The sequence below is a fragment of the Lolium perenne genome, chromosome 4 (assembly GCF_019359855.2).
Source record: "Lolium perenne isolate Kyuss_39 chromosome 4, Kyuss_2.0, whole genome shotgun sequence".
Classification (NCBI taxonomy): Eukaryota; Viridiplantae; Streptophyta; class Magnoliopsida; order Poales; family Poaceae; genus Lolium; species Lolium perenne.
Window position 1 is genome coordinate 46,323,123 of NC_067247.2, and position 144,179 is coordinate 46,467,301.

Below are 144,179 nucleotides of genomic sequence, written 5' to 3' on the forward strand. Positions count from 1 at the left end.
ATACAATTATAGCATGATATATAAACATTTATCATAAACATAAAGATATAAATAATAACCACTTTATTATTGCCTCTAGGGCATATCTCCAACAGTCTCCCACTTGCACTAGAGTCAATAATCTAGTTTACATTTGTAAAGATATAACACCTTGGCCTTCCGGTGCTTTATCATGTATTACTCACGGGAGAGGTTTTAGTCAACGGATCTGACACGCTCAGAAACGTATGTATTTTGTAATTCATTTGCGTCTCAACGCATCACTCATTTTCAAATGAGTCGGCATTAAATATGTTTGGTCTTCTGGTGGAACCTTAATTCCGCAGTCTGAAATATGTCACTAATATTGTCACATACAATATAGCTTCAAAGTTCTGACTCTGTCGGAACTACTGTTATCACCAGATTTTGGCCAAATCAGGAGATAGGCCGTAAGTGAGATGGGCTTAGAAGATTACACGTGAAGCATCTTTGAAGCGGCCTTACGCGAAGAGTTTGGGCTAGATTGCCCATGTATCTGTATTATAGTAGATCACATCTTAGTTTAGAAGTTAGAGTTTTACCCGTGCACGGTTCGGTGCACGCCTGAATTAGAAAGTCCCCCGGACTATAAATATGTATCTAGGGTTTATGAAATAAACAACAACCACGTTCACCACAAACCAATCTAGGCGCATCGCCAACTCCCCCGTCTCGAGGGTTTCTTCCGGGTAAGCACCATGCTGCCTAGATCGCATCTTGCGATCTAGGCAGCACACGTTTATTCGTCGTTCATGCATTGCTCGTACTGAAGCCTTTTTGATGGCGAGCAACGTAGTTATCGTAGATGTTTTAGGGTTAGCATTGTTCTTCGTATCATATGCTATCGTCGTGCGACCCTTAGATATCTAGCCGCCCTTACACCTATCTTGGGTGTAAGGGCGGCACCCCGCTTGATCATTGTTTAGTAGATCCAATCCGTTATGATTGCTCCTTGTTCCTCAAGGATTAGTTTAATATCTGCATGGTTAGGCCTTACAAAGGGTTGGAGGATCCAGCGGCGCATAGGGTGTAGTTTGCTAGCCCTAGACAGGATGTTCCGGGGATCAACCTCGTGTTGGTTTTTAGGCCCTGTCTAGGATCGGCTTACGATCACCGTATGCGGCCGCGAGGCCCAATCACGAGTAGGACGTTCCGATTATGCGGTGAAAACCCCAATCGTAGTAGGTCGTTTTAGCTTTGCTTTGATCAAGCAGGACCACCATCTGATCGTACACCTCGTACGCATCATGGGTGGATCGGCTCCTTGAGTCGATTCACAGGATAACCTGAGAGCCGATCGAGGCTCGTATTTAATGTTTACGTGTATGCCATACAGGAAACTAAGCGAGGCATCATCCAACACCTTCCTGACCAGGTATAGGTCAGGTGGCACGCCCTTGCACCAGCATCGGACGTGCGTGCCGAGGCTTTGCGGGCCGTCGCTCGGAGGGACCAGGGCCAGCCGCAGTCCTGGGAGATTCCCGGCTCTACGGTGTTGCCCGTCGCTGCCCGCCGGTGGGTTTCTGACCGCAACACATTCTGGCACGCCCGGTGGGACAATCTTCTACAACATCCACGTCAACACCTGCATCCGAGATGGCGGACGAATCGGTCAAGTACGAAGATCTCCCTGCAGAGCACAAGAAGAAATACGATGAGCTGAAGGCCATCTGTGAAGCCGAACTCATCGGCTCCTTTGAGAAGACCCGGTCGCACGGCATCAGGTTTAAAGGATTCACTCCCCAAGGCGTACTTGATGGTTTGGATCTGTCTCTCCCTTCGGAGGAACGTACCAGAGCCCTGCGTCAGGAAATCAACTACGTTGTGGCTCATTCGCTGCATCGGCATTCCGAGAGCCTGGTGAATACTTTGGAGCGCATTTCGCTTCATGTGGTCCAAGAAGTCATGAAGCATCAGTACTCCCCCTCAGGTCCTGTGCTAGGGACTCACCAGGGAGAGATGCAACTCCACACCAGGCCACCATTGCCGTACGCGATGGCAGCTCCATAGCAACAAGGTTCACCAACATACGTCGTCTACAAGGTTGGAGGTGATCCTGGCGACTATCAATTCTTATATGAGCCGCCCAAGGAGATCCCACATGGATACGTGTGCACCTACGTGCCGGACTGCAACAACTGGACGCAAGTGATCCAGACTCCAATAGGAGGGATTGTCGGAGCAGGAGCAATTGTTACGGCAGGAGGGATGGCTGGAGCAGCAGGGAGTTTGGGAGCAGACGCTGAGAAACAGGCGTGGCTAGCTAAATACGCCACTGCACCAAGTCATGAAAGCTCAACTGCTACAGCTTCCACCGTGGATCAGATCAGTGCAGTCTTGAGGGACCAGTTCGGTATCCTGCCGAAGAAGAAAGTAATCGGCTATTCCAAGCCGTACCCCAACGAGTTTGACCTAATCCCGCTGCCACCTAAGTATCGGCTCCCTGACTTCACAAAATTCAGTGGATCAGAAGGATCTAGCTCCATCGAGCACGTGAGCCGATACTTGGCCCAGCTAGGCATGGTTTCAGCATCGGATCAGTTGCGTGTGAGGTTTTTTGCGCAATCTCTCACCGGTCCAGCTTTTGGGTGGTACACCTCGTTGCAGCCAAATTCAGTGCGATCATGGAAGCAGCTGGAAGAGCAGTTTCACACACAATATCATTCAGAAGCCACTGAAGCTGGCATTGCCGATCTGACCCAGGTTCGGCAAAGGCGAGGAGAGACAGTGTCTGAATACATTCAGCGTTTCAGAACTGTCAAGAACCGATGTTATTCGGTTCATTTGTCTGAGAAAGAAGCAGTCGAGCTGGCCGTGGCAGGACTCGCAGCGCCACTCAAGGATCTGACGTTCCAAGTGGAGTACAATTCGTTGGCGCACATGGTCCAGAGACTAACTTTGTATGAACAGCGCCACCCAGAACTATACCAAGACAAGTACAAGCGCACGATAGGCCTGGTCGATGCTAATGAGGATGAAGATTCTTCGGAAGATCAGGAAGTCGCGGTGGCTGAATGGGTTCGGACGGCAGTACCTGTGTCCTGCAAATGGGTGAATCAACCAGGGCCGCCAAGAGGGTTTGACTTTGACTTGAGCAAAGCTGAGCAGATTTTTGATTTGCTGCTGAAGGAGAAACAGTTGAAGTTACCCGAAGGCCACAAGATCCCTACGTCACAAGAGATGAACGGTAGGCCATACTGCAAATGGCATCACACGTTCACTCACGCCACCAACGACTGCAAAGTATTGCGCGCATAGATTCAAATGGCGATAGAGTCGGGCCGATTAACTTTCGGACAATTTGCCATGAAGGTTGACACACGTCCGTTTCCTGGCGTCAACATGGTGGATCTTAGCCACTCCATAGGGCGCGAGCCAGAGTTTTCTTTTGATGTCAACACGGCAGGGCTTGTGAATCACCATGGCAAAGAGAAAGCAGAGAGCAGCCACTCCCATGGCAAGGATAAAGAGGAGGCCGATCCACGCGACCGGCCCCATGATGATGATAGACGGTACCTAACCGAGGAGGAAGTGAGAAGCGCGCGGTATCAACGTCCACTCTCCGCGCACCTCCTTAACAAATATGAACAGCAGTGTGACCGACGTCGGCGCTACGACGTAGATGATGAGAGATATCGTCGGTCTGATATAGAGGACAGGAGGTACCGTCGACATGATAAAAACAACAACGGGTACGAGCGTCACGCTAGAGGGAGGTCAAGGGAGCAAGATGACATGGATAGGCATTGGGACTGTCCCTTCTTTAAACATTGCTGGGACTCAGGAATGAGCCGATTGCCAACAATCAAGAACTGCCCAGAATGCAGACAGCAAAGGAAGAGGACAAATGAGGTTTCAGTGTTCAAGCGTCTAGGGCCTCTCCCCCCGCAGAACAAACGAGTTGAGTCATCTCAAGAGGAAGACTTTGAGGAGTCAGAAGGTGAAGAAGATAGGTATCACCGGCCAAGGTGGTGCCCTGATGGACTCAGCCATTCTCAGAAGCGTAGGGTGCAGCGGCTACGAAACCTGGAGGAAGCCGAGGCACAGTACCTGTACACGTTGAGGAAAGCACGACCCGATCTGGCCGTGAAAATTCAGCAAACATTGGAGACGGAGGCGCGCCCACCAAAGAAAGTGTGGTGCCCTAAACAGACAAAAGCCGATGCAGAGGCATCGGCTGATACAAACATAGTGTCCATGATCCTGACAGAGTAGCAAGGTCCAAGACAATGGACGTACGTGGCGAGGCCGATCCCAGCGATGGGCCCCAAAAAATGGAAAGCAAAAATCTCATCTCAAGCATGTCACGTAGCTACAGTAAAACCCCAAGAAATGGTACACCTTCACTAAGCATTGCAATGAAGAAGGAGGCCGATTCCAGCAATCGGCCAAAATTATCCTCGACATACGTTTTTGCCTGGGTTCAGCATTGATCTTACAAGGAATGCCTGAAGAGCCGATACCCTCAATTACTTGAAAGAATCGGCTCGGGGGGCACTTAGGTGGATAAAACACGAGGATATGAAGTTTGAAGTGGCTTTCAAATGCCCAGCAGCCCAAGATATATTCTTTGATGATGATGGGTATTGAAGTATGGGGGCCGATGTATAAATCGGCCGTAAAAAATACAAATTTTTTAAACACAGCCGATGCACAGACATCGACTTTAGAATGGAAAGCCGATGCGCAGCCATCGACTCAAGAGGTACAAACTGTGATAAGCAGAAGCCCAATGGAGCAGTTATCGAGTTACATGGAGAGGCTCTACTGGATGAACTCCTCAATGGAATTGTTTGGTGACTCAGATCCTCTCTTCAAGGACCTCCAATTTCTTTTGGCAAGGTTGAAGGATCACAACCCTGACCAACAAAAAGAACAGCATGAACATGCAGATCAGGTCAAGGGTAGGTTGCATCAGTCTGCCAAGATGATGGCTCAGGGGGACAGCTCACCCTGAAGGTTTTTCGCTTTGGGAAGCCGATTTTGTTGGAATCGGCTGGCTCTGCATTACAACTTGGAAGCCGATGGTGGCCCATTTGGCTGACTCACTGCTGTTCTCGCCTTGACTGAGGCTCGGGGGCAGCTCACCCTAAAGGATCTTTGCTCTGGGGAGCCGATTTTGTTCGAATCGGCTGGCTCTGCATCACAACTGTTCGGAGGAGTGGTGCTGGTGTTGCAGAGTTATCAGTCTCAGTATTCAAGTTGATTCAGCAACAGTCCCAAAGCTCGTTTGAAGATGCATGCCCAAGACCAAATTACCAGCCTGCTGCGACTAGCTGAGCTAGCCAACTTGAAGGAGACTGGATCTTCAAAATTCCCAGGCTCTTGATAAGAGGAGAAGAGAGGGTCATCGGGGCTGGACTTGTTCGTTTCGGAATTTGGGATCTAAATTTGAGCAAGGATTGCAGCTACCGTTCGAAGGGATGACTGAATTGACCTGTCTCGCAGTTTATGGTGAAGGACCGATGTGTTGCCATCGGCTCGTTGAACATTGACCGAGTTGACAATCGGCAAGGTCAGTACGAGGGGAAATCGGCTAAATTAGCATGAAATCGGCAAAGTATGAAAAGGGACGGAATCAGCGGAGAAATGTCTTCTTCATTAATAAGAGAAGGTTTTTACAATGAAGAGCCGATTGCTCAAGAAATGAAGAGTTTGGGCTAGATTGCCGTAAGTGAGATAGGCCTAGAAGATTAGGAGATAGGCCGTAAGTGAGATGGGCTTAGAAGATTACACGTGAAGCATCTTTGAAGCGGCCTTACGCGAAGAGTTTGGGCTAGATTGCCCATGTATCTGTATTATAGTAGATCGCATCTTAGTTTAGAAGTTAGAGTTTTACCCGTGCACGGTTCGGTGCACGCCTGAATTAGAAAGTCCCCCGGACTATAAATATGTATCTAGGGTTTATGAAATAAACAACAACCACGTTCACCACAAACCAATCTAGGCGCATCGCCAACTCCCCCGTCTCGAGGGTTTCTTCCGGGTAAGCACCATGCTGCCTAGATCGCATCTTGCGATCTAGGCAGCACACGTTTATTCGTCGTTCATGCGTTGCTCGTACTGAAGCCTTTTTGATGGCGAGCAACGTAGTTATCGTAGATGTTTTAGGGTTAGCATTGTTCTTCGTATCATATGCTATCGTCGTGCGACCCTTAGATATCTAGCCGCCCTTACACCTATCTTGGGTGTAAGGGCGGCACCCCGCTTGATCATTGTTTAGTAGATCCAATCCGTTATGATTGCTCCTTGTTCCTCAAGGATTAGTTTAATATCTGCATGGTTAGGCCTTACAAAGGGTTGGAGGATCCAGCGGCGCGTACGGTGTAGTTTGCTAGCCCTAGACAGGATGTTCCGGGGATCAACCTCGTGTTGGTTTTTAGGCCCTGTCTAGGATCGGCTTACGATCACCGTATGCGGCCGCGAGGCCCAATCACGAGTAGGACGTTCCGATTATGCGGTGAAAACCCCAAATCGTAGTAGGTCGTTTTAGCTTTGCTTTGATCAAGCAGGACCACCATCTGATCGTACACCTCGTACGCATCACGGGTGGATCGGCTCCTTGAGCCGATTCACAGGATAACCTGAGAGCCGATCGAGGCTCGTATTTAATGTTTACGTGTATGCCATACAGGAAACTAAGCGAGGCATCATCCAACACCTTCCTGACCAGGTATAGGTCAGGTGGCACGCCCTTGCACCAGCATCGGACGTGCGTGCCGAGGCTTTGCGGGCCGTCGCTCGGAGGGACCAGGGCCAGCCGCAGTCCTGGGAGATTCCCGGCTCTACGGTGTTGCCCGTCGCTGCCCGCCGGTGGGTTTCTGACTGCAACAACTACACCAAGTTCTCAAAGAACCTTTTGACTTAACATCCTTTGTCATTGTCAAAACAATGACATACTCTGCCTTCTTTTGTAGAATCCGTCACAATATTTAGAACTCTTCGAAATCTAGCATAGACAGCTTCTAGCTCATTGTGCTACCTTTTAAACAACACTTAGTCTAATTTGAGATTGAAATTATATTTTATATGTGACAAAACCAATATCGGTGTAACACCTTACAGCGATTTGTTTGTCATTTCCTCATACAAAACTATATATATATATCCTTAGTTCTTCTAAAGTACTCAAGGATATTCTTACTGTCGTCCAATGATCAACATATGAATCATTCTGGTATATGCTCATAACACTTTATAGCACATGACATCTGATTGTGTACATATTATTCGTGATCTATAATCACTCATGTGTTTTTACTCATTGAGTGTCAGATACATTCAAGTCTTGTTAAAACTTAACATGACAAGAACATTTTCTTAATATTTATATATTGAACTACTTCAATATCCATTCTATGTACTTTGACTTAAACTTATTATGTGTTTCAATCTATCTTCATAGATCTTGACACTAAATATGTTTCAGTCCATATTCTTTCATTGAAATTAATTTCTCAATGAAACCTTTTAATCAAGTATATAATTACATCATTTATAACCAACTATATGTCACCTACATAAAGTATTATAAATATGTCTCAGCGCTCCCACTTAATTTCTTGCAAATGCAAACCTCTTCATTGTCTCTTGATGAAATCAAAAACTCTTTGACTATTTCATCTGGTGAAGATTCCAACTCCGCGATACTCACTTCATCCAATTTGAAGTTTGTATACCTATCTAGTATTCTACGGACAGGCAAAACTCTTGGTTGTATTTTGTATACACCTTTAATACATACTTCTGATAAGTAATGTATTTTGCCATCCTACTAGCATATCTCATAAAAGAAATATGTAGTGATTACTAGAATAATCAACATAGACTATAAGCATTGCTACGGAAGATCTAATCTTATCGTAGTCAACTCTTTGAACTTTGTCGTAAACAACTTTTCGACAAGTCGAGCTTCTTTCAAGGATATTTCGTCCAAGTCCATCAATTTTATAGATCCATTTACTTTCAAAAAGTATTCATCTATCTTGGATTTCATGGTGTATAGCCATTTTAACGGAGTCAGGGCCCATCATAACTTCTTTGTTTGTAGTTGGTTTATCATTGTTGACAATCACTCCTTTGTCCACAAATCATTTATTTGATCACAAAGTTAACCATACCTACAAGGTTCAATATGTATTTTTGATCTCCATGGCTAAAACACTTTGTAGTCATGGGAGCCATGATCGTCGTGGTCGCTTCCGGAACCAATTTCCGATGCTACGCTACTCTGATCATTATGCTCAGGTTCATAAACCTTATCAAATTATATTGTCCTCCCACTCAAAAATTTCACTAGAAACAATTTCTCGGAAATAAGAAACATTGACAAACACTTTTGTCTTTGTTTTGTGGGAAGAATTCCCAATCAAATCTCTGGGATAACCAACAAAGACATTCATCCGATTTTGGTTGTAAACTTATTTACTTATGCTATGCATACCAAAATTTAAGAAAAGGCTATCAGGGTTCATACCCATGCCATAACTCGTATGGTGTCATTTCAACGGATCATGATGATGCTCTTATTCAGTGTAAAAGTGGTAGTCACTTAAGCATAATCCACAAAAATATAATGGCGTCAATATCTTATCTCATCATTGATCCAACAAGGTTTGGATACATCTCTTGGATACTTCATCATCACTATGATACTCCAAGAAACGTGAGTTGTAGAACAATTTCATAACTCTCTTAGATGTTCGCTAAAACTCGTAATTCAAATATTTCCATCATGATAGATATTTGATTTTTCTATTACGATGATTTCCACTTCATGCTGAAATTTATTCGAATCCATTCAAATGTTTCAAACTTCTTCCTTATTGAATATATCCACATATATACTCAATTTATTGTTGGAAGTTTTCATGAAGTAGAATAATCTCCCGCACACAACTATGCCCAGTGAACCACATATATCATTATGTATGTTTTCACTAAGTTAGTTGCCCGTTCAACTCTCGGCCTATGAACGGTATTTTAATCATTCTCTTTAGAAAAGATTTGCAAGTGCCAAATGATTCAAAAATCAAGTGACTCCAAAAATCCATTTGCATGGAGTTCCTTCATGCGTTCCTTTCTAACATGACCTAAATGGCGGTTCCATAAATAAGCGGAATTCAAATCATTTGCCTTATGGCATTTTAGCGTCAGTTTTATGTATGTGTGTTTCACCATTAAGATTTATAATAACTTATCCATCGTACATGGAGTAATGTCATAATTTGAACAACTCATTGTTTTCATTTGACTAGAGCAAAATAACAATTATTAAGTTCTTTATTATAAATTCTAAGGGCTAGATAGAATGCCAACGACGAACACAATAACACTTTATTTTGTTCCAGACGTGTATTCCTATCATATTCCTTGTCAGTCACTTAGGCCATTGTATTCTTGTATTGTGTTGTTTTGTATGACACTTCATACCAACCAATATGGTACTAATACCCAAGAATTTCATTGTGTGACTTAACTAGGAATACAACCATAACATGTATATCATTTATATACACCTGAGCTAGACTTTCTAGTCTTTTCTTTTCTTTTTGCCAAAATATCTTTTGCAGTTTCTCTTTTAGCTTTCCTCATTATTCAGAAAAACACTTCAACATCAATAACTTCTAGGTTTGTTGGTCTAATACCAATAACCTTGAGGTTCTTACTTTGAAGTTGATCATCATATGACAAGTGTTCCGGATTTCACTATTAGTAACTTTGTAATATGATGAACAATTTCACTCATAATTTTATCCATTGTATCATGATGACTTTCTGAGACCATGTCTGTACATGCTAGGCTCATAAAGTTTAACCTCAGTATTCGCATGTGCAAATCTGTCTTGCACCCGTTGTATGCACACGTAGGATCTATCACACCCGATCATCACGTGATGCTTCGAAACGACGAGTCTTAGCAACGGTGCATACTAAGGATGATAACTTCATGGATATGCGAATATTATTAGTGCCCCAATAGTTGGAGGATTGGGACGCCTTGCGTCTTCAACCTTCGTACATTCCCATAAAACTTATGAGTTTATGTAGTCTCACCAAATTATATTCTATCATCTTGCAATAAGGTCTTAGATATCATATATATCTCATACCTTGATTATTTCTGAAAACTAAATTTTCAGCTCCTTACTTTTCAAACAGATTTGAACTTCAAGTTTCACGGAGACAAGATGATTTTAGGTACTAATTGAAACCATAGCTCTTTGAATCAACAATGTGAGGTTTACTAAAAGTTTGCAATAGGACTTAATCATTTCTTGATTCATTAACAATACGGTACCAGTCCGTAAAGTTACTAGTCAAATTTTAACAGTATTTCTATCTCAATTACAAGACTAGCGTATGGTAGAATACGGATGCCAATACTACAAAATTAATTCAAAATACTACTCAGACTATGTTTATGATAATTAGTTCATGTTTTAATCTAATTACTAATGAACTCCCACTTAATACAACATCCCTCATAGTTGTTAAGTGGTACACGATCCGCATCTACTACACCAAAACCGATCATCGCGTGAGATGATGTAGCTTCAATGGTGAACATCAACATGTTGATCATATCATCCATATGACTCATGTTCAACCTTTCGGTTTCCGTTGTCCCGAGGCCATGTCTGTACATGCTAGGCTCGTCAAGCAAACCCAAGTATTCCGCGTGTGCAACATGGCTTACACCCGTTTTATGTGAACGTTGAGTCTATCACATCCGATCATCACGAGATGCTTCGAAACGATGAACTGTGCAACGGTGCATACGAGGGGAGAACACTTTATTATCTTGATATTAATGTGAGGGATCATCTTATAATGCTACCATCGCGTTCTAAGCAAAATAAGATGCATAAAGGATTAACATCACATGCAATTCATATGTGATATGATATGGCCCTTTAGTCTTTGCGCCTTTGATCTTTATCTCCAAAGCACGGACATGATCTCCATCATCAACGGGCATGATCTCCATCATCGTCGGCGTAGCGTCAAGGTCCATGGCGCCGTCTTCATGGTTGTTCACCTCATGTAGCAACTATTACAACTACTTTGAAATACTACTCAACATGAAATTTAAAGACAACCATAAGGCTTCCCAAGTTGCCACAATACAATAATGATCATCTCATACATATTCATCATCACATTATGGCCATATCACATCACCAAACCCTGCAAAAACAAGTTAGACGTCTCTAATTTGGTTTGCATATTTTACGTGGTTTAGGGTTTTCGAGAGAGATCTAATCTACCTACGAACATGAACCACAACGGTGATACTAATGTTGTCAATAGAAGAGTAAATTGAATCTTCACTATAGTAGGAGAGACAGACACCCGCAAAGCCTCTTATGCAATACAAGTTGCATGTCGAACGAGGAACAAGTCTCATGAACGCGGTCATGTAAAGTTAGTCCGGGCCGCTTCATCCCACTATGCCACAAAGATGCAAAGTACTCAAACTAAAGATAACAAGAGCATCAACGCCCACAAAACCATTGTGTTCTACTCGTGCAACCATCTATGCATAGACACGGCTCTGATACCACTGTAGGAAAATGTTGCATAGAAAACAAAAAAAATTCTACCGCGAACACGCAATCCAAGCCAAGATGCAATCTAGAAGACGGTAGCAACGAGGGGGTATCGAGTCTCACCCTTGAAGAGATTCCAAAGCCTACAAGATGAGGCTCTTGTTGCTGCGGTAGACGTTCACTTGCCGCTTGCAAAAGCGCGTAGAAGATCTTGATCACGATCGGTTCCAGCGCCACGAACGGGCAGCACCTCCGTACTCGGTCACACGTTCGGTTGTTGATGAAGACGACGTCCACCTCCCCGTTCCAGCGGGCAGCGGAAGTAGTAGCTCCTCTTGAATCTGACAGCACGACGGCGTGGTGTCGGTGGTGGTGGAGAAATCCGGCGGAGCTTCGCTTAAGCGTGCGGGATGTGGTGGAGGAGAGAGACCGCTAGGGTTTGGGGAGAGAGAGGGGTTGGGCGCCGGCCCTCTAAGGGGTGCGGCCAAGGCTGAGGCTTGAAGTGGCCAGCCCCCTCTCCTATGCCCCTCATTATATAGGTGGAAGCCCCAAGAGTTCTAGTCCAAATCTTCGAATAAGACCCCAACACTAAAACCTCCCATATGTGGGAAACCTACTCAAGGAGGGAGTCCTACCCAAGGTGGGACTCCCACCTTTCCTTGAGGTGGGTTGGCCGGCCACCCTAGAGGAGTCCACCTTGGACTCCTCCCCTTTAGGGTTGGCTGGCCATGCAAGGTGGAGTCCCTCCGGGACTCTACTTTCCATGGTGATTTCTTCCGGACTTTTCTAGAACCTTCTAGAACCTGCCATAAATGCACCGGATCATTTCCAAACTTGGAATATGACTTCCTATATATGAATCTTATTCTCCGGACCATTCCGGAACTCCTCGTGATGTCCGGGATCTCATCCGGGACTCCGAACAAATATTCGAACTCCATTCCATATTCAAGTTCTACCATTTCAACATCAAACCTTAAGTGTGTCACCCTACGGTTCGCAAACTATGCGGACATGGTTGAGTACTCACTCCGACCAATAACCAATAGCGGGATCTGGAGATCCATAATGGCTCCCACATATTCAACGATGACTTCAGTGATCGAATGAACCATTCACATACGATACCAATTCCCATTGTCACGCGATATTTTACTTGTCCGAGGTTTGATCATCGGTATCACTCTATACCTTGTTCAACCTCGTCTCCTGACAAGTACTCTTTACTCGTACCATGGTATGTGGTCTCTTATGAACTTATTCATATGCTTGCAAGACATTAGACGACATTCCACCGAGAGGGCCCAGAGTATATCTATCCGTCATCGGGATGGACAAATCCCACTGTTGATCCATATGCCTCAACTCATACTTTCCGGATACTTAATCCCACCTTTATAACCACCCATTTACGCAGTGGTGTTTGGTGTAATCAAAGTACCTTTCCGGTATAAGTGATTTACATGATCTCATGGTCATAAGGACTAGGTAACTATGTATCGAAAGCTTATAGCAAAAAACTTAATGACGAGATCTTATGCTACGCTTAATTGGGTGTGTCCATTACATCATTCATACAATGACATAACCTTGTTATTAATAACATCCAATGTTCATGATTATGAAACTAATCATCCATTAATCAACAAGCTAGTTAAGAGGCATACTAGGGACTCTTTGTTTGTCTACATATCACACATGTACTAATGTTTCGGTTAATACAATTATAGCATGATATATAAACATTTATCATAAACATAAAGATATAAATAATAACCACTTTATTATTGCCTCTAGGGCATATCTCCAACAGTCTCCCACTTGCACTAGAGTCAATAATCTAGTTTACATTTGTAAAGATATAACACCTTGGCCTTCCGGTGCTTTATCATGTATTACTCACGGGAGAGGTTTTAGTCAACGGATCTGACACGCTCAGAAACGTATGTATTTTGTAATTCATTTGCGTCTCAACGCATCACTCATTTTCAAATGAGTCGGCATTAAATATGTTTGGTCTTCTGGTGGAACCTTAATTCCGCGGTCTGAAGTATGTCACTAATATTGTCACATACAATATAGCTTCAAAGTTCTGACTCTGTCGGAACTACACCAAGTTCTCAAAGAACCTTTTGACTTAACATCCTTTGTCATTGTCAAAACAATGACATACTCTGCCTTCTTTTGTAGAATCCGTCACAATATTTAGAACTCTTCTAAATCTAGCATAGACAACTTCTAGCTCATTGTGCTACCTTTTAAACAACACTTAGTCTAATCTGAGATTGAAATTATATTTTATATGTGACAAAACCAATATCGGTGTAACACCTTACAGCGATTTGTTTGTCATTTCCTCATACAAAACTATATATATATCCTTAGTTCTTCTAAAGTACTCAAGGATATTCTTACTGTCGTCCAATGATCATCATATGAATCATTCTGGTATATGCTCATAACACTTTATAGCACATGACATCTGATTGTGTACATATTATTCGTGATCTATAATCACTCATGTGTTTTTACTCATTGAGTGTCAGATACATTCAAGTCTTGTTAAAACTTAACATGACAAGAACATTTTCTTAATATTTATATATTGAACTACTTCAATATCCATTCTATGTACTTTGACTTAAACTTATTATGTGTTTCAATCTATCTTCATAGATCTTGACACTAAATATGTTTCAGTCCATATTCTTTCATTGAAATTAATTTCTCAATGAAACCTTTTAATCAAGTATATAATTACATCATTTATAACCAACTATATGTCACCTACATAAAATATTATAAATATGTCTCAGCGCTCCCACTTAATTTCTTGCAAATGCAAGCCTCTTCATTGTCAGGGACCTTTTCTCTGGTTTCGTCGAACGTGTGCAGGTTTTTAGGTCAGGGACCTTTATATAGGCGAAGAGGCGGAGTCGGAGGGGCGACGAGGCGGTGACACACTAGGGGGGCGCGGCCAAGGCCTGGGCCGAGCCACCCTGTCGTCTGGGGCCCACAGGGCCCTCCTCTGGCGGCTCTCGGGTGTTCTGGAAGCTTTGTGGAAAAATAGGATGCTGGGCGTTGATTTCGTCCGATTCCGAGAATATTTCCTTACTAGGATTTCTGGAACCAAAAACAGCAGAAAACAGGAACTGGCCCTTCGGCATCTCGTCAATAGGTTAGTTCCGGAAAACGCATAATAATGACATAAAGTATGCATAAAACATGTAGATATCATCAATAATGTGGCATGGAACATAAGAAATTATCGATACGTCGGAGACGTATCACTCATCTTGAACTTGCACTTCATTTCTCCATGGCAAGCTTCAAGCTTATGAACTCTTCGAGTTGGCTCATCTTGAACTTGCACTTCATTTCTTCATTCTTCATCATGTTGATGTCTTGAGTAACTTGAGGGCTCACTTCATCTTCATCTTCAAGGCATACTTGACACTTGATATCCTTCATCAATTTCTTCTTATTGCAACCTAATACAAACATGTTGATGTCTTGAAGTAACTTGAGGGCTCACTTCATCTTCATCTTCAAGACATACTTGACACTTGATATCCTTCATCAAATTCTTCTTATTGAAACCTTGAAGCCAACATATGGTTCAAGATTTGCCTATGAACAACTCCTACAAATATAACTCAATGCAAACATTAGTCCATAGGGATTGTCATTAATTACCAAAACCACACATGGGGGCTCCATGCACTTTCAATCTCCCCCATTTTGGTAATTGATGACAATCTATTTGAGAGGGTTTATATAAGGAATTTAAGTAACAAATAAGTTGAATCTATAGAGCAAACTCCCCCATAATATATGCATGTGTGAATGATATTGACTTTCATTGCATATATTGGCATTCAAAGCCTAGTGGAGTTTCCTCTAAATATTCAACTATGCAAAGCAACAAGATGCAATGCAATAAAGGCACATGCTTAAGCACAAAGCAAAGACATAACCAAATTCCCTTAAACCCTCCAAACTTCTCCCCCATTGGCACCAATTGCCGAAATGGGTGAAAAATTTAGAAGGCCAATATAGTGAGAGTTCCTCCATAGCGTGTGCATTTCTCATAATTTGAGTGGAATCAAATGCACATATCCAATTACCAATATTCGGAAGGAATCACACCATAGATAGGATCAAAGATTGCAAAAAGATAACAAAGTCAAGAAGCTTCAACAAATGAACCAAGCAACCAAATGAACCACAAAGAAGATACCAAAAGAAAGATAGATATTATGATAAGATCAAGAAGATTGCTCTAAATAATATGAGGAAGCTCCCCAAGGTTTGTGCACAAAACTAGACAATTTGCATTGGAGTATAAAGTGCACAAACATGGAATCATCACTCCCATAATATTATTCAAAAACAAAATATACCAAGTGAATCAAACTCTAATGATCACCAAAAGATAGTGCTCTAAATTAAATGAGGAAGCTCCCCAAGGTACATGCATAAATTAAAATGTTGTATTTGAATACAATATGCATAACATGGAATCCTCACTCCCTCATTACCATTTAAAACACAAACATTTGCAATAGATCATAGATAGAGAAATAAGCTTAACACTTGCAACAAACAAATAGTTGAGCAACAAGTAAGAGGCACCATAATAAAAGGCTCAACCAAGAGGATATGTGAAAGGCATGATAAAGCATATTATGAGACTATTACAAGGATGAGCAAAAAGCATCATCATAGTCTTAAATGAATTATATTGCTTAGCATGACCAATCAACACACAATAAATAAATAAGATATCAAAAGGAGATGTATCATCTCTTATGTGTATAAGTTTCTCTAAGTGGGCAATATCACAAAGATATTTATCCACAAAGAAACATGCACACATAAAATACATACGCAAGAAAAATAGTATGATATCCAAGACGAAGTCATGCAATATACCAATAAGAATTTTTGCTTAATAGCATGGCCAAAGGCTCAATTTTATCTTATTGTACATTCATGAACTTCAACCACAAACAACTAAAATACATCACAAATATCAACAAGGGATAGAAGATAGTTGGGATGCATTTGAGAAAGGCAACAAGTATCACAAACGGGGATACCAAAAGAAGTAACTAAATTTGCACTTTCATCTATATTGCACATGTGAGAGCCTTGAGGAATTGATATGCAACAAAATTGCTAGATAGGCATAGTTGGGATGGATGAATTATGAGCATGATTTAAAATACTTCCCAACAAATGCACTCATCTCAAATTACTCACATTCACAATAAAGAGGTTTCATTAAGACTTTTGCAAGAAGCACAACATTTGCAAATCAAGAGATTCATGCCAAGATGCAACCATAAGGTTGGATACAAGAAAATTATGCATGAGAAGATACTTGTTACCAAGATAGCATTGGTGTGGATGTAGTAGATATGTGTTCGTTGACCATCCTAGCTTGCCTCAAGTTACCATTGAGTCACCACTTCTTTCCAAGAGTGAGACAAGCATTCAATGCATATCCATTGTACCTAACACAAAGGTAAGTACAAAATGGTCCCCAAACTAATTGGGTCCGAAGTAGTTAGACACACTACAACATATAGGACAAACTCCACAATTCTATGTGCATATAGATATGAAATTGAATTTCATGCACATCTTAGCCAAATTAGGATTTGATGGAGTTTACCCTATATATTGGATAAAAGAAAGTGACACATGCCATAAGATATACATATATTAAATATGTATGCACAATACTTTCAAGAACCAAAGGAAGATACAATTTGGACAAAACACCAAATAAACCAAGAGACAATGGTTGTCCAAATTCTATCAAAGAATCAAATCAACACAAGATTGACTCCAAAGACTTATCTCATTATAAGAAGCTAATTAAACCTAAACACAAAGGAATTAGATAACCAACTCCCAAGAGAGCAAGGTTCCAACAAATAAACCAAACCCTCGAAACTTTTTATGATGACACAAAGTACCAAAAAAAGAAAATTTTATGTCTCCCAAAACCAAATTTTTGATAAAGATCAAGAGATGTTAAGCATTCTAATAATATAGAAGAGCTCCCCCAAGTTTGGTGCATTATCTAGGATTTTTTATATGAATACAAAATGCACAAAACTAGGATCATCACGCTACCTATATCTTCTAACAATGCTAAGAAAGTTTGAATAGACAACTTAGATCCATAAGATCCAAGGAAGAAACATGGGAGTCAAAGCACAACAAATTCATGGCAATAAATAAGGCAATATAAATACAAGAGCCAATGTAGATATGATCAATAAATATCTACCTCATAATTGATTACCAATTGTCCTAGGACAAGAGGTATTAGGAAATATTTCCCGGTGGTAGTTTGTAAGTATACATAAGATCATATTTACAACGAATAAAGCATATGGTAAAAGATAAGAGTTAACCATCATGCAAAGATTGTTTCTTGATAGCTTCATTTAGTCATACCAACATGCAAGGCAATTAATAGTATTCATACCAACATGCAAAGCAATTAATAGTATTCATACCAACATGCAAAGCAATTAATAGTATGACTTGAAGCACATGGTTTCCCAAAAATGTATTGAGGGACACGTTGTGAAAAACCATGCCAAGAAAACTTTCACAAATAAGATCCACAAAGATATTAGCAATGAAGCTATTTAAGCAAATTGGAGCTTGTTTGAGCAAACATGCCACATAGGAGAGAGATAATTTACGATATCAATTCTATGTGACACAACCTCAAATGTTCACATTTTCTAGGCTTGTAATATGCACAAAGCTTATTACTCCCCCATAATGTGATAAGGAATTTATTTTCACAAGAGGCAAAAAAAGATCCAACTAGAGATATTAATGGACATTAGAATTTGAATTTCTCATGAAGATGACATACCACATAGAGACTAGATAATCTTGCAATATCAATTCTAAGTGATATTCCTCATGTACACACATTGTTAGGATCATGAAATTCCCAAAGAAATATCACTCCCCCAAAATGGTATAGTCCATTAATCGCTCATAAGAGCCATATAAGATACAACAAGATGCAAAGTGGCTCATACACAAACACAAATACATGGTGTGCAACCCAACATGCATAGACTTGATTTCTCAAGAAAAGCAAATAGGAATCACAACATATACAAACACATGTTAGGAACAAAAACTAACACATGCAAAGGGGCGAGTAACTTTCAATATAAATGAGTTGAGCACATGTTACCGCAAGGAGGAACATTGGATATATGATAGAAGCAAGATAACCAAGACTTGGCTTGAGATAATATAAATGATGAAGATCCCTTAATTATTCATGATGTAGCCAAGTCTCCAATGCCCTCCAAGAAGCACCTATTGATCAAGTTTTGGATTGTTGGTCCCCAAATAAGTTGGGTCCTAAGAGGTTAGTCACAATAGGCTGGGCAACCCAAATGGTTCTTTTCTTGACACCACTTTGAGCACCAACATATTTGGCAAACACATTGCCACCCTCATCCTTACGAAGAGAATAAACATCATCAATGGAGATAGAGTTGGATGAGGTACCAATAGTGCAAAAAGAGGAGATGTGGCCCTTCTCACGTCATATGTAGCAAGTTCTTTTCTTCTCCTTCTTCTCACTAGATTTCTCCACAATGGGAGCATTGGCTTGTATCTTCTTGGGAAGTGGCATTTCTTCAACTTGAGGTTGAATATGAGTTTGAGCTTGAGGCCGCTTCCCTTTTTGCTTCTTCTTCAAAGGACAAGATATAACATGATGCCCTTCAATTTTGCACTTGAAGCAAACAATCTTCGCCGGGTCTTTGACTTGTAATTGGCCCTTCTTAATCTTGTTGCTCTTGGACTTGTTCTTGTTGTTGGAGTTGAATCCAAGTCCACTCTTGTCATTGGGGGATTGTTGCACACTCAACATCTTGTCAATTTTGCATTTCCCTTCATGACTCTTTACTAAGTCGTTCTTCAAAGAAGTGACTTGGGCCTTGAGCTCTTTGATTTCCTCTACATGGTTAGTAACAACACAAGTACTAGAGGAAGTAGAACCTTCATTGTTAGAGCAACAAGGCAAGGAATATAATTCATCACAAGATTTAGCAATACTATGAGTGGATGAATTACAAGGACTAGCACATGGCAATATAGCATTTTGAGTAGTAGTGCTAGTATCCACATGAGGCTCACAAGGTGTTGCCTTAGATATGATAGCCTCATGAGCTTACTTTAGCCTATCATGAGAGGCTAGAAGATCCTCATGGGAGCTAGAAAGCTTTCCATGATTTTCTTCCAATTTCCCATAATTGCAAGTTAGCAAATCAAGTTGAGCCCTTAGCTCAACATTCTCCTTCAAGATAGATGCTTAACAAGAAGTAGAATTAGTAGCACAAACATCATCACAAGGCATATCAAGAAGAGAGGGTAACATAGCATGCTCTTTTAAATATGAAGCTTGTAGTTGCTCATATGACTTGGTGAGGATAGAGTGTTCGCTCTCCAAGGCCTTGTGGGACTTGTCTAGATCATCTAGATCCTTAACAAGTTTATCATGGCCAACACCAACTTTGAACTTTTCATTTTTAAGCAATTTTAATTTAGCTTTAGCATGGTCTCTTTCTTTAGTGAGTTTAGCAAATATTTCATTTTGAGACACCTCAAGGGTTTGAAGTTGCTCCTCAAGAGAGGCTACGATCTCTTGTTCTTCTTCAAGATCATTCTTTAATGATGCTACATCATCGGCATACTCTTGTTCAAGAGCACCCTTTTTATCAATGGTGTTCTCATGCATCCAAATAAGTTTTTGGCTCTCAATAGCGGTAGTCAAGATTTCAAAAAAGTGAGAGCTAGCAATTTTATCTTTGTAAAGAACCTTGAATACACTCTCACCTTTATCGCGTAGAGAGACAACCCAATCCTCTTCTTCATATTCATCCTCATTCTTATCACCACGAGACATATTAGGTTCCATGGTAGGAGGTACCGTGGAACCCTTGGCCATAAGGCATATATGAGGACCGTGAGATAAAGATGAGGAGTTACTTGAGGCTCCTTTCAAGATCTTGTCTTTACCAATAGAATCTTTGGTTTCCTCTACATTGTTAGACACACAACAACTAGAGGAAATAGAATCATTTTTATCATGGCCACAAGACAATGCAAGCATATCATCATTAGATTTATTCAAGCAACTTACACATGATATGCAAGGACTATCAACACAAGCATGTAAATCATTTCTAGTGCTAGATGTGTTTGAGTCCGTAGATGAAGCATTGAAATGAGATAGAGATGAAGAATCATCAATAGTAAGCTCAATATCAACATTGCAATTTTCATCACCACTCACCATATCATTACCTTGTGTCTTGACACACTTTGGTGAAGTGGATGAAGATGAGAACTCATCACGGCCGGAAGTGGAAGCAATACAATCATCCTCAATAATATTGGACACATCATATTTATCTTGAAGCTTTGTCCATAATTCATGAGAGCTCCCAAAAGGCATGATTGACGAAGTAACTACATTGCTCACAACAATGGAAAACACATGAGAAGCAAGAGCATCGAGGCAAGAGTTTTTCTCCTCCTCAAGAGATAAATTTTGAGGATCCTTAGGAGAAGGAAAACCCATGCCAATAAATTGCTCCATGTCCGGGGACATACCCCGTAAGATTTTAAGCACATAAATTTTCCATAGATCATAATTTGTGCCATCAAATATAAACAAGTTATTGTGCGCTAATCCCCTAACCGACATCTTTACTCTCAAGGCGGTGAAGCCTAAGAATGAGAGACCTTGCTCTGATACCAATTGAAAGGACACAGATGCCGCCTAGAGGGGGGGTGAATAGGCGATTTAAAACTTTTACGAGATGGGCTTAACAAATGCGGAATAAAACTAGCGTTTACTTTGTCAAGCCCAAAGCCTATATACTATTGTTCACCTATGTGCACCAACAACTTATTCTAAGCAAAGGTTCACCTTTGTGCACCAACAACTTATGCTAAGCAATACAAGCAAGTATGTGATATCAAGATATATATAACTTCAAGCACGATGGCTATCACAAGGTAAAGTGCATAAGTAAAGAGCTCGGGTATAGAGATAACCGAGGCACGCGGGAGACGATGATTTATCCCGGAGTTCACACTCTTGCGAGTGCTAATCTCCGGTGGAGAGGTGCGGTTGCTTAGTGCTCCCGAACGCCACAAGAGGCTCACCTTGAGGTGTGGTTGTTTGATGCACACCAACGCCACAAAGGCCTCACCCCAAGATGCGGTACTCACACCACACACCGAACGCCACGAAGGCACCTCACCTAAATCTCCGGTGACCTTCGCCACAAAGGCCTAGGTCACGGTTCCACTAAGGGATTTCCTTCGAGGCGGAAACCGGGCCTTACACAAAGATTGGGGCACACATCCACAACTTAATTGGAGGCTCCCAACAAATCGCCACAAAGGCGTAGAATCCGTCTAGGGTTCCAAGAACCCAAGAGTAACAACCTTCTTGCTTTCACCACCACGAATCACCGTGGAGAACTCAAACCGATGCACCAAATGCAATGGCAAGAACACCACAAAGATGCTCAAGTCCTTCTCTCTCAAATTCCAACAAAGCTACAAAAGCTATTGGGGGAATAAGAGAGGAAGAACAAAGGAATTCACAAAGAACACCAAGATCTAGATCTAGAGAGTTGCACTCACAAAGAGATGGATTTGATTGGTAGAAGTGTAGATCTAGATCTCCTCTCTCTTTTCCCTCAAATGGGGGCAAGAATCATGGAGGGATTGAGAGATAGTGCAAGCTTCTCTAGTTCAACAATGGAGGAGAGAGAGAGTAAGAGAAGCTCCAGCCCAAGGAGGAAGAAGGGGGGTATTTATACCCCCCAAGAAAATCGAGCCGTTGGGCAAAACCAGGGCCGGATAATCCGGCCTAAGAAAGGGCCGGATAATCCACCCCCCCCCCCCGGATAATCCGGCCACAGGGACAAAACCTGGTCAAAATCCGGCCAAAAGTCCGGCCTCACATCAGACTTGCTTTTCTTCAGGTCCTTAGCCATTTTTCGAGGGGCCGGATATTTCCGAAATGTCCGGCCCGGATAATCCGGCCCTGAGACAAAACCGGGACAATATCGGGGCAAATGTCCGGCCCCTATACTGAGCAGCAATTCCTCAGGTCCTTAGCCGATTTCGAGGGGGCCGGATATTTCCGAAATATCCGGTCTAAGCAAACTGCATAAATACCAAAACTAAAACGAGCATAACTTTTGCATCCGGACTCCGATTTCGATGATCTTGGGCTCGTTGAAATCACAACAACGAGCTCTACAACAATATGCACAGAAACATCATAGTCCAGCAAAGGAGGATAGAAACAAATGATGAAAGGTTTGACCTATCTCAAAAAGACATACCGGTAAAACCTCCAATCTTGAAAATGCAACCAGTTGCCCATGGAAAAACCATTCTCAAAGAACTAGAGATTGTCATGAGAATAAGCACAAGCTCTAAATCATCACATGGATAAGATTCAAATAACAACCAAGAAAGATGATGAACCAAAATCGAAAACGCAACAAGTGATCTATGCGAAATCCGTTTTCGATGAACTAGAGCTTGTCATGAGAATAAGCACAAGCTCTAAAACATCACATGGATAAGGTCCAAATAACAACCAAGATAGATGATGCAAGGATGCAAAGGTTTGAGCTCTCTCCGAACGATACAATCGAGTTACTCACTCGAGAGCCCTCTTGATAGTACGGCAGCTAAACTATAAACCGGTCTCCAACTACACTATGAGACCGGTGAGAAAGAAACCCTATCAAGAGCAAACCTTATACTTGCGCATTCCACTTGAGCTCGATGACGACGATCTTGACCTCAACAAGATGGAACGCCTTTCTTGCTTGTGTTTGCTTGACGAAGTCTTGTGGATTGCTCCCCCATAATCCACCATGGGAGAGCTTCTTCTTCGGCGCATCTTCACATAACCATGACCATCATGTGGATTGCTCCCCCATAATCCACCATGGGAGAGCTTCTTCTTCGGCGCATCTTGACATATCCATGATCACCATATGGATGGCAAGACTCAAGCAGAGGACCTCTTCGAGATGGCTCATCTTGAACTTGCACTTCATTTCTCCATGGCAAGCTTCAAGCTTATGAACTCTCCGAGTTGGCTCATCTTGAACTTGCACTTCATTTCTTCATTCTTCATCATGTTGATGTCTTGAAGTAACTTGAGGGCTCACTTCATCTTCATCTTCAAGGCATACTTGACACTTGATATCCTTCATCAATTTCTTCTTATTGCAACCTAATACAAACATGTTGATGTCTTGAAGTAACTTGAGGGCTCACTTCATCTTCATCTTCAAGACATACTTGACACTTGATATCCTTCATCAAATTCTTCTTATTGAAACCTTGAAGCCAACATATGGTTCAAGATTTGCCTATGGACAACTCCTACAAATATAACTCAATGCAAACATTAGTCCATAGGGATTGTCATTAATTACCAAAACCACACATGGGGGCTCCATGCACTTTCACTTTGTCCCTGGCTATTCAAATGGCCAGACTATGAAGAGGAGCACCAGTACTGGACAGCAGGACGTCTATGATAACTAGGACTACTTCCTGACGTCAAGCGTTGCATGTGGAACAGATGGACCGCTAGTACGTTTCTTCCGCTATGCGTTTTGTAATTGATCATTAGATCAACTGATGTTGTAAGACTGGATCATGTGATCCTTTGTCGTAAGACGATTATGGTTTGTAATGAATGATGTTCTGTGATATCAACTGTTATGTCTCGCAAAAACAATATTCCTGGGATTGCGATGTATGGCATAACAGGCATCTGGAATTAAAAATCCGGGTGTTGACACGACCCTTCGGCCAACATCGCGCACAAGGGTGGCGCCCGCACCGCGCCGCCTTCCTCCCAGGGCAAGTCTCCTGCCCCCTCGCCTCCGGCCCCTGCATCGTCCCCTGGCTATGGAGGCGGGCGTCCTCAGCGCACTTGTTAGCTCTGTGCCGTGACGGCCACGTTGCTGCAAAGTGCTATCGTCGCTTCCAGCGCAGCTTCCTCGGACTTGGCAACGATGGCAGGGACACACGCAACAATGCGCGCCAGGCTGCTATGGCTGATCGGCCCTCTCCTCAGGGCCAGCAAGGCCAAACGTAGTCCTACTCCGTCGACCCCTCATGGTACATGGACACTGGGGCCACGGATCACCTGACTAGCGAGCTCAACAAGCTCCATACTCGCGACGCCTACCATGGCTCTGACAAGGTTCACACCACAAACGGAGCAGGTATGCACATCTTTCATATTGGTCAAGCATCTCTACTCACTAGTCATCCATCTAGACAACTCCACCTAAAAAATGTCCTTCGAGTTCCTGCTGTCACACGCAATTTTCTCTCCGTTCCTAAGCTCACTTATGATAATAATGTTTTTTGTGAGTTTCACCCATTTGATCTTTTTGTTAAGGATCGAGCCACAAGGGACGTTCTTCTTAGTGGGAAGTTGTGTCATGGACTCTATCGTGTGGATCCTCCGGGTGCCCCTCAGGTGTTCAGTGGAGTTTGCGTTTCGTCGTCACAGTGGCATGCTCGCCTTGGTCATCCTGCAACTCCTATCATTCGTCATGTCTTGAGTCGTCATGAGTTATCTAGCTTGTCTAGCAATAAAGATTTAGCAGTGTGTGATGCCTATCAACAGGGCAAGAGTCATCAGCTTTCGTTTTCTGATTCTACTCGAGAAGTTAAGAGTCCTCTAGAACTTGTGTTTTCAGATGTATGGGGTCCTGCTCAAACCTCTGTCAGTGGCCACACATATTATGCCAGTTTCATCGATGCTTATAGTCGTTTTACATGGCTCTATCTTATTAAGCGTAAATCTGATGTGTTTAGTATTTTTACTCAATTTTCAAAAGCATGTTGAACGCCTTCTCAAGCACAAAATTATTCATGTTCATTCGATTGGGGGGGGGCGAGTATCGCAACCTCAACTCTTTCTTTCAGGAGCTTGGGATTTCTCCTTGTTTATCATGCCCTCATACTCATCAGCAGAATGGCTTAGTTGAGCGTAAGCATCGACATATAGTTGAAACTGGTCTTACTCTTTTGGTACATGCATCTGTTCCTTTTAGATTCTGGAGTGATGCCTTCTCCACTGCTTGTTTTCTCATCAATCGTACTCCCACTCGTGTGTTATCTATGAAAACTCCACTTGAGCTTCTTCTTAATGAACTGCCAGACTACACCTTTTTCAAGGTTTTTGGTTGTGCGTGTTGGCCACATTTGCGCCCCTACAATAAACGCAAGTTGGAGTTTCGATCTAAAAAGTGTGTTTTTTTCTTGGATATAGTGCTCTTCACAAAGGGTACAAATGTCTCCATGTTCCCACAAATCGTGCCTACATATCTAGGGATGTCGTTTTTGATGAGAATACTTTTCCCTTTTTGACCCTCCCAGTGTCCACTACAATACCCTCACCATTGCATTCTTCATCTACCACTGCTGACCAATTTGATGATCCTGCATACTCTCCTATGTTGTTACCTAACCATGTGTAAGGGTATTTTACCCTTATCCATTGTTTTGGTTACAATGACACCGTGCTAGAGTATTTGGCCTAATACATGTTTATAAAGATAATCCCAGGTATTAGCCAAAGAAGCATAAATGGTGTATCAAGGAACAAGAAGGCTAAAGGAGACCCCCCCACTTCGACTACAATCAAAAGGGGTTCTCCAGCAGGCCGCCGGTCATAGGTCCGGTTGGACCGGCCCGTGCGCCGGCAGTTTCCGGTTTGCCGTCCGGTCGACCGGGCGCTGGGCCGGGCGCTCCGGCGCCAACCGGCTCCTGCGCTGATGGCAACCGGGCGACGTACTGGAAGACATGAAGAAGTCCCCGGTCAAGGTCCGGTCTGCCGCCCGGTTTGTACCGGCGGGTCCGGTCCCTGGCCCGGTCCGACCGGGCTACCGACCGGGCGCCCCCGGCGCCAACCGAGCTCTGCGCTGACTGCAACCGGAGGGAGTACTGCGCGTCACTTCAAGGGTCCGGTCATGATCCGGTCTGTCGTCCGGTTTGGACCGGCGGGTCCGGTCCCTGGTCCGGTCGGACCGGCTCCTGCGCTAGGCTGTCCGGTCTGTGGTCCGGTTGACCGGGTTTCTCGGGAGAAAGCTGATGTGTCAAGTGAGCAACGGCCATATTACAAGTGACACTATAAGTAGCCCTTCTCCTACCTCTGAATAGCTAGGCAACACATTACAAGCTGTTCTTGAGCTCTCTCTCTCTTACTCCATTGCTAGAAACACCAAAAGCCTCAGATCTCCCTACTCCTCCACCCAAACTCAAATCCCTCCGGGGAATCATTAGAGGAGGACCCGATCTACCGTTCTACCAAGCCAAATCTCATTCCCCCTTGTATTCATTGAGAAGCTTGCTTCCTAGGGTTCCTTGGAAACCCTAGGTAGGCAAGAGGAGTCCGGAAGCATTCGGGCTGTGGATTTGCTCCGGGCAAGATTGTGAAGGTTTGGAGGCTACCTCAAAGTCTACCACAAGTGAGTGAGCTATTCCTTCGTGGGATAGGCTCCGGAGAATAGGGTGAGGCTTCGTGGCACGGGGAATCCTTCGTGGGACCTCCACTCCTCCAAACGTGACGTACCTTGTTGCAAAGCAAGGGAACACGGGAATACATCCTCGTCTCCGCGTGCTATCGGTTATCTCTAACCGAACTCCTTACTTGTGATTTAACTGCCTGTGAGAGCCTTCGTGCTCGAGTTAGTTGTATCCTCATATAGGTTGCTTCACCTAGTTTGCATTAGGCTCATCTTTATATTCCGCAAAGCCTAATATTGCAAAGAAAGAATTAAAACTTGTAGAAACCTATTCACCCCCCCTCTAGGTTTACCATCTCTATACTTTCAATTGGTATCAGAGCCTGGACTCTTATTAAGGGCTTCACCGCCTTAAGAGTGAGATGGATAAACTCTTCGAGGGTCTAGATGACGACTCTAACCTTTCGGTTAAAGAGATGAAATCTAGATTCTTGGCATATGAGGCCGAGAAGAAGAAAAAGGAGGATGAGTTACAAAACCAAATGACAGAAATGTCTGCCATGCTTAAGAACCTAGCTCAAGGGTGGAACTCCTAGTGGGGCTTCGGCCTCTAAGGAAACCTACCATGATGTTAACCATGACTATCCCAAAAACACTTCACCCATGCCTCATATAAACCATAGTGGGACCGTTCCCCATTATGATGGAACTCACTTTCCACATTGGAAATCTGCTATGGAATCTCATATTCGCAGCTGCAGTGTGGAGCTATGGGAGCTCATTGTTCATGGACATCGGGAGCCACAAGATCCTACTCGGTTGACCTCCACTGAGTTCTACAACCGTCAACTCAATGCATCCGCACGTGACAAGATTAGAAGTGGCATCAACCGCAAGCTTCTTGATCAAGTCGATGACATTGTCTCCGCTAAAGAGTTGTGGGATCGGATCGTAGTACTCCAAGAGGGAACCGATTTGATCCAATCAGCTCTCTATGAGACCGCAAAGCAAGAGGCCCACCAGTTCATGATTCGAGATGGAGAATCCGTATCCGATGCCTATGCTAGGCTTGGTGCTCTAAAAGTAAGGGTCAAGGGACTTGGTGCTGAGAAGTACAATGACGGCTTCGAGATGAACGAAGCCTTCATAAAATCCAAGGTCATTGCTATGATTGCCGTCAAACAAGAAGACACCAACCTTGCACTCAACTTGCAAATCATGACCAAGAGTGCCGATCTCAACTCCGATGATCTAGTCTCCTATGTGGCCGCCAATGAAAGCATGGCCAAAGCCGGAAAGAGGCTCAAGGCAATGAACCGTGTTGATGAAGCCTCACACAACCATGAAGCGTCACACAACCTTGCTCTCAAAGCTAGAGCCGACCATGGAAGCAAAGAAGACTATGAAATTGAAGAAGATGAAGAGATGACTTCAACTAGTGACATTGCTACCGACTTTGCTTTCTTTGCCAAGAAGTACAAGGCAAAGTTCCCAATGCTCCTCAATGACAAGAAGAAGAAGAGAACTTGCTACAATTGTGATGAAGATAACCACTTTGCAAATGAGTGCCCTTATGAGAAAAGGGTAGACAAGCCAAAGTTCATCAAAGGGGTCAAGCCAAGATTGAAGCCGAACCCAATCAACGATCGGTACAAGAAGAACAAGGGAAGAGCTTTTGTTGGGGCCGAGTACTTGTCCGATGAAGAAGAGGAAGATGAGGAGAAGGAGGCCGGAGTGGCCGGTTTAGCTTACTCTAAGCCCGGGTCACTCTTCACATATGACTACTCCAAAGATTACTCCACGGAGAATGATGTTGGCTCTTCCTTCATGGCAAGAACAACTCAAGATGATGACTCCGATGACTCTCCCTCCTCTCCAATCATTGGCTCTTGTCTTATGGCAAGGGAAACCAAATGGAATCTCCACCTTCCCTATCTAGTGTTCTTGATGATGAAAACGAAGATCTAGAAGAATTAATAGTGCTTAAGGAACTCTATGATGTTAGATGCACCCTTCGTGGTGAAGCTCTTGTCAAGTTTGATTTCTTGATGGACTCACTCAAAGAAAAGGATGAGTCCATTGAGGAATTAGAATATCAATTGAATGAGAAGGAACGGAGATTCAATCTCCTAAGACAAGAGCTAAAAACCGAAAGGTGCATATCTCAAGGCCTTAAGCAACAAATTGAAACTTATGAACTTGATAAAGTTAAGGACCTAGAAACTATTGATAGGGCTCAATTATTGACCCAAGAGCTCAATGCCTCAAAGGAGGAACTTGAAGTTGCTCATGCTTCTCTCACTAGGGATCTTGACCACCTTGAAAGAGCTAACAAGCTTGTCAAGGATGAGCTCAAGAAACTTGGAGAGAACCATGATCTACTTCAAGAATCCTACAAAAGGGTTCTTGGATCAATGAAGGATCCCATTGATGTTGAAAAGCTTGCTTGTTCCTCCATTTCCTTTACTAGTGAGCATGCTAAACTTGTTGAGGAACATATTCGTTTACAAGAGGAACTTTCTTTGCATGTTGAGACCAATGCATATCTTGAGTCCTTGGTGACCAAATATGGTCTTGACTATCATCCTAATGAATCTTCTTGTGAGCAAGCATCTATTCTTGAGGAAAATGTTAGGCTAACAAAGGAACTTGCAAAGTTCACCACCGCCAAGAACAAGATGGGATTGGATGACCTCTTGAGTAAGCAAAGGTCAAACAATCAAAAGTATGGACTTGGATATACTCCCAAGTCCCACAAGAAGAACAACTACAAGAAGGAGAAACCCGCTCAAGATAAGAACAAGAAGGTCACTAACAATGGCAAAGCCTTAAAGGGCAAAGCCACTAGTGGTGACCGCACGGGGCCAAACGATCACTATGCATTATTTGTTGATTATTATGGTGATGTCTATGCTAACTATGTTGGCCCTCCTAATGGCTATGCTTATAGAGAGTACTCAATTTGGGTACCAAAAGATATTGTTGCCATTGCAAAGGAACCCATTAATCGATGGGTTCCTAAATCCTCTACTTGATTTTGTAGGGGTATTCCTCCGGTGGTCCAAAATGGGTGTTTGATAGTGGATGCACCAATCATATGACCGGAGGAAAAGGTGTGCTTGATCAATTCATTGAAGATATCAACAAGAAGTCAAGCATTACCTTTGGTGACAACTCAAAGGGAAAGGTACTTGGGTATGGCAAGGTAGCAATCTCTAAGGACTTGTGCCTTGAGACGGTTATGCTTGTTGAACACCTTGGCTATAACTTACTTTCTATATATCATCTTGCCGATGCCGGTTACAATTCATATTTCACTAAATATTATGTGCAAGTCTTTAGGAGTGACAATCTCAAATTGGTCCTTGTTGGATATGTGGAGAACAACCTTTACGTGGTTGACCTCTCGAAAGAGAGCCCCTCCTTCTCCACATGTCTAATGGCGGCCAAGCATGACGAAGGATGGTTGTGGCATCGCCGCCTTGGTCATGTTAACATGAGGAATCTTAAACAACTCCTAAAGGGTGAGCATATTGTGGGACTAACCGGCGTTTCTTTTGAGAAAGATCGTGTTTGTAGTGCATGTGTAGCCGGAAAGCAACTCAAGAAGAAGCATCCCATCAAGAGTATTGTTACCACATCTAGGCCTTTGGAGCTCCTTCATTTGGACCTCTTTGGGCCATCACATTATGATACTCTTGGTGGGAGCAAGTATGGACTTGTCATTGTTGATGACTACTCAAGATACTCTTGGGTCTTTCTCCTTAAGTCTAAGGACGAGACCCATAGAGAGTTCATCACCTTCGCCAAGAAAGCTCAACGTATGTATGAATCCGAGATCAAGGCAATTAGGACCGACAATGGCACCGAGTTCAAGAACTACACTATGCAAGAGTTTGTGGATGATGAGGGCATCAAGCATGAGTTTTCGGCGCCATACACCCCTCAACAAAACGGTGTTGTTGAAAGGAAGAACCGGACTATCATTGAGATGGCAAGAACCATGTTGAGTGAATTCAACTCACCCCACAATTTTTGGGGAGAAGCCATCTCTACGGCCGTCCACTACTCCAACCGGCTCTTCCTCCGTCCCCTCCACAACAAAACCCCATACGAGCTCCTTACCGGTCACAAGCCTAATGTCATGTATATTCGTGTCTTTGGATGCAAATGCCTTGTTAAGAACAACAAAGGAAAGCTCGGTAAATTTGAAACTAGAACCATAGAGGGTATATTTGTTGGATATGCGGAGAACTCTCATGCCTATAGATACTACAACCGGTCCTCCGGGACTATTGAAGTATCTTGTGACGTGGTGTTCTTGGAGGATAATGGCTCCCAAGTGGAGCAAGTTGTTCCATGTGTTGCAGGTAATGATGATGATCCATCTAGTGCCATCAAGCATATGGGCATTGGACACATCCGGCCCATGGAGGTTCATAATGATGATCAAGATGATGGAGTAGATGTCTCAAGCACGCCACAAGTGGAGCCTAGCTCAACTCAAGCCGAACCATCAAGTGCAACTCAAGAACCATCCTCTACTCAAGATGAGTCGCAATCCGAAGAACAAGAAGAAGATCCTCATTCCATGGAGCAAGATCATGATGACGATCAAGAAACATCCTCAACTCATGATCAAGCTCAAGTGGTCCCTCATGATCAAGTACTAGCAAGAGATGAATTCATTGATCATGAAGGAACCGTTCGGAAGATCAAGGCCGCTACAAGGGCAAGTGACATGAAAGTGGATCAAGTCCTTGGTAGCATCTCAAGAGGAGTGGTAACTCGTAGACACCATGCATTACTTATCACTTATTGTCAACATCATGCTTTTGTGTCTAGTTTTGAACCACTTAAGGTACATGAAGCCTTGGTCGATCCGGATTGGGTAATTGCCATGCAAGAAGAATTGGAGTGTTTCACTCGTAATGAAGTATGGTCTCTAGTTGAGAGACCCAAGGATCATCGCATCAATGTCATTGGGACCAAATGGGTATGCAAGAACAAGCAAGATGAGAATGGCATTGTTATACGAAACAAAGCAAGGTTAGTGGCGCAAGGGTTTGCCCAAATAGAAGGTATGGATTTTGAGGATACCTTTGCGCCGGTAGCCCGTCTTGAAGCTATTCGTCTTTTGCTTGCATTTGCATCTTTCCACAATTTCAAATTATATCAAATGGATGTGAAAAGTGCATTTTTGAATGGTCCCCTAAAAGAAACCGCATATGTGGCTCAACCCCCGGGTTTCGAAGACCCATGCCGACCCAACCACGTGTATTTACTCCATAAGGCACTCTACGGTCTCAAGCAAGCTCCACGTGCTTGGTATGAGTTCCTTAGGGATTTCTTACTACATGATGGGTTTTGCATGGGTACGGTCGATTCCACCCTTTTCACCAAGCGGGTTAAAGGGGGTGGCCTCTTTATATGTCAAATATATGTTGATGATATTATCTTTGGTGGAACTAACCCCAATCATAACAAAGCTTTTGAGCTATTGATGACTAGGAAATTTGAGATGTCCATGATGGGAGAGTTGAAGTTCTTTCTAGGCTTCCAAGTGAGGCAACTTGCAAAAGGCACCTTCATCTCTCAAGAAAAGTATGTGAAGGACATGCTCAAGAAATTCAACATGACCAATGCGAGTCCAATGAAGACACCCATGCCCGTAAAGGGGCAACTTGGTTCATGTGACGGTGAGAAGGATGTGGACATAAAGGTATACCGCTCCATGATAGGATCCTTGCTCTACCTTTGTGCCTCTAGGCCGGATATCATGCTAAGTGTAGGGATGTGTGCTCGTTTTCAATCCGCTCCCAAGGAGAGCCATTTAGTGGCGGTCAAACGGATACTAAGATACCTTGTTCTCACTCCTACTCTCGGGCTATGGTATCCAAAGGGGTCAACCTTTGAACTCATTGGCTATTCGGATTCCGATTGGGCCGGTGATAAGGTTGATCGGAAGTCTACCTCCGGGGCTTGCCAATTTATTGGCCGGTCATTGGTGAGTTGGTCATCTAAGAAACAAAACTCCACCGCCCTATCCACCGCCGAAGCCGAATACATATCCGCGACATCTTGTTGCACTCAATTGTTATGGATGAAGCAAACCTTGAAAGACTATGGTGTGTCTCTTGGTACGGTGCCTCTTCTTTGTGACAATGAAAGTGCAATAAAGATCGCCAATAACCCGGTTCAACATTGTCGCACCAAACATATTGACATTCGCCATCACTTCCTACGTGATCATGTTGCCAATAAGGATATTGATCTCACTCATGTGGGAACAACCTACCAATTGGCGGATATTTTCACTAAGCCTTTGGATGAAGCCCGCTTTGTTAACTTGAGAGGAGAACTTGGTATTCTTGATCCTAAAAACTTGGATTGATTAACTTCTTGCACTATATTCTTGCATTTATCTTGCTATCTAGCTTAGAGGCATAGCACAAATAGGGATAGTCATCTTACCATGTCTTGGTATGATGCATACCTATGTGTGCAACATAAATAGACCCAATGTCATTATGTGGACCCAAGCATGTCTCTTCGCGGTCACATGACATTTGCGCTTTCACATAGGGGGAGTAATCCCCCGCCCCTCATTGAGCCTTCATTACAAATTGATTTGACTATATAAGGCCCAATGATTTTAGAATGAGCATCATTTCCAAAAATTGACTTATGATTCTTGATATACACTTCGAATCATGCCCATTGTTGCTATTCTCATCTTGTTTGGATTTTCTCTCCAATGGGTATGCCTAGAGAACTTTGTGTTTCCAACCCCATGTCTATGCTCATCTCATCATCATCTATCTATATGTACATGTCATCATTTGAGCTCTCACACACATTTACACAAAGAATAGGGGCAAAACGAGGCAAAATGACACATTTTTGGGCGAATTGACTCTGGCCGGTCACTGGCCCGGTCGGACCGGCCTTTGCGCCGGGTCGTCCGGCGTCTGGCCCGGACGACCGGGCGCCCGACCGGCCGTGCGGGCTGTTATGTCTTGTGAGGATACCCCTTGGGGATCTTCTTCCTCATTATCCCCCATCTCCCAAACCTCCATGGCCGCCGCCCCCATCACCTCCCACATGCTCTAGGGTCTTCCCACCACAAGCAACCTCTCAAACTTCACCAAATCATAGATCGGGCCCCTTGGAGCAACTCCACCAAAGGATTTGGTCCCTCTCAACCTACTTTGGGAAATCTTGGAGTTCTTGGGTTTCAAGACCTACCTCGTGTTCTTCTTGCTCTCTTGATCAAGGAGGACCATGTCTTCGGGTAATGTGGTCTATCTTCCTCCCTATCCTCTAGTTCCCCTCACACCTTGCAAATTTTGGACAAATTTTGAAAATTTTAGGGTTAGGGTTAGGGTTTGTAAGTCCTCCTGCCTTTAGAGTGTCTCACAATACAATGCACTTACTCCAATCTATTGCTATAGTCTATGTTCAAGTTTATGAGTTTTTGCATGATTTTGTGGTAGAATTTCTGGGCAACATCTCACAATTCGACAGACCCGGTCATCCGCCCGGTCGACCGGCCTCTCAACCGGCCGGCCCGGCGTGCCGCCCGGTCAACCGGATTGGTAACCGGCTCGTCCGGTCTGCCGTCCGGTTGGACCGGCCTGTGCGCCGGATCGCCCAGTTCTTCGCATGACCTCATCAAAACACTTGAATATATGCTATGCTTTTTGGCTTCCCTACTTACTGATGACATGTACACTTACCCCACTGCTATCCTCGCTTTATTTTCTCAATCACAGATAGTTGGAGTGGTGAAGACCGTGGCACTGTTGCCAAGCGAGGAAGGCCCACGGTGCCTCCACCACACCGTTCTAGTGGCCGCATGCCTCCTAAAGCACCTCAGACTACTGACACTGCCAGCTCAGCTGGGGGAAGAAGCAAGAGTGGTAAGAGGAAGGACAAGCATGTCCCCCAAGAGGGTGATGAGATAGTGCCAGCCTTTAATGTGGGAACAGCACATCGTGGTGATTGGCAAAGTGTGAGGATGGAGAACCCATATCGCTTTGAGCAACGGACTTACACTGGTGGGGACAAGTTCTTCTGGACCAAGACTCAAGCACAACTTTGGGAAGATTTCTATAACACTAGAGAATGTATGAAGAATGGTGCTGTGGTGATGCCCAAGGTCATCAACACCGACGAGCTTAACTTGTATGCAGCCACAAAGTACCGCTTTGTGGTTGATACCTTGCAGGGTTTGGGTCTATATGAGCTTGTGTGCCTGAAGCCCGATGATGCCCAAAAGGAAAGCATCTATTGTCCACTTCTAGTTCGTCAGTTCCACTGCACCGTATTCTTCCATGATGATGAGGATCGCACTATGACTTGGATGACTGGCAAGGAGAAGTACTCATGCACCTACTCTCAGTTCTCTGCAGCCATGGGCTTTGGTGGTGGCCTTGCTCAAGGGTTCAAGATTCATTCTCGACCTAAGCTTGCTAAAGGTGACATCTCCTTTTGCTATCACTCGAATCCTACAGCTGGGCCTCCCACTATCTCAGGGATGTACTACTCTTACCTTGTCCTTGCCAAGATGTTCCGTGAGAATCTCATCAGCAAGTCAGGCGACACCAGTGAAGTCAGGAACTACCACCTGAATCTGATGTACTATTGCCATCCTGACTGGATAAGGAAGATTGATGGCTGTGATTTCATTCACTGTGAACTGAAGCGTTCAGTTTTGGGCCGCATGACTCCCAACTATGCTCAGTATGTTCAGTGGCTCATCAACTACATAGTTCCTCCTCCTCTCAACACGCTAGAGGAACGGATCATCATGGATGCATTCAAGTTCCCTCCTCAGGACACACGTCCAGAAGTCCCTGCCATGATGCCTTCTGAGCGCCGTTCCAAGGAACACCATGATCATGATGCTAGTTCCAGCTACTCTCGGCGCCCCAAGCGCGGTGCCGCTCGTTTCTTCTCCAGCATGTGGCAAATGTGCAAGAACACCAATGATGTTGCCCATCAGAGTCTTGCTTTGAACCAGGAGACAAGGAGGCGACAGAATGAGTTCATGGCTTCAAGGAATGCCTCTGTTCCTCCTTCTGGACCTGAGATGGAGCCTGTGGTAGCACCTCAGTGGGAGATGCCTCCCCTAACCGATGAGATGATCCAGAACTTCGACTTCTCCATGTATGCTCATGGTGGTCTTCCTCCTAGGACTGCTCGTGCCCCTACTGATGATGCTAATGATGACGAGGAAGAGGATGAAGGTGATGAGGATGATGATGCCGAGCGCGCTGGCGAGAGCTCATATTCCACTGGGCATGAGTTCTACTGATGGGTGCGATAGCATGTCTTCTCTTTTCTTCGCCTTTTTGGTGTTCCGATGTCAAAGGGGGAGAAGAGAGTAGAGTCTAGGACCACGGGGTTCTTTGGTTGTCACAAGCCATGGGTGTTGCTTTATTTGATTCTTATATGGCTTGTGCTTATTTGCTTTAATTTCTCAAGAACCATTTGCTACTTCGAATAATTCGTGTATGGACGACTATTTGTATGCTTAATCACTCTATTAGGATGATCATGCATTATGCCTATATATCTTGATATACTTGTCCATATCATGCTTGTTTCCTAAAGATATTGGGGGAGCTTCTCATACTCCACAAATGGTGCACTTTGTATTCAAACACAATTTCTCCAAGTGCACACATTATGGGGGAGCTGTCGTAATATCTTATATGGAATCAAGGTTTAGAGCTTATCATAATATCTATATGTGACTCTAGCTCGGTTTGTCATCGTATACCAAAAAGGGGGAGATTGTAAGGGTATTTTACCCTTATCCATTGTTTTGGTTACAATGACACCGTGCTAGAGTATTTGGCCTAATACATGTTTATAAAGATAATCCCAGGTATTAGCCAAAGAGGCATAAATGGTGTATCAAGGAACAAGAAGGCTAAAGGAGACCCCCCCACTTCGACTACAATCAAAAGGGGTTCTCCAGCAGGCCGCCGGTCATAGGTCCGGTTGGACCGGCCCGTGCGCCGGCAGTTTCCGGTTTGCCGTCCGGTCGACCGGGCGCTGGGCCGGGCGCTCCGGCACCAACCGGCTCCTGCGCTGATGGCAACCGGGCGACGTACTGGAAGACATGAAGAAGTCCCCGGTCAAGGTCCGGTCTGCCGCCCGGTTTGGACCGGCGGGTCCGGTCCCTGGCCCGGTCCGACCGGGCTACCGACCGGGCGCCCCCGGCGCCAACCGAGCTCTGCGCTGACTGCAACCGGAGGGAGTACTGCGCGTCACTTCAAGGGTCCGGTCATGATCCGGTCTGTCGTCCGGTTTGGACCGGCGGGTCCGGTCCCTGGTCCGGTCGGACCGGCTCCTGCGCTAGGCTGTCCGGTCTGTGGTCCGGTTGACCGGGTTTCTCGGGAGAAAGCTGATGTGTCAAGTGAGCAACGGCCATATTACAAGTGACACTATAAGTAGCCCTTCTCCTACCTCTGAATAGCTAGGCAACACATTACAAGCTGTTCTTGAGCTCTCTCTCTCTTACTCCATTGCTAGAAACACCAAAAGCCTCAGATCTCCCTCCTCCTCCACCCAAACTCAAATCCCTCCGGGGAATCATTAGAGGAGGACCCGATCTACCGTTCTACCAAGCCAAATCTCATTCCCCCTTGTATTCATTGAGAAGCTTGCTTCCTAGGGTTCCTTGGAAACCCTAGGTAGGCAAGAGGAGTCCGGAAGCATCCGGGCTGTGGATTTGCTCCGGGCAAGATTGTGAAGGTTTGGAGGCTACCTCAAAGTCTACCACAAGTGAGTGAGCTATTCCTTCGTGGGATAGGCTCCGGAGAATAGGGCGAGCCTTCGTGGCGCGGGGAATCCTTCGTGGGACCTCCACTCCTCCAAACGTGACGTACCTTGTTGCAAAGCAAGGGAACACAGGAATACATCCTCGTCTCCGCGTGCTATCGGTTATCTCTAACCGAACTCCTTACTTGTGATTTAACTGCCTGTGAGAGCCTTCGTGCTCGAGTTAGTTGTATCCTCATATAGGTTGCTTCACCTAGTTTGCATTAGGCTCATCTTTATATTCCGCAAAGCCTAATATTGCAAAGAAAGAATTAAAACTTGTAGAAACCTATTCACCCCCCCCCTCTAGGTTTACCATCTCTATACTTTCACCATGGTGCATGTATTGGCCATGGAGCTCGCTTGGAATTGCTCGAAGAATCGTCATCATCATCCTCTGCTCCTATGCAGTCCTCGCCGATGGGTGATGTTGCTCCTACGCCTGCGGGTGTGCATGGCCTTGGAGATTGTGCCCGCCATGCAACCGCCGACGTCGATCGCCATGCACCTACGGATGCTGCTCGCATGCCCGCGGTCTCGCCCCCGGCCTGACCTCACATCGATCGCCCCTCCATGCATGGCCTCGGGGACTGCACCAACCATGCACACCTTGACGTCGATCGGGCGCCCGCGACGCCCACGTCGCCGTCGCCATCCCCAGCACCTACGTCCCCACATGGCGCTGCTGGGCTATCTCCCGGGTCGCCTCCGCGGCCTGACTCGCCGGTGCTCCGCAGCCCCTCGCCGACACCGGCGCCACAATCACCGGCGCTGTCTCCATCGCCTAATCCGTCGCCATCACCCGGTACCACCTCAGCTCCCACGTCGACGACCACAGATCCTGCAGCTCCTCCGGCTCTACGGCCTCATACACGCAGTCGCAGTGGTATTTTTCGTCCCATGGAGCGCACTGATGTGACTGTTGCCTGGTATGATGCCTGTATGACTGCTGCACTTGCTGATCCGACTGCTGAACCTCGCACATATCAAGCTGCCATAAGTATTCCACATTGGCGAGAGGCCATGGAGCAAGAATATCAGGCTTTGCTTCGCAATGAGACTTGTACACTTGTCTCTCCGCCGCCTCGTGTTAATATTATTGACTCCAAACGGGTGTTCAAGGTGAAGAAGCACTCCGATGGGACTATTGAGCGTTACAAAGGACGTGTTGTTGCTAGAGGGTTTCGGCAACGGTTTGGTCTTGACTATGAAGACACTTTTAGTCCAGTGGTCAAGCCTACTACTATTCGTCTTCTTTTGTCACTTGTCGTAACTCGAGGTTGGTCTCTTCGTCAACTTGATGTGTAGAATGCTTTCCTTCACGGCTTGCAAGAGGAAGAGGTCTATATGCGGCAGCCTGCTGGCTTTGTTGATCCTGATCATCCCACACATATATGTCGCCTCACTAAAGCTCTCTATGGTCTGAAGCAAGCGCCTCGTGCTTGGCATGCTCATCTTGGTTCAGCCCTTCGTGCTCATGGATTTGTGCCCTCTACAACTGATTCCTCTCTGTTTCTTCTAGGGATGTCCAAAGTTACTATGTACTTCTTGATCTATGTAGATGATATTATTCTGATCAGCTCATCGACCTTGGCTTCAGATGCTCTCATTGCTTCGCTTGGGAAAGATTTTGCTGTCAAGGATCCGGGTACTCTTCATTATTTTCTTGGTTTGGAGGTGGCGCCTTGTGTTTCTGGTTTGATCATGACTCAAAAGAAGTATTCCTTGGATATTTTGCGCCGTGCTGGGATGCTCAAGTGCAAGCCTACGGCCACGCCTATGTCTTCCACTGACAAGATTACTGCAGTTGATGGTGTGCTCCTAACTTCTGATGAGGCTACTGAGTACATAAGTATTGTTGGGGGTCTTCAGTATTTGACCATCACTCGCCCGGATATTTCCTATGCTGTCAACAGAGTTTGTCAGTACTTACATACACCACGAGACACTCATTGGGCTGCTGTTAAGCGCATTCTTCGCTATGTACAGTCTACCTTGTCTCATGGCATTCATATACGGCCGAACCCCTCTGGGGTGCTCTCGGCCTATTCAAATGTGAATTGGGCTGGCAGTCCGGATGACAGGCGATCGACGGGGGGCTATGCTGTGTTATTTGGTTCCAACTTGATCGCCTGGAGTGCTCGGAAACAAGCCACCGTATCTCGTAGTAGTACTGAGGCCGAATATAAAGCTGTTGCCAATGCCACTGCTGAGCTCATATGGGTACAGTATTTGCTTCGCGAATTGCGGATTTCTCAGCCACAGTCTTCAGCTCTTTGGTGTGATAATATTGGTGCTACATATCTTTCCGCCAATCCGGTATTTCATGCTAGAACTAAACACATTGAAGTAGATTATCATTTTTTGAGGGAACGTGTTGCACGAAGACAGCTACAAATCAAGTTCATCTCTTCTAAGGATCAACTTGCAGACATCTTCACAAAGCCATTGCCTCTCCCACAGTTTGAGGCTTGCAGGCGCAATCTTACACTTTTAGATTCTTTAAAAAGTGGCTAAGATTGAGGGAGGGTGTTAGACATTGTATTTTAGCTGTATATGTGTATCCATACCTTATTGGTACTGGACTTTGTATTGTACCATTGTGTACGGAAAGTGCATCGTTGAACCGGCCGGCATATGCTCCTGCTGGAAGTCAACCTACCATTGGTCCACGTGTTTGGGTGGGCCCGTACAGAAGTTGATCATGTGTCTGATACAGATAATACCCTCCGTACAATACACAACCCGTCTCTCTCCTCTCCTCCAAATCATGCCCCTGTCTCTCCTCTCTCCTCCATAATCACTAGTAGCTGGCGGCAGTGGGGGCAAATGGCGGAGGCACGGCGCGCGCGCGAGAAGCTGATGGTGGAGGCACGGCGGCCGTCGGGCGGGCGGACGGTAGAGGAGCCCGCGCAGCCGAGGTGGCGTCCCGGGCGTGCTCGGGATGGGGCCGGCGTTTGGGACAGGGCATCGTCGATGTGGCGTTGGGGACAGGGCGGCGTCGAGGTCCGGGCGAGCTCGGGACGGCGCCGACGTCGGGAACAGGGCAGCGTCGACTTGGCGTCGGAGATAGGCGGCGTCAACGTGGCGTCGGGGACGGGCGGCATCAAGGTGGCCCAAGCTCGGCGACGGGGAGGATGCCGAGGAGCATGGCGAGGTCATGCTGCAGCTCTCACACTCGGGCCGTGACCTCGTCGGAACTGCAGCAGCAACCCAGGTCACGACCTGCTCGCACATGCGTACGACGAGCAGGAGGTCTGCCGCGGACGCGCCGACCTGCTGGCGCACACTGCGCGCCACCGCGACGTCTCCAACGCCGCCGCCTCCCGGGCTGGATGAGCAGGAGGCCGTGGTGCTCTGCCGTCGCGCACGCCGCGTGAACCGGGACGGGGATTGATGGGGCAGGGGATTGACGGGGACGCCCCACACGGGTATGCACTGTCGGTTTGTACCTGTATGTGGAAAACACCCATACAGCAGTGGACCCCACGCAACAATCTAGACCAATAAGAATCTGACTTCGCCCAGGGTCACATACCGCCCGGTTCTGAAAGTCCATTCTCCATTGTGTACCCCCTATATATAAGAAGGCGCGACCCTCACTCGAGGCCGCGCATGTCCCATGTTAGTCAGATGCTACACAAAGCATTTCACCATCTCTTAGTAGGAACAATCTCCACATATACTAACAAGGAGGAGTTCGACGAGGCGGAGATGTCATGTATCCTGGCTCCCAAGGCGACGGCCGACGCGGCTTCCAAGCCAGCTGGCGAGGAGGTGGTACCTTGGTCGACCCCGGCCCGTTTGGCTCGCCGGCGGCCAGGCCGCTCTTTCCCTCCGGCGGGGGCATCTCCTCCGTCAAGTGGCCGCTTCGTTCCGCTCGAAGATCTGGACGTGGAGGATGAGTGCTCGGTGGCGGAGGAGGTGGCGTGGGCTGGCCTTCAAGATGAACCCGAGGTGCTGCCGATCGACAAGGATCTGGATCGGGCGGCGCTCCTGGAGGACTTTTGGGACAAGATCGGCTTCCCCGTGGCTTCGGCCAGGACTTGGGAGAGGCGCGCATCACCGTTGGCGGTGGCGGTGCCGAGGGCACGCTCGTCGTCTCCTCCGCGCTTGGAACCTGCGAAGTTTCGTCGAGCTATCTCTAGCTCGCCGCCGGGGATGCGGATTCCACGGCAGTCGGTGCGTCTGAAGGGCTGGAGAGGTCCGTTGCCCCCCAAGAGGTTCACGCCGCCGGCGGTCTTTGGTGATTTCCTCGACGCAGCCGTCAAGGGAGCGCGACGGACGATCGGCAACGCGTCCCCGCCGGCGAGCGACGCGGTGATTCCGCCTCGGTTTGAAACGGAGAGGGCGGGATCATCGCGGCTTGGGCCGCGTGCGTGTTGGGCCAGGCTGGGTCGAGCGCTTCTGGGCCTGCAACAAGGAGATAGACGGGGGGGTTTGGCTGCCTGCGATCATACGATCATACGATCTTGTTCGCGGCGTAGCCACGCCACCGCCGCCTCGCATCCATCTTCGCCGCCGCCCCTACCTCCTGACCGACGCCCGAGATCCTCGCCGTCGTCTGCTTCTCTCGAGCGCGCTCCACTTTGCCGATCTTTTGTCGACGTGGTGTCTAAGGGCGCCGCTGGTCCCATGGCCGGGCCGCCCCGTTCCGTGCCTCCGGGGATAGCGCCTGCACCTCCGGTGCCGGCTCGCCCGCAGGTGGCGGCTTCTGCGTCGGCCGGCGGAGGGTATCAAGGTCCTCCGGGGTTCCAAGGATGGCCGCAGGGGGCCCTCATGCCACCAGCCCCTGCTGCGCAGCCTCGGCCCCAGGTGGGTTTTCGCCCGCCGCAGCCGCGTATACCGACTACTCCGTTCATGCCTCAACAACAGCCGCCGTATCCACCGCAACAACAGTACCCTCAGTACCCGCCGCAGCAACAGTATGCACAGTTTCAGGGACAGTTTTTTCCCTCTACTAATCCCACGCAGCAGCCGGTGGTGTCTCAGATACCACAACAGGTTAACCCGCCGGCGCAGCCTGGACAGCAGAAGAAGAGGAGGAAGAAGAAACCTGTCGCTGCGGTGGGGACAGCGGGAGGTGGCAACGGTGTGCCGTCGGCCATGCTGCAGGGTTTCATGCAGGACCCTCAACCGGCGGGTGTTCCTACGCCCGTGATGGAGGCGGTTCCTGCACCTCTGCCGATGCCGATAGCTTCACCAGCTGTCACTGCACCTGTGGCGGCTGCACCAGTGGTGAAACCGAAGAAGGCGGGTCGTTGTTGGAAGTGCGCGGTCAACACGCATGCTTCTAAAGACTGTAAGGTTCCACATTACTACTTAGTTTGTGACTCTGGGGCGCACCCGACTATTCGTTGCCCTGTGCTGAAGACCCCGAGACCCATGAGTTTTTTTGTGGGTTGCGGTAATGATGCTACGCTCGATCTCCAGGTTCCTGACTCAGTTTATAAGCCACAGATGTTATCCATCGGAGCACCTACAGCTTTGGTACAGGTGTTAGGGGAGGGGACTGTTGCAGCGACAGATATTCAGAATCTCATGGCTCGCATGTGTCCGGGGAACCCCACTTGAAAGTGGGAGGCACAGCCTCATGGTAATAATGCTTTTCTGATTGGGATCCCTACCGCTGAGGACTTGTTAAGGATTGACGGTATGCAGATGAGCGTGCCTAAGATTAATACACAGGCCATAGTTTCTTCTTGGACTCAGCAGGATGTTATGCCAGAGTTTGTGATGGAGCCTGTTTGGGTGCATGTCGAGGGTGTTTCGAATGCTCTTCGACACTTCCTAGGTCTATGGGCTGTTGGTATTTTTATTGGTACTACTATTGATGTGGATTTGTATACCTTGAGGAGTCAAGGGATAGTTCTTATTCAGGTGGCCATGAGAGATACTTCTGTTCTGGAGATAGATAAGAAACACGGGCCACCATGCTTAGAGGTGCTGGCTCGCCTACAGCTTAATGGCTACAGATTCAGATTTCGCCGTGAGTCTTCTGAGTACAAGCCAGACCCTAGGTTTCGTCCTTTCTTCTGGAAGGGTGATGATGAGGACGATGCGGCTCATGGTGACGATGATAGTTTTGATGATGCCGCGGCGGAGGGGGCACCAGGGGCCTCACATATGGACGTAGATGGCCATGCATCTTTGCCTTCTTCTGGCACAGCTTCGGTACCGGTTACTCAGGTCGCCATGACCCCGTTTAACCACTCGCCGACGACAGTCAGGGGCAAGGCGATTGTGGCTAGAGCTTTGACGATGTCGCCGCACTTGGTGGCAACTCCGCCTCCTATGGACGGGGCGCCTTCTCCGTCGCGTGTCCGGACTTTTATGCAGGGAAGGACTCGCCCGGTGTCTTCGTCGTCTACTCCTCTCGGTGTTCCTTTGGCTGCTCCCACTCCGTCTTCTACCACACCTCAGACGGAGAGGGTGCAACAGAGGGCTTCTTCTTCCGCGGTCGGCTCGTCGGACTCGGGGCTGCAGCGCCACGTTGCGGTGGCGGTGGGGCAGCAGCAGCCGGCCTTGGGCTCGGCATTGCCGCAGCTCTCTGCCGCTGATGTGGCGATGCAGCAGCCGGCCCAAGGACCGGCGGGGCCACAGCAGCCGGCCGTGGGCTTCGCGGCGCAGCAGCAGGTCGTCGGCACGGAGGGGCAGCAGCCACAGCCCTCTGTCTCGGCGGCACAGCAGCACCTTGCCGTTGTCTCGGCGATGCAGCAGCCATCCCAGGACACGGCGAGTACGCTGCAGCAGGACTTCGCCTTGGAGTTGCAGCAGCCGGCCCCCGGCAAGGAGGGACTGCACCCAGCTCCTTGCACGTCTGTGCAGCAGCCGGCCTCTAGCCAGGTTGTTTCGCCGCCGTGCGGGGGGTCTGGGATGGTGCAGCCTTCGGCCCGTGCGCCTCAGGCGGAGGAGCAGGATAGGTTGGGGAGGCGCCCCAGCCGGTCCCCTGTGCCCTCTTCGCCTAGGGGGGCTTCAGCGTCGCGGTCGGGTTCGGTGCAGGGGGCTTCTTCGCCATCTACCCCTGCATCGAAATCTTCTTCACCAGCGTCTGGACCGCCGTCTACTATGGCACCAGGGTCGATGCCATCTTCATCGCGCTTGTCTCCGCCTCCGCCAGCTGCCGCCGTCTTGCATCCTCGCCCCACTATTCCTCCACCAGTTGCGCAGCCGACGGTGAGGAGGAGTGGGAGGTTTGCTACGACGGAGGATGGCGTGGAGGCTACGGATGAAGACGTGATGCAGAGGGCTATGCGGCGCAAGGCGGAAAAGAACCTCGACACGACAGGTACTAGAAATTCATCCAAGTCTTTCACTTCTTTTTCTGATACTAGAATTTCTTCGAATTTGAGTAGTGTAGGTATCTTTTTGGGTAGAGGTTCGGATGATATTTTAGCTTCAGCTCATGTGTTGAGACAGACGGAGCTTGACCGTTTAACGGTTGCTCCAAATGGATCCACTGAGTCGGCTACTTCCATTGTTGACGATGATGAAGATGATGGCATCCTAGATGGTCATATTCTCTCGGCTATAGTTGGAAGTGTGACAGAAGTTGATTTAGACCACTCAGAGCTTAGTTCAGTTTATGATCTAACTGCATCTGAACGTGGTTCTAGATCATCGGCTGGAAACAAATCTCGTAGATATGGCAAAAATTCTAAATCCAAAATAGTTTCTCGATGAACGGCATGTTTCGGAATAGCAGAGGTCTTGGTGACTTGGCTAAGCATTCTCACATTGCCGATGGTTGTAGAGATTATGATTTAGATTTCATTGCTATATCGGAGACGGGTAGGCGAAATTTCACACAAAATTTTCTCGACCGATTGTCAGGCGGAATTAACTTTCAGTGGTTTTCTCGCCCACCTCGTGGTAGATCCGGTGGCATTTTACTTGGCGTCCGTATAGATACCATGACTGTCTTAGCTAGTTCTGATGGAGAGTATCATATTAAGCTCGACATTCAGAATAAAGCAGCCGGGTTCAAGTGGAGTCTGGTCGCTGTGTATGGTGCCGCCCCGGATGCTTTTAAGGCTGACTTTTTACGTGAATTGGTAAATCTTACAAAGGATAATCCTTATCCGATTTTAATCGGAGGCGATTTTAATTTGTTGAGATTTCCTCACGAGAAAAGTAAAGGCCATTTTGATGGACATTGGCCTTTCTTGTTCAACGCTGTCATTGATAGCCTTGATTTAAGGGAGGTGTTCATGTCTGGTCGACAGTTTACTTGGGCCAACAGCTTGCCTGAACCCACTTACGAGAAACTAGATCGCGTGTTGATGGACACCGAATGGGAAAATATATACCCTATGGTGTCTGTCCGTGCACTAGAACGTATTGTAAATCTGTTTGACCATGCCCCCATCTTCCTAACCACTGGGAATCCCCGTCCTGTGTGTAAACGGCCGTTCAAATTTGAACTTGGTTGGCTACATCGAGAGGGTTTTCATGATATGGTTAAGAAGGTTTGGGAGAGACCGGTTGGAGGCAGCTCTTCAATTCTGAGATGGAATAATAAGATGCGGTCAATGCGCAAACATCTCTCTGGTTGGGCTGCCCATACGGCTGGTATCCTTAAAAAAGAGAAGGCTCGCTTATCAAATGTTATTGATGAGCTTGAGGCTTTTGCGGAGGTTAGACCGTTGTCGACGCAGGAGATTGAACTTAAAAATCAATCAAATGCGCAGATGGCGAATCTTCTTCGTGAGGAGGAACTCAAATGGTATCAGCGATCCAAAGCCCAGTTCATATTGGAAGGAGATTCAAATATGCGATATTTCCATGCTTTAGCCAATGGGAGACATCGGAAAAAACGTATTCATTCTCTTACTCAAGATGAAGGGGTGATTGAAGGCCATGAGCAACTCAAATCTTACATTACTAATTATTATAAAAGTTTGTTTGGTCCTCCGGAGGAAAGTACCTTCTCTCTTAATGAGGACTTAACGGACGATATACCCCAAGTTTCTATTGAGGAAAATGGTCTACTAACCGCACCTTATACTGAGGAAGAGGTTCAGAAGGCAGTTTTCCAAATGGAATGCAACAAAGCACCGGGTCCTGATGGTTTCCCAGCTGAGTTTTATCAAACTTTCTGGGACACGATTAAATCGGACCTTCTAGATTTGTTCAGTGACCTTCACTCTGGACAACTAGAATTATTTCTTCTAAATTTTGGTGAAGTAATCTTGTTACCGAAAGTTAATGAGGCAGAAAGGATTCAACAATATAGACCTATCTGCCTCTTAAATGTAAGTTTCAAGATTTTCACGAAAGTGGCCACCATTAGACTTAATACGGTTGCGGATCATGTTGTCCAGCCATCACAGACGGTCTTTATGCAAGGAAAGAACATCCTTGATGGAGTGGCGGTCTTGCCTGAGACGGTACTTGAGATGCATTCTAAGAAATTAAATGGGGTTATTTTAAAACTAGATTTTGAAAAGGCGTATGATAAAGTTAAGTGGTCTTTTCTACAGCAAACACTCAGGATGAAAGGTTTTTCTCCAGAGTGGCGCACTCTGATAAATGATTTTGTGTATGGAGGTAGTGTCGCAATCCGGGTTAATGATGACACCGGTCACTATTTCCAAACACGAAAAGGGTTACGCCAAGGGGATCCGTTATCACCGATGTTGTTTAACATTGTAGCGGATATTCTGGCTATACTCATAGAGCGGGCTAAGGCTGATGGCCTGATTGAAGGAGTGATTCCACATCTAGTTGACGGGGGCTTATCTATACTTCAATATGCCGATGATACAATTCTGTTTATGGATCATCATCTTTCAAAAGCTCAAAATCTGAAATTAATTTTGGCGGCTTTTGAGCAATTGTCAGGATTGAAAATCAATTTCCATAAAAGCGAATTGTTCTGTTTCGGTGATGCCCAAAATCATATGACTCTGTATACAGAGTTGTTTGGTTGCGGGCAAGGCCAATTTCCGATTCGTTATTTGGGTATTCCGATTCATTATCGGAGACTTACAATCGCGGAATGGAAATTAGTGGAAGAAAGACTACAAAAACGCCTTAGTAGTTGGAAAGGCAAGTTGCTGTCCCTAGGTGGAAGATTGGTACTCATTAATTCGGTACTCACAAATATGGTACTGTATATGTTATCATTTTTCATCCTACCGAAAGGAATTCTGCATAAACTCGATTACTATCGATCCAGATTCTTTTGGCAAGGGGACAGCGAGAAAAAGAAATATCGACTGGTTAAGTGGAGTATAGTTTGTAGTCCCAAAGACCAAGGAGGGCTTGGAGTTCATGACTTGGAAGTCAAGAATTCAGCTCTACTGGGTAAATGGCTGTTTAAGCTCCTCACTGAGGATGGGACTTGGCAGACTATTCTCCGGAGAAAGTATATCGGTTCGAAGACATTATCCCAAATGGTTTGGAAACCAGGGGATTCTCACTTCTGGGCCGGGCTAATGGGGACAAAAAATGATTTTTTTCGCCATGGCACTTTCTCAATCAGGAATGGAGCACAAATACGGTTCTGGGAAGATGCTTGGCTTGACAATGCAGCCACCCTTAAGTGAACAGTATCCAGCTCTTTATAGGATTGCTCGCCGTCAAGGTGATACCATTGCTACTGTAATGGCTACCTCACCTCCGAATGTAACGTTCAGACGTGTTTTACTTGGACAAAGGCTTGTGGCATGGAATACCTTAATTCAACGGCTCGGAGATATTCAATTATCGGACGAACCAGACAAATTTAGATGGAACCTTCATGCCAATGGTGCTTTCTCTGTAAAATCTTTCTACAACGCGATCCTTCTTTCTGATTTACCAGTTGATAATAACAAGAAGATTTGGAAGATGAAGATACCATTAAAAATTAAATTTTTTGGATGGTATCTTCGTCGAGGGGTAATTCTCACCAAAGACAATCTTGTTAAGCGTAATTGGCATGGGAGTACTCGATGTGTTTTCTATCATCAGGACGAAACAATCAAACACTTATTCTTCCAGTGCCAGTTCGCGAGATCTATATGGTCAGTTATCCAAGTAGCGTCTACCATGTATCCTCCGACTAGTGTTGCCAATGTCTTTGGCAATTGGCTTCATGGTGTCGATTCAAGGTTTAAGTTGCTTCTTAGGGTGAGGGCGCTAGCAGTTATCTGGGCGCTTTGGCTATGTAGAAATGACAAGATTTTTAATGATATAAATTGCTCTTTGTTGCAGGCCATCTATAGATGTACAGGTATTCTCCGTTCGTGGTTACCTCTTCAGCGAGTGGAGAACCGAGACCTGTTTACGGAGGTCTGTACACGGTTGGAGGCTACGGCGAGGGATACTTTTTCCCAACATGGGTGGCAACATAGTCTACGGATAGATGCCCCACCTTTTCCTTAGGCGTTATATGATTCATCGTTCCGATATGTATCTCGCCTAGTTTTATTTTAATCTTTTTGAACCTGAGACAATATAAACAGCTGTGTGCATCCTGGTTATGCAGAGGCTGGATGTAATTGCTTATAAAAGTAATGAAAGCATCTTTTATCGAAAAAATATATGTGATAGGCCACCTCTAGAGGGTTGTGCCGGTTCCCCCAAATACATTGTTTCACAGTTATGTACGAAGCTGTGTGTTTCATCGTATGTTCATCTCTCAAACATAAATTTGGCAGATCAAAATACTAGTAAGCTGCTCACAGAAGATCCTGTTGGGAACTTTTTTTGACTTTTCTAATAGTTCCTTGGCCAGAAGCTGCATGCTGCATGCGCTTTTTCTCCCCTCTATAGCTTCTCTCCGCTCTCATCTCACTTTTCTTCAGCATTCGAAGGACCCAAGCGCGACCTGCCGACCAAGCCCGCACAGGGCACACAGCTCCCGAATTTATTTCTTCTCCATTTTAGAGCACATACAAGAAGACAATTTTTTTACGCCTATCTCCTGATACGTACACAATAGTCAGTTCTGCAAGACTGATTCTATATACTATCAACATACATCGCATATAGGGAAAAAGATTGGGATATTTTGTATATTTTGTCTAATCTTATATATTGTCTCCATGCCTACCGTTTGCACTATCAAAATATGTTACTACCAATATTTTTTTTTTTTGCAAATACTACCAATTTTTTAGGGGGTGCAGTCGACATATTTTTGGTACACCATAAAAACATATACATTTTTGCCTGTATTTTGGAGCTGTGTTAAAAAAATTCTTGTTCAATGCTCGGCCCCCCTTAGGCTGACTTCTTTTGGGCTTGTGAACCGGCTTCGGGGTTGTAGGCAGCTGAAGCCCAAAAGAAGAGTCCAGCTTAAGGCCAGCTTAATTTCACCGTGAAGCTTCAATCGCGTGTATACCCAGAAACTGCTCTGGACCAGTTTCTGGCAGTTTCCCGAGCTTCTCCACCGATGAACCAAACGCTATATGGCACTACCCCTTCTGTTCCCATTAATTACACCAAACTGCCACCGCAGTCAACCCAAGCGACACCATGTTCTCTCCCTCCCGTCCACTTTCCCCCTGTGAGAAACGAGCGTGCCATGTAGGGTCTCCGCCGCCGGCCAAATTTCCCCGCCACTGGCCGTATACTCCGTGGCTCGCCCGCATCTTCTCCGTCTATCCTGCCTCCCGCCTGCCTCCTCCGACCTCCGCCGGTCGTGGGCACGCTGCTGAAGCCTGGCCCACCCGCCCGTCTCCCTAGCTCGCCCTCATGATCCACTCCGGCGTGATCTGCTCCGCCTCCGCCGAAGAGCCCTGGATCTCTCCCAGCACATGAGGCAGGAGCCCCGCCGACCGACGTGACCTGCTCCGCATGCACGCGGAGCAACTGCCCTGGCTCGATTGGAACACGCGAGCATCCGATCCAGTTTACCAGTCCAGCTCGCGTCTGTCTTCCTGTTAGCATGATCTTTGATTTCTTTTAGCTGGGGCGCTTCAATCGGATGCTGGTACAGCTTAGATGCACATACACGCATGTTTAATGGATGAATGGTGGTCTAGATATGCGCATGGATTTTTCCTCCGTATATTTTGCCCCCGTTCCTCAGATATGATTATTGCACTCAATGTTGTAATATACAAAAATGGTCTAGATTATTTATTGCTCATTGATAATGATGTTACGAATTGAGCTGGGCAAATTTTGTATTTAAGGGTGTTTCGGACTTTTCACAACTTAACACAACAAATAAGCTAAAATGTCACAAGCCCAAAAGAATAGGAAGAACAGTTTCTGAGAGCTTCTCCTCACCACAGTTTCTACCCACCGCTTTTCATAAGCTGGCTTATGCATAAGCCTAAGCCCAAAAGAAGTCACCCTTATGGGTATTTCCTGGCTCCGCATTTGCAATAGGGTGTTGACCCGCGAGATAACGTTTTCATTGTTATTGTTGTTGTTATTGTTGAGGGTGTGATACACGGATAGGTACCCATACAGCCCTCGCTCGGCGCCCATCAACCGTCCGTGAAACTCTAAAAAGAAAGGCATCAATTCATGTTAGTGGGTCAGAAGCATAGTTTAAAATAGCCGGCTATAGCCAGGCTATAGCCCGCTATAGCCTTTTTCGCATGGTGTGGCTAACTGCATTAGCCCGCTAAAAGGTGTTAAAGTTCTTAAATAGCCGGCTATAGCCAGGCTATAGCCGGGCTATAGCTGTTTTGGAAGGCCGCCGCTATATCATGTAGCCGGCTATTTTAAACATTGGTCAGAAGTCACTGGATTCGATGTGCTTGCACATGACAGGATTTATTTTGGTGATCCTTCCAATTCAATATATTCGTTGGTTCTTTTATTTATTGGCGGGTGACGATGCGATGCGATAAGCTGAGTTTGCATAACTGAGGATCACCTAATTAATTACTAAAATAGTACGGAGTACTATCTTAACATATCTAACAATTATTACAAGTATGCATATATATATACTCGGCAAAGACTTGATCTAGATCCATCTTGAGTCACATACGAAGACAGCGGCTCTGCGCGCTTCAGGCCGGCCTTCGACTCGACACCCTCTCAAGGTTAGTACTTTCTCTACCTGCACTGGTTTCTAGCTTTGCTCCATGAAATTGCTTTGTTAGTAGTAGTGCCTTACCGTTGTCAACGAGAACCCCAAACAAACATCAGTTAGAGTTGAGAATCGTTTTCTTTGCGCGCGGTTTCAATTCCATGTACTCGAAGCAGTTCATAATATGGTCGCGCGACGCGATACACCAGTCTTCGGCTCTTCGCTGACGTATCAAGGCTTCAAGCTTCAACCTAGGATCAGACCTCTTTGCAGGGTTTCTACCTTCATCGCATCGGTGGTCTGCTGTGGCGGTTCACCCTCCGACAAAAGTCCGCCGCGCGCGCCTCACACCGTGGGCTAGCCCTGGCCACTCCCACAATGATGAAGGCTGATGAACCAAACGCCCTCATCTGCCTTTCGGCTGCTCCGGAAGGAGATGAGTAACCATCACATCACAGGTCACTGATATGCCCGTATGTAGATCTGTGCTCACCGATCCAGATCCAAGATCCAGCGTGGCGTGCTCTGCCGTCGATGCTACCATCATCTCCTTCGTGATGCAAACCTGAGCCATGTTGTACCATGTCATGGTATCATCATCCACGGTGGAAGTGTCGCTGTCAAGATCTTCGAATCTTCCTTCATCTTAGTCACTGCGGCTTGAGGCGACTCGTTCATGGCATGGGTGAGGGTGGCTTGGGCGGCCACTTTGGCGGCTTCAACCTTGGCCTTCTCAAGCTTGATCTTGTGTTTGGCCTTGTCCAACAAGGCCTTCCACCTTTTATGGTTCTTCTCATCTCGGTCATCATCTCTATATTTTGAACTTGAAACCACATCTGCAATGAGCATGTCAATGATGCTCTTATGGCGGCCGATGATGCGATACCATTCCTCTCGGTCTTGGCTTTCCTGTTGCCAATTGGGCGCCCAATTGAGGTAGCTGAGGGTGCCCCCTCCACATCAATGATCTATGTGCCGTTGCTGAGGGTGGGCCATGTATTCTTCCACTTGGGGCATTTCTCAAGCTTGGTGAAGACGTGCATAACAGGAAATTCTTTACATGTACCCTAGGTCGTTAATTTGACCGACTCAATATTTTTTATATATCATAAAACATAGGAAAGCGTTGAGAATTCTCCGGATGATGAAAACTTCCCAGCCTCTGGGTCGGCGACCGCATGATTGGACGATCCCTACACCGTCCGTCACGAGGTGATCTCGCTGAGCAGCGACAACAACACTGCTCTCGCTGGGCAGTGACAGCACCGGCAGTAGCATCACCCGGTGACCCTGGAAGCAGCGTGGCAGCTTACACGGACGGCACACCTTGTAGAAGCACCAACCCTGTTTGGCAGCAACATAGTTCGCCATTCGTAGCAGCGCCGTGGTTGGCCATAGCTGCGCCATCGCCGATCACCGTCATCCACAGCAGCATTGTCGCATCCTGGAAGCACCGTTTCCCTTGGCTGGTAGCATCCTTTATAGTTGGTGGAAGCGCGGCCCACCACCGCCAGAAGCACGGCTAGCTGCCGCTGGAAGCACTAGTTGTAGCCCGTGGTAGCACCGGTATTTTTTGCTCGTAGCATCCCGCCATAGCAGGTGGCAACACTATTGTGACCGGTTGTAGCTCCTCCCGACGCCGTCGGAAGCACCGCTGTTGCCGGTGGGCAACACCATCGGAATTGGATAGCAGTACCCATCGTCTCGCGTGGCAGCACAACTGCTCTTAGCTCGCAACACCCGCCATCGGCAGTCCCAACATCCATGGCCTCCATCTCCGATGACGGCGGGGTGCCAGCGGGCTAGGGTTACAGGCCTCCGCCGCGGCTTCTATCTCGGCGCGATGGTGCGACGCGCAAGACTCCAGGAGGTGCACCAGTGGCACGCCTTGTTGCGACCATTCCCATCCGGCTATCCCCTTTTGAGTAGCGCGAGGCAAGAGTAGCGGAGCAAGCCACCAAATGCGGGAGAGACACGAATGGGAAGTGAGATGGGGCTGGGTGGTGTGTGCTGGTGGTGAAGCGTGTTGGTGAAGAAGTCAAGCAGAGCTTTCCATGGAGCTTCAGTGCGGAGCACAAATGAAGGGGATGGATTGTGATGAAACATTACTAGGAAAAGGCCTATAGCTACTAGAGTTACCGCCGGCGCGCCAAATATGTTATACGCGGTGGTATTTACCGCCGGCGCACCAAATCAGCGCAGCGCCGGTAGTATTTTAACATCGCCGACGCACCAAACAATTTCATGCGCTAGTGACATTGGATGTTCTGCTCGTGACTGTCCAGGTTGAAATGGCAGTTTGCAATGCCGGCGACCCAAAATATATATGCGGCAGCGATATTTGAGGCCAGAGATTAGCGTGGTATTTACTACCGGCGACAAAACAAAGCGTGCACCATCGAAATGGACCTGGACCACGTCTCCCTTTTTGACCTGCACAACCAACACACATGCACCCACCCACCCCGCACCTAAGGGCATGTACTATGCTGGAGAAGGCAGCCTTCCCTTGTGACATCCACGTCAGCAAGAGCAGGCAAAAAAACATCTTGTACAACGCTTTGTTGCTTGGAGTTATCTCTAGCACTTAAAATGCTTGCAAAAAAATAGGGATCAACAATAAACAGTATCATTGTAGCCGTCTGTGGTGTGTTACGTGATAGTGCAAATCCTACGTTTTGTCCACCCACCGAATACAAACAGATCTTTAGCTTCAAAAGGAATAACTCTACATAGTTGAAATATATGAAAAAAAATTGTTGCTATTGTACTCAGCAGTCACAGCTCACAGCATCACAATATTGGTCATTCTTTTTGTGTTTCCACTTATAGCATCATTTGTGTTGCTCAGCCATGCGCCCATCTACATTGCACAATGAAACCTTTGTTAAGCATTGACATATGCACATAGTCGTCCATATGGAGTAAGAATGCAAGAAATTTTATAATTACCAATCTATCGCATTTTATTGCTTGATTCTCCATCATCGCCATGTTCAAGATCATTATTCATATACTGTGGACATCTAGATAGGATTAAACAGCACCAGTCTACAGTAATATTAGATTTCTCTGTACAATTATGAGGTGCACTTCTCTTAATTCAATTAGTATATTCATTAAACGTAATCAGCAGCAGTACAACGCCCGTCAGGCCTCACAGTTACTACAGGACTGCTAGCACCGTAAACCTCTTCAAGCTATATATAATTGACCATACAACACTGAACTGCAACTACAGCAGATTAAATATGAACTTCGTCCATCCTTATCCTATCAAACGATTCTTTGAGTAGATCAACAAGAACTGTATAGAAGGCTCAAAAGGCTATAGAAGGCTCAAAAGGCTGTACAGAATCTAGAGGTCACACGCAATGGAAACTATGCAGAACTATGCAGAGAAACTAAGAAATTTTAATTCGTCCTATCATTTTGCTTATGCTCGCATCTAATATTCTCCAATCTTTATTGCCAACGAAACCCAATCTCTCTTTTACTCTGAACGAGGAAGCAATAATTCTTAACAAGCTGAGACTGCAGACCGCATCAAATTCGTTCAGTTAGCAACCGAATTAGCTGGGCCGTGCGTCACCACATCATCCAGGATTCTCAAGGAAAGACTTACACATCTGGTACATGGACAAGGCGAGGCTTACCAATCTGCTGGCGAAGATTGAATGGGCTAGCAGCAGCCAAGTCCCACCAAACATTCAAGGAGGCGGTGTTAGATCTGGAGTCTGGCGGTGGGGGAGCATACAGCAGAATCGGTGACGGAGAAGCACGTCCGTCCATGCCCCAGGCCGCTTCATTCCCCGCCGGCCGACGAAACATGTTGGAGCAGGGGTGGCTGGGATGGATTTGTGCTGGTGACGGCAGAATATTTGGCATCGAGAGGGGGCGATTTAGCGCGGGGAGAAGAATAAATTGGCGAAACGAGCAAAATAGTTTCGCGGGAGACGACGGATAATCGCGTCGGAGCACCGGATTGGAAAATCGCGTGAATAAGGGAGAGCAAATCATACAACGCCAAGATTTGCCTTCTCCTCCTTAACAAGGGATCATCCCTTACGGAAGAGAAGGCTCGGCCTTTCTTCGCTCTCTCTCATCTCCATGTCACCAATTGTCCTACGTGTCGGTTGGTAAGGGAAGGCTGACTAGGAGCGTTGTACATGCCCTAATCCTCTCCGTCTCTCACACCCACCCACGCCGCGCACCTGCCGCCGCCTACCGCCGCACCTACCGTCGCACCTACCGTCGCCGGCCTCGCGCCATCGGCCGCATCGAGCTCAAGTTCCCCGCATCGGAGCTGATATCGGAAGGAGATCCGTGGTCGAAGGCGAGCAGCGCTGAGGTCGAAGGGGGGAGCTGCGGTCACGGTGGGAGCCGAGGTCGAAGTGGGGAGCTGCGGTCGCGGGCGGAGCCAAGGTCGAAGGGGGAGCTGCGTTCGCCGTCGAAGCCGAGGTCGAAGGGGAGCGGATGCACGGCTCTATTCCACGCCGCCGTTTAGTCGACCAGTCGATCCCCACCGTCGTCATCCTCGTCGCTGGCGGCCCGCCGGAGGAGGCACGGTGGTGAGGCTGCCCTGCGAGGCGAGCCTGAGGCCGAAGTCTGGGGCGAGTGGTGGCCAAGGGCGGCGCGCTGCATGTGGGGATGGGCACATAAGATCCGACGTGTGTGAGGCTGCGTGGATTTTTTTTGTCTTCTAAACAAACTACTGCCGGCGAACCTAGATAGCGCGCCGGTGCTGGGTACATATATCACCGGCGAACAGTATGGAGCGCCAACGGTATACTGGTATCACCGGCGTGTTCGCACTGGCCCGGCGCATCCATGTGCGCATGCGGTAGCTAAAATAGGTGCGCCGGTAGTAGCCTATTTCCTAGTAGTGGAAGGGAGGAAAGGAAAAAGATAGGGATGCACATGGTGAGACTCGTAGTAGGGACGCGTGTCGCAGAACCAAGCCGGAGGCGTGGAAACCTCCCCCTGAATTGAATCGTTTTCCTAAAAAATATATCATTAGAAACTTGAGATGTTGTACTCTCTAATGTTCTAATTTTAAATTATATAATCTATATTATATATAGGTTAAATTAACAATCTAGAAATACGTATAAACTGGACCAAACGGAGCATTATTGGAGCTAAAAGTAGGTTTAGGATGATTGATGATGGATTATCGTGGGATCCCTGGCAACCAGGGTGCCATGGACCTACGGACGCTGGGCCCTCAGAGTCCACAATAAAACAATCACTCGGGGAGGCTACTCCCGAGTGAGGCTGCACGAGGTATAAAACCCTCTTGGGGACGTCAAGCTGGAGCGGAAGACAGGTTCGAAGAGGAACTCCCTCGTGGAGGTTCCCGAGCCACAAACCTCTCCAAATGGGAACTTCCGTTGGGACGATAATATCAACCAAGGATCTTAGGATTCCTTCTTCACCAAGTCCTGCAACAAGGACATGCGGAGTGTGGTCCAAAGCTACAAGACAAGCCAGGATTGCACCGTGCACGTCATGGATGAGCTCAAAAGCTCCATCCTAAGGAGACGAGATTCCATTGCCTCTTTGGTGATTAAAGCGGGCTCGACGAGGACCATGGCGGCAAGACCCTGTCCTTGCCTCTTTGGTGCAAGGCCGGGTGGACGGCGCAAGCTGCCAACGGAGGCGTCATCGACGATCTCAGCGTCTGCCATAGAACAACCCTTAATCGACCATGGACTATGTCCATCCTGTAAAGGGCAGCGGAGTTTTCCGCCCTCGGTTTGGAGATGTGGCAACCCTTCCCCCTCGAGATATTTCAGGGGAAGATGACCAACTCCGCTATAAAAGGACTAGCCTTGCTAGCGTAGAGGGGGACGATCCAGTGTGATCACAAACCCTAGACATATGTACGGTCATATTCTCCATTGTGACCTGCAATACATCAACCAAAGCAGGACGTAGGAGTTTTACCTCTCTGAGGGCCCTGAACCTGGGTAACTACCGTGTCTCTCTCTGCAGTGCCCGCCTTCGGTAAGGCGGCGATGTGATCTTGAGTGCCCCGTGTTCGAACCTTTCGGGTTCGGTGATACCCTTGTTTCTTCCGAACACGAATCACCGGCAATTATGATAATTAGTTACGTTCATCTAAATATTTTTGTGTCTATTCCACTTCCACCAATTGATTGACTAGGCCTTTTTTGAATATTTTTGCTTCTTCCTCCTTATAAGACCATAATATATTCACTTCATTGTTGTTCTTGATCGACATTAGTTCAAAGATCATAAAAATATGAATAAGATAATTTATTTAGCACAATGTTTATTATGCTCTTGATGGACGCTGCAGGACAATGGGTGGGGACATCAACGTGTACCAAAAGCTAGAAGGTCATACGAAGGAGCAAAGCTGGGTATGTCTACTAGCTTGAATCTTTAATATCAACTCAAAAGGAATGAGAAAAGCAGGGGAGTCACCCTGGAACCTGAGTTTGTGGACCATCAACGTGTACCCTCCATTGCACCACAAAACTTCAACATTACATGATTGCAGTAAACATGGTGACAACGAGATTTTGATGCGTACTCCCTCCGTCCACAAATAAGTGTATATGCGGGGTTTCTAAGATAAATTATAAAATAAAGTGAAAAATATATTGGGAACATGCCTCTCCCTTTAATTCTTTCACCTCCAGTAAGCTAAGTGTATGTAGAAAACAAGGAAAACATGTGCTTAATATTATTAGGTTTGATTTCGGTGCGACGAGAGAGAAGCAATTAAAGTGCATTGAGAATATAGGAGTATACTCTTTTGTGGACAAAGTTTAGAGTTAGATGTCCACTTATTTGAGAGCGGATGGAGTATCTTTAATTTTAGATTCTAAACATATTATGAACATATTTTTATAAAATATTATAGATTATATGCTTCTGGACCTCGTAACAGCGCCCCCAATAAACATTACCATAGATGTGGCATTTAGATTCACTTCATTATTAACCCAAAACCAAATATACTAACATAAGTTACCTAGGCATTGTTTATTTTGATGCAGCTTGCATGTTCGCATGTTTTCTCAATAAAGGGAATATATTAATATCACGAAGATACCAATTATATCTAGCCTCTACAACAACACAATATTCGAAGCGTAGTGCGGATGCACACAGCCGAAAAAATAAAACCAAAGCTAAAAAAAGGAAAAGTTCCTTTATAGTGTTCCAGTCCTTACAACAGTAGCACAAACATCTGCATGGCAACACTTGAAGTCCAATTTCTCCAAAATCGTCGCCTTTAAGAAGGAAATAATGCACAAGCGTCATCATCGCCCGATCATACATCTTAAGTTTTCACCCTGAAAAAAAGCATCGCTCTCAAAACAATGCCTTCAACAAGATCATTGTGAGGCACAAACAATTAAGACGAGGCTTTGGATTCTCATCCTGAAAAGTAGGACATCAAACTTCACATGCGCCGACGCTGCTATGAAGCCCGAAAAACCAAGCAAGTTCACCATCGATGCAAAGCCTTGAACCAACAGCACTAGTCATCAAAATTTGGCTTCCATGTCATTCTCTGCCTCTAACTCTTCCATGGAACCAAAAGCGCGTGTCCCATGATGGAAATAGATATCACACCGCCCCCCTGAATCTATATGGTCGGAAAAAACATGGGAACACAGGACCAAATCCCATCCGATCTTACAATCTTCGGGCATGAATTGCCCAAGGGATTTCTTCGGCGGAGCCTTCCAGAACTCGACACTCTAGCCAGATCAAGGAGGACAAGCATCAAGTAGATATTCCTCTTGACACGAGAGGAACCCGAGGATCGCGATGCGAATGAATAGACCACGCCACCATCCGCCAGCCAATGACAATGAAGGAGGTTCAGAACCTCCACCGCAGTAGGAAATGACAAGCTCTTACTGTGTTGACATCAGGTGACTTTTTGGTCCATGGTGAAATCAGAAGAAGGAATATCATGAAGGCCGGATTGGTGGACTGGCTAAAGGAGGTTCGAGTCTCCGTGATGCCGAGGGATCTGCTTGGCGTTCCGGGCTCTGCAGCAGTGGTATGCATGTGGGGGCGGAAGCACATGAGAAGTTCAGAGTCTTACCTCTCAGGGTGAAAACCCAAGGTCTGGCCTTAACTGGTTGTGCCTGGCAATGTTCTTGTTGGAGGCATTGTTTTGAGAGTGGAGACTATCTTCAGGGTGAAAACCTAAGACCTTTGGTCGGGCGACGATGGCGCTGGTGCACTGTTTCCTTCTTGGAGGCGTCGCTTTTGGAGAGTCTGAACTTCAGGTGTTGTCACGGTGGTGGTTGTATTGCTGTTGCTAGGTCTAGAAGGCTGTAGCGGGACTTTTATTTCTTAGTTTTCTTTACTCTTTTTGGCTATATGCATCCGTACTGCTATTAGGGTGGGGCGTTGTTGCAGAGGCTGGGTGTAATTGGTTTCTTTTGATATTAATATATTCCATTTATCTAAAAAAAATAAGAGCAACCGCGGTGCCCACCATCGCAACACAGCCTGCCATCACCCCGGGGCCGACGAGGTACGTGCCGCAGCCCCCGCGACCCCAACCAGGCCCGAGTGGCCCAGATTGAGCCAGCATGCTGCCCAGATCAGGCCTGCCCAGCTGGTCGCGGACGATCGCCACGTCGCCCTGCATCTGCGGTCCAGGCCGCCGCATCCTGTCGCCAGCCCATCGCCCATGTCCGTCGCTGAGAGCGCCGCCACTGTGTACCCACTAGAGCATAACCACTCGATGCGGCTTCTAGCCTCCGCCTTTGGCGATCGGGCGCCGCCACCACCACTGGCGCTGGTAGTGGTAGCGGCCAGGAAAGCCACGAGAGGAAGATCTTGTGCTTGGCAGTTGACCTCCGGAGCCACCGACTCACGGGCGACCCAGGAGGAGGGAGATTGGTGGCCCCAGAGGAGGGACGAGGGAGGAGGCGGCCGGGAGAAGCCTAGCTAGTACTATGGATGTGCCATGCTTTATTGATATACCCACAATATCCCATGCATATATGAGGTTGAAGAAAAATATATTGGTTTGTCCAGATGCATGCATCCTTAGGACGTGATGTTGGGTTGATGCCCTGAATTTACACATATACGCTAGATATAAAACTTTGATCTGAAGGCAAGAAATTTGTCGCGACAACTATCAAAACGAAAATCCCGAGAATATAACCTTCAAACTAAATGAAGTAACAACATCTGTAGCATGAAAGTTGGCGCGATGGTTTTATTGTACTCCATAAATTTGTATCCATGTGAAAAGTAATCCGACGGAGGCTCGTCGAGTGAGGAGGTTGGAGCGTCAAATATATGGCAAGTGTGGATGAAATGAGTTAGCTCATTTGTGGCACAAAAGCAACGGCTGTTGGCGGTATCATCTCCAGCACGCTCGAGTATAGATTCAGTGGTTGGAAACTTGGAACCGGAACAAGGTAGCTGGCAGCACTTTTTTTGTTTTTAAAATGAGGCAAAAGCTTTGTCTTTTATTGATATAGAAGAAAAAGAGATAGCCCTTTTATGAGGAAAACTGACCGAAAACCCGATACAACAAAACACCACACGCTATCCTGAGGCTGTACACACGGATCGACGACCAACAAGGTCGACACCACACCTCAACGCAACATGCGGAGGCGAAAGACCGGAACCACCGCTCCAACAACCACACTAGCCCTAGGGCCGCGCCCCGCGAGGCCGAAGACGAACTCGCCTCCGCCAAAACCACCACAACACACCACATGCCGGTCCCTCTGTCCAGTGGACGTCCAAAGCGAGGCCCCAAGAGGTAAAGCGACACAAGAGCGCCGCCCACACACGATCCCTTGAGGGATCTAGGTTTTTCCTCGGAGAACCCATGCGGAGGAATGAGAACACCGCTTCGAAAACGACTTCAAGAAGGATGCGGCGCCCAAGGGCATCACCGTCGTTGGTCCCGGCTAGCCGCCGGGACAAGGCTTTCGCCCAACCCAACGATGAGTCCCAAAACCTAGCGCCTGCCCCTCAGGGACCGGCACAATCACCATACCACCTCTCCCACTCCAAGCACCCGACGATCATCAAGCATATCCCTCCCGCCATCACGCCTAGGCTCCCCGTATCCATGGCCATGTTGAAATTGGAGCGTTGCTTCTAGCCCCATGTGGTCTGATAACCTCAAGGGTATTGCCGAGGTACCCATGTTTCATCGCGAGCGAAACCAAAACCCTGACATCTGGCGTGCTAGGTAGGAGGCTAAAGCGCGCCTCAGGTTCTTCATCGACATGGAGGATGCTAGGAGCCAACACGTGAAGCGCCGTGATGCCATCAGGATCCAGTCCAAGGTTTCCGCCGGGCGCGAGTCTCGCTCAACACCTCCGACTCCGCTAGGCCTCCCTCACCGGGGCAAGGGGCTCGGGGGGGGGGGGGGGGGGGGGTCAACGCCGTTGCTGCTCTCCAGGAAGCGCGCGAGCTCCTCCGCCTCGACCCCCAGGTGTCGATCGCCAGGCTTGGGCCGCACATGTCAACAAGCTGATCACCTACATCAACGCTGGGCCCCCGAGCGAGGAACCGAGCCCGGGAAGCTCCCAACCCCAGGGCGCGCACACCATCGTCACCTTCGCACATCGGGAATGACCAGGAAGTCGTCAAGGCTCCGGAGGATGCTCGTGTGACCCTGTAGCGCAGGCGTGACCAGCAGGGTCATGCGATCGTCAGTGTCACAGAGGCAGGGGCGACATGCGTGTTGCCGGGGAACGGACATACAACGTCTCGTGCCCGTTCCTGGAGGAAGACATGCGCTACATGTCTTTGCCTGAGGGTTTCCGGCTAGATCTGCCTCCGCGTTACGACGACTCCACCAACCCCTGGAGTTCCTACAGTTATACACCATGGCCATCCTCGGCGCCAGGGGAAACCACCGAGTCATGGCGAATTGGTTTCCCATGGCCCTCCAGGGACAGGCCCGGACCTGGCCGATGGACCTACCAGCCGCATCCGTCTCGTCCTGGAGCGACCTCTTCGTACGGTTCGTCACCCGTTTCGCCGCCCCACACCAGTGACCCGCGTCATAAGCATGATCGTAGGTCCGTGTTGCAACAGCCCGATGAGCCTCTCCGCAAGTACGTCCAATGCTTCGGTCCATGCTAGGATCCCCATGATTTCGGAGGAAGAGTCATCAAGCTCATCTGGATCGCCCATAAGTGCGCCAAGGCGGAGGAAGGGCGCCTCTTCGCCCTGACCCGGGACCGGTCCGCCACAACACCACCACGAGAGAACGAGGACGATAGCATGTTTGTGATACTGGATCATTTCACTTTGGAAGTTTGTTGACTAAAATGAACCAACGACCCAAGTTTATGGGCTAGCGGTGTAATTACCTCAATTTATATTTGCATCTGCGAGAACTTGAACTCGGATGGTTGGATACTTTCATTGTGCACCTTCTTGCTTTAACGATGTGAGATAGCCTAATCCTCTCTTGTGTTATTCCATGGAATCATACAATCATGATTCATGGTTGATTTACTTTAGCTTCAAATTAATACGATGTGGTGAGTGATATGAAAAAAGGTAAATAAGGCGTCCGTATTGGAGTAAAACTGTCGCACTAATCTGACCAAATTTTGTATCCGGCCACAATTTTTCTCGCCGATATTTCATATTAAAAGTACACGAAGCCCTTCATATTTACCAAGTAGTAAAAACAAGCCTTGCATATTTATTGAGCATGATTTTTCTTGCAAATGACAAATAGAAGTCCACCTAAAGTCTCAAACAGGCGTCAGTTCCATTTATATATTTCATTTGTATATTTATTTATTTGTCTTTTGATTTTTTTTCATTGATTTGGCCTTAGGCATCCATTGCCAAGATTGGACCGTGGGGTGGATCTGGTGGCAAACTTAGCGAAATTGAGGTGGCTCCCGTGTGTCTAAATAGCATAACCATCCGTAGTGGCAATACCATACAATCGATTGCGTTTTCATATAGTGACAAAAATGGAAACCAACATGATACAGGTGCATGGGGAGCTCACTTAGGCCACCATGCCGTTGCAAGTTTTCACACAGTGAGTACAAATAATTTATTCAACTTAGCTAAGCTCTGAAGCTCATTAAGACTGATAATTCTTTTTTGCCGGCCTCTCTTGTAGATTCAGCTTGCCCCATTGGAGCTTTTAATGGAAGTTTCTGGAACAATTGGTCCATGTAAAACACATAATGTGGATGTCGTAACTTCTATTGTGTTTTCCACCAATGTCAGTTCCTATGGTCCTTTTGGAACAGTAGCAGGAATTCGTTTCCAAACTCCACCGATGAGATATGGTAGTATTGTTGGCTTCTTTGTCAGATCTATGGAATCTATTAATGCGATTGGCTGCTATGTGAACTCTGAGGGGGAACCGGTGGAAAGACAGGTACGAATTTATAAGCAACTTGTTCTAATCATACAACTGTTTTTTTTAATTTATGCTATTTTCCTGACTATTTGTTGTTGTGTTTATCTGTTTCCACCCAGACTTTGATTAGAAAAGTTGGGCACTGGGGTGGTAGTTCTGGGCATACTCAGGACGTGGATGTCTTACCCCGACGTTTGACCAGCGTCGTAGTTCGTAGTGGCTTTGCAATTTTTGCACTCGCCTTTAAATATATTGACTGCAATGGGCAGCAGCGCAGTACCGGTCCATGGGGAATATCAGATGAATACGGAGATGACAGCGTCCATATGGTGCATATCATACTTCGCTAAATTATTTCCCCAATACATGAATGCAGAAATGTGTTGTTTCCATATCTTCTACTAACCCATGCTTGTTAGAACTTATTGCTTGGTAAACTGTCTTATGTTCATTTACAGATTGAATTTGGCCCTTCAGAATTTCTTAAGAAAATTTCTGGAACAATAGCCATGCACACATATTATGGAGAAATTCTGACGTCACTTTCATTTGTCACCAATAGTGGTAATTATGGACCTTTTGGAGAAACATTAGGGAATCATTTCTGCAGTCCTGTCCAAAACAATGGTAGCATCGTGGGTTTCTTTGTCAATACTGCTAATTATATCATCTATTCACTTGGTCTCTACGTGGACATAACAGGCGAAGTGGTACGTCTTCTACTTTCAGCGATTTGTTTTCTTAACAATAACCTGTTTCGGCTGAATCATAACCTGTTTCGGCTTCTTTCCTTTATTTATTTGCACTCTGGTTTTCTATTACCACAAACTCATTAATCGAATACCTCTCCCATTATTTTATCTTGACACTTTTTATCACTTTTCATATTATAATTTCATCTTTGTGCAGTGATATTACTATCAAAAAATACCAATTACACTAGATCCATGCACCCACATGATATAGAGAGTTGGTTCGGACAACATACATTTTCGAATCCCAATTGAGCGGAATTTAATACAAATCATATAAACAGAAACCATAGCTGATAGCTGCCTTGTAATTAAAAATGTTTACTATGATGGTACTGATTGTTGGACTTTGCTGGACAACGATGGGCTGCTCTCCCAAACGTGGAAGATGTTATAATGGAGCTTGATGCGGTGAGCTTAATAGCTTGCTGAGACTTAAATTTAATTGCTGACATATTTATTTTTCTACATAAAACAAACTTGTTTAGCTTTTTTCTATCTTATTGAATGGGCAGATCGTTGCCATATACCTTGCAAAAATAAATAAATACGGATAGCCCGTTTCACAAAACTTAATGTCAAACATATGAAGAGCTTTACATATTTATTGATCATGAAGTTTGTTGCAATTTGCCTTCTGATGGATCATATTAAACTAGACGAACACACATGAATACGAAATTTAACGGTCAACGGTGTGTGTCGTACCCTCTAATTTTCCTCTCTTTATTTCTTTTCTATTTTCGTGATACAAAACTCCATGGCCTGTTGTGCGTATATACATGCGCGACCAACCGACTCAGCACAAGCTAAACCTAGACAGACTAGTGCTCCTAATCTCTACTATTAAGAGCAAACTGGTGAATGCCTGGTGTCACATTTTCAGGATGGACAATAATACCCCCACGTCTTTATCCTACCAAGATGATTTATCTCAACGCAATCTTGAAGAAAAAACCTGCGCACGGAACAAAGAAAACGCAACTAACAAAACAACTCCAGCCCGTGTCACGTTGAGTGCCTGGTGTCACACTTGTAATAATTACATAGAAATGCCATCGCAATCCTGTTCATAGCTCTGGCTTGCCTCGAGAAAAAATCGGCGCCAGCCCATGGGTCCACACTACCGGTCTACCGCACCTGCCACGCAGACTTGGGGACACGGGCACACACTGTATGCCCCAAACCCGACACAATCTCTAACACCAAGACACCTACGACCCAGATGAGACCTAGTGTACAAACCAGACTCATATTTTCCTAATTAAACACTGATCCAAAACTAAAAGACGCTAGAGGCAAGATTATTTCAACAATCTCTCCCTCTAATCTTGACTTGTCATTGTTGATAATTAGGCACAATTTCTATGATTAATTCCAGAAGATTCAACATGACGAGAGCAACTACTAACATGTGAAATTCAAACATACTAGATGCATTAATCAACATGAATAGTAGCAGGGCAAACAACACAACATTCATCGCTAAACAGATCGAGATATGTCGCACGTACCGATCCGGAGGAGGTGGCGGTGGAGGTATAGCAGATGATGTCGCAGCAGTAACGTTATTGATGACAACGTTGTTGACGACGAGAACGACGGGTCGAAGTAGACGGAGTTGAAGACGACGGTAGGGAGCACCGCCCGACTTGGACGGAAGGCGACCCGTGATGAAGAACTTGAGCAATCGCGCAGAGCGCTTCCCAAAAACCTAATTCGCCCTCTTCCGTACAGGATCGCAAAGGCAAGCGGTTCCGGAGACCTTCTCCCCCGTTCGCCGGTGCACGCCAGCGGGCGGGATGGAGTAGGCTACGATGGCGGTGCAATCAGAGAGAGATGGAAACCCTAACTCGTGTATTAGATATTTTTCTGCGGTAGCCGGGCAAGAGATTATATAGGCTTAGGAAACCCTAGGCAACATGGGCACACACACGTCGCGCGCACGTTTTGAGTCGGTTACAGATAGCCCACGTTCCGGGAGCGACCCGAACCGACTAACTGCGACGCGTCCGTCTAGGACTCTATTCGTTTTCCTGAACTGCAAAAAGAAAGGAATGTCTCGGCTCGAGGCTCAATCCACTCACCACGAGCGCGGCGCGCGTCGTGACGTGTCGAGTCGAGACGAGCGAGCGAGGAGGAGGAGAAGCGCGCGCGTACTACTCCTCTTCTCACTCATTTACTAGTGGTGGAACAACCCACCTTATAAGGTGATCTAACTTTCTCCCAACTTTCCATGTGGGCATAAACTTCCCACCTCTTGCCACTCCCTAGTGAGCTGCCACCAAATTGGGCTCAAACTCACATGGGCTGCCACTATGTGGGCTTTGAGATTTATGACAAAACTGAAATACTACATGAGCTTTGAGTTTAGGGTTAAGGGTAGATACATGATTTTTGTGGTTTAAATATGTCAGACCTTGTTTATCAGCTTGAATGCTTACTATATGACATAAGAAGACGACGTGCTTTTGTTTTTCATTATTTTTTTTGACTTTTTTGAATTTTTATGCCCATATGAATCTTGGTCAAATCATAGGTTTGACCACAATTTAAACATGTTTAAAACATGAAAATGAAAAAATAAGCCTGGATCCTTCTTAGTCACTCCAAAATGTACCAATTGATAGATGAATTAACTTGGCTTTATAAAAAAAATAATGTCATGTAAATGAGTTAACTTGGCTTTCGTACCCTTGAATCCATAGGAAACTTTGTACAAATGTAGTATAATAATCAACCGAGTTTTTACACCCACAGGTCTGTCACTTACGTGTGGTGCCCACGCGTGAGGTCCCACACTTCAGTGAGCACATCCGCCCGTGCTACATCAACGTATGCAAACAGAGAAGAAATCCTAGGCCACACTGATAAAATCATCAGCACAAAACTCGCCAGCTTAGCGCACCATGCAACGAAAAAAAAATCAAAAACAATAGTGAAGTCAGAGAGTATGCCTTGTCCATGAGAAGCGCTCGGAGAAGCCAGGCGGTGGGTGCCGGGAACAAAGACATCGTCGGCCTCTGCTGGTCCTGGAGATGACGAGACGTGAACAAACTGTTGGCCTACATCACCGGCGCTATGTGCTCCGTTACATGAGCATCGCCTTTGAGTGGGTGGCGGATTATTTTCCATGGTGCGCGTCCTGGTTTATCCCCGGACCTAGTGAGCTCGTGGAGTCGTGGGTGTGGTTGAGGCAAGTGAGGCATCGTACTGTCCCATGTGTGACGTGAATTAGGGGCGGGGACGTGGTTCAAAGTTTAAACAGGTCACTGGGTCAGCCAGTGCGCTAATTTTGCACACTTTTTTTTGGTGTTATACAATCCAAAGTTTTCATGTTGTGATTGCACTACTGTCTACTACTCCCCTGGTGCTACCCGATTCCTTGCGAACTCCACGAATTAGCAAGCCTCCAAGCTTAGAGGTCACCAAGTACGGCAACGAATCACCATAAATGTGTTCTCCAAAGGTTAGTGGAACTCAGGATGCAATTCTCATGCCGGGTAATGACTTCACTTCCTACTACCTTCACGTTCTACATAATAACATGAAAACATTAATTTACAGTGGCATTATCTGCGTTCTAACGTTGTCAAACTGATTTTTGCCATAACTTTTTGCAACACTTCAATAAATTTTATATGCGTTGAATGGATATTGTTGGAACCAGGCTAGTTTGCAGTTTGCACACATGCTAATTAAGATAATAAGAGCATGCCCTTTGCTGAGCTACATAATATTATCTACCAATGGGCGCGTAAACGGGGAACATTGTGTTGTGACATTTATTGATAGAAAAAACCTTTCACATTTTGTACATAAAAAGATTTTAAAGTTCTCTTCGACAATGATGTTCGTGTGTTTGTGTGTTGTTTACTACCACAATGATATACTCTTGCCCTTGTACTTTGTTCTTCAATATCTTTTTGTATATTTTTATTTCATTGTCAATGCCTTATTCGTCACTTTTAGAAAAATATGGATCCCGTAGCAACGCACAGATACTCTGCTAGTACAACTAGTATTAGAAACTATAACTTGGACACGGCCACACACTGTATACCCCAAACCGGACACAATCTCTAACACCAAGACACCTACGACCCAGTTGAGACCACGTATACAAACCGGACTCATATTTCCCTAATTAAACACTGATCCAAAACTAAACGACGCTAGATGCAAGATTGTTCCAACAAAGGTTTCCACCAAAAGCCCAACCAATCAGATTCAGAAGTACAATATATATGTCTACTTCTAAAATGTTTAGCTTAATTACAGTTTTTGAAATAGAGAGTGATTAGAACTGATTCAGAGTTATTTGGACTAAATTTTTTGCAATTGTATAGCAGATTTCTGATAGTGAATCATTTCACTTCAGAAATTTGATGACTAAAATAAACCAACGCACGCAAGTTTTTTGGGCTTGGGGTGTAATTACCTCAATTTATATTTGCATCCACGAGGACTTGAACTCATGTTGGTTGGATACTTTGATTGTGCACCTTCTTGTTTTAACCATGATTCATGCTTGATTTACTTTAGCTTCCAACTAAATACACTTTGGTGAGTACGTGATTAAAAGAGGTCAATAAAGCGTCCCTACTGGAGTGAAACTGTTGCACCAATCTGACCAAATTTTTTATGTGGTCACGATTTTCTCACCGTGATTTCATATGGAAGTACACCAATTCCTTAATATTTACCAACTAGCAAAAAAAATCCTTGCATATTTACCAAGCAAGAATATTTCTCCCAAATGACAAATAGAAGTCAACCTAAAGTCAAAATCGGATCCATTTATATATTTCATTTGTATGTTTTATATATTTATTCTTTTTTTCATTGATTTCGCCTTAGGCATCCATTACCAAGATTGGACCGTGGGGTGGATCTGGTGGCAAACTTAGAGAAATCGAGGTGGCTCCCGTGTGTCTTAATAGCATAACAGTCCGTAGTGGAAATACCATACAATCGATCGCATTTTCATATAGTGACAAAGATGGAAACCAACATGATACAGGTGCATGGGGAGCTCACGTAGGCCACCATGTTGTTGCAAGTTTTCACACGGTGAGTACAAATAATTTATTCAACACAGCTAAGCCCTGAAGCCCATTAAGGCTGATAATTCTTCTTCACCGGCCTTTTGTAGATTCAGCTTGCCCCTTTGGAGTTTTTGATGGAAATTTCTGGAACAATTGGTCCGTGTAACACACATAATGTGGATGTCGTAACTTCAATTGTGTTTACCACCAATGTCCGTTCATATGGTCCTTTTGGACGAGTAGTGGGAATTCGTTTCCACAGTCCACCAATGAGAAATGGTAGTATTGTTGGCTTCTTTGTCAGAGCCATGGAATCTGTTGATGCGATTGGCTGCTATGTGAATTTTGTGGGGAGGCCGATGGAAAGGAAGGTACGGATTTATAAGCAACTTTTTCTATTCATACTACCGTTTTTAATTTAATTTATTTTTCTAATTATTTGTTGTTGTGTTTATTGTTTCCACCCAGGCCTTGATTAGGAAAGTTGGGCACTGGGGTGGTAGTACTGGGCATACTCAGGACGTGGATGTCTTACCCCGGCGTTTGACAAGTGTCGTAGTTCGTAGTGGATTTGCAATTTTTTCACTCGCCTTTAAATATATTGACTGCAATGGGAAGCAGCGCAGCACTGGTCCATGGGGAATATCACATGAATACGCAGATGACAACGTCTATACGGTGCATATCAGACTTCGCTAAATTATATCCCTAATACATAAATGCAGAAATGTGTCGTTCCCGTATCTTCTACTAAGACATGCATGTTAATACTAATAGGTTGATACATAAATGTCTTATGTTCATTTACAGGTTGAATTTGGTCCTTCGGAATTTCTAGAGCAAATTTCTGGAACAACAGCCATGCACACATATTATGGAGAAATTGTGACGTCACTTTCCTTTGTCACAAATACTGGTAATTATGGACCTTTTGGAGAGACATTAGGGAATCATTTCTGCAGTCCCGTCCAAAACAATTGTAGCATCGTTGGCTTCTTTGTCAATGCCACTAATTATATCATCTATTCAGTTGGTCTGTACGTGGACATGACAGGGGCAGTGGTATGTCTTCTACTTTCGGTGATTTGTTTTCTTAACAACCACCTGTTCCGGCTGAATCATATATTCTTTGACATATTTCATGAAATCTTATCTTTATTCATTTGCACTCTTGTTTTCTATTACCACAAACTCATTAATAGAATATATCTCCTATTGTTTTATCTTGAGACTGTTTTTCACTTTGCATATTGTAATTTATCTTTGCATGGTCAAATATATTAGTATAAAGACCAACATATATTTTTGACTCTAGATAGACCGGAATTAAATTCAAATCATATAAACGGAAACCATAACTGACAGCTGCCTTGTTTTTGAAAATGTTTACTATGATCGTATTGGTTGTTGTATTTTGCTAGACAACGATGTGGCTACTCGCCCAAACATGTAAGATGATATAAATGAGCTTTGATGCAGTGAGCTTAATATCTTGTTTAGACTAAAATTTAATTGCTGACATATTTCTTTTTGTACATAAAACAAACCTGTTTAGCTTTTTTCCTATCTCATTGAATTGGCAGATCGTTGTAATTTACCTCCCAAAATAAATAAATATGAAGAGTCGGTTTCACCAAAACTTAATATCAAAACATATGTTGATCTTTGCATATTTATTGATCATGAAGTTTTCCACCAAAATCCCAACCAATCAATCAGATTCAGAAGTAGAATATATCGGTCTACTTGTAAATTTTTTAGCTTAATTATAGTTTTTGGAATAGAGAGTGATTAGGATTGATTCAGAGTTATTTGGAATAAATTATTTGCAATTGTATAACATATTTGTGATAGTGTATCATTGCACTTCACAAAATTGTTGACTAAAATGAACCAACAATGCAAGTTTTTGGGCTAGGGGTGTAATTGCGTCAATTCATATTTTCATCCAGGGGGACTTTCCCTTATATGGTTGGATACTCTAAGTGTGCATCTTATTGCTTTAACAATGTGAGATAGCCTAATCATGCCATCTATTATTATAAGAAATCATATAGTCATGATTCATGATTCATTTACTTTAGATTCAAACCAAATACGATCTAGTGAGTGATATAAAAGAGGTCAATAAAGCATCCAAATTGGAGTGAAACTGTCGCACCAATCTGACCAAAAAAATTATGTGGCCACGATTTTCTGGTCGAGATTTCATATCGAAAGTACACCGAGCCCTTCATATTTACCAACTAGCAAAAAAGAGCCTTTCATATTTACCGTTCATGAATATTTCTCACAAATGACCAATACAAGTCAATCTGAAGTCCCAATCATATCCGTTTATACATTTTAGTTGTATCTTTAATATATTGATCCTTTTTCTTTTTCTTTTTCTTTGCTTTGGCCTTAGGAATCCATTACCAAGATTGGTCCATGGGGCGGATCTGGTGGCAAACTTAGAGAAATCGAGGTGGCTCCAGTGTGTCTAAATAGCATAACAATCCGTAGTGGCAATACCATACAATCGATTGCATTTTCATATAGTGACAAAGATGGAAACCAACATGATACAGGTGCATGGGGAGCTCACGTAGGCCACCATGCTGTTGCAACTTTTCATACGGTGAGTACACATAATCTATTCAGCCTAGCTAAGCTCTGAAGCCCATTAAGGCTCATAATTCTTCTTCACCGGCCTTTTGTAGATTCAACTTGCCCCTTTGGAGTTTTTAATGGAAGTTTCTGGAACAGTTGGTCCGTGTAACACACATAATGTGGATGTCATAACCTCAATTGTTTTTACCACCAATGTTTGTTCCTATGGTCCTTTTGGACGAGTAGTGGGAATTCGTTTCCGCAGTCCACCGATTAGAAATGGTAGTATTGTTGGTTTTTTTGTCAGATCTATGGAATCTGTTGATGCGATTGGCTGCTATGTGAACTCTGAGTGGGAACCGACGCAAAGGAGGGTACGGATTTATATGTAACTTGTTCTATTCATACTACCCAGGGTTTTAAATTTATGTTGCTTTTCTGATTATTTGTTGTTGTGTTTATCTCTTTCCACCCAGGCTTTGATTAGAAAAGTTGGGCACTGGGGTGGTAGTTCTGGGCATACTCAGGACGTGGATGTCTTACCCCGGCGTTTGACAGGCGTCATAGTACGTAGTGGATTTGCAATTTTTGCACTCGCTTTTAAATATATTGACTGCAATGGGCAGCAACGCAGTACCGGTCCATGGGGAATATCAGATGAATACAGAGATGACAGCGTCCATACGGTGCCTATTAGACTTTGCTAAATTATTTCCCCAATACATAAATGCAGAAGTGTTTCGTTCCCATATCTTCTACTGAATCATGCATGTTAGTACTTATTGCTTGGTACATAATTGTCTTATGTTCATTTTCAGATTGAATTTGGCCCTTCAGAATATCTTAAGCAAATTTCTGGAACAATAGCCATGCACACATATTATGGAGAAATTATGACGTCACTTTCCTTTGTCACCAATACTGGTAATTATGGACCTTTTGGAGAAATATTAGGGAATCATTTCCGCAGTCCCGTTCAAACCAATGGTAACATCGTTGGCTTCTTTGTGAATGCCACTAATTATATCATCTATTCAGTTGGCCTCTATGTGGACATAACAGGAGCAGTGGTATGTCTTCTGCTTTCAACAACTTTCTTTCTTATCAACAACATTGCATTTTGCACTCCGTTGTTTTATCTTGACACTGTTTTCACTTTCTATATTATAATTTTGCGGTGAAATATATTAATATGAAGAAAATACCAACACATTAGGTCCATGCACCCACGCGATATCGAGAGTTCGTTAGGACAACATACATTTTCGTCTCTTGATTGATCAGAATCAAATTCAAGTCATATTAAGAGAAAATCATAACTGATAGCTGTCTTGTTTTTTGAACATATTTATTATGATGATACCGATGGTTGGACTTTACAGGACTACGATGCGGCTGCTCGCCCAATTGTGGAAGGGGATATAAACGAGCTTGATGAGGTCAACATGGAAAGTGATATAAAGGAGCTTGATGAGGTGAGCTTAGTAGCTTATGAGACCGAAATTTAATTTCTAACATATTTCCATTTGTACATAAAACATATTTGTTTTGCTTTTTTCTATCTCAGTGATTTGGAATAGCAGTGTCACTTTTACTGCGAAAATAAATTTATATAGAGTTCTTTTACCTATGCTCAATGTCCAACATATGCTGAGCATTCCATAATTTATACAAATCATAAACCAGAAATTATAACTGATAGTTGGCTTGTTCTTGAACATGTTTACTGTGATGATAGTGATGGTTGGACTTTGCAGGACAACAATGGGCCCCATCCCATCATGGAAGGTGATATAATGGAGGTTGATGAGGTGAACATGGAAGGTGATATAAAGGAGGTGGATGAGGCGAGTTTAGTAGCTTATGAGACCAAAAATTAGTTGCTAACATATTTCCCTTTGTACATAATATATACTTGTTTTGCCATTTTCTATCTAAGTGATTTCGGACAACACTGTCGTTTTCCGCAAAAATATATAAGCAGAGAGAATTGTTTTACCTACGCTTAATGTCCAACATATATATACTGAGCTTTGCATAATTTATACAAATCATATAAAATGGAAATCATTACTGATTTCTGGCTTGCATTTGAACATGTTTAATGCGATTGTACTGATGGTTGGACTTTGCAGGACAACGATGGGACTGCTCGCCCAAACGTGGAATGTGATGTAAAGGAGATTGATGAGGTGAACGTGGAAGGTGATATGAAGGAGGCTGATGAGGTGAGTTTAGTAGCTTATGAGATAGAAATTTAATTGCTAACATATTACCCTTTGTACATAAAACATATTTGTTTTACCTTTTTCTATCTAAGTGATTTGGGACAACACTGCCGATCATTTTTCCCGCAAAAATATATAAATAGAGACAATAATTTTACCAACGCTTAATGTTCAACATATGCGGAGATTTTCCTAATCAAATCATATAAAATGGAAACCATAACTGATAGCTAGTCTGTTTTTTGAACATGTTTACTATGATGGTACTGATGGTTGGAATTTGTAGGACAACGATGTGGCTGCTGGTCAAAACGTGGTAGGTGATATAAAGGAGCTTGATGAGGCGAACATGGAAGATATAAAGGAGCTAGATGGGGTGAGCTTAGTATCTTACTTAGACTAAAATTTAATTGCCAACATATTTCTTTTTGTACATAAAACAAACTTGTTTTGCCTTTTCTATCATAGTGATTTGGCAGAGCACTGTCATTTTCCTTACAAAAATGAATAAATACAGAGAGTTGTTTTACGAAATCTTAATGTCCAAACATATGCTGAGTGTTGCATAATTTACTGATTGTGACGTTTTCCACCAAATAACCAACCAAATAGATTCTAACGTAGAATATTTATATTCCTAAATATAAGATGTTTTGGAGCTTAAACTGGACTCCCACATGTTTTCTATTTAGGCATGAAGGAAGTACTTAGTTAAATGAAATCTAAACATGCTTTAATGACTACTACATATACATATTGAACTTTTATTTTTTTCCTTCTAATGTTATGCCCCAATGCGTTTTTTTACTAGGCATGTATTACAAAGATAGGGCCATGGGGTGGACATAAGGGCAACTCTAAGGACATTATGGTGTCACCATCTCTACGCCTGAATAGCATCACAGTACGTAGTGGAGAGGTAATACATTCACTTGCGTTTTCATACAGTGGCGACCACGGAAAGCAGCACCATGCAGGTCCATGGGGAGCTTCCGAAGGCTTTTCTTATGGGAGTTTTGATACGGTTTGTAAATGTAACTCAAGTTATATATATTTCATGGAAGGAGGCATGCATGTGCCTAGCGATTCTGGGTATAATAATATATGGACTGAAATCATTTTTTTTCTTCCCTTATAGATTCAGCTAGGGCCCTCAGAGTTTCTGACCGAAGTTTCAGGAACTACTGGTTTCTCTACCCAATATTCTTCAGACGTTGTAATGTCTGTTACATTTATCACCAATGCTCGTCGATATGGACCTTTTGGAGGAGGAGGGGGAAATCATTTCCGTAGTCCAGTGATTAGCAATGGCAGCATTGTTGGGTTCTTCGCCCGTGCGGAGAGTGTGGTCTACGCAATTGGTATTTATGTGAGGCCCGAGAGGGAAACAATGAAAGAACAGGTGCCAATATATTTAAAATGAATTTTGTTTTGTTATCTGTCTCCAGACTATCAATTTTCTGACTTGGATAACGAAAATTGCATTCAGGATTCGATTACAAAAATTGGACCATGGGGTGGTGATTCTGGGAGCCCTAGTGACGTGGATGTGTTACCCCGCCGGTTGATAAGTGTGGTAGTTCATAGTAGTATGGTAATCAATTCACTAACGTTTACATACAATGATTGTGATGGACAACAGCAGACCGCCGGTCCATGGGGAGGGTCTGGTGAGCCACTCGACGGGAACCCTCATACAGTGAGTATAATTATTACTAATTATTTGTTGTCAACCATGTACGTACATAAGTATGTGTGTATATTCTTCTCAAACTACCTATAATTCGTAAGGAACTAAGGATAATTCTTATGTCCATTACACTATTATATTTTTATGAGTAACTAGTTAGCATAACCATAAATTATTGTAATTGATTTGAACTAAAATTATATAATATATCAATATTGTAGAAAAAAATTATGAAAAATACAGCTTGTTGATCTTGCCAATGTAAATAGTATATTTTATGTTTCGGGTCTAAGTGAGACAATTAATTTCTGCTTTCTCCTTCGCAAGAAAGAAGTAGTGCGCATTCTTTTGTAGGATGCACTCTGTTTTGAAACCAAAGTAACATTATATAAGGAGACATATTTCTATGAGAACAGTATATGTGGTTTAATAAGCCCTTCTGAAATATATAGTTCCCTGTTGGTGGTACAATCATTCTACGTTTTTTGCTGAATCATATGACTAGCATTTTAGTGTGGGTGATGCATTGTATTCAACTCAAACTCAAGTTAAACACGGTTTTATCTCAAAATGCAGCATATATGGATGTCATTTATATTTATTTTGTTTATCATTGTTCAGACTACCACTTTGTCCAAATAGCTAGGATGATAATAAATTTTCTTCACTTGTAGATTCTTCTTGGCCAGTCAGAATTTTTGCGTGAAGTTTCTGGAACAATTGGTCGGAACTCCAACTATTCTGACGTTGTAACATCACTTCTATTTGTCACCAATACCCGTATCTATGGACCATTTGGAAATGGAGGGGGGACTCATTTCCGAAGTCCGTTGCGGAGCTATGGTAGTATTGTTGGCTTCTTTGTCAATGCTGGAGACGTCATTGACGCAATCGGTGTCTATTTCCGGCCTAAGAGAGACAAAATCAAAGAGGTACGAATTTACTATGTGTTATCCGTGAATTATATGTGCACACTACGTAAGAGCATCTCTAGCAGCACGAGAGGTATACTACCAGACCAAATACTATAAAATGGTACTACAAAAAAGTTAGTAATGGATTAAGAAAGTTCTTTTTTGAAAAGGAGAAAGCCTGATAGAGATAGCACTGCAAGATACTATGTTATATAACAAGTTTCTTCTACAGATATTTTTCATGTGAACCATTGTACACGCTCTTAGGATTATTGATATCAGGTTTATTAGGACATTAAAGATAAGATTTATATAATAAGCTCTCTCATGCTAAAGAGAATTTAAAAGAACTAATTGTGGATAGATCTTTTCTATGTAGGAGGAAGGATGTTCTGAGATTTTAGGTGGTATGGCTTCCACAGAAAGGTAAGATGGCCTCTTGTGTCGAATTTCTGATGCATAATTGTCCTAACTATGGTTGGTGCAAGTGCACTCTAGTTCCGACCATGCCACTGATGCCCCTAACAAGTTTGTGCTTTGCAATGCCGATGTGTATTAATATCGAGCCCTGCTTGGGTGCACCCAGCCCCTCCCTAAAACTCAGAAGAATAAGATGGTCTTTAGATTAATTGATTAATTTGATTATTTACGTTTGTCCCACTCCCACCTAGCCCGTATCCAAGCCCTATATACCCACATATCCATATAGGGCGATCTCCACGTCTCATGCATGCTCACGATCGATCCCCACGTCTTGCTCGTGGTTTCCAATTTTTTGCCCGCTACGGTGGCCACATCGCCATCCCTGCAAAACTATGCTCTGGCGGTGGTGGATCGATACCGTTAGACATGGACTCAGCTGACGGAGGTGAATAGGACCGCAGACGGCAGGGAGCATCTCGCTAGCACGGATTAGCAATTTAGCACCTACTACTATGGCGGGTCTAAGGGCATCTCCAACACGGCGGCCCAAACGGACGCGCTGGGCCGTCCGTTTTGGGCGGTTTTAGGACATCCCTGCAAAGTTCCCGCGCGCGCGTAAAGGCCATGGGCACGCGCTCGCGCCCAAGTTTTCCGCCCAAGACCGCCGGCTATGAAAGACGGCGGCGGCCTCACAGACCTCACACCCGCTCCGCCGTCCTCTCCCCCTCTTCCTTCTGCGGCACCCTCGCCATGCTGTGCACCCTGCATGCCACGTGGGCCAAGCTCTCCCTTGCCGCTCGGGCCAGGTTCCCGCGGACGGAGGAGGAGGAGCGGGCGGACGCGCGTTCGGTCGCCGATGATGAGGCGCTCCGCGTCGCTGCCGAGGAGGTGGCGAAGAAGGAAGAGGACGCGGAGATGGTGGAGGCGGCCGCGGACGGCTGGCACGAGACTACGGACGGCTGGTACGAGGCCGCGGAGGAGGGGGCGGTGACCGCCGCGGGGGAGGAGCCCGTCGACGCGGAGGACCTCGCGTTGGCGAACATCAGCGCCGCCATCGAGGAGCGTCTCGCCGACCTCACGCGCGTGATGAAGGATCACGAGGCCACCTGCCGGGCCGGCCGCCGCCGATTAGGCGACCTCCTCGTCCAGAAGAACCAGCTCCTCGCTATGCGAGCAACCCGCCACCTCATCCAGCTGCCCTCGCCCGAGCGGCGCGCCCGGGAGGCTGCTGCGTCGGCGGAGCGCGGCCGACAAGAGCGCTTGCGCCGTCGGAAGGAGAACCACGAGGCACAGGCCGCCGGCCGCGTCCGCCTCGAGGCATGGACCGCTGTGGAACGCGCCGCCCTGTAGGAGCTGGAGCTGTGCGGGAAGCGGATGGTGCCGCCGTAGGAGGCGGAGCGCGAGCGCGCCCAAGGCGCGGGGACGGAAAGGAGGAGGGCGGCCACGGAGGAACGCCGTGATGGGATTCGTACCATAGAAAACAAAAAAATTCCTACCGCAAGAACGAATAACAAGCCAAGATCCAATTTAGAAGATGGTAGCAACGAGAAGATCATGAGACTAACCCTCGAAGATTTCCAAAGCCTACGAGATTAGATCTCGTTGTTGCTGTAGTCCATCACTTGCCGCTTTCGAAAGCGCGTAGAAGATCTTGACGGTGCAACAGTCGGGCAGCACCTCCGTACTCGGTCACACGTACGGTGTTGATGACGACGTCCTTCTCCCCGTTCCAGCGGGCAGCGGATGTAGTAGTTCCTCCTCGGGATCCCGCCAACACGACGGCGTGGTGACGGTGGTGGTGGAGATCTCCGGTAGGGCTTCGCCGTAAGCGCTGTGGGAGAATATGGAGGAGGAGAGAGGCTAGGGTTTGGGAGAGAGGGGGTGGTTGGGGCGCCGGCCAGGGAGCCCCCTATGGTGGTGCGGCCAAGAGTGGCTGCCCCCTCCCTCTCCTCCTCTTTATATAGGTGAAATCCCTAGGGTTTGCCCAAAGTCTTCGAATAAGACCCCAATTCAAAAACTGACATATGGACGAAACCTAGAGGGACATGGACTCCCCCCTTCCCCCTTTCTTTGGCCGGCTAAGGAGGTGGAGTCCACCATGGACCACCCTCCCACTTGGTTGGCTGGTTAGGGTTGGTGGAGCCTAACCGGGACTCCACCTTCCATGGTGATTTCTTCCGGAAAGTTCTAGAACATTCTAGCGCCTTCCACAAATGCACCGGATCATTTCCAAACTTGAAAGTGACTTCCTATATATGAATCTTATTCTCCGGACCATTCCGGACCTCCTCGTGATGTTCTGGATCCCATCCGAGACTCCGAACAAAAACTTCGAACTCCATTCCATATTTCATATCTACTTAAAACGACATCAAACCTTAAGTGTGTCACCCTACGGTTCGTGAACTATGCAGACATGGTGTAGTAGTAGTAGATTAAAAAAATGTAATGGCTACCTTTTTAATGAAGAAAAAAACTTCCTCCCTATGACACGCGGGCCAGGGACGGACAAGGGGCGGACGCGAGCGGCCAGCCATCGGCGTTCGCCGCCACGCAAACTCGTCCCGGGTTTGGGTTACCCCGGACGCCGCGGCCATCCGTTTTTGGGATTGGTCCGCGCGCTGGGCCGGGTTTTTGTCCGGTTGGATCCATCCAAAGACGTGGGCGCGAGATGGGTCGCCGCCTTGGAGATGTCCTAAACATGCTCGCGATTGCACCTTCACATGACACGTCATGCGTGCGCCATGACCTGGGCATTCAACTCAGCCGCGGGCGCCGTTGGTTCATATTGCACCTCCCAGCTTTGATTTTACTAGTACTCGCGTGTACATGCCCATCGATCTTGCATAGAACGAGAGGGGAATTAATAGTGGGAATTTACCCGTTGGAAGTAGTGCTCGCCACCAGCAGGCCACCGATTGTATCGACGATTGCAATGTATTGATTTCGTACGCATACAGATCAACGTACAGTTCCGTATATACTTGATTAGGCCATACGGGTTTCTACATGGTGGGTACGTATGATTTAATTATAGCCCGCGCTAGACGTCGGTCGCCGGATATTGACCAGAAAATCGGTTGCTCCCGTCCGATCAAATTTTAACGGATATCATATTCGTTGTACAGCATGTCGCTTCACACCTCCACAGCCCACGTGGGTGGACCAGCTGGTCCCGGCCTATCGAGGAAAACTTGGCATGGAAAGCCATGATCGCTCCCACGTTCGTCCTAACACCTGCACTGTGTCAGTCATGTAGTCATGTCACTGTGGAGCCCCTCACGTATACACTATGCATGGTGTGACATTTCTCTACCTCCATGTATTAAAAATAGTGTAATTGCTATTGGTACAACAAGTTCTACACAAAAGTTTTAGACCTTTTACAACAAAAATTAGCACTTATAGTATTAAAGCAAAATTTTACATCCAAAAATACCGAAGATGATTCACACAAAGTCTTTACATATTTCTATACAAAATTCAAAACTTTTACAACAAAAATTAGCACTTGTAGCATTGACACAAAATTTCACATCTGAAAATACAGAACATGATTCACACAATTTTTTTTGGATATTAACTACAAAATTTACGAACTTTTACAACAAAAAATAGTACGTATAACATTGAAGCAAAATTTCACATCAAAAAATACACAAGATGATTCACACAAAATCTATGGATATTTACAACATAATTTCTCAACTTTTACAACAAAAATTAGCACTTATAGAATTGATGCAAAATTTCAGATCAGAAAATAGAGAAGCTGATTCCCACAAAAAGTTTAGTCATGTACTACAAAATTTCAGAACCTTTACAACAAAAATTTGGACTTGTAGCATTGAAGCAAAAATTCACATCAGAAAATACAAAAGATGATCCACACAAAATCTTTGGATGTTTACAACATAATTTCTCAAATTTTATAATAAAAATTAGCACTTGTGGCATTGCATGAAAAATTCACCGAAGATAACTGACACAAATCCTTCGTATGTTTACAACACAATTACAGAACTTTCACAACAACAATTTTGGTGAAATGCACCAACAAATTGCGGGAAAAATAAATTAACAAAAATCCACATACATAACCGGTGGTGACCGATGGTCATTTCCAACATCAACGCCAACAACTTGAAGCACCACACCGCCGTTGTTTGCATCAAATCGTCGACCTCATGCATGTCCACCAGCGAGGCAGCGACATCACGCCTAGTACGATTGTCCATATGGCGGCCTTGGTTATGTCGATTTGCCGTTGTCATCCACTAATTAGGCTCGCTGGAGCCCTGTTTGCGATTGAGAAGGCAATCCGGGCAGCTCCTACCAGCTAGCGCTTCCCGGGCTGGTTGTGGAATACATGCCAAAAATCCAAATAATAATTTTTTTATATTGCCCACATAGCTAAATGGAAGAAAAAAGGTAGAAATTATGTGTGAGTAAAAAACAATACTCATTTAGCTACATGCCCCATAGCCCCACCCTCACACGTCAGCTCTAAGTTATAGGTCAAAAGCAGGTGTACATCAACTATGTGTCCATGCATGTGAGAAAGCAAGAAATAGGGGCAGGGTCCAGGCAGCGCACGACAAGAACTTGACGATTTGACGTCCCATGCGCATGCAGAAGATGAAGAAAAGCGGAAAAGCAAATGCCGGCGCGCGGGTTGGAGACTGACACACGCGAACGGGCGAGCCACACAGACGACCGATCTTTTTCCCGCAATCGGTCGATTGATTATAAGCGTTTTCCTTTAATTATACCTTGCAATCGGTCTGGTAGGTTATAGGTCGTCGGCAATTTTTTACTTTGGGCCCTCATAAATCTAGAAATGAACCCGCGGTCCTTATATACGTCGTCCGCCCCGTTCCCGAACTTGTCCGATTTTGCCAGACACACCAACCGCAATCTCGATGACGTCTCCCGTATGATGCCGCCTGATCCCCATCTCCTGGATTTCGACACCATCGCGCCGGAGTAGGACCTAATCAAGCTCGACAATCTCTTCTTCGGTGCACCGCTGCCCAGAACCCTCCTCTCAAACCTTATGTCGTAATCCTACTCGCTGGCGTTGAGTGGCGGCAGGGATGGAGCCGCCGGGTGCAGCGGGGATGTGGTGAAGCAGGTGAGGCCGGGGGAGATGAAGGAATTGCCGGAGGAGCTTCAAGCCCGTCGCGCGCGCAAGGTGACATGCCAACGCATCTCTGGCCTAGTGTCGTGGAGGGCCACGAAGGAGAGAGGGAGGAGGCAGAGGAGACGGTGCACAACGGCGCTGCTGCCGCTGCTTCGGATGAAGTCAGTGGGGATGGGATGGAAGGAGTCCACTGTGGACTGTGATTCGAGAGAGAGGAACGGGGAAGTGGGCAGGTATAGTGCAGAACTGCAGATGGGGATGAAAGGAGGATGTCTATGCTTTGGGGAGATATGTAGGGGCATAGTACATCTTTCTACGGCTGTTGCTTTGCTGATTTCAATCGGCTGCTTTGACTCTAGCCAAAACACTTTGTCCCGTAATAAAAAATAATTTTCAATAACGGACATTCAACATACAATGGTAAACTATATTCTATAAAAATAACCCGTCGCAATGCACGGGAAAATTTGCTGGTTAATAATTAAGTAAGAACTTGTCAATGGCCAGCATGCCCTTAATTAGTTGTGCAGGGGTATGAAGCAATCTTAGCTGTTGACCTATTCAAGCTTGAGAAGGAGGGTGTGCCAAAGCGGAAGAGATATTAGAGCATCCACTATGTTAACCACAAAGCTATCATCAAGAAAAAAAAAAGTCCACAAGAATGGCAACATACATAGTGAAGTCTATCTAGAAGCAATTCACAGGCTCAAACGTTTGTGAGCAGCTCACAAACTTGTAGATTACTCACAAGTAATAAAATAATATCGCTTTCCAAGTGTAGTACACAAAGTGATAAAATAGCATTCTTCATTACAAATCTATTTGCTACTTTTTATGACTTGTTAGGTCTACATTAACGTTTGTGCTTTTGCAACATACATAGTGGCGAACTATGTTTGCCACAAGCATGGGGTCCCAGCTTGCATACATATATAGGTGATGCCCCTAGCTAGTAATGATACATTTATTGACCACGATGTATGTTATTAACAAAACTATTAATATGTGGTAATAATAGTGTATGGTTTAGTGAATAAACTAGTCACAACTCACAACTAAGAATCAAAGCAAGTATTTGTTCTTAGCGTATCAGTGAACATGCTGTGTTTAAGAAGCATATTAATTTACTTGTATGTATTTATAATGGAAGTGCATGCTGTAATTAGGGAGGACATAGGATCTGCCTCTAGTGCCCTAGAGCATCTAATACTTGATGGAAGTGTGAAGCCTAGACATATTCCTTTGGCACTTCTACAACGCATCACGGATAATTTCGCTGATAAAAGACAAGTTGGTCGTGGTGGATTCGGGGTCGTTTACAAGGTAACATTAAGTTGTACAATCTTTCTCACAGCAGAGCTGAAGTGTTGTTCCAAAAGCCCTTGATTGTGCTAACAAGACAAGTTAAACTACAGGGAAATCTAGCAAAGAGGAGTGTTGCTATTAAAAGGCTTTCAAATAGCCATATTATTGAAGATGGGCCATTTAATCACGAGGCTAAATCTCTAATCGATGTAAACCACCCAAATATAGTACGGTTTCTGGGCTACTGTGCTAATACAGAGAAAAAAGCGGTACAAATAGAATCGGGAGGAAACAAAACAGTTGTTTTTGCTGATATAAAAGAAAGGTTACTTTGTTTCGAGTACATGAATAATGGAAGCCTGGACAGATATATTACTGGTATGAGAACTCATGGATAAATGTTTCTTTCTCCTGCATTTATCTTTCCATTTTCTTGACTTTACACATTTGCTACTTATGTAGATGAACTACGGGGACTTGAATGGCATACACGCTACAAAATAATTCAAGGAATTTGCGACGGTTTGGCTTATCTTCACACAGAAAAGGGTATTGTTCATAGGGATATGAAGCCCGCGAACATACTGCTTGATGATCTTATGATACCAAAAATTACAGATTTTGGTATATCAAAACTCCTTCAAGGAGCAACACATGCGCTCACGACTAACCTCGCAGGGACAATGTAAGATTGCTTACGGAGAACCCAATTTTATGTCTAACATTTACGATGTTCTATTCGTGCAATACCACACAGATAATGTAATGGTATATCATACTTTAATGCAGTGGATACTGCGCCCCAGAATTCTTGAAGCGTGGTATTGTATCAGTCAAGACGGACATATACAGCCTGGGCGTTATAATGAAAGAGCTTCTGACTGGATGTAGGAGCAAACCTGATATTAAACATGTAAGAATGACTCAACTCCACGTTCTAGATTGGCCATGGTCAATGTTACCTTCTCATACTTTTATTAGTTTCTATGTACTTTATGTAGTTATAATGCAAATTATAGGATTGATAAATAAAAAGTATCAGACTTTAGGAGGACTTCCCTTAATAAGGAAAGCTATTCAACCTATTTCTGAATACAGATTCCTGTATTGGATTAGGGTTCATGTCAGGGTCCAGGGTTTCCCTGGATTAGGAAAACGGAATTTTATTTAGTCAGAATTGATCATGAATGCCACTTAATGGTTCATTAGTTTCTATAGTTAGATCATTCTTCAAAAATGTGATATACTCTACTTCTACTTCTACTTCTACATTGAGATTTAGTATTACTCCAGAAAACTATAATGTTTGTTAGTCAAGTAAGCATACGGAACACTCAAATACTACATATTACATGCTGCACTTTCTCGTCAAGATTGTTTTTTTGCTTGTGATCACAAATAGATGATGCTTTTCATATTGACAGTCTTCAGTGTGTACGTTCGACCCGCATAATTTCTACTAAAATGTGTTGCTTTAGGTGAAGTTATTTTTTTACATTATGAAGTTTATTATGTGTGTACTAGCTTAATATGTGTATTGCTACGAAAAGGAAAGATATGTCATCATGTTGCTTCAAAAGAAAATACGTGTAGAAACATTGCAAGACCTTATACCATGCAAATGCATTACTGGGAGCGTGATGCACATGGGGTCTTTGGCGCTGCACCCTTATCGTCGTGCCAAACTCTGACTCTGGTCCCACATCGATGATGGTTGGGGCACTACAACACACAGACTGATCCACCACCATTGTTACCTAGAAGAGTAGGGGAGTGATTATAGCATTTTTCAATAAATAAGAGTGTCAAAACTAATGAAGAGCGAGTGTTCGAAACCGACGTAGAGACAAGAGTAAATTCTGTAGAGATTAGTGAGTAGTATTTGTTTTCAGATATATATAAGTGAAACAATAAAGTAACAATAAAAGAAAATATGGCTCAGAGATGGTCCAATTATCAAAGTGTGAAGATGGCAAGCTACAAATTGCACTTAATAAGAACAAAGTGTTCCCAAAAATAGAGGGTATTTTACTAGTCATACACTTCCAGAATAATACCTGAAGACACATGTTGATTTTGTGGATGAAGCCAATGCTACATGCATATACATCCCGAATTATATCATTCATGGTTATATCCCTTGTCATATATGTGTTCAATAAGGAAAATGTTGGGGCAAAAGTCTAACCGCAACATTATGTTTAGAGGTCTCAACAATTCCTCCATGTTTAAATTCGAATAATCGGGAAACATATTCTAGTTACTCTGGCCTACCCTACTCAATTATTACCACATGGTGTAACCCTCTATCCCATATATGGTGAATTAGCATGCAGTTAATGTTTGCATTCTACCATTGTGGGATTACAACTTAAGGATAAAACATAGCAGTAATCTTATTGCATAATCATATGGAAACCATGACCAGGGTTTCTCCCATGTCCTGAGGAACATAGAGAACTACTCACAATTACAACACATGAAATACAATAGGAAGGTAAAACATTGCCATCTAATAATAAAACAATTTCAAACAACATGCATATGACACCGGAAAGTTAATAAAGGTTTTGGTCTACACAAAGTGTTAGGGGGTGATGAAGAAAAAGATGATGGCGGTGATGTCGTTGGGGGTGAAGAAGATGATTTTCCCCACATCGAGGAGGTGTTGTTGGTGACGATGGCAACAAATTCCCCTCCAAGAGGAATTGGTAGAACGGTGGAATCGCCCCCCTTCAGTTTAACAAAATATTCCGCTAATTATTTCCTCCATAAAAGTGAAGAAAATTATGATGCCTTTTATGAAGTCAACAAAGTGGTTTTTAGAAAGGGCGGAGTCGAGATACCTACATAGGTCCTGCGCCCCAACTAAGTGTGTCCGGCCCTAGAGCCTTCCACGTGTGGGAACCGACATGGCAGGGTGGTTTCCTCTAGATGGGCTTTGGCATGTTCGATGGATTGAGACAACAAATAATCCTTGTAAGTTTCTTTTATTTTTCTCATTAGCGAAAATTAGTCAAATCCTTGTTGTTTTTCTATCTGGAATTAGATCTTAACTTTCCAGTCCATAACCTCAAAAATAACACAAAACCTAGATAAAGTAGCATAAAATAGGTAGAATAATAATAAGAAAAATTAATAATATTAAGCTTTGAATTACTAGATAAAAAAGGCACGTCAGTCAACAACTCTCCTTTAATACTAAGTAAAGATAGATCTAGTGGGATTAATCACCCGGGCAAACCAAAACCTGCCTCCCAGAAGAATTGTGTAATCCTATAAATGTTAAAATTATTCCACTATGAGGGTCAAACCGAAGAATATTTTAGACTACTCATAGCGGGAGTAACCAAGGTAGTAACATAGAGCTACATGCATTACCAACTATGCAAATTGATGATATGACATGATATTAAATGAAGAAAGAGATGGTTGTGGTAACTAGCTATGTTACCATAACATCACACTTTTCAAGATAGAATGAGTCTACAAGATAATTAATACATTCATGCATGATACTACATCTAAGTTACTATGCATTATGAAGGTAGTAATATAGAGTAGTGTCATATGCATGACACTACTATATGTTACTCTTCACTATGACTAGTCTTATTGACGTGAATCCTAAGCGATGTGCAATATTATTGTGTGTTGACCAATGGATACACGGTCCTCGCACTATTGATGGGTTGCCATCAAGGTTGTCAGCGAAGAGTTCGTCAGGCAGTAACTGAAGGGCACAGAGATGTACTTTCAATGTTACGATGTGTGTACTTCTTGTGTTACTTCATGTAGAACACACATCATGCTTTGCTTATAGACTCGGTATACCTAAAGACCACCAAATTAGTTGCATACCAGTCAGTACAATATACACAAGCCCCCCACAGTCATAGCATTGGTAGGCAAGATGTTGAGGCTGGATCCAACGTCTTCAAACATGGTGGTACATAGTCATTTGGTAAAAAAGTCGACTTGATTGTTGTGGAAGAGGATGTCCAGGGAGTGCCATGGGATATACCATGTTGTATGTGGCCATGACCACGTCCAGGAACTCGTCACAGACTGGACAACAGATCCACATGATGTTAGTGCGACACCATTCCACATCGGCGAGATGGGAGCCATCTCTTCTTCCACATTAGAGCACCTCCACCCGTCTTCCAGACTAGGCCCCCGGTAGCCATTTTTTTCATCCAAACACCGTTATTCGGTCTAGCCACGCTCCCGTTTCCTCGTTTTCCCCGGAATAGGCCCTTAATCCATCCGGAAAGCCCAGGTCATCCCATGCCCCCTGGGTGCGCTCGGGGACTCCGGACGAGAGAAAAGCGGGGACGGGCCCGCTCTGTTGGCGAGAGAACACGCGAACCCCACTACTTTCTCATCGCAAGTCCGCCTCCCCTCTCGTAGCTCTCTTGCCGCCGGCACCACCCCTCGCCAATCCGCCGACTGGTTGCCTCCACTCCACCATCCCTCCTCCCACCAGCCTATATTCCGCCGTCCCTCGTGTCGTCTGCCTATGTTCCGCTGTCGGGCAACTCCTCGTGTCGCACCTCGCGTCGACCACGCCCGGCAGGTGTTCGTCCATTTTCCTGGGCGGACATGGACTCGGACGAGGAGGAGGGGCAGATGTTTGTCGAGCTTTTCGAAAAAGAGATGGCAGCCGCCGCCCAAGATGAGGAGCACATGTTGATCCTAGCTTGATTGTCAGGCTTGTACACGGAGAAGGCCATTGGTCATTGTGGTGAGTCGGCACCAGGTCGTCAGAAGTGCAAGCCGAGGCAGCGAATGGAGGGCTACTGCATGCTCTACGCCGACTACTTCGCCGACAGTCCATTGCACGGTGAGGCTATTTTTAGGCATTGTTTCAGGATGAGCCAGAAGCTCTTCCTGGAAATTGTATATGCCCTTCGAGACTACGACTCCTATTTCAGATGCAAGTCGGATTGCACCAGCATGGCAGGGTTTTCCGCCCTCTAAAAGTGCACGGTAGCTATGCGGATGCTGGCATATGGAGCTCCAGGTGATTCTGCCGATGTCTATCTTTGGATGGCGGAGTCCATCGCCCTTGATTATTTCTACCGGTCCTGTAGGGCGGTGATAACAGTGTTTGGGGACATCTACTTTAATCAAGACACTGTCCAGATCCTCGCTTTCAATGAAGCTCGAGAATTTCCGGGGATGTTTGGAAGAATTGATTGTATGCATTGAAAATGGAAGAACTGTCTGTTTTCCTGGCAGGCAATGTACAAGGGTCACAAAAAAGGTTGCACTGTGATACTTGAGGCAGTGGCTACCCATGATCTCTGGATTTGGCAATCCTTCTTTGGTACCGGGATCCGACAACGACATCAAGTGCTCGCCGATCTTCTCCAAGCTTGTTGAGGGTCATGCTCCGCCGGTTGACTTCGTGATCAATGGCCGGCACTACAACAAGTGATACTATCTTGCAGACGGTATATCTATCCAAACTGGCCAACATTTGTGAAGACTATCTCAAACCCCGTCCTCTCGCAAGAGGCGGGCCGAAAGGATGTCCAGCGTGCATTTGGTGTCCTCCAGCAGAGATTTGTTGTAGTCCGGTTTCCCGCTATGATTTGGTCGAAAGATCAGATGTGGGAGGTGATGAACTGTTGTGTGTTCTTATACAACATGATTATTGAGGATAAGAAAAAGTATCGAGTTCCTCTGGGCGAGCAGGCTGCACCATATGAAAGAGAGGGTCCTCTTGCACAACCTAATCACCAAGTGCCAGCATCGTGGGTTGCGTTCATCGCTATGCATCAGGAGATTCGAGACTCCACAATACACCAGCAGCTGCAGGGTGATCTGGTGGAGCACATATGGAGGCTTCGAGGCAACACCAACTAGTTTCCATTTAATTTGTTTCAAAACTTGTCAAATTATTTGCTTGCTTTGTTGAACTATAACGCTTATTTGTAAAAATAAGCCAAATATTGGCCAAAATTTGTCAAATTCACCGAACTATCAGTTTATTTGTGAAACCAAAGCCAAAAACGCCGATCTCCGGGCGTCTAGCTGGGGAGACGGCTGGAAGTTCGGCGCTCCCCACGCCAAAGTTTCGTCCAATCCAGCGATATTTATAGCCGGATTTGACCGTGGGAAGCGCCAACAGCTAGAGGTGCTCTTATGGTGGGTGTCGTACTTGATGAGGAGGAATATGATGAAGTTTTTTCACTTCATTTAGTTGTTGGTATTGGCATCAAGTTTAAGGTGATAACTGAGTTGGTGTTTAGGTTGTGGATAGATGGGAGGGGCAAGGTGAACGATATCACTGATGGTGGGAACAGCCGCTCGGATGTGCTTAGGTGGGAAGAGTAGGGATTCAGCATAAGAATAGGGCAGCCACACTCTGCCACGAATGTTCTTGGAACTCTAATACCATTTTTGTGAAACAATAAATAAATAAAATAAAAATGTTGACCTATCAATTAATAATCATCAAAACAGTACAAAGAGTCCTCCCTGGCCTATCGTCGCTATCCTCGCTCCGGCCAGCGAGAGACTGGGGTCCGCCACATGAACGTACGGTGTTTACTACCCATATCCATCAAAGAACATCTAACAAAAATAGAAAACAGCCGAGAGAGAATACATGAACATACGGTGTTTAGCAACATCTTAGAATCTACTCCCTCCATCCCATAATATAAAATGTTCTTACAACCAATGTACTGCCATATTGATTGTAATAACATCTTATATTATGAAACAAAGGGAGTACATGTGATATTAATTTATAGGTAAATTATATTTGAACACAATTCAATGGAGAGATGAAAATATTGATTGATTATGCATGGATGCTCATGTCGCAACACCCTTTTGGTCACTCATCTTGTGTAAATTTCAAGCAGCAAAACATTTTAAGGCATAAGACATCTTCGGTATGCCTTTATCCGTCAAAATGATTCTTCGGTATGCTCATAATGCCATGTCGAGCAAAGTAAAAGGAGACACAAGAGTAAAGAAATGAGATATCACCTGAGAGTAATTGGTTTGTGAAACTCATAATAGGACAATTTTTTGTAATATAGGTTATGTTGTTTTGGGTTTGTGCAAATTATGCATTTTGTTTGGACAAAATATTGAAGGATAATTATGAATTATCTTTCTGACATGATAGGTACTTAGAAGATGGAGGTACAGGTGGAACAAATCAGCGGAGTACCCACCACGGGGATATGAACAAGTTACTAAATGTATTGAAATTGCGTTAAGGTGTTCGTCTGAATCCCCAAAGAAAAGACTTTACGCATGGGAAATAGTCAGCATGCTCAAGGAATTGGAAAGTACGAATGAGCACATCAAGAATGCTGATGAATCTCCAGCTGTCCAGGTAAGCTCGCATGCTCAGAAATCTGAGTTTACGACACTATTAATTTAGATAAGTAGTTATGGATGTTCTGAATCTTTTCTTGCAGATAAGCCCTTGCCCATGGGAATTTCTCGAGTTTGACAAGCTCGAGCTGAATTTCTCCTTCGAGATAAACAAACAGACAGCATGCTCACTTCAGTTAACCAACGTAAGAGATGATTGTGTTGCCTTCGATATCGAAACGACAAACATCCTGCACTGCTCCATGGAGCCGTCCAGAGGTATTGTGCCACCACGATCCAAGTGCGATGTCATGGTAACACTACAAGCACGGGAGTGTGCTACAGTGTGCAGGGATGAATTCGTCGTGCGGTGCACCGCTGTGAACGAGGGCCTCACAGCTGGGGATATCACCAAACAGATGTTCGGCAAGAAGACTGCTAAAATGGTCGATGAGGTGACGTTGATGGTTGTTATATGTCCAATCTCCATTACCTAAGGAACAAAATAATCTTTACTGTCGGCATTTTTTTGAGCCAAGCATGGGCATTTTACTACAGTATAAAAAGCTCCATTTTTTACAATAGGTACATCAATTGCTAAGAGATCCCTAAGTACGCACTAGCCAAAGTGCAATTCTTACTGCACTATGACATATTTAGGTCAGAGACTCACATACCCTCTAATAATACATATAAAACAGAGTTCAAACAGTATAATAGAACATAGCACCCTAGAAATTACAGGCATTCTCACTCAAAAACAGTACCCTATCGATAATCAAACGAGCAACCAGCTGGAAGACAAGCATGACTATGGAAGAAATCAGTATCCTTCAGGATATCAAGAATGGCAGTCCAACTGACCTTCACTTCCAGTTTGCGACCACCGTACTCACAAACAGCCTCCCGTAGAGGATATTGTAGAGCAACAACATTCTTAGAGACCTCCTATTGCTCTTCCTCTTTCACTTTCTCTTCATCATCATCATCATCATCATCATCATCATCATCATCCTCCTCCTCCTCCTCCTCCTCCTCCTCCTCATCATCATCATCATCATCATCATCATCATCCTGAGGCTCAGGGTCATCCTCATCCTCATCCTCGATCTCACAATCAGCATCAAGAAAACAAACATAGAGCACCAGTTTTTCACCTTCCTTCGTACATACCCTTTGACGGCTACCAGATTACGATTTAGCGCAAGAGCGCCATTTTCTCTCAACAAACCCTTGCTAGAGGGCACACTACTATCATATAGAAATGTATGCTGCCTATAACTTCTAGTAGTCACAGCAGTTATTTTACCATTGAAGTGAACAAGATGGTCATTGTGCCCTTATTTGACAACACTGACTTCAATGCTAGCTGCCACCGCAAGGTCTACATGTTGCAATACCAATTTCACTGTACTCTGGAAACTAGGAAGCTGCAATATGATTCGCTCGCGATCTGCTTTGCAATAATACGGGATTACACCTTTGCTAAACTGCACCACTTTGTCAGGGTCATCCTCATCATTGACCTTTAAATCGAACTCGAAATACATAAAACCTAATGTAACCAATGCTCGGCATGGACCTGTCAGAGCTAACATATCCTTCTCTGAAGTGATAGTCTGGGCATCCTTTCTTTCACGGTTGAACAGATGGACACATTTGTAGTCAATCTCATCCCCGGCGATAACTTCCCCATAAACCTTGACCGGGTATCTGTACCCTGGACCAGCTTTGACAACCCTAATGGAAACAACGTCGGTGCAATAATTCGCCAGCTTATAATGTGCATCTGTTGTAACATAATTAGTCAACCCCGTCACTGGGGATGACAATGAGGGTTCATACGGTGGCCCAAGTTGAGCAGTCGACTCCTCATCAAGGTTGAATCCGGCCAGGTGGAAGCTGCAGAACCTGCTAGCGACACGAACCTTCCTCTTGGGATCGTCGACCATGAGCTCCTCAACAACTTTCTTGTCCAGATCATCCAGTGTAAACTTACCCAGGCTTTGCAGCATATCACTGAAGGTGGGGTCAGTCTGGCTGATCGGATCTATGAGATCATAGCTGATCGGATCACTGTACCGACGCTCTGACCTCATGGATGAGCCTACGGCCCATCTTCTCGATGGTATCGTGAATTATCAGACGGTTCTGCACGTCAAAGTCCTTCGTCTTGACGGGATAAGAGCATCTCCAGTCGCGTCCCCCAAAGGGATTTGGGGCGCGTCGGACAGAAAATATGTTCCAGCCGCGTCCCCCAAAACCCATTTTTGTTCGCGCGGCCCGATACGGTGTCCGGCGCCCCGAGCCCGTCCCCGTCCCACAGGGGACGCACCGGGGACGCCGGACACAACGAAAAGCGAGGCGGGCTCCCACATGTCGGCGACTATTTGCATAAATCGTTGGTTTGCGCATCTTTTCTCGTCGCTCCTTCCTTCCCGCGCCTCCCACCCCACCGCCGCCGCTGGATTTCCCGGCCGTTTGGGCGTCTGATCTCTGCTGAGAGTCGGCACCGTTGTCGCGGCTGGGGCTCCCGCCGGTCGTGGCGCCGCCGCCGCGTCGCCAGCGCGTCCCAGAACGCGCCGTCAAATCCGCCCCACCTCCGCGCACAGAAGGTGCTCGACGACTTGCCAGGTAGGCGCGATTGGCCGCTGTTTGTTGCGTCATCTGCCTCGGCGCAATTTTAACCATTGATTTTGCTTTAGCCATGGACAGCGACGATGAGATGGTTGCCCTGCTGCTGGAGGACGAGCAAGCCTTCGACGACGACCTGCGGGAGCATTTGCTGATCATCGCGTCCCTCCAGGACATGCTTGACGCTGAGGCGGAGAAGAGGAAGAGGCCGCGCCGCGGAGGATCAAGGCCGGGAAGAAGGAAGTCGAAGCCCCGGCAGAGGCTGGAGGGGCATGCCATGCTACACAACGACTACTTCGCCGATGAGGCAACACATGCCGACAATTTTCAGTGCCGGTACAGGATGAGCAAGGGGCTGTTCATGAATATCCTCCACGGCGTTCGAGAGTTCGACCCCTACTTCAAGCTCAAGCTCGACGCTGTAGGCGTTCTCGGGTTCTCGTCCATTCAGAAGTGCACTGCCGCCATGAGGATGCTTGCATACGGAGCACCTGCCGATACACAGGACGACTACCTTCGCATGAGTGAGTCTACTGCCATTGAGTGCATGTACAAGTTTTGCCGAGCTGTGGTGGAAAAGTTTGGCAAATACTACTTGAGAGGACCAACTGAGGAAGAGACTGCAAGGATCATGGCACAAAATGCTGCCAGAGGATTTCCTGGAATGCTTGGAAGCATCGATTGCATGCACTGGGCATGGAAGAACTGCCCGTTTGCTTGGCAAGGTATATACAAAGGGCGTCATGGATATTGCAGTGTGGTGCTTGAAGCTGTGGCAGATTATGACCTGTGGATTTGGCATTCTTTCTTTGGCATGGCGGGATCACACAATGACATCAACGTGTTGCAGCGGTCTCCGGTGTTCAGCAGACTAGTGGAAGGGCATGCTCCACCATGCAACTATGAGATCAATGGCCACCAATATACCAAAGGCTATTATCTAGCCGATGGTATATATCCAAAATGGGCCACTTTTGTCAAAACAATCTCGGATCCATCTGGTCTGAAGAATTCCCACTTTGCTACACGACAGGAGGCTTGCAGGAAGGATGTCGAGCGGGCATTTGGTGTGCTTCAAGCACAATTTGCCATTGTCCGGTACCCTGCTCTAAGCTGGTCTCACGACCAAATGTGGGAGGTGATGCAGGCTTGTGTGATCATGCACAACATGATCATCGAGGGTGACCGCAAGAATCATGCGAGGACACATGTTGGTGCCTATGAGTGTCAGGGCCCTCTCGCGGAGGTTGATCATGAGTTGCCTGCAGATTTTGCTGATTTTCTCGCTATGCATGCAGAGATCCGTGACAGCAATGTTCATGACCAACTTCAAGCTGATCTCGTTGAGCATTTGTGGAGGATCAAAGGAAATACTGTGGCATCTTGATGTAGCATCTAGCCCTATTTATTATATTTGATTACTTGTTTTATTGTTTGTTGTAATTTAATTTGAAAACAATCCTCGCAAACATTTTTATTTATATGCTACATTTGATAAATGGTTATGTGTTAAAAAAAGTATTTTAAATGTTTGGGGGCGGCGTTTGGGGGACGCGGCTGGGGAGCGACGTCCCCCAAACGCGGCACGAACAAAACACGTCCCCCAAACGTTCAATCCGGCACGGTTTGGGGGACGCGACTGGAGATGCTCTAATGTCTCTTGAACTCGAGAACATATTGATCCATCTCATACATGTCCTTGACCATGCCCGACACCGCCGTGAAGATTCGATGGACGACGTCCGAACTCTCGTGCATGCCCGCCATCTCGCATGAGAAGGTGTGAGAATCAATCGAGAAAAGTACCGTAGTGAGGATTCGATTGCTGCCGCCAACGCCGATGTTGCAGAGGCGGAGGTTAGGGTTTCAGGACGGGATTCTTATCCGATTTTAAGATAATTTCCGCATCGAAATCGGTGCCAAATCCATTTTAAAGTATTCTTATCCGATTTTAAGGAATCCGGCGGATAAGGATATCTAATTCCGAAGTGATGCTCCGGATACAGTGTCCGATATGGTATAGCAAAACATGAGGATATGGATTATCCGAAATTTAATTAGGATAATATGAATGTTTTAAACCAGATAATCTGATTTTTGAGTTAAAAGTCAAGGCCAATCTTAAAAGGTTAGTAGTTACTGAGATACCAAATTCATTTGGGGAGCATGTTTAGCTCTATGTTTCTACCACCCCAAAACTGAGGCCATCTCCGAGGCAATATCATCAATTTGGATTCCCAAGAATCTGTGTACCCAAAATAATTCATTGCTGACACATTTGCTAGTATTTCGTTGCATGCACAACTTACTGCAGTCCCACATAACTGAAACTATGCATTTAATTTTTTTACAAATACTAGCAGAATTGCCAGTGCGTTGCACCGGAAAAATAAATGTTCAAACGATTCAACAAACTATTTGTGTTCACACTTCTCCTTTTTGTCACCATCGTGGATGGTAGTCCCCACATAACTGAAACTATGCATTTAATTTTTTTACAAATACTAGCAGAATTGCCAGTGCGTTGCACCGGAAAAAATAAATGTTCAAACGATTCAACAAACTATTTGTGTTCACACTTCTCCTTTTTGTCACCATCGTGGATGGTAGTCCTGTTTTCTTCTATTCAGGATAAACATAATCAATCCTAAAAGGATTAGATTACGAGCCCCTCGTTGTGTTGAGTTGTAATACCGCATACTTACAATGATGATGGGCAACACCTATGTCTGGTCTACATTTGGGGTCGCGCGAAGTCTGATCTACACTTGGGGTCGCGCGACAAAGGCAGATCATTAAAAAAGATTGATTTAGTTGTCCTCCTCTACTCTCTCCCCCTAAGTTAATTTATATTCGACCCAGCAATCCCGTCGATAGGTAAAATTTTCGCAAAAGATAATAAAACTCCTTTCAAGTTTTGGTTGACACTTCTTTATCTCCCTTTTTTGCTTATTTTCTTCTGCAAGATTAATTGAAAAAAAAATTATTAGAAAAAAATACACCCCACCGGCCAAACCCACTTATAAGCCCACTCGGCCATACCTAGTTCAACTCAAACGAAACCCTAGCTAGCCACTAATCTCTCCTAGCTTTTTACGTTCCTATCACTGCCTCCCTTTCTCTCCATCTAGTCCTCCCACCAACTCCCTCTCCTCTCTCTGCTTGCACCCGACCCAGAGCCCCCTGGCCGATCTCTTCTCTTTCGGCTCGCTACAACGCCTCGCTCCTCCCCAATCTGACGGGTGTGGGCATGGAGTTCTCCCTCCCGCCGGTAACCTAACTCCGCTGACGGCCACTCATATACCCGTGCCTTGCTACGGCTTGATTTATTGTCTCATGGCAATGTCTCATGTAACATTTGTCGCGTAGAATACTCTCTGAAATTAATCAATTTACGGAGTTGCCATTTCTCCATTCTCTCCTTAAACCCAACATGAACGGTGGCTCTTGTCATTATAACACATTCGACTAAAGCGGCAAACTTACATATCCATGTGTCCACTTTGAAAACTCTCTATATTTTTTTGTCACCAACGATTTTCTGAAAAAATCTCTAAATTTTGTGAAAAATCTTTGGTCTATTAATTATTTTAAATTGCAAAACCAATGTAATAATGATTCATTATTCAATGTGGAACAAAAAAATCAACAATAATGTAACTATTCATATATCGAAATCTATATGCCATTGTATTGGGTCGAATGTCCAATACACACGATATTGATATTGAGAGCATATGCCAATATTTTCGTTTGGATGTGTTAGATATTCGGAACACTGACTAGATATTGAATTTGAATGCCAAATGCTGTTTTGATGGTAAAAGTGATGAATTGCAGTTCTACTAGATTTCGATCATTTTTGTACTCGTAACAACAAGCAAATAATATGTTTAGAACCATGCGTATCAACAATAGTTTTCTAGAATAGTTAGACAACAGAATTTCAAGTTCAGTGCATAGTCCATCACAAATGACAAGATCAAGATAATACAACTGTATCTCGTGAGTGTAGGAATCAAACTGAAGACCGTGTTGTTTGTTAAGAGCTCGGCCTTCGACAGCAGATCTTGCCGGCAGCCCGTGCAACGCAAGAGGAATAGTCTCCGCGTAACTCGCCGGGAAGCCGGAGGTCGAGATGCAGGTGTGTGTTAGGAATAAGCACTCCGATATGAAGACAACACGGTGTGCTCACGTGTACGAGTAGTATACGTATGTGTATGGCTCTAGGAGTTGTGCACCGAGTCGGTTAGCTAGTCTAGGTATTATATAATCTATGTAATAGCTAGGCTTGTAACAACACCGTGAAGTTGAGATTCAATAGAAAATCCGCAAGGACCGACAAGGCCCTTTGGCTATCCAAACTATATTTGGTGTTGTGTGCGTACGTAAGTAGTACTAGGCTGATCGATCGATCTCAATCGATTAGCTAGCTTCAGCTTGCTAGCTGAACGTGCGCGTGAGGGAAGCAGGTTGAGGTTGGATGGAAAGTAGTAAGGATAGCTCTGGCGACTGCGGGGGCGACCCCGCGCTCGCCCTGACCCCTGCGACGCCGCCGGCGAAGGGGGGGAGTTTGAGCGCGCCGGCTGGCCGGCGGGAGGCGACCGCAGGGGCGGGGCACCTCCGTGGCAAGTTCTGGGTGCTGGCTGACCAGTCGGACGATGAGGTGGAGACGGCTGCGGGTGCGCCGGTCCTGTCGGGCTCGGAGGAAGAGGAGCAGGGGCTTGCCTCTCCTCGGCGCCGCCCCTCACCGGCGGCGACCCTGGAGGACTACATCAAGCGTGCGGAGGAGCTTGGGGGCTCGCTTCGTCACCGTCGACGCCGGCGGGCGTTCGCTCCGGGAGGGCGACTGTCGCGGCATGTGGCGGCGGCGGCTTCGTCGCGGTTCTGGCGGCTGGGGGATGCCGAACTGCACTCCAGGAGCCGCGGTGCCGGGCGCTCCGCTGATGTCCTGGGTGGGTCGCCGGCGTCCACCGTGCCGTCCGAGGGGGCGGCGCCGCCGGTGGCGCAGGTGACGCACGCGGCTAGGGTTCTGGGTGCAACGGCTCCCTCTGGGGGTGCGGTCAGTCAGGCCTTGGCTGGGCCTGGGCCGGACACGCAGCCCAGTGGGGACTTCTTTCTTGGCGTTCCAACGGGATTTGAGGGCGGCCTGCTGGAGCCCGTGACGCCCCCTCTTCTAAGGGAGATAGTGCGAGGTGGGCCTTTCGGTGAGCTGCGGCCCACGGAGCCTGGCCCAGGCAGACGCGTCCGGTATAAGTGGCTTTGGCTCCCTTCGGGCTGTCCCATTCCTTCGCTAGGGTTTCCAGCGAGAGCGAGTGAAGTGCGGCGGCGGCTGCAGGATCCTTTCGCACCTCCTCACCGTCTTCTCCGTAGAGTCCCACCACCACCTCCTCTCTCCCGTTCCTTTGCGGACACGCTGATGGATCGCGGTGGCGATGAGGGTCGCAAGCGGCGCCTGGACGAGGCCGGTCGGCGAGCGGGGGGTGCGGGGTATGGCAGGAGGTTGGGAGGCGGAAGAGATGGGGGAAGCGGAGGGAGACAGGAGGGAGGTGGATCTGGCGACGGCGACTGGCAAGGCCGGGAGGGAGGCTGGAGGCAAGATCAAGGCAGGGCTGAGGCTGGGTACCGCTACCAAGATGGTGACCAGGGCTACAGGTATCAAGAGCGTGGCAGGGATGATTGGGCTGCTCCGCCGCCAAGGTGGAGGGACCAACAGCGTTGGGAGGAGGCTCGCGATGCGCCACCACAGGAGGCCTTGGGTGCCAGGGGGCACGGCGAACGGGAGGGTTTCGCTGGTCAGGGTGACCGCGGCCCGCGTGCGCAAGCCAAGGCGAAAGGGAAGAAGATTGCGGGCGGCGGCGCGGGTGCGGCGGCGCAGAAGGGCAAGAACAAGGTGGGACAAACCAAGACAGGTGCACCGGCTGCTGGTGAATGTTTCAAGTGTGGCCGGGAGGGGCACTACCAGTCCGAGTGCCAATTCGAGCCTCTTTGTGTCATCTGCAGCGGGGAGGGGCATGCTTCGGCGAGTTGCCCAAGCCGCGGGAAGACGCTGAGACTTCAGTCCATGGGGCACGCCATTACTGGGGGAGGTTTTTACAACATTGATGTCGAGCCATTGGGGGCGGGGCAGGGTGCCCGGGAGTCCTTCTCTGCCGTCATAAAGTTCAAGGGCGAGCCGCTACAGGAGGACAAGCTCACAGAAGAACTTAAGCTGCTGGTAGATGATCTTTGGGATTGGCAGGTGACCAAGCAGTCAGAATTTGAGTTTACGGTAGTCTTTCCTTCGCGCGCGACTCTCCGCTTGGCTACTGCGAGCGGGAGACTCTTTCTGCCACTGTCCGAGAAGGAGACGGAGATCAGGGAGGCTTTCCTTGCTCCCAAGCCGAGCCTGGTGCTGCCGTCGACTTGGGTCCGCCTGTCAGGGGTACCGGAGGACCTGATGACCAAGGAGCGGCTCATGGCTGCGTTTGTCATGGTGGGGAGGCCTATTGATGTGGATGAGCTTTCGATCCTCAAGCATGACAGGGAGCCCATTCGCATGCGGTTCCAAGGGAGGTTCCCGGACCGCATGAAGGGGTCGATTCAGGTGTTTGTGAATGGTGAGGGTTACACTGTGACACTGCAGACGGAGGCGGAGCCGCGTGGGGGTGCTGGTGGGAGCAATGGTGGTCCGCCACCTCCTCCTCGGCGGGATCACGAGGATGTGGACTCGGATGAGCTGTCCTCTGATGGCGAATGGAACAAGCACAGGAAGAAGTCCACTCAGCAGGAGAAGGAGAAGGGCAAGGACACGGTGCCGGCACCGGAAGGGCTCGGAGCCAAGCCGGGGCTCGGAAGGTGGTTTCGCGAGAGCGCCCCCTGCGTCCAGGGTCCAGGGAGGATCGCTGGACGGGTTGGTCCAGCCCATTGACCAGTATGGGACCAACATGGGTCTCGCTATGGGGTTGGATACACCGCTGCCAGTGGGGCCGGTGGCTGATAAGGTGCCAGTCATGGCAGTGGGCCGTGGGGTGCTGGAGGCCACGGAGGGTTCGCTGGTGTCCATGGAGACGGACTCACAGGTCACTGACCCGATTGCATCCTGGGTGGCGGAGAGCCCAGCCATGGGAGGTCCTCCTTCCAAGATTGTGAGGATGGGCTCGCCAGCGAGGGAGCCGGAGGCTGACACGGAGGACTGGGTGGTGACTGACTCGGAGGAGGAAGACGGGTCTCGCAGGGAGGGGGAGCACACTCCGGCCTCGAAGCAGGATCTGGTGCGCGAGGCCATGGTGGATGCTCCGCTGGTGCAGGGGAAGAGATCGCTCGCGATCCCTTACGCGCGCAAGAAGAAGGCGGTGGTGGCGGCCGTTCGTAAGAGCGGCAGAAACGGGGGCGCTGTTGCGGGGGCCACGACGCTGGAAAAGGCGCAGCGGCTAGCTGCGGAGAAGAATCTGGAGACCGTCAAGGACAAGGCCAAAGGTACGGACTTCTCAATTCTCGACGTTCTCCCTGATTCTCATCTGTCCTCAGTAGTTAGGGATAGCTGTTTGATTTTCCATCCGAAGACCGGGGTGCCTGGGGAGGCACTGTCATTGATTAGGGCCAAGGAGGCCGTACAAGCGGCTTTGGCGGAAACGAGACACCGCCTCGAGGCGGAAGAGGCTGCCAGGCGGGCGGAGGCTGCAGCCAAGGCGGCTGAGGGGTCCGGTGATGCGGGTGAAGGGACATCCGCCCCGGACATCTCCTCGGCGGTGGCCACAGGGGAGGCTACGTGTGCAGGGGCACCCGGCGTGGAAAATCAGGGCGTCGACACACCCGAGGTGGCCGGGCGCGTTGGACGACCCAGGCGAACATGTACTCAGTCGTGCAGGCCCGTGTTGACTGTCCGTAAGGGACAGACCAAGCGGAAGGGGTCCAAATGAGGTCGCTTATCTACAACCTCAGGGGCTTTGGGCGGCTAGGGCGCCGCTCTCAACTCAGATCGTATATGAGGCAGGAAAGGGTGGATATTCTTGGCCTACAGGAGACCATTAGACCGGATTTCACCTCAGGGGAGCTTAGGAGTGCAGGTGCGGGGCCGGTTCGCACAGGCTGGGTACCAGCGGATGGTCATTCAGGGGGAATGCTGCTGGGTTTTAGGGACGAATGCTTTGAAGTTGGCGTGTGGAGGAAAGGGAAATTCTTCATTAGCGCGGATATCTATCAACGCAGTAACAAAGCTAAGTGGTGCTTTGTGCTCGTCTACGGCCCAGCTGACCATTCTAGGACTGGGGAGTTCCTAGATGAGTTGGAGGGGGAGGTGGCCAACTGCCATCTACCTTTGGTGGTGGGTGGTGACTTCAACCTCATCAGAAGGAGACAGGACAAGAGCAACGAGGTGGTTTGCTGGTCGAGGATTAGACGCTTTAATGATGCCATAGCGGCTATGTCCTTAAGGGAATTGAATCGAGCAGGGGCTAGATTCACCTGGACCAACAACCAATTGGACCCTATCCGCTCGGTGCTCGACAGGGTGTTTGTCTCACCGTCGTGGGAGACAATGTTTCCGCTTTGCTCACTCTCGGCGGTTGCCGGGTTAGGGTCCGACCACAACCCCTATTGCTGGATAGTGGGGAGTGCGGGCTCATGCGACCACCACGGTTCTTCTTTCAGACGTGGTGGTTCCGCGTCGCCGGGTTCGACGAGCTTATTAGGGGCAAGATTGAGTTTTGCATCCAGGGGAAGGGGCCCCATCGCTGCAGCATCGACCTCTGGCAGTGTATCTCCAGGAGCTTACGCCAGTTCCTCAAGGGGTGGGGGGCTAACCTCGGAAAGGAGAAGAGGGACTTCCGGGCGGAGCTCTTGCGCAAGGTGGGAGAGTTAGACTCGATCGCGGACTCCGCAGGGCTGGATGAGGAGGGATGGGCCCTCCGCTACCACCTTGAGGACCAACTTGTCCACTTGGATGAGGTTGAGGAGGAGTACTGGAGACAACGGAGCCGTCTCCAATGGACCCTCAAAGGGGATGCCTGCACTGCCTACTTTCATGCGATAGCTAATGGGAGAAGGAGGAAGTGCATGATTCCGCGTCTTAGGGTAGACGATACGGAGATAGATGATCAAAAGGGTTTGATGGACCATATCTATAACTTCTACTCGGGGCTGATGGGGGCTGAGGGAGAACAGCGGATGTTTTCACTTGGCTCGACCTGCAGGATGAGGCGGCCAAGATCTCTCATGACGAAAACTTAGCCCTAGAAATTACTTTCACGCTCGAAGAACTAGACGAGGTTCTCCACTCGATGAAACAGGACTCAGCTCCGGGACCGGACGGCTTGCCGGTTGTGTTCTTTAAGAGGTTCTGGGGAACACTTAAAGGACCTATCCTTCAGATTCTCAATGATTTTGCCCTAGGGAGGGTGGACATCGCTCGGTTAAACTACGGTATTATCTCCCTTATACCGAAGGTGAAAGGGGCCGACGACATTAAGCAGTTTCGGCCCATAGCTCTTATCAACGTCATTTTCAAGTTCATAGCTAAGGCATACGCGATTAGGCTCGGACCGTTAGCGAATAGGACGATCGACAGGAACCAGACTGCGTTCATTAAGGGTAGGTGCCTGCACGAGGGTGTGCTGGCCCTACATGAGATCTCTCACGAGTTGAGAGTCAAGAAACTTAAGGCCATTCTTCTTAAGCTGGACTTCGAGAAGGCTTATGATAGGGTCAACTGGGACTTCCTGAGGGAGGTCCTCCTGAGAAAGGGATTCTCAGGGACGGTGGTGCATCGCTTGATGCAACTGGTCACGGGGGGACAAACCGCGGTGAATGTCAACGGGGAGATTGGCCCTTACTTTCGAAATGCAAGGGGCGTTCGTCAGGGGGACCCTCTTTCGCCTATATTATTTGACTTCATGGCGGATTCGTTGGCGGCTATTCTTTCGAGGGCCAAGGAGGCGGGGCACATCCAGGGAGTGGTGCCGCATCTCATCCCTGGAGGGGTGACCCATCTGCAGTACGCGGACGACACGATGATTATGATCGAACCTTCGCAGTTGGGGATTGCGAATTTGAAGTTTATCCTACTCTGCTTCGAGAATATGTCGGGGCTCAAGATTAACTTCGACAAAAGCGAAGCCATTGTGACAGGGGTCTCAAAGGAGGAGCAATGCAGAGTGGCAGCGGCTCTGAACTGCAAGCTTGGGAGTTTCCCTTTCCGCTATCTTGGTCTCCCGATGAGCGACAGGAGGCTGACGGTAGCAGACTGGTTCTTCCTGACAGAGAAGGTGGGACATAGGGTCGACCCCTGGCAGGGCCTCTACCTGACATCGGCGGGAAGGCTAGAGCTGACAAATTCTTGTCTCTCCAGCTTACCGATGTTTGCCATGGGCCTTTACCTTCTTTATGATTCGACGCATGGGGCGATGAACACCACTCGTGGCCGATTCTTTTGGGAAGGAGTTGGTGACAAGCGCAAGTATCATATGGTGGGTAGACTCTTGTTTGTAGACCTAAGGAATACGGTGGGTTGGGAATCCTCAACACCAAGAACATGAACATTGCGCTTTTGGTAGGGTGGATTTGGAAGCTCTATCATAACGCGGAAGGTCTTTGGGCAGACCTCATCCGAGCCAAGTACCTGGGCAATAATGACTTGTTCTCCCCCCTGGTCCCAACTAAAGGGTCCCAGTTCTGGAATACATTACAGAAGCTCAAATGGTACTTCAAGCTCGGGGCTAAGCACCTCGTTCGCGATGGGAGGCGGACGTATTTTTGGTTAGACTGGTGGACGGGGAGGGCCCCCTTACACCTGTCTTTCCCTCGCCTATTCGCCTGTTGCGATAACCACTTCGCCACGGTGGCCGCGGTCAGGGCGGATGGAGGGTGGCACATCAGGTTTCGGCGTACCTTCGGCACGGCAGAGATGGTGGAATGGGGAAATCTTTGCAGGATTTTTGATCTTCATCCGTACTCCATGGGGGAGGACCAGGTCTCTTGGGCCCTGGAGCCTTCCGGGATTTTCTCCTCCCACTCTCTCTACCTCCGCTTGTCGCAAGGGGCGACGGTTACATTCTTCAAGGAGGTCTGGGCTACTAGGGTTCCCCCGAAGATTAGAGTGTTCCTCTGGCAACTCATTAGGGGGAGGCTTCCGTCCGCGGAACAGGTGGCCAAGAGGCATGGTCCCTCTGACGGGAGTTGTGCGATGTGTGGAGTCTTGGAGGATTGCGACCATATCTTCTTCAATTGCCACCTCGCGAAGTTCTTATGGGCAGGAGTTAGGGAACTCCTCTCATGCAATTGGAATCCGACAGGGGTCGGAGATTTCATCGCCTTAGTGCAAGGCCTGTCGGGACCCTTACGTAGGTTAGCTTGGTATGCCTTTGCGGCGCTAGGTTGGACGCTTTGGAATACACGCAACAAGCTAGCTCTAGAGGGGAAGGTCATTGCTCATTCGGCTGATGCTCTGTTCTTGATGTCTTTACACATGCAGAGCTGGAGGGTGCTGGTCAGACAGCGGGACCGGGGCCTACTGGACGAGGCGCTGGGGGAGCTTAGGCGGCTACATGCGAGGACGAGGACGCCGGCGACATTCCAGGTGTCCCAGTGATCTTTGCTTTTCCTTGTATGGTGTGCCTTAGTGGCGTGTGTCCGGTCGTGTAACAGTGTGGATGTTGGTGGGATCGGTCTCAGACTTGTCATTGTATCGTTTGACTTTGCCGTGAGGGCTTTATATATAAAGCCGGGCCGTGGGCCTTATGTTTAAAAAAGCTGAACGTGCGCGTCGGGCGGCTATACTGGTGTATCTGTGTTACGTCTCGCCGGGAATCGCTTCGTCGTCTACGTCGGAAAGTACTCGACGTACAGGGGTTGTGTTTGGTATCAGATCGGCGAGAGTACTGCCGGATCTGGGCCAACAATTGGTATCAGAGCCTCGTGGAGGATCTCCTAGTAACGGGAGGTCATGACGAAGGAGATGGGCGAGTATTCCGGCGTTGCGGCGCCGGTGTCGACGCATTATCCGCAGTACATCCGCGACAACTACACGGTGTGGGCGACCACGATGGAGTGGGCGCTCGAGTCCAACGAAATCTGGGAGGCTGTCGATCCCGGCGGCGACGAGTTCAAGAAGGGCGCGTCGAAGTACCGCAAGGACCGACAGGCACTCACGGCCATCTGCTCGGTGATGCCGATGGACGTGAAGCAGCACCTGATCTCGAAGAAATCTGCAAAGGAGGCGTGGGAGACGATCAAGACGCTAAATCTTGGTCACGAGCGCGTCCGCGAGGCGGCCCTACAAACCTTGCAGAAGAAGTACGAGAATCTGGAGATGGGAGAAGATGAGACTGTGGACGCCTTCGCTTCGAGGGTCGCTACATTGGTCAATGGGATTCGCGCGCTGGACGAGAAGCTCGAGGAGATCTCGATCGTAAGGCGTTTCCTTCGCGCGGCGGCGCCGCGTTACTTGTCCGTTGTTTCGGCAATCGAGCAGTGCGTTGATCTCAAGACTCTCACGATGGATGATCTAGTTGGACGGTTCAAGGCTCATGATGAGCGGATGAAGATCACCTATGGTGATGTGGTACCGGAAGAGCATGTTATGCTTACCCGTACCCAGTGGCAGGCGGTGGTCGCCAAAGAGGTCGCCAAAGAGAAGGGCGGTAAGGAATCGAGCAGAAGTGATAAGGAAGCTTCTCGCCCAGCGAAAAAGTACATCGCAGGGGAAGACGAGGACGACGCTCCGCCGAGGAGGAAGTTTGACATAAAGAAAGTAAGATGTCATAACTGCGGCGAGCTCGGTCACTTCAAGGTTGATTGCCGGAAAACACCAAAGCCGAAGGAAAGGGCTCTCATCGCCCAGGAAGGAGATGATGGACCGATGATGCTGATGCTCGAAGTATGCGAGCAGAAGGACGAGGAGGAGCTACCTCCTCCATCACCGGCTACGGAGATTGTGATGGATCACGGTCTACCGTGTGTGGATCACGTGGAAAAGCTATGCGACGAAGGTGTCGTCGAGAAGCAACGGAGTGCCCCGTATCCACGTGAAACCACGGATGAGGCAAGTGAAGCTTTGGAGCTCGTTCATGGCGATATATGCGGTCCAATTTCACCCGCAACCCCGTCCGGTAATGAGTACTTCATGCTTGTGGTGGATGATCACAGCCAATACATGTGGATTGGGTTGCTGAAAAGTAAGGATCAAGCTATACAAGCACTCGAGAAGATCAAGGAAGCTGGAGAGGTCAAGGCGAGGGCGAAGAAGTCCCTACGCATAGATCGGGGTGGTGAATTGAAGCATAAAGTGGTGGCCATGGCACGGAGCATGATGGAGAGCAAAGGCTTGCCAGGAAAGTTCTGGGGTGAGGCAGTCAACACGGCTGTCTACTTGCTGAACAGGGCGCCAACTAGGAGTATGGTTGGGACTCCGTACGAAGCATGGTATGGACGAAAGCCCTCGGTTGATCATCTTCGCACTTTCGGGTGTGTGGCGCATGTCAAGACGGTGTCCGGCCATAAAAGAAGCTTAGCGGATCGGAGTACTCCAATGATCATGACTGGCTATGAAGAAGGCTCGAAAGCGTACCGTTTGAGCAATCCCTCGACCAACAAGGTGATTGTCGCGTGTGACGTAGTCTTCGAGGAAGACTTATCATGGATTTGGAACTCCACGGAACCGGAAGAGATTTTCACTGTTGGACACAGTGATTGTAGGCATGCAGATGATCAAGTTTGGGCAGACACAAGCGTTGGTGCAGCAGCACGCTCGCTAGTGTCTCGCGCTCGACCTGGAGATGAGCCGAGCGAATCCAGCGGTGAAGTTCCAGGCGCTACACCTGGAGGTGTCTCTCCGCGTGGGAGCCCCAGAGCGAGCAGCAGCTCGCGCGCTTGGGCAGACAATCTAGGCAGCAGTGCGCCAGGAGGCTCAGCAGTGGAGCTTCACGGGAGCTCAGTTCGGACCACTCCTAGCGAGGCTAGCAGGCCGGCAGGCACTACGGGAGAAACTCCATGTGCCGACGGCCAGCCCATGTGCCGACGGCCAAATGTCGGGGCCGTCGGCACAGAGGCCCTCGTCGACCGGCGACGGAGCTGACCGTCGGCGTACGTTCACCGTCGGCACACAGCTGTCTACACCGACGGTCACCGTCGGCGCAACCCGGACCGTCGGCACAGAAACTTGGAGCCCGAAGGTCACCGTCGGCACAGCCACGGCCGTCGGCAGACGAGCAGACAGGCGGGCCCAGCCGTTAGGCTGTCACGGCGCCGTCTATAGTGTGCCGACGGTAGCCCACGGCCTGTAACGGCCGTCGGCACAGGACTGAAAACTGGTCCCGCCTTTCTGTGCCGACGGTCACCCACGGCACAAAAAGGCCGTCGGCACAGCAAATTGTGCACATTTTTTTGTTTTTCCATTTTTTGGCACCAAAGAGATAATTATTAATCCCAATCATTTTTTTGTTTATTTATTTCTCTTGCTATTTTGGCGAACCCCTTTGCGGGAAACCTATATATATGTATAAGGCCGGTATAGAACCCCTTCGCCAGAAATCGAACCTCGGAGGGGGTGTATGGCCCACACACGATACAAAATACTTAAGACCCACACACGCTACAACATACTGAAATAACTAGACTCACACACATACCAAAGCGCTTACGTAACTAGACCCACACACGAACTGAAACAGTTAAAGAACTACACCCACACAGAGGAAGCAAAACACTTAAAGAAACTACACCCACACACATGAACCAAAACACTTAAAGAACTAGACCCACACACAAACCAAAGCATTTAAAGAACACTGGGTCGACACATGACCCGCTAGACACACGGACTCGACACACACATATTAATCAGAGAAGTCGAAATCTTCATCCTCGCCGGGGTGTCCTGCGAAGCGGTGGTTGTGAGGTTCCACAACCACCGTTCATCATTCTCCCCCATGTCGACGCCTCTCCTTTGGCGTACTCTGCTTCAACCTCGGCCTTCCTCTGCCGCTTTCCCGCCCTCCTCTCTCTCCCTGTACGTCCGCTTCTCCTTCCAGAATGCGCGCGTTGCCTCGACGTCTCCGGGATGGTCTCTGCGCCACTGTGCCATGAACTGCTCGTCCGCCTCGGTGGTATCAATCCGCCGCTGGCCAGCCCTGTACCGCCGCGCTTCACCCTGTGAGCGAAGTAGTGGCTCGCAGAGAGACTACGAGCTTCCGTCGAGACCTGACCTCCGGGAAGTTCATTTCGTGGCGCGGCCGGCCAAACCTCCAAGCCGCAACGTCGTATGCGCGGGCAGCAGCCTCCTTCGTGTAGAAGGTGCCGAGCCACACACGCGTACCACCGGCGGTGATTTCAGCCGCGAAATGTCCCGCAGGCCGCAGCGACGCCGATGAAGCCCGTGTTGCTACGGCGACGAGGAGCCATCTCAGCGGCAGCTCAGCTCGGAAGGATTTTGTGGTTCTATTGGATGAGAGAAGTGATGATGGGATAATTGTTGCGGGTGCTGTTTGTGGAGAGGCCTTGGCTATATTTCGGCCGACGTGGGGCTGAACGGGGGGTAAAAATGGGGGGGAGACATTGGGCGGTAATGGGTGGGGGGGAAAAAAGGGCGGGAGAGAAGCAGCGGGAAAGGGTGGGCGGGAAAAAGGGCGGGAGAGAAGGAGCGGGAAAGGGTGGGTGGGAAAAAAGGGCGGGAGAGAAGCAGCGGGAAAAGGGTGGGCGGGAAAAAAAGGGCAGGAGAGATTCTGCATGTATAGGGGGAACTCCTCGGAGGTGAACCGGAGAGAACCTTGGGATCATAGGGGATGGTACTTGTTTCCACATGTACCTATGACCTAACCAAGCTCAAACGCAGGCATACGCCACCGGGGAACCCCGATGGGACGCGATCAAAGGGGTAGACGGCGCGGTCACCGTAACTAGGGTTTCGTTGGAAATCGAGCATCGGATCTAGGGAATGGCCCCAAAAGTTGTGTGTGTCCACATGGAATGCACAAAAGTGATTTGAGATGGTTCTATATCCAATGCTACCCCCTCCGGTTGTGCCCGGCTTCTCGGACATGGGGTTCCTACACTTAGGCGGATTCGCGTGTATAGGGGGAACTCCCTCGGAGGTGAACCGGAGAGAACCTTGGGATCATAGGGGATGGTACTTGTTTCCACATGTACCTATGACCTAACCAAGCTCAAACGCAGGCATACGCCCACCGGGGGAACCCCGATGGGACGCAGTCAAAGGGGTAGACGGCGCGGTCAACAGAACTAGGGTTTCGTCAGAAATCGAGCATCGCACCTAGGGAATGGCCCCAAAAGTTGTGTGTGTCCACATGGCATGCACAAAAGTGATTTGAGATGGTTCTATATCCAATGCTACCCCCTCCGGGTGTGCCCGGCTTCTCGGACATGGGGTTCCTACACTTAGGCAGATTCTGCGTGTATAGGGGGGAACTCCCTCGGAGGTGAACCGGAGAGAACCTTGGGATCATAGGGGATGGTACTTGTTTCCACATGTACCTATGACCTAACCAAGCTCAAACGCAGGCATACGGCCACCGGGGGAACCCCGATGGGACGCAGTCAAAGGGGTAGACGGCGCGGTCCAACGAGAACTAGGGTTTCGTCGTAAATCGAGCATCGGACCTAGGGAATGGCCCCAAAAGTTGTGTGTGTCCACATGGCATGCACAAAAGTGATTTGAGATGGTTCTATATCCAATGCTACCTCCGGGTGTGCCCGCTTCTCGGACATGGGGTTCCTACACTTAGGCGGTCTGCGTGTATAGGGGGGAACTCCCTCGGAGGTGAACCGGAGAGAACCTTGGGATCATAGGGGATGGTACTTGTTTCCACATGTACCTATGACCTAACCAAGCTCAAACGCAGGCATACGCCCACCGGGGGAACCCCGATGGGACGCAGTCAAAGGGGTAGACGGCGCGGTCAACAGAACTAGGGTTTCGTCAGAAATCGAGCATCGCACGTAGGGAATGGCCCCAAAAGTTGTGTGTGTCCACATGGCATGCACAAAAGTGATTTGAGATGGTTCTATATCCAATGCTCCACCCTCCGGGTGTGCCCGGCTTCTCGGACATGGGGTTCCTACACTTAGGCAGATTCTGCGTGTATAGGGGGGAACTCCCTCGGAGGTGAACCGGAGAGAACCTTGGGATCATAGGGGATGGTACTTGTTTCCACATGTACCTATGACCTAACCAAGCTCAAACGCAGGCATACGCCCACCTGGGAACCCCGATGGGACGCGATCAAAGGGGTAGACGGCGCGGTCAACGTAACTAGGGTTTCGTCAGAAATCGAGCATCGCACCTAGGGAATGGCCCCAAAAGTTGTGTGTGTCCACATGGCATGCACAAAAGTGATTTGAGATGGTTCTATATCCAATGCTACCCCCTCCGGGTGTGCCCGGCTTCTCGGACATGGGGTTCCTACACTTAGGCAGATTCTGCGTGTATAGGGGGAACTCCCTGAGGTGAACCGGAGAGAACCTTGGGATCATAGGGTATGGTACTTGTTTCCACTTGTACCTATGACCTAACCAAGCTCAAACGCAGGCATACGCCCACCGGGGGGAACCCCGATGGGACGCAGTCAAAGGGGTAGACGGCGCGGTCAACAGAACTAGGGTTTCGTCAGAAATCGAGCATCGCACCTAGGGAATGGCCCCAAAAGTTGTGTGTGTCCACATGGCATGCACAAAAGTGATTTGAGATGGTTCTATATCCAATGCTACCCCTCCGGGTGTGCCCGGCTTCTCGGACATGGGGTTCCTACACTTAGGCGGTCTGCGTGTATAGGGGGAACTCCCTCGGAGGTGAACCGGAGAGAACCTTGGGATCATAGGGGATGGTACTTGTTTCCACATGTACCTATGACCTAACCAAGCTCAAACGCAGGCATACGCCCACCGGGGAACCCCGATGGGACGCGATCAAAGGGGTAGACGGCGCGGTCCAACGTAACTAGGGTTTCGTCGAAATCGAGCATCGCACCTAGGGAATGGCCCCAAAAGTTGTGTGTGTCCACATGGCATGCACAAAAGTGATTTGAGATGGTTCTATATCCAATGCTACCCCTCCGGGTGTGCCCGGCTTCTCGGACATGGGGTTCCTACACTTAGGCGGGTCTGCGTGTATAGGGGGAACTCCCTCGGAGGTGAACCGGAGAGAACCTTGGGATCATAGGGTATGGTACTTGTTTCCACATGTACCTATGACCTAACCAAGCTCAAACGCAGGCATACGCCCACCGGGGAACCCCGATGGGACGCAGATCAAAGGGGTAGACTAGCGCGGTCCAACGGAGAACTAGGGTTTCGTCGGAAATCGAGCATCGGACCTAGGGAATGGCCCCAAAAGTTGTGTGTGTCCACATGGCATGCACAAAAGTGATTTGAGATGGTTCTATATCCAATGCTACCCCTCCGGGTGTGCCCGGCTTCTCGGACATGGGGTTCCTACACTTAGGCGGATTCTGCGTGTATAGGGGGAACTCCCTCGGAGGTGAACCGGAGAGAACCTTGGGATCATAGGGGATGGTACTTGTTTCCACATGTACCTATGACCTAACCAAGCTCAAACGCAGGCATACGCCCACCGGGGAACCCCGATGGGATGCGATCAAAGGGGTAGACGACGCGGTCAACGGAACTAGGGTTTCGTCGAAATCGAGCATCGGACCTAGGGAATGGCCCCAAAAGTTGTGTGTGTCCACATGGCATGCACAAAAGTGATTTGAGATGGTTCTATATCCAATGCTACCCCCTCCGGGTGTGCCCGGCTTCTCGGAGATGGGGTTCCTACACTAATGCCGATTCTGCATGAATAGGGGGAACTCCTCGGAGGTGAACCGGAGAGAACCTTGGGATCATAGGGGATGGTACTTGTTTCCACATGTACCTATGACCTAACCAAGCTCAAACGTAGGCATACGCCCACCGGGGACCCCGATGGGATGCGATCAAAGGGGTAGACGACGCGGTCAACGTAACTAGGGTTTCGTCGTAAATCGAGCATCGGACCTAGGGAATGGCCCCAAAAGTTGTGTGTGTCCACATGGCATGCACAAAAGTGATTTGAGATGGTTCTATATCCAATGCTACCCCTCCGGTGTGCCCGGCTTCTCGGAGATGGGGTTCCTACACTTAGGCGGTCTCGCATGTATAGGGGGAACTCCCTCGGAGGTGAACCGGAGAGAACCTTGGGATCATAGGGGATGGTACTTGTTTCCACATGTACCTATGACCTAACCAAGCTCAAACGTAGGCATACGCCCACCGGGGACCCCGATGGGATGCGGATCAAAGGGGTAGACGACGCGGTCAACGTAACTAGGGTTTAAATCGAGAAATCGAGCATCGGACCTAGGGAATGGCCCCAAAAGTTGTGTGTGTCCACATGGCATGCACAAAAGTGATTTGAGATGGTTCTATATCCAATGCTACCCCCTCCGGGTGTGCCCGGCTTCTCGGAGATGGGGTTCCTACACTTAGGCAGATTCTGCATGTATAGGGGGGAACTCCCTCGGAGGTGAACCGGAGAGAACCTTGGGATCATAGGGGATGGTACTTGTTTCCACATGTACCTATGACCTAACCAAGCTCAAACGTAGGCATACGCCCACCGGGGACCCCGATGGGATGCGATCAAAGGGGTAGACGGCGCGGTCAACGTAACTAGGGTTTCGTCAGAAATCGAGCATCGGACCTAGGGAATGGCCCCAAAATTTGTGTGTGTCCACATGGCATGCACATGTACCTATGACCTAACCGTCGACACACTTTGAGGATGGACAAAGGAGGTCTAACTAGAAGACAACAAACATGCATAGATAGGAGTCCGCAACCATTTTTACATTAGAAAGTGTGTTAGTCGGGGTTGAACTTGAGACCTCCCGACTCTTATATTATATTGAATTAATGCACTAGCTAATAATTCAAACGGTTAGAAAGGACTAGGCTATATATTTTAGCGGGCGATAAATGAGCATGGATGAGCACCGAGGAGAAGAACATGTGCGGTGTAGCCGTAAATCCTAAACCTTGGTATTCTTGGCTTGAAGTTTTGATAAAAAACATGTATATACATATATGGATGCATACACACATCTATAATACAAATAGAAAACGTTTCTAAAAAAAAAAAAAAAAAAAAAAAAAAAGGTGTGCCGACGGTGACCGTCGTACAAGCTGGCCGTCGGCACGCACGAACCCCACTTAAGTGGGGTCGACGCGGGCCGCCCGCCTCATCCCCAAACACGCCCTTCCCCCGCGCCCACGCCTCCCCACGCGCGCGCGCCGCCGCCCTGCCCCCGCGCCGCCGTCCTCCCGCCGCCCTGCCGCCGCGCGCACGCCCCTGCCGCCGCGCCGCCACTGCCGCCGCCCTGCCGCCGCACGCCACGCCCTCCGGCCGCGCCCACGCCCTGCCCCGCGCCGCCGCCGTCCTCCCGGCCCGCCGCCCTGCCCCGCGCCGCCGCCGTCCTCCCGGCCGCCGCCCACGCCCTGCCCCGCCCCGCCGCCGCCCTGCCGCCGCCACGCCCGCTGCGCCCACGCCCTCTCCGACCCGCGCCCACGCCCTGCCCCGCGCCGCCGCCGTCCTCCCGACCCGCCGCCCTGCCGCGCCGCCGCCGTCCTCCCGGCCGCCGCCCGCCTTTCTGCCGTCCCCGCCGCAGCCATCCACCGCGCCGTCCCCGCAGCCCTGCCCCCTGCCCCCGGTAAGTTTCTTTTTTTCCGCTTTTTAGTTTTTGCAATTAGGTAGGTAATTGTAATTGTAATGTAATGTAAATTTGCAAATTAAAATTGAAATGAAGTAAACAATTTGCAAATTGAAATTGAAATTGAATTGAAATTGAAATTGAAATTGAAATTGAAAATAGAATTCTAATTGTAAATTTTCAAATTGAAATAGAATTTGCAAATTGAAATTGAAATTGAAATGAAGTAAAGAATTTGGAAATTGAAATTGAAATTGTAATGTAAATTGAAATGAAAATGAAGGAATAGAAATGGAAATTGAAATTTGCATTGACAAATTTTTATTATTTTAACTAGGTACCGTAGTGAGCACCCCGCGTGACGACCCCGGATCTTGCGGCGCATCTCTACGGCCGTCGACATCGCCGGTTGTTCGACTACTTCCTCTACAGCCGAGGGTGAGCTGAATTGCCGACTCCCCCTTCGCATTTTTTATGTCATTAGATTTAATTTATCCGTCAAGTCGCGTAACCTAGGTGTCAATTCCCGTCCGCAAGCGTTACGCGGATAAATATGCATTAGTGGTCAGCATATTTTGAACCGTAACGCTTGTGGCATTTACGGGACAGTCGCCGGACCCGTAGTTGGGCACGTTTTCCATACGCTGCCGGGTGCGAGACAGGATTTCGTCAGCGCCTCCCCGTTGTTCTCCGGATGCACATCCTCTCGCTTTTTGCCGAGACGTGTATCGGGAGAGCAGCGGGGAGGTGCTGCGAAATTCTGCCCCCCACCCGAGCAGAACGTGGAGAACGTACCCAACTACGTGGTCCCGGCTGCTAGGAGCCCACCTAGTAGAGATGTAGGTTGATGCACGCGTTTTCGCCGGTAGAAAAATAAAAATATGATGCATTCAATTTCATGCTACTATTTGTTGTTTGTCACGCAATAAAGCAGGATGGCTGATAATGAGTGGATGTACAGTGGCCGTGTTAGTTCGACTCAAGTGACAGATGAATGGAAATGGAAGACCGATTTGTTAGTGAAGGAGTTAGCTCGTGGTTCGAAGGGGATTGTTCGTCCCCGTTGCCCTTGCAATGTCTGCAGGAGGCGTCATCCTAAGGATATTCTAGAGATGACTAAACACCTTTGGTGGAATGGGTATATGCGTGACTACGACCCGCCGGTCGACTTTTCTCGGCACGAACGTGATAGAGGTGAGGTGATGCGGCAGCGGATCGATGGCAATGAGAACGATGGCATCTTAAACTTGCTAGATGATCTTCGGGATGCTGACATGCCGTAGTTACCATGGGACGAACAGTCTGAACCGGAGGAACCGCCTGAACCGGAGGGACCGCCACAACCGGAGGAACTTCCAGAGGAGGAACTTGAGCCAACCGCGAGGGCCTTCATTGATATGATGGCCTCAGCTAGGAGGCCTCTATACCCGGGTGCAAAAATGTCTCAACTTGATGGCATCACGCAGTTGCTAGCCGACAAGTGCATGTTTGAGAGTACTCGAGCATCCTTTGAAAAGACTCTGAGCACAGTAGGTAACATGTTGCCTGAAGGTCATTGCTTGCCCAAGACCATGTACGAAACGAAGAAAATCTTGAAAGCATTGAAAATGGATTATGTAACATATGATGTCTGTCCAAAACTTTGCCTTTTGTTTTGGAAAGACTATGCGGATGACAAGTACTGTGCCAAGTGTGGTCACTCTAGGTATCATGAGGTAGATGTAGGCAATGGTCAGAAGAGGCAGACAAAGGTAGCCATAAAGATTCTTCGTTATCTCCCATTCATCAAAAGAATCCAGCGGCTTTACATGTTCGAGGAGACTGCCAAGCAGATGACATGGCATAAGACCGGGATAAGATTGCAAGACGAGAAGAAACGGGTACCCATGGTACATCCATCTGATGGTCAATCATGGAAGCGCTTCGATCAAAAGCACCCAAATGAGGCAAGTGAGGCTCGGAATGTTAGAATTGCGATAGCAACCGATGGATTCAACCCATATGGTATGTCGACTGCCGCGTACAGCTGCTGGCCCGTGTTTGTTATTCCGCTCAATCTCCCTCCTGGAGTCGTAATGCAAAGGAAGAACATATTCTTGTCGATGATCCTTCCAGGGCCCGAATATCCAGGGAAGAAATTGAGTGTCTTAATGCAACCACTTGTGGATGATTTGCACCACTCGTGGCATCACGGTACATTGACATACGACCGAGCATCAAAGAGAAACTTCATCATGAAAGTTTGGTTCCACTATTCGATGCATGACCTACCCGGGTACGCCCTATTCTGTGGGCATAGTACAGCTGGTAAGTTTCCATGCCCAGTGTGCAGGCACGAACTAGAATTCAGGCACCTAAAAGCTGGACACAAATATGTTGCCTTTGACAAACACCGCAAGTTCCTCAGTCCAGGGCATCGGTTCAGATCTGACAAGAAAAACTTCACGAAAGGCGTAGTTGTGCTTGAACATAAAGAAATACCAAAGTTCAATGGTGCAACTGTTGATGCTGAGCTACGTGCTCTCCAGCCTAGTAAGGAACCCGGCCACCAATTTGAGGGATATGGTAAAACGCACAACTGGACTCACATAGCAGGCATAACAGAGCTCGAGTATTACAAGGACCTTGAACTTCCCCATAATATCGATATGATGCACACCGAAAAGAATTGTGGGGAGGCATTCCTTAACACCTGCTGCAACATACCAGGCAAGTCAAGGGATAATGTTTCAGCTAGAGTCGATATTGAGGAGATATGTGACAGGGTGGCTCTACACATGCAGCCTCCTGAGGGCAATCGAAAAGGTTGGTTAAAGCCGCATGCCAAGTACTGTCTTGATAGCGCCGACAAGAAGGAGGCATTTACGTGGCTCAAATATGACGTGATGTTCCCTGATGGTTATTGTTCGAATATGAGTAAGGGAGTCAATCTTGCTACAGGAAAAATAAACGGGCTCAAGAGTCACGACTATCATATATGGATTGAGCGGCTGATGCCGGTGATGCTTCGAGGGTATCTCCCCGATCATGTCTGGCGAGTGCTTGCGGAGGTGAGCCATTTTTTCCGCACGGTCTGTGCTAAGCAGATATGTACCGAGGTGATTGAGAAGCTGCAGCAGCAAGTGCCGGACATGCTATGCAAGTTAGAGATGATATTCCCCCCAGGCTTCTTCACTCCGATGTTACATCTCATCGTGCATCTCGCCAACGAGGCACTCTTGGGGGGACCGGTGCAGTATCGTTGGCAGTTTTGTATTGAGAGGGAGTTCAAATATATTCGGTACAAATGTGGAAACAAAAATAAGATTGAAGCATGCATAGCTGAGGCAACTCTCCTCCATGAGATGGCAGACGCCACGACAATGTACTATGCCAATGATGTGCCCACTAAGCATAACCCGGTCGCTCGGTACAATTCCGATGAGCCCAACCGTGACCCAAAGCTCTTGCTCTTCAAATATCCCGGTGGCAAGGCCGGTGCCTCAAAAGTGGAGAACATTTCGCGTAAGAGAAGGATTGCATAATGCTTTACGTGCTTATGAACATGGAGGAAGTGGTCGATTTCATGAGGTAAAATGATGAACCAAATACTTTGCAACCAGTAACTTGGTTTTGGTCTAATACGTATTTTCTCCTTTCAGCCAATTCCATGATGAAATGTGGTCAGGAAGAAATGGTCCCACTCCCACGCAGTGGTACACTCTTCTGAAAGAGGGTGCCCGCCCTTAAATAAAAGCTTCGTGAACTGGTTCCATGAAAAAGTAATTTCTCAAATGTTCCTCTTACTTTGCAATCCGTGACTTGTCTTATTACACGTAACTAATGCACAAAATAATCTGAACTGAACTTGTAGGGAGCTGATCCCAACGTTGAGATGACAGATGAGTTGAGATGCGTTTCCCAGGGTTTTAACCGTAGAGTCCATACGCATGAGAAGTATGATGTAAATGGGTATCGCTTCCATACGGAGTTTCACCAGAAGAACCGGCCTAATGCAAAAACAATAAATCTGGGGTCTACACCCATGAGCCGATGATCTTGATTACTATGGAAGGTTACAAAAGGTATACGAGTTGACGTTCAACAACGCAAACATAGAACTCAAGCTCTTTGTGTTCAAATGCCACTGGTTTGACCCACACGGTGGAATGAGAAGCACCCCTTCCATTGGTTTAGTTGAAGTTAGGCCTACAACCACCTACAGCGGATCCGACGTCTATGTTGTGGCTCACCAAACCAAGCAAGTTTATTATTTGTCCTACCCATGTCGAATGAGGAACTCATGGGCTGGGAAGTCGTGTTCCGTATCGCCACATGGTAAGCTACCCATCCCCTCCGAGGACGATTACAACAACATTGACCCGGTAACATATGAGGGAATTTTCTATCAAGAGGAAGAGCAGTTCGGGGCTCTTCAAATAGACATAGGTCTTCGGGATCTCCACAACGATGTACAAATGCGTGGTGAGACCGTGGTGGACCTGAAGGACATAGCTATGCTCACCAAGCGCCATGCGAGCAAAGACAACATTGTCGAGACTCAACCGGAACCCAATGCCGACCATGAATACTCATATGATACTGATTTTGATAGTGAGGCTGAGAACCCAATGCCTAGAGATGAGAGTGGTGATGAATGGTGAGGGTCTTTTATGCTTAGTACCTACATTATCATTATGCTTAATACATACATTTGTCATTATGCTTAGTACCTACATTATCATTATGCTTAATACATACATTTGTCATTATGCTTAATACCTACATTTTTCATTATGCTTAGTACCTATATTTGTCATTATGCTTATTAATTTTCAACATGCTTATTAATTATTTTCTCTTTTTTCTTATGCAGGTAATTGCCCAATATGAGCGGACGGAAGGCATCATCGAGCTCCTTGCTTGATCGGATGCATCGGCGGAAGCTGTGGCCGGAGTGCTTCCGGACGGAGTGCAAGACCCATTATTCCCACCCGGCGTTACGAAGACGCAGACGGAGGACGGGGAGGACGAGGGGGAGGGACGAGCTGGAGGACGAGGGGAGGACGAGAGCTGGAGGACGAGGGGAGGACGAGCCGGAGGACGAGGGGGAATGCACGGCTCCTTCTAGGCGACATTCCCTGCATGCACGGCTCGGTGGCTTCCACGATCGGCGGACGAGGAGGAGGACACTAGGGAGGAGGAGGAGGACACTAGGGAGGAGGAGGAGGAGTCTAGGGACGAGGAGGCTTCGACGGAGATGGCTCCGAAGAAGTTGCGGATTCGTGGGGAAGCGCAGGTTCCCGATGAGAGTAAGGAACCTGCTACGGAGGATGAGAAGTGGCTCCTTGTCCCTGGCCCGATAGAGTCAGTTGTAAGGTGAGTTCATTTTCGTTATGACACTTAGCATTTTCTAATGTTTGATAATTGTGCAGGAATTTCACATACACGGGGAAGAATGTCCGCGTGCCGGGGAGTCTGATTGGAGCTGCTATTAGGAAGTACTGGCCGGGATGTACACTCCGATCCTTGGGGGCGAGTCCAAGCTAGCCTACACTTGGGAAGACTATGAGATAGCGCCTTACCCTGGCTTTGCTTCCGCCGCCGACGCCGTGATCAAGAAGTTTTGGGTACGTAATGCATACTCTTTGGGTTTCGTTCATATGTAGTTGATAACCCCACCGTGATAACTCATGCCTCTCACACTTTCTGTTATGCTTGATTGCAGCGCAATTATAGGGTGGCGACTGAGCATAAGGATAGGGCGGACGTGGTGCTCCGTAACATGTGTCGGAAGTTGACACGGCAGCGGTGGTACAACCAGAGGATCACGTGCATCGGCCACTTCTATGCTGAGCAGGGCGTCAGTACACAAAGCCTGAGATTGTGCGGGGACTCGCCCGGCTATGACGATAGATGAGTTCATGTCGGTAAGTAATTGTCAATGCGATTCTATGTACCGCGGCTAACTTGCAACTATATTGTTTGTTCTTCAAATGAGTTTTGATTTTGCGAGGTTGTACCACATTGGGCTGATAATAATAAGAGGGCCGCCTTCATGGAGTTGGTCAAGAATTGGGTCGGCGAAAACCCCGATTTCAAGGCCGTGAGCGACCGGAACAAGGCCAACCGTGGTTCTCGGGGAACACACACTGCGGGAGCAGCAGCACCGATCGCTATCGGGAGCGTACGGGTACATATAAAAATGGAACAAGCTGCATTTTTTGATTTTCGATGATATGCATAACATTTGTTTTGTGATGCAGGGGAAGAAGCTCGGGAGGGAACTTGGTGAGATGGAAGCGTGGACGCACATGAAGCTGGTGACGCCCGGTCCGAACGAGCCTCGGCCCGCGCACGAGATGTACTACGGCAAGGCCAAAGAGAACAAGGAAAGATCTGCGAGGAGTACGCCAAGCTCCATCCGTAGGTGGAGGACCCTATGACCGAGCCGGTCGACGAGGTGGCGATGATGCTGGCGGGGTCCGGCCAGCCGCATGGACGTCCCGCTGCCTTCTTTGGGGTTTCAAGCCTCAGAGGAACTTCACGCAGATCAAGGCTACCCTCCCCTCCGGCAGCTACGCTACCTCCTCGCGGACTACATGCCGTTCTCGGGTAGAGGTTGATGTAAGTCATCCACACTTTCATCCTCTGTTTTGACTCTTGTTCCTGAATGGCTATGTTGATGAGACGCATTATTTCTGAAATTGTAGACTCAGCTCGAGGAGGCCTATGCAGTAGCTTACGAGGAGTATCTCGAGAAGGTTAAGGAGCATGACCTTGTGAAAGATGACTATGTCCGGTGGACGAGCAACCGAGATGGCGGTAAGTTTCAATCTCTATGGTTGCAAAACATCATAAGTCCCCATGTTTGAATCTGAGCTATCTCTCCCGTTTCTTGCAGAGTTTCACTCGGTTCATGATGACTGGAGTGCGAGAGGAACCACTCCCAGAGCCACCTCATCCGGGGCCGACGCCAGTGTTCCCGTCCAAGGAGGAGTTCTATATCATGTACAAGCGTCGCGTCGGTTGACCCCGGTAAGTTGCTAACTTGGCTAAGTTGCTAACTTGGTGTGACATGGCTAAGTTGCTAACTCCCTCCAACATGTAGGGATTGGGAGAATCCGGGAACGACACTCCTTGTGGTACGCCGATGCACCCCGGTCGCCATTCTCCTGGTGCTTCGCCGAACCTCGGCATTTTTCTGGTTCCGGTGGCTCTCGTCGTGGTTCTACCTCCCCGAGCACCGTCGAGATACAGCGGCCTCACTTCACCCACTCGGAGCTAGATCGTCTGTAGCTAGATCGTCACTCGGGTGGTGCACCACCATAGTTTCTACATTGTACTAGCACATGATGACACGCTCCATCTTTGTAGTGGATCCGGTGTATGTACCATGGTCTTGTATGCTATATTTGTGCTATTTGTGAGATTTGATGCTATATTTGTGAGATTTGGTGCTATACGGTGATATCTCGTGCTATATGGTGATATATATGTTACTGCATATTCAATCCTATAATATGTGCATTTTCTGCGATTTTCGAGCAAACGAGGCCAAATTGGCAAAAATCAGAAAAAGCTGGACCTGGCTGTGCCGACGGTGTCACCGTCGGCACAGGCCCGTAGCTGTGCCAAATGGCGAGTCTGTGCCGACGGTGACACCGTCGGCACAGTCAGCTTGCTGCGTTTTCCAGTTCAAATCAGCACGATTTCCCGCCGGTTACGGGAAAAAAAAAATGAAATCTGTGCCGACGGTGAAACCGTCGCACAAGGGCACGTTGACGGCAGCGGCGTGACCGCGAGATGAGTGTGCCGACGATGGGCAGGCCGACGGCCACCGTCCAGCCGTCGGCGTACGCCTGTGCCGACGGTGTCGTGGTACGCCGACGGTGCCCGCGCGAACCCCGACGCCATCTGTGCCGACGCCGGTACGCCGACGGTGACCGTCGGCAGAGACGGTGCCGACGGTGAGCTTACCTGTGCCGACGGTGCGGGGCCGTCGGCCCACGGCGTCTTCCCCGTAGTGAGGAGGTGCATACGGGAGCCCACCAAGCAGGCGTGGAAGCTCACAAGCATGGTGTCCACGTTGGGAACCAGGAGGCTTATTTCTTGGTGTGCACTTGCCCAGCCAAGTAAAAGGGCCTCGTGGAGGTTCCACGTACGAACTAGAGAAAGGTTCAGGGGAGCACATCCCAGATTCTGCGACAGACGATAGGGATTCGTCAGGAGGTCTAGGAAGTAAAGAAGGGCTCGTTAGCCCAGAAACAAGGCCGGATGAGGGCAGCCGTGTTGCTGTTTTGACCGGGCCAGAAGAAAAGAGGAGCCTAGCTCAGGTTGCACCAGACGGGATGGAAGTTAACATCCTAGCAAGAAATAAGCAGCCACATTATGCATGTCTCCAGCTAATTGATCTAGCTACATGTGAGTTGCCTCGTACGTGGGTACATGATGGCCAAAAGAATCGGCTTGAGTTGCACCCATCAGGCAAGGAGCTAGCTAGCGTTGCTAGTAGCTGCAGCATGCAAGTTCGTGTGAATCTTGGCGAGAAAGAACTTCGGCGAGATCACATTGGCGAGTCGCGAGAGAGCGACGTGGGTCATCAACCAACAAATGAAGGACCCTCAATTGAAGAAACAAATGCGACGTCGGACGCTGAAGAGTACGTCGTGCCTTCTCCGACTGTACTGGAGACGAGACGATTACGACCGACAAGAGCACGCATGCGACGCGTGTTGGACTACTATCCGAAGAAGGAATTTCGGACAGTGAATAATCCGGTGAAGATGGAACGCAAAAAGAAATATTTGTTCATCAAGGTACCGGTGAAGACTGAAGACGCGGACAAGGAGAACTGTCGGCGTGAAGCCATGAAGGAACCGACGAAGGTAAAGTCGGTGACATGGGTGCCACGAGGAGCGGCAAAAGCAATGCCGAGGAAGACGCCCGCGAGAAGCAGCTGGCGCATTTGGGACCCAGGTCGAAGTGAAGCACACGTCGTGCTTAGGGGGTGATTGTTAGGAATAAGCACTCCGATATGAAGACAACACGGTGTGCTCACGTGTACGAGTAGTATACGTATGTGTATGGCTCTAGGAGTTGTGCACCGAGTCGGTTAGCTAGTCTAGGTATTATATAATCTATGTAATAGCTAGGCTTGTAACAACACCGTGAAGTTGAGATTCAATAGAAAATCCGCAAGGACCGACAAGGCCCTTTGGCTATCCAAACTATATTTGGTGTTGTGTGCGTACGTAAGTAGTACTAGGCTGATCGATCGATCTCAATCGATTAGCTAGCTTCAGCTTGCTAGCTGAACGTGCGCGTCGGGCGGCTATACTGGTGTATCTGTGTTACGTCTCGCCGGGAATCGCTTCGTCGTCTACGTCGGAAAGTACTCGACGTACAGGGGTTGTGTTTGGTATCAGATCGGCGAGAGTACTGCCGGATCTGGGCCAACAGTGTGCCGGCCGCTGGGGGTCCGGCCAATCGATCCCCGTGCCTGCATTGAAAAGAGATAGATGAGATGGGAGGAAGAGAGCAGGAGAAGGAGAGAGCTCTGGGAAGGAGGACGGTGGGGCGGGAGACCCACGGAGCCGTGCCCAGCCGGAGAATGAGAGGGTGGATCTATATGGTCAGATATTCAACTAGTGTCTACCCTATATCCTCTGACTAGTATCGTTAATGGCTTTGGCAATTGGCTCCATGATATCGATTCAAGGTTTAAGTTGCTTCTTAGGGTGGGAACGCTAGCAGTTATTATCTAACGCTTTATCTATGTAGAAATGATAAGATTTTTAATGATAAAAATTGCTCTTTGTTGCAGGTCATCTACAGATGTACAAGTATTCTCCGTTCGTGGTTACCTCTTCAGTGAGTGGAGAACCGAGACCTATTTATGAAGGTCTGTACACGGTTGGAGACTACGGCGAGGGATATTTTTTTCCCCACATGGGTGGCAGCATAGTCTACGGATAGAAGCCCCACCTACAACTTAGGCGTCATATGATTCATCATTCCGATATGTATCTCACCTAGTTTTTTTTTATCTTTTTTGACTTAAGACAACAAAACGGCTATGTGCATCCTGGTTATACAGAAACTAGATGTAATTACTTTTCTAAATAATAAAGCATTCTTTATCAAAAAAAAAAAAGTACCTGGGCCGCTGTAGCTTTGGTCGCCAGCGTGCGAGGTTCTCGAGCGAGAGAGAGAATGGCTGTTTTGTTTCGCTCGGGCTGTGCGTCAAACGTTGCGGGGGCCGAATACATGGTAATGTCTAGACTAAGATAATCTCCAGCCGAGTCCCTAAAGCTACCTTAAAGATTTTAAGACGCGTCGGATATTTTTTCATTTCCACTCGCGTCTCTTCTCTTCCAAAGCCTCCTTTCGTCTGGCGCAGCTTAATACGGTGTCCGACGTTTCGAGCTCGTCCGTGATTTACAGGAGACGCTCTGGACGCGCCGGACATAGTTAGAATCGAGACGGAGAGTGGCGGGCCCGACGCGTCAGTGACATAAGAACGAAGCGTCGCATCTTTGTCTTAATAGCGATGAAGGGGCAAGCGAGACATCTCCTCGGCACTGCGCAACCTCCACACATCACCGGCATTCGCACGCCACGGCGCGTTCCCGCTCTTTCTTCCCGCCGCTTCTGACCTCTTTCTACGATTTCTTCCCGCCCCTTCTCGCGACGCCGACGTATATGTAAGGCCTCCCCCGATCAATGGTAGCCACCACAGCCACTGACATCCCTTTCTCCACCGCAAGCACATGCCTCGTCGTATACACACCACCTACACAATGATGAACCGCGCCGGCGTCGGCCAGTTCCCTCTACCACCGTCTCCACCTCCACCTCCACCACCGCAGGAGTTCGACGTCGAACCGGAAGCTGCGGAGAATGAAGCGTAGGAGGAGGCGACGCTAGCGGACACCATAGCGGTGTTCGACGCTGCTACAGCGGAAGAGGCGCGGCAGTGCCGGGCAGAGGAGATGGGCGAGCGGTGGCGTGCAGAGCGGGAGATCCATCAACGTCAGCGGCGGGAGGCCCTGGACCAGCAGCTGCGGGAGGAGCCGACGACAGCGGAGGCGGTGGCCTAGGCGGTAGAGGCGAATGCGTTGGCGGCAGCTGCGGCATCGCAAGTGGAGGAGGAGGACGACGACGGAACGGACCCAGAGGAGGCGGCGGTGTAGCAACTAGCGCTCTTCGAGTTGTTCGAGTCGTAGAAAAAGCTGCAGGATGACGCCCGTGCCCGCGAAGAGGAGCAGATTCGCCGTGCCGTCGAAGTCTCCCTCTAGGCGACGCTGGAGTGGAGGGCAGACGACGACGCGCTAAACGAGCACCGGCGTCTTCTTGTCACGCTCCTTAGGGAGAGACAGCGCGCGACGCAGGAGCTACGGAGGAGGGGAGACAACGACGGGGCGGGGCCGTCAAACGCACCGCCGGGCGGCTAGTAGGCCATAATCTAACTGTTTTTATTCAAACTTGTAAAATATAATCAAATTTGAATAAAAACCTTTTTTCATGCAGTTTTATTTATTTGGAAGATGCATTTGAAGGACGCAGGTAGGGAGCGACGTCGCCCAAATACGGCACGAAAAAAACGCGTCTCCCAAACTCTTGATCCGGCATTATTTAGGGGACGCTTTGGAGAAGAAGGCTAAAGATGCTCTAACCCCTCGAGATCAGGGCTTCTCTTTTTTTGCCGTTGGGACCTGTGCCTAGATATCGAGCTTCAGTACCCTGCTTCAATACGTAGACCCGCATGTAAAAGAAAATACGTAGACCCGCCAAACAGCTGGAATTATGGTATTCGGGCCTGACTCCTCCAGAATGTCCATTATCTAGGTCCAAAGCAAACATCTAAACGAAGGGTGAACCATTGGGACATGAGTTTGTCATCAAATCTACCCCACCGATAACCAAAATGCGCATCCTTCCACTTCCTCCAGAAAGGGGAATTCGTTTATCATATCTGTGCTGAACAATCTGCTACCAGATCTTCAAAAGGCAATATTAAGATCTCTAATCTTGGGTATCCTTAATCCTCCATATTCCTTCCTTGTACACACCAAACAAAAAATACTTTTCTATCATGATACATATGGCTTTTGATATTGACATGATTCCACCTTGGCCATTAATCGGTTTGTATATATTTGCTCAAACTTTGAAGGCATTATTAGTTTCGCTATATTGAGGAGTCCCATATCCTAAAATGATATTCATTGTGACAGGAAGCAACAATCTGTTTTCTCTCCTTTTCTGGCCATCTACGTATAGAAGACATAGTTTACACACATGACATTAGCTCAAATTTACGATGTTTATTCCGGATAGAGATCACAGCCAAAATTTTGGCAGTTAAGTTGCTGAGATATCTCGTGCACACTCTTGACAATCAGCACTGCTAATATAATAGGCTAAGCCAGGTAGACACAACCGGTGTTGTCCAGCTCAATCTCCCCTGACAAAAACAATCCGCTTCACATGCTTAGGGCATCTCCAGCGGCACGACACATTTTAGCGTCCGGAAATGTCCGCGCGTGTCCGTTTGCGTCAGTCGAAATGGTCGAAATCGACCGCGCGTCCGTTTGCATCGGGAGTGGCTCCAGCAGCTCGACGCATTTTTTCGCTCGAATCATTTTTTTATAATGTGAAAACATAATTTATATAGTTTAACACATAAGAATAAAACCTAAACGGCTACGCATACTGCTGCTCCTCGTCGCTGTCGAGCACGATGAGCTCCGGTACCGTCCAGGGCCAGTTGGATACCGGCGGAACGTACGCCGGGCGCGCCGGCGGTGCTTGAGGTGGAGGCGCCCAGGGCTCTGGCTGCGGTGGAGGCACCCAGGGCTCTGGCTGTGGCGGCGGTGGAGGCGCCAAGGGCTCTGGCTGTGGCGGCGGTGGAGGCGCCCAGGGATGTGGCGGCGGTGGAGGAACCCAGGGGTTGTACTGAGGCGGTTGTGGCGCGGCCGAGTCCTGCAGCGCCAGTCGAAGGGCTTCATCCTCCGTCAGACCAGGCGGCATGAAGCCGGTGGCATAGCGGGGCAGCGGCTGCACAGGTGGGTCGTTCTCGGAGACGAGGACGCCGAGCTTCGCCATCTCGTCGGCCGTCATGTTGTCCGGGAACTCGAAGTTGCGGCCCTCCGCCATGGCCAGCTGTCATTCCTGGAAGACGACCGCGACGTAGCTGTCACTGTCGTCCTTGACCTTCTCGTTGTGGTACACCAGCGCCTCGATGTAGCCGTCATCGTCGTACTCATCGTCGTCATGGTCGTCGTTGTACTGCGCACGCGTCGATGCCTGGTGCGCACGCGTCGGCGCCTACTGTCTTCGAGGACGAGGCGGCGGTGGACGATCGAAGGGAAAATTCATGTCGCCCATGAAGCCCGCCCTCCTCCGATCCATCTCGGTCGAGAGGTCGAGAGATACGTACGCCAACTATCGGAATCGATGGCGTACGCCGGATCGGCGCGGAAGTCCTGCGGCAGGTACCGCCTCCTACGCCGGATCTCGTTGGTCCTATCTGGCTCGCGCGCAGGCACCGGAGGGATGGGCACCCGGCGGTAGCTGAGCCGCCAGCCGCCAGGCATGTGCACGTCCCTCCAGGTGTCGCACGGCGTCCAGTGCGCGTGCATCAGCCTCCCGACGCTGACGGGCAGCGGCACCCTGCCAGGCCGCTCCTCCTTCTATGTGCCGCTGCCGGACGCCTCGAAGTCGTTCTTCTTCTTTCCCATGGTGCTGCGGAGGTGGTGGTGCGAGTGGATGGGTGAGCGATGAAGGAACGGGGCCGGTGGACTTTTAAGGCCGGCCGGGCGCGGGATACAATGTCATTGAAGGCGGCGCAAAAGCCCAGACGCCGCCCGCCAGTGCGCGCGCAGAAGAGGCAGCCGCGCCATTGATGGCGAAGGCTGCGGCGTAGATGCGGAAGCGCTTACCGCGAAAGCGCTGGCCGCGGAAGCGATGCCTTCGATACAGGCTCGCTGCCAGGCGGGTCCGGTACAGACGCGAGCGGACACTTTGCGCATCCGCGTACGCTCCGGATTTGCGTCTCTGCGGACGGCCCGGTCACTTTGCATCGCGCCGCTGGAGGTGGTACCAGACGCATTTTTCAACCCGGCGGACGCAGCTACCGTTCGCGTCGCGCCGCTGGAGATGCCTGATGGCGTGTATTTCACACGTTCGTTGGGCAACCCCAAGAGGAAGGTATGATGCGCACAGCAGCAAGTTTTCCCTCAGAAAGAAACCAAGGTTTATCGAACCAGGAGGAGCCAAGAAGCACGTTGAAGGTTGATGGCGGCAGGATGTAGTGCGGCGCAACACCAGGGATTCCGGCGCCAACGTGGAACCTGCACAACACAATCCAAAGTACTTTGCCCCAACGAAACAGTGAGGTTGTCAATCTCACCAGCTTGCTGTAACAAAGGATTAACCGTATTGTGTGGAAGATGATTGTTTGCAGAGAAAACAGTAAAACAAGTATTGCAGCAGATTTGTATTTCAGTATTAAAAGAATGGACCGGGGTCCACAGTTCACTAGAGGTGTCTCTCCCATAAGATAAAAGCATGTTGGGTGAACAAATTACAGTCGGGCAATTGACAAATAGAGAGAGCATAACAATGCACATACATGTCATGATAAGTATAGTGAGATTTAATTGGGCATTACGACAAAGTACATAGACCGCCATCCAACTGCATCTATGCCTAAAAAGTCCACCTTCAGGTTATCATCCGAACCCCTTCCAGTATTAAGTTGCAAAGCAACAGACAATTGCATTATGTATGGTGCGTAATGTAATCAACAACTACATCCTCGGACATAGCATCAATGTTTTATCCCTAGTGGCAACAGCACAACACAACCTTAGAACTTTCTGTCACTGTCCCAGGTGTCAATGCAGGCATGAACCCACTATCGAGCATAAATACTCCCTCTTGGAGTTAAGAGCAAAAACTTGGCCAGAGCCTCTACTAATAACGGAGAGCATGCAAGATCATAAACAACACATATGTAATAACTTGATAATTAACATAACATGGTATTCTCTATCCATCGGATCCCGACAAACACAACATAGAGTATTACAGATAGATGATCTTGATCATGTTAGGCAGCTCACAAGATCCAACAATGAAGCACAATGAGGAGAAGACAACCATCTAGCTACTGCTATGGACCCATAGTCCAGGGGTGAACTACTCACTCATCACTCCGGAGGCGACCATGGCGGTGTAGAGTCCTCCGGGAGATGAATCCCCTCTCCGGCAGGGTGCCGGAGGAGATCTCCAGAATCCCCCGAGATGGGATTGGCGGCGGCGGCGTCTCTGGAAGGTTTTCCATATCGTGGTTTTTTCGCCTCAGGGGTTTCGCGACGGAGGCTTTAAGTAGGCGGAAGGGCAGAGTCGGAGGGCTGACGAGGGGCCCACACCATAGGGCGGGGCGGGACCCCCCTTGGCCGCGCGGCCCTATGGTGGCGGCGCCTCGTCGCCCCACTTCGTATCCCTTTCGGTCTTCTGGAAGGTTCGTGGCAAAATAGGACCCTGGGTCTTGATTTCGTCCAATTCCGAGAATATTTCGTTACTAGGATTTCTGAAACCAAAAACAGCAGAAAACAGCAACTGGCACTTCGGCATCTTGTTAATAGGTTAGTTCCAGAAAATGCACGAATATGACATAAAGTGTGCATAAAACATGTAGGTATCATCAATAATATGGCGTGGAACATAAGAAATTATCGATACGTCGGAGACGTATCAGCATCCCCAAGCTTAGTTCTGCTCGTCCCGAGCAGGTAAAACGATAACAAAGATAATTTCTGAAGTGACATGCCATCATAACCTTGATCATACTATTTGTAAACATATGTAATGAATGTAGCGATCAAAACAATGGTAATGACATGAGTAAACAAGTGAATCATAAAGCAAAGACTTTTCATGAATAGTACTTCAAGACAAGCATCAATAAGTCTTGCATAAGAGTTAACTCATAAAGCAATAAATCAAAGTAAAGGTATTGAAGCAACACAAAGGAAGATTAAGTTTCAGCGGTTGCTTTCAACTTGTAACATGTATATCTCATGGATAATTGTCAACGTAGAGTAATATAACAAGTACAATATGCAAGTATGTAGGAATCAATGCACAGTTCACACAAGTGTTTGCTTCTTGAGGTGGAGAGAGATAGGTGAACTGACTCAACATAAAAGTAAAAAGAATGATCCTTCAAAGAGGAAAGCATCGATTGCTATATTTGTGCTAGAGCTTTTATTTTGAAAACATGAAACAATTTTGTCAACGGTAGTAATAAAGCATATGAGTTATGTAAATTATATCTTACAAGTTGCAAGCTGATGGCGTGTATTTCACACGTTCGTTGGGCAACCCCAAGAGGAAAGTATGATGCGCACAGCAGCAAGTTTTCCCTCAGAAAGAAACCAAGGTTTATCGAACCAGGAGGAGCCAAGAAGCACGTTGAAGGTTGATGGCGGCGGGATGTAGTGCGGCGCAACACCAGGGATTCCGGCGCCAACGTGGAACCTGCACAACACAACCAAAGTACTTTGCCCCAACGAAACAGTGAGGTTGTCAATCTCACCGGCTTGCTGTAACAAAGAGTTAACCGTATTGTGTGGAAGATGATTGTTTGCAGAAAACAGTAGAACAACGATGTGCGATGGGATTGTATTTCAGTAAAGAGAATTGGACCGGGGTCCACAGTTCACTAGAGGTGTCTCTCCCATAAGACGAACATCATGTTGGGTGAACAAATTACAGTTGGGCAATTGACAAATAAAGAGAGCATGACCATGCACATACATATCATGATGAGTATTGTGAGATTTAATTGGGCATTACGACAAAGTACATAGACCGTCATCCAACTGCATCTATGCCTAAAAAGTCCACCTTCAGGTTATCATCCGAACCCCCTCCAGTATTAAGTTGCAAACAACAGACAATTGCATTAAGTATGGTGCGTAATGTAACTAGTGACTACATCCTTGAACATAGCACTAATGTTTTATCCCTAGTGGCAACAGCACAACACAACCTTAGAACTTTCATCACACGTCCCGGTGTCAATGCGGGCATGAACCCACTATCGAGCATAAGTACTCCCTCTTGGAGTTACAAGCATCTACTTGGCCAGAGCATCTACTAGTAACGGAGAGCATGCAAGATCATAAACAACACATAAGCATAACTTTGATAATCAACATAACAAGTATTCTCTATTCATCGGATCCCAACAAACGCAACATATAGAATTACAGATAGATGATCTTGATCATGTTAGGCAGCTCACAAGATCCGACAATGATAGCACAATGGGGAGAAGACAACCATCTAGCTACTGCTATGGACCCATAGTCCAGGGGTAGACTACTCACACATCACACCGGAGGCGACCATGGCGGCGTAGAGTCCTCCGGGAGATGATTCCCCTCTCCGGCAGGGTGCCGGAGGCGATCTCCTGGATCCCCCGAGATGGGATCGGCGGCGGCGGCGTCTCTGGAAGGTTTTCTGTATCGTGGTTCTCGGTACTGGGGGTTTCGTCACGGAGACTTTTTATAGGCGGAAGGGCAGGTCAAGAGGCGGCTCGGGGGCCCCACACTACAGGCCGGCGCGGCCAAGGGGGGGGCCGTGCCGCCCTATGGTGTGGCCCCTCCGTGGCCCCTCTTCGTCTCTCCTTCGGACTTCTGGAAGCTTCGTGAGAAAATAGGCCCCTGGGCTTTGATTTCGTCCAATTCCGAGAATATTTCCTTACTAGGATTTCTGAAACCAAAAACAGCAGAAAACAGCAACTGGCACTTCGGCATCTTGTTAATAGGTTAGTTCCAGAAAATGCACGAATATGACATAAAGTGTGCATAAAACATGTAGATAACATCAATAATGTGGCATGGAACATAAGAAATTATCGATACGTCGGAGACGTATCAGCATCCCCAAGCTTAGTTCTGCTCATCCCGAGCAGGTAAAACGATAACACAGATAATTTCTGGAGTGACATGCCATCATAATCTTGATCATACTATTTGTAAAGCATATGTAGTGAATGCAGCGATCAAAACAATGTATATGACATGAGTAAACAAGTGAATCATATAGCAAAGACTTTTCATGAATGGCACTTCAAGACAAGCATCAATAAGTCTTGCATAAGAGTTAACTCATAAAGCAATAATTCAAAGTAAAGATATTGAAGCAACACAAAAGAAGATTAAGTTTCAGCGGTTGCTTTCAACTTGTAACATGTATATCTCATGGATATTGTCAACATAGAGTAATATAATAGATGCAATAAGCAAGTATGTAGGAATCAATGCACAGTTCACACAAGTATTTGCTTCTTGAGGTGGAGAGGGATAGGTGAACTGACTCAACATTGAAAGTAAAAGAATAGTCCTCCATAGAGGAAAAGCATCGATTGCTGTATTTGTGCTAGAGCTTTGATTTTGAAAACATGAAACAATTTTGTCAACGGTAGTAATAAAGCATATGCATCATGTAAATTATATCTTATAAGTTGCAAGCCTCATGCATAGCGTACTAATAGTGCCCGCACCTTGTCCTAATTAGCTTGGACTACCGGGTCATCACAATGCATTGTTTTTACCAAGTGTCACAAAGGGGTACCTCTATGCCGCCTGTACAAAGGTCTAAGGAGAAAGCTCGCATTGGATTTCTCGCTATTGATTATTCTTCAACTTAGACATCCATACCGGGACAACATAGACAACAGATAATGGACTCCTCTTTTATGCATAAGCATATAACAACAATTAATAATTTTCTCATTTGAGATTTGAGGATTGTTGTCCAAAACTGAAACTTCCACCATGGATCATGGCTTTAGTTAGCGGCCCAATGTTCTTCTCTAACATATGCATGCTTAACCATATGGTGGTAGATCTCTCTTACTTCAGACAAGACGAATATGCATAGCAACTCACATGAAATTCAACAATGAAAAGTTGATGGCGTCCCCAGTGAACATGGTTATCGCACAACAAGCAACTTAATAAGAGATAAAGTGCATAATTACATATTCAATACCACAATAGTTTTTAAGCTATTTGTCCCATGAGCTATATATTGCAAAGGTGAATGATGGAATTTTAAAGGTAGCACTCAAGCAATTTACTTTGGAATGGCGGAAAAATACCATGTAGTATAGGTAGGTATGGTGGACACAAATGGCATAGTGGTTGGCTCAAGTATTTTGGATGCATGAGAAGTATTCCCTCTCGATACAAGGTTTAGGCTAGCAAGGCTTATTTGAAACAAACACAAGGATGAACCGGTGCAGCAAAACTCACATAAAAGACATATCGAAAACATTATAAGACTCTACACCGTCTTCCTTGTTGTTCAAACTCAATACTAGAAATTATCTAGACCTTAGAGAAACCAAATATGCAAACCAAATTTTAGCATGCTCTATGTATTTCTTCATTAATGGGTGCAAAGCATATGATGCAAGAGCTTAATCATGAGCACAACAATTGCCAAGTATCACATTACCCAAGACATTTATAGCAATTACTACATGTATCATTTTCCAATTCCAACCATATAACAATTTAACGAAGGAGAAACTTCGCCATGAATACTATGAGTAGAAACCAAGGACATACTTGTCCATATGCTACAGCGGAGCGTGTCTCTCTCCCATAAAGTGAATGCTAGGATCCATTTTATTCAAACAAAACAAAAAAAACAAAAACAAACCGACGCTCCAAGAAAAAGCACATAAGATGTGATGGAATAAAAATATAGTTTCGGGAGGGAACCTGATAATGTTGTCGATGAAGAAGGGGATGCCTTGGGCATCCCCAAGCTTAAACAGCTTGAGTCTTCTTGATATATGCAGGGGTGAACCACCGGGTGCATCCCCAAGCTTAGAGCTTTCACTCTCCTTGATCATGTTGCATCATACTCCTCTCTTGATCCTTGAAAACTTCCTCCACACCAAACTCGAAACAACTCATTAGAGGGTTAGTGCACAATATAAATTGACATATTCAGAGGTGACACAATCATTCTTAACACTTCTGGACATTGCATAATGCTACTGGACATTAATGGATCAAAGAAATTCATCCAACATAGCGAAAGAGGCAATGCGAAATAAAAGGCAGAATCTGTCAAAACAGAACAGTTCGTATTGACGAATTTTAAAATGGCACCAGACTTGCTCAAATGAAAATGCTCAAATTGAATGAAAGTTGCGTACATATCTGAGGATCATGCACGTAAATTGGCTTAATTTTCTGAGCTACCTACAGGGAGGTGGACCCAGATTCGTGACAGCAAAGAAATCTGGAACTGTGCAGTAATCCAAATCTAGTACTTACTTTTCTATCAACGGCTTAACTTGGCACAACAAAACACAAAACTAAGATAAGGAGAGGTTGCTACAGTAGTAAACAACTTCCAAGACACAAAATAAAAACAAAGTACTGTAGGTAAAAACATGGGTTGTCTCCCATAAGCGCTTTTCTTTAACGCCTTTCAGCTAGGCGCAGAAAGTGTGTATCAAGTATTATCGAAGGGTGATGCATTCTCAGCTGGGTGTGGAGTTTTCTCAACTAGGCATAGTATATTGGATACATAAGTTTCAGCATCTTCCTTTTCATTAGTCTTAGGCGTGCTACTCTCATCAAACAAATTTTCAGGAACTAGCCAAGCATAGTTATTTTCTAATGCATCATTCATAGCTAAGAGCTTACATGGTATTGGTGCTTTTATCTCCCCTCCATCATCAATATTATTAGTGTATCTTATTCTATCCATATCCATCCTTTCAAGGAGACTAACAAAATTAGTAGGGGAACCAAGCATATTAAATTTAGCAAACACCTTTCTAGCTTCTCTTGCTAGACCACCAAATTCTCTAAGAAGGGTTTCTAATACAAAATCTTTCTTTTCCCCCTCTTCCATATCACCAAGTGTGAAAAACATGTGTTGGATTATAGGATTAAGATTAACAAATTTAGTTTCCAACAGGCAAACTAAATGCGCAGCAGCAATTTCATAAGTAGGTGCAAGGTCTACCAAGTGTCTATCTTCAAAATTTTCAATAGTACTAACATGATTGAAAAATTCTTCTATATTATTTCTCCCAACTATAGACCCACGTCCTACCGGTATGTTTTTTGTGGTAAAATTAAAAGGAAACATGATGAATAAAGTAAATGCAAGTAAACTAATTTTTTTGTGTTTTAGATATAGCAAACAAGATAGCAAATAAAGTAAAACTAGCAACTAATTTTTTTGTATTTTGATTTAGTGCAGCAAACAAAGTAGTAAATAAAACTAAGCAAGACAAAAACAAAGTAAAGAGATTGAGAAGTGGAGACTCCCCTTGCAGCGTGTCTTGATCTCCCCGGCAACGGCGCCAGAAATTTAGCTGTTGCTGTGGGAGGCAATTCTCTGTGGTGTAGCTTTTCTTCAGTTCCCCGGCAACGGCGCCAGAAATTTAGCTTGATGGCGTGTATTTCACACGTTCGTTGGGCAACCCCAAGAGGAAGGTATGATGCGCACAGCAGCAAGTTTTCCCTCAGAAAGAAACCAAGGTTTATCGAACCAGGAGGAGCCAAGAAGCACGTTGAAGGTTGATGGCGGCGGGATGTAGTGCGGCGCAACACCAGGGATTCCGGCGCCAACGTGGAACCTGCACAACACAACCAAAGTACTTTGCCCCAACGAAACAGTGAGGTTGTCAATCTCACCGGCTTGCTGTAACAAAGAGTTAACCGTATTGTGTGGAAGATGATTGTTTGCAGAAAACAGTAGAACGATATTACGATGGGTGTATTTCAGTAAAGAAAATTGGACCGGGGTCCACAGTTCACTAGAGGTGTCTCTCCCATAAGACGAACAGCATGTTGGGTGAACAAATTACAGTTGGGCAATTGACAAATAAAGAGAGCATGACCATGCACATACATATCATGATGAGTATAGTGAGATTTAATTGGGCATTACGACAAAGTACATAGACCGTCATCCAACTGCATCTATGCCTAAAAAGTCCACCGTCTGGTTATAATCCGAACCCCTTCCTGTTTTAAGTTGCAAACAACAGACAATTGCATTAAGTATGGTGCGTAATGTAACTAGTGACTACATCCTTGAACATAGCACTAATGTTTTATCCCTAGTGGCAACAGCACAACACAACCTTAGAACTTTACATCACTTTGTCCCGGTGTCAATGCAGGCATGAACCCACTATCGAGCATAAGTACTCCCTCTTGGAGTTACAAGCATCTACTTGGCCAGAGCATCTACTAGTAACGGAGAGCATGCAAGATCATAAACAACACATAAGCATAACTTTGATAATCAACATAACAAGTATTCTCTATTCATCGGATCCCAACAAACGCAACATATAGAATTACAGATAGATGATCTTGATCATGTTAGGCAGCTCACAAGATCCGACAATGATAGCACAATGGGGAGAAGACAACCATCTAGCTACTGCTATGGACCCATAGTCCAGGGGTAGACTACTCACACATCACACCGGAGGCGACCATGGCGGCGTAGAGTCCTCCGGGAGATGATTCCCCTCTCCGGCAGGTTGCCGGAGGCGATCTCCTGGATCCCCCGAGATGGGATCGGCGGCGGCGGCGTCTCTGGAAGGTTTTCCGTATCGTGGTTCTCGGTACTGGGGGTTTCGTCACGGAGACTTTTTATAGGCGGAAGGGCAGGTCAAGAGGCGGCTCGGGGGCCCCACACTACAGGCCGGCGCGGCCAAGGGGGGGGGTCGCGCCGCCCTATGGTGTGGCCCCTCCGTGGCCCCTCTTCGTCTCTCCTTCGGACTTCTGGAAGCTTCGTGAGAAAATAGGCCCCTGGGCTTTGATTTCGTCCAATTCCGAGAATATTTCCTTACTAGGATTTCTGAAACCAAAAACAGCAGAAAACAGCAACTGGCACTTCGGCATCTTGTTAATAGGTTAGTTCCAGAAAATGCACGAATATGACATAAAGTGTGCATAAAACATGTAGATAACATCAATAATGTGGCATGGAACATAAGAAATTATCGATACGTCGGAGACGTATCACAAGCCTCATGCATAGTATACTAATAGTGCCCGCACCTTGTCCTAATTAGCTTGGACTACCGGATCTTTGCAATGCACATGTTTTAACCAAGTGTCACAATGGGGTACCTCCATGCCGCCTGTACAAAGGTCTAAGGAGAAAGCTCGCATTTTGGATTTCTCACTTTTGATTATTCTCAACTTAGACATCCATACCGGGACAACATGGACAACAGATAATGGACTCCTCTTTAATGCATAAGCATGTGGCAACAATTATTATTCTCATATGAGATTGAGGATATATGTCCAAAACTGAAACTTCCACCATGAATCATGGCTTTAGTTAGCGGCCCAATGTTCTTCTCTAACAATATGCATGCTCCAACCATTAAGGTGGTAGATCTCTCTTACTTCGGACAAGACGGACATGCATAGCAACTCACATGATATTCAACAAAGAATAGTTGATGGCGTCCCCAGAAACATGGTTATCGCACAACAAGCAACTTAATAAGAGATAAAGTGCATAAGTACATATTCAATACCACAATAGTTTTTAAGCTATTTGTCCCATGAGCTATATATTGCAGAGGTGAATGATGGAATTTTAAAGGTAGCACTCAAGCAATTTACTTTGGACTTGCGGATAAATACCATGTAGTAGGTAGGTATGGTGGACACAAATGGCATAGTGGTTGGCTCAAGTATTTTGGATGCATGAGAAGTATTCCCTTTCGATACAAGGTTTAGGCTAGCAAGGTTATTTGAAACAAACACAAGGATGAACGGTGCAGCAAAACTTACATAAAAGACATATTGTAAACATTATAAGACTCTACACCGTCTTCCTTGTTGTTCAAAACTCAATACTAGATATTATCTAGACTCTAGAGAAACCAAATATGCAAACCAAATTAGCAAGCTCTAAGTGTTTCTTCATTAATGGGTGCAAGGTATATGATGCAAGAGCTTAAACATGAGCACAACAATTGCCAAGTATCAAATTATTCAAGACATTTTAGAGTTACTACATGTAGCATTTTCCAATTCCAACCATATAACAATTTAACGAAGAAGAAACTTCGCCATGAATACTATGAGTAGAGCCTAAGGACATACTTGTCCATATGCTACAGCGGAGCGTGTCTCTCTCCCACAAAGTGAATGCTAGGATCCATTTTATTCAAACAAAACAAAAAACAAAAACAAACCGACGCTCCAAGCAAAGTGCATAAGATGTGACGGAATAAAAATATAGTTTCAGGGGAGGAACCTGATAATGTTGTCGATGAAGAAGGGGATGCCTTGGGCATCCCCAAGCTTAGACGCTTGAGTCTTCTTATAATATGCAGGGGTGAACCACCGGGGCATCCCCAAGCTTAGAGCTTTCACTCTCCTTGATCATATTGTATCATACTCCTCTCTTGATCCTTGAAAACTTCCTCCACACCAAACTCGAAACAACTCATTAGAGGGTTAGTGCACAATAAAAATTAACATGTTCAGAGGTGACACAATCATTCTTAACACTTCTGGACATTGCATAAAGCTACTGGACATTAATGGATCAAAGAAATTCATCCAACATAGCAAAAGAGGCAATGCGAAATAAAAGGCAGAATCTGTCAAAACAGAACAGTCCGTAAAGATGGATTTTATTAGGCCACCAAACTTGCTCAAATAAAAATTCCCAAATTGAATGAAAGTTGCGTACATATCTGAGGATCATGCACGTAAATTGGCTTAATTTTCTGAGCTACCTACAGGGAGGTAGACCCAGATTCGTGACAGCAAAGAAATCTGGAACTGCGCAGTAATCCAAATCTAGTACTTACTTTACTATCAAAGACTTTACTTGGCACAATGATGCGTGTGGTTGGCACGTCCGTTGGGAACCCCAAGAGGAAGGTGTGATGCGCACAGCGGCAAGTTTCCCTCAGTAAGAAACCAAGGTTTAATCGGACCAGTAGGAGTCAAGAAGCACGTTGAAGGTTGATGGCGGCGAGATGTAGTGCGGCGCAACACCAGTGATTCCGGCGCCAACGTGGAACCTGCACAACACAACCAAAGTACTTTGCCCCAACGAAACAGTGATGTTGTCAATCTCACCGGCTTGCTGTAACAAAGAGTTAACCGTATTGTGTGGAAGATGATTGTTTGCAGAAAACAGTAGAACAAGTATTGCAGTAGATTGTATTTCAGTAAAAAGAATTGGACCGGGGTCCACAGTTCACTAGAGGTGTCTCTCCCATAAGACGAACAGCATGTTGGGTGAACAAATTACAGTTGGGCAATTGACAAATAAAGAGAGCATGACCATGCACATACATATCATGATGAGTATAGTGAGATTTAATTGGGCATTACGACAAAGTACATAGACCGTCATCCAACTGCATCTATGCCTAAAAAGTCCACCTTCAGGTTATCATCCGAACCCCCTCCAGTATTAAGTTGCAAACAACAGACAATTGCATTAAGTATGGTGCGTAATGTAACTAGTGACTACATCCTTGAACATAGCACTAATGTTTTATCCCTAGTGGCAACAGCACAACACAACCTTAGAACTTTCATCACTTGTCCCGGTGTCAATGCGGGCATGAACCCACTATCGAGCATAAGTACTCCCTCTTGGAGTTACAAGCATCTACTTGGCCAGAGCATCTACTAGTAACGGAGAGCATGCAAGATCATAAACAACACATAAGCATAACTTTGATAATCAACATAACAAGTATTCTCTATTCATCGGATCTCAACAAACACAACATATAGAATTACAGATAGATGATCTTGATCATGTTAGGCAGCTCACAAGATCCGACAATGATAGCACAATGGGGAGAAGACAACCATCTAGCTACTGCTATGGACCCATAGTCCAGGGGTAGACTACTCACACATCACACCGGAGGCGACCATGGCGGCGTAGAGTCCTCCGGGAGATGATTCCCCTCTCCGGCAGGGTGCCGGAGGCGATCTCTGGATCCCCGAGATGGGATCGGCGGCGGCGGCGTCTCTGGAAGGTTTTCCGTATCGTGGCTCTCGGTGCGGGGTTTCGTCACGGAGACTTTTATAGGCGGAAGGGCAGGTCAAGAGGCGGCACGGGGCCCCACACCACGGGGCCGCGCGGCCAAGGGGGCCGCGCCGCCCTAGGGTGTGGCCCCTCCGTGGCCCCTCTTCGTCTCTCCTTCGGACTTCTGGAAGCTTCGTGAGAAAATAGGCCCATGGGCTTTGATTTCGTCCAATTCCGAGAATATTTCCTTACTAGGATTTCTGAAACCAAAAACAGCAGAAAACAGCAACTGGCACTTCGGCATCTTGTTAATAGGTTAGTTCCAGAAAATGCACGAATATGACATAAAGTGTGCATAAAACATGTAGATAACATCAATAATGTGGCATGGAACATAAGAAATTATCGATACGTCGGAGACGTATCAGCATCCCCAAGCTTAGTTCTGCTCGTCCCGAGCAGGTAAAACAATAACACAGATAACAGATAATTTCTGGAGTGACATGCCATCATAATCTTGATCATACTATTTGTAAAGCATATGTAGTGAATGCAGCGATCAAAACAATGTATATGACATGAGTAAACAAGTGAATCATATAGCAAAGACTTTTCATGAATAGCACTTCAAGACAAGCATCAATAAGTCTTGCATAAGAGTTAACTCATAAAGCAATAATTCAAAGTAAAGGCATTGAAGCAACACAAAAGAAGATTAAGTTTCAGCGGTTGCTTTCAACTTGTAACATGTATATCTCATGGATATTGTCAACATAGAGTAATATAATAAGTGCAATAAGCAAGTATGTAGGAATCAATGCACAGTTCACACAAGTGTTTGCTTCTTGAGGTGGAGAGAAATAGGTGAACTGACTCAACATTGAAAGTAAAAGAATGGTCCTCCATAGAGGAAAAGCATCGATTGCTATATTTGTGCTAGAGCTTTGATTTTGAAAACATGAAACAATTTTGTCAACGGTAGTAATAAAGCATATGCATCATGTAAATTATATCTTATAAGTTGCAAGCCTCATGCATAGTGTACTAATAGTGCCCGCACCTTGTCCTAATTAGCTTGGACTACCGGATCATCACAATGCATTGTTTTTACCAAGTGTCACAAAGGGGTACCTCTATGCACTTTGTACAAAGGTCTAAGGAGAAAGCTCGCATTGGATTTCTCGCTATTGATTATTCTTCAACTTAGACATCCATACCGGGACAACATAGACAACAGATAATGGACTCCTCTTTTATGCATAAGCATATACCAACAATTAATAATTTTCTCATTTGAGATTTGAGGATTGTTGTCCAAAACTGAAACTTCCACCATGGAGCATGGCTTTAGTTAGCGGCCCAATGTTCTTCTCTAACATATGCATGCTTAACCATATGGTGGTAGATCTCTCTTACTTCAGACAAGACGGACATGCATAGCAACTCACATGAAATTCAACAATGAAAAGTTGATGGCGTCCCCAGTGAACATGGTTATCGCACAACAAGCAACTTAATAAGAGATAAAGTGCATAATTACATATTCAATACCACAATAGTTTTTAAGCTATTTGTCCCATGAGCTATATATTGCAAAGGTGAATGATGGAATTTTAAAGGTAGCACTCAAGCAATTTACTTTGGAATGGCGGAAAATACCATGTAGTATAGGTAGGTATGGTGGACACAAATGGCATAGTGGTTGGCTCAAGTATTTGGATGCATGAGAAGTATTCCCTCTCGATACAAGGTTTAGGCTAGCAAGGCTTATTTGAAACAAACACAAGGATGAACCGGTGCAGCAAAACTCACATAAAAGACATATTGAAAACATTATAAGACTCTACACCGTCTTCCTTGTTGTTCAAACTCAATACTAGAAATTATCTAGACCTTAGAGAAACCAAATATGCAAACCAAATTTTAGCATGCTCTATGTATTTCTTCATTAATGGGTGCAAAGCATATGATGCAAGAGCTTAATCATGAGCACAACAATTGCCAAGTATCACATTACCCAAGACATTTATAGCAATTACTACATGTATCATTTTCCAATTCCAACCATATAACAATTTAACGAAGGAGAAACTTCGCCATGAATACTATGAGTAGAAACCAAGGACATACTTGTCCATATGCTACAGCGGAGCGTGTCTCTCTCCCATAAAGTGAATGCTAGGATCCATTTTATTCAAACAAAACAAAAAACAAAAACAAACCGACGCTCCAAGAAAAAGCACATAAGATGTGATGGAATAAAAATATAGTTTCGGGGGAGGAACCTGATAATGTTGTCGATGAAGAAGGGGATGCCTTGGGCATCCCCAAGCTTAGACGCTTGAGTCTTCTTGATATATGCAGGGGTGAACCACCGGGTGCATCCCCAGGCTTAGAGCTTTCACTCTCCTTGATCATGTTGCATCATACTCCTCTCTTGATCCTTGAAAACTTCCTCCACACCAAACTCGAAACAACTCATTAGAGGGTTAGTGCACAATATAAATTGACATATTCAGAGGTGACACAATCATTCTTAACACTTCTGGACATTGCATAATGCTACTGGACATTAATGGATCAAAGAAATTCATCCAACATAGCGAAAGAGGCAATGCGAAATAAAAGGCAGAATCTGTCAAAACAGAACAGTTCGTATTGACGAATTTTAAAATGGCACCAGACTTGCTCAAATGAAAATGCTCAAATTGAATGAAAGTTGTGTACATATCTGAGGATCATGCACGTAAATTGGCTTAATTTTCTGAGCTACCTACAGGGAGGTGGACTCAGATTCGTGACAGCAAAGAAATCTGGAACTGTGCAGTAATCCAAATCTAGTACTTACTTTTCTATCAACGGCTTAACTTGGCACAACAAAACACAAAACTAAGATAAGGAGAGGTTGCTACAGTAGTAAACAACTTCCAAGACACAAAATAAAAACAAAGTACTGTAGGTAAAAACATGGGTTGTCTCCCATAAGCGCT

The 144,179-nt window shown here is 46.8% G+C and overlaps 3 protein-coding genes and 1 long non-coding RNA gene across 4 annotated transcripts; 2 read left to right on the forward strand and 2 right to left on the reverse strand.

Annotated features, from left to right (window-relative positions):
• Nucleotides 1-51,946: 51,946 nt before the first annotated feature.
• On the forward strand, nucleotides 51,947-92,440 carry LOC127292370 (uncharacterized). The gene is made up of 29 exons (XM_051321751.2): nucleotides 51,947-51,996; nucleotides 58,309-58,372; nucleotides 63,820-64,032; nucleotides 64,117-64,380; nucleotides 64,482-64,691; nucleotides 64,821-65,072; nucleotides 69,975-70,187; nucleotides 70,270-70,533; nucleotides 70,631-70,840; nucleotides 70,973-71,224; nucleotides 72,570-72,782; nucleotides 72,865-73,128; nucleotides 73,231-73,440; nucleotides 73,573-73,824; nucleotides 74,137-74,229; nucleotides 74,512-74,601; nucleotides 74,890-74,982; nucleotides 75,269-75,358; nucleotides 75,794-76,006; nucleotides 76,121-76,384; nucleotides 76,472-76,681; nucleotides 77,347-77,604; nucleotides 77,966-78,012; nucleotides 84,319-84,475; nucleotides 84,568-84,835; nucleotides 84,920-85,142; nucleotides 85,247-85,370; nucleotides 91,608-91,820; nucleotides 91,906-92,440. Exons 2-29 carry the CDS (start codon nucleotides 58,313-58,315, stop codon nucleotides 92,296-92,298), a joined length of 5,613 nt encoding a protein of 1,870 aa, XP_051177711.1. The 5' UTR covers nucleotides 51,947-51,996; nucleotides 58,309-58,312; the 3' UTR covers nucleotides 92,299-92,440.
• Nucleotides 54,678-56,094, reverse strand: LOC127292371 (uncharacterized). The gene is made up of 2 exons (XR_007845117.2): nucleotides 55,640-56,094; nucleotides 54,678-54,846 (listed from the first exon to the last, which is right to left on the reverse strand). It is a non-coding gene; the product is annotated as an uncharacterized lncRNA (long non-coding RNA).
• Nucleotides 92,441-93,141: 701 nt separating the features above from the next.
• Nucleotides 93,142-93,900, reverse strand: LOC127346742 (uncharacterized). The gene has a single exon (XM_051373014.1). The coding sequence runs from the start codon at nucleotides 93,898-93,900 to the stop codon at nucleotides 93,142-93,144; it is 759 nt and encodes a 252-aa protein (XP_051228974.1).
• A 12,455-nt stretch (nucleotides 93,901-106,355) lies between these two features.
• On the forward strand, nucleotides 106,356-120,016 carry LOC139838921 (uncharacterized). The gene is made up of 2 exons (XM_071828939.1): nucleotides 106,356-107,810; nucleotides 119,966-120,016. The coding sequence occupies exons 1-2, from the start codon at nucleotides 106,356-106,358 to the stop codon at nucleotides 120,014-120,016; spliced, it is 1,506 nt and encodes a 501-aa protein (XP_071685040.1).
• The last annotated feature ends 24,163 nt before the right edge of the window (nucleotides 120,017-144,179 follow it).

What these genes read in the sequence shown, in the direction of transcription:
- LOC127292370 (XM_051321751.2), top strand. Translation starts at nt 58,313, where the DNA reads ATGGGTGGGGACATCAACGTGTACCAAAAGCTAGAAGGTCATACGAAG. An exon ending in GAGATGACAGCGTCCATATG is followed by an intron (nt 64,692 to 64,820) that starts GTGCATATCATA and finishes GTTCATTTACAG; the next exon opens with ATTGAATTTGGCCCTTCAGA. An exon ending in TGGACATGACAGGGGCAGTG is followed by an intron (nt 71,225 to 72,569) that starts GTATGTCTTCTA and finishes CTTTGGCCTTAG; the next exon opens with GAATCCATTACCAAGATTGG.
- LOC127346742 (XM_051373014.1), bottom strand. Translation starts at nt 93,900, where the DNA reads ATGAGGTCAGAGCGTCGGTACAGTGATCCGATCAGCTATGATCTCATA.
- LOC139838921 (XM_071828939.1), top strand. Translation starts at nt 106,356, where the DNA reads ATGACGAAGGAGATGGGCGAGTATTCCGGCGTTGCGGCGCCGGTGTCG. An exon ending in GGGCGCCAACTAGGAGTATG is followed by an intron (nt 107,811 to 119,965) that starts GTTGGGACTCCG and finishes TTTCTTATGCAG; the next exon opens with GTAATTGCCCAATATGAGCG.